Source organism: Carassius carassius, chromosome 38 (genome assembly GCF_963082965.1).
Source record: "Carassius carassius chromosome 38, fCarCar2.1, whole genome shotgun sequence".
Lineage (NCBI taxonomy): Eukaryota > Metazoa > Chordata > Actinopteri > Cypriniformes > Cyprinidae > Carassius > Carassius carassius.
In genome coordinates this window covers 24095839-24224209 of record NC_081792.1, presented here as the reverse complement: position 1 = coordinate 24224209, position 128371 = coordinate 24095839, and the positions used below count along the sequence as shown (strand labels likewise).

At 37.2% G+C, this 128371-nt stretch overlaps 3 protein-coding genes and 1 pseudogene across 6 annotated transcripts; 3 read left to right on the top strand and 1 right to left on the bottom strand.

Moving 5' to 3' along the window:
• Positions 1 to 64831: 64831 nt before the first annotated feature.
• Positions 64832 to 66172, bottom strand: LOC132119601 (protein FAM43A-like). The gene has a single exon (XM_059529709.1). The coding sequence runs from the start codon at positions 65960 to 65962 to the stop codon at positions 64919 to 64921; it is 1044 nt and encodes a 347-aa protein (XP_059385692.1). The 5' UTR covers positions 65963 to 66172; the 3' UTR covers positions 64832 to 64918.
• A 2017-nt stretch (positions 66173 to 68189) lies between these two features.
• Positions 68190 to 72383, top strand: LOC132119205 (large subunit GTPase 1 homolog; annotated as a pseudogene).
• Positions 72384 to 74409: 2026 nt separating this feature from the next.
• On the top strand, positions 74410 to 80850 carry LOC132119600 (transmembrane protein 44-like). Its single transcript, XM_059529708.1, has 9 exons — positions 74410 to 74682; positions 74755 to 74884; positions 75050 to 75140; positions 75372 to 75532; positions 75655 to 75741; positions 76049 to 76219; positions 76314 to 76535; positions 76644 to 76787; positions 80568 to 80850. Exons 1-9 carry the CDS (start codon positions 74537 to 74539, stop codon positions 80754 to 80756), a joined length of 1341 nt encoding a protein of 446 aa, XP_059385691.1. The 5' UTR covers positions 74410 to 74536; the 3' UTR covers positions 80757 to 80850.
• A 6290-nt stretch (positions 80851 to 87140) lies between these two features.
• LOC132119599 (polyamine-transporting ATPase 13A3-like) lies at positions 87141 to 128056 on the top strand. 4 transcript variants are annotated; one of them, XM_059529706.1, is made up of 34 exons: positions 87141 to 87320; positions 104830 to 104925; positions 108791 to 108873; positions 108957 to 109130; positions 110402 to 110578; positions 110728 to 110798; positions 110955 to 111038; positions 111146 to 111215; positions 111354 to 111488; positions 115182 to 115254; positions 115508 to 115639; positions 117222 to 117404; positions 117622 to 117779; positions 117978 to 118166; positions 118548 to 118609; positions 118720 to 118870; positions 118956 to 119072; positions 119152 to 119178; positions 119269 to 119422; positions 119508 to 119628; positions 119710 to 119834; positions 120937 to 121109; positions 121366 to 121494; positions 121580 to 121659; positions 121780 to 121822; positions 121919 to 122028; positions 123281 to 123377; positions 123772 to 123844; positions 124086 to 124251; positions 124410 to 124594; positions 124955 to 125043; positions 125241 to 125321; positions 126769 to 126861; positions 127791 to 128056. In XM_059529706.1, exons 3-34 carry the CDS (start codon positions 108823 to 108825, stop codon positions 127989 to 127991), a joined length of 3774 nt encoding a protein of 1257 aa, XP_059385689.1. In that variant the 5' UTR covers positions 87141 to 87320; positions 104830 to 104925; positions 108791 to 108822; the 3' UTR covers positions 127992 to 128056. The 4 variants fall into 4 exon arrangements, with proteins under 4 accessions (XP_059385689.1, XP_059385687.1, XP_059385690.1 ...); XM_059529704.1 differs by having other exon boundaries at positions 108786 to 108873; XM_059529705.1 differs by lacking the exon at positions 87141 to 87320 and adding an exon at positions 97070 to 97255 and having other exon boundaries at positions 108786 to 108873.
• The last annotated feature ends 315 nt before the right edge of the window (positions 128057 to 128371 follow it).

The window sequence follows — 128371 nt, the reverse complement described above, 5'->3', positions numbered from 1 at the left end:
AAGTATTCACACTTTTTTCCTGTTTTCTTTCTTATGTATTAATTTTCATTGGGTCTCATTCCTGAAAGATGAGCAAAGGCATATTTCTCTGTGAAGTGTAATTTGTACGTTATTGATTTAAAAGTTGGGGGTAGGAATGATTTGTAATGTTTTTGAGGGAAGTCTCTTATGCTCACCAGGGCTGCATTTATTGTTCAGTAAAACAGTAATATTGTAAAATATGATTACGATTTAAAATAAGTTTTCTCTTTGAATGTATTTTAAAATGTAGAAACATTTCTTATTATTATCAATGTTAAAAACAGTTGTGTTGCTTAATATAATTTGTGGAAATTTGTGGATTATTTAATGAATAGAAAGAGCAGCATTTATTTGAAATTTGAAATTCACTTTTGATCAGTTTAATGCATCCTTTCTGAATAAATGTATGGATTTATTAAAAAAAAAATCTTACTCACCCCATCTTTTGAACGATAGGCTCAAAAAGACTAAATTGTTGCATTCAATTCTCAGCAACAGTTGGTACAGTATGAACGTGTGTTTTGTTTACCTTGTTTTCCATGAACATTTTTCCCCCCAAAGGAATCTCTCAGGGAATATTGATGGAACAAAACAAGTTTTAGTAGAAGGAAATTTTAATACAACCTCTACAAACTAGACTTTTTTCTTCTTTTTTTCTTTCTAAAGATCCATCTGTTTGTCGTACAAATTTGAGTGTTGAATGTAAAACACACTTGTTTTGTGATATATGTTGTGTCATAGAAATTGAATGTATTAAAACGAATGAACAGAATTCCAGAAGTGAAGGAAAATCACATTTGTAATATATCTAATATATCATTCTCTCCATTCAAATGTATTGGTGGTCTGAATAAAATTCCTTCTTTTTCTTAAGATCCTATTACATTTCTCTTTCTTTATGCATTAAAAATGAGCAGTAGTCTACATGTTTTTGCATGTTGTAGTATTGCTGTAGCAGTTTGATTCTGAAGTGGAGCTCTCACAATTGTTAGATGGCTCTCCAGTTGAATATCCAGGATGTGTTTTGGTTATTTGATCAAGCATCCTTATGTGTTGTGCGGAGGCCTGTGTCCTTTATCCCACTTTCAGCTCCCAATTTTCACAGCATTGTCTGAGCTGGCAATGTTTTGCAGCGTGAGTGTCGAAGAAATCAAAACAGTGTTGTGACCTAAATTCTGTCGCCTCACAACAGAATCATGCTTTTCTTCTTGTTTGTCAGCTGCTTCAGAGAATCGTCTTTTGTCCCTTTGCTCTGTGTTTCTTATGCCCTAGAGTTGTTTTTTGGAGACCTGTATGTACATGATTTATGTATCATGTAGGATCATGTGACACTGAAAACTGGAGTAACGTTTACTGGAGGAAAATTCAGCTTTGCCATCACAGGAATTTAGTCGTTTTAAATTGCAGTAATATTTCATTGTTTTTACTGTATTTCAAATGAAGTCTGCCTTGATGATCGTAAATGACAAAAAAACAAAAAAAAGCATTAAATTAAAAAAAAAAATTCTGACTGCAATCTTTAGAATGGTAGCAATCTTCAACAAATCAAAACAAATGTAATGTGTATTTATTTTATAGTGTAATTACATTATAGTGTTGCGATGCTTAGATTTTCTTTTACTTGTTAGTTTTTAAAACTATTGATTTAAATTGTTGCTGTTTTATTTTTAATTAATTCAGATAAAATTGTATATATAATGGGCATTTATTGGCCCATTATCAGCTTTAAAATGAAACTAATCAAAATTATCTGTATTGACCTGTATTGATTATCTGTGCATCCCTCATTCAACGTTTATTAAAATTTAATAACATTATTTCAGTTTGGCATTGCAAATCATTAGTGTGAACAATTAGTTGAAATCCTTAAACTTAAACCCTAGCAAAAGTCATGTTTTAGTTCACATATTGCTGGTTATTAGTTGATCAACACAAATGCATCTTTGTCATTAAACTGTAAATAATTTCTGTACTGAGGTGTTTTCGGTGTAAATGCTTATCTTGAAGGATGCCAGCTCTTTGGGTAAATACATTCACTCGGAGCAAACTGCAGCCAATGTGGGTCAGACTCGTGCACCTCGTCCCATTCAATATATCATTAATTACCCATAATTTAAAGCTTATATGTCGCCATGACACCCGTGCACTGCTCTGTGTAACTCAATAAGCTGAATTACGTCATGGATGACATTTTTAAAGCCTGTAAGGGGCATGAACAGAGCCGAGTCCTCCATTTCAGCTGGATTAAATGATGTGTTTTGTCCCCCGTCTCCTCAGGCCCTCAGTTGTCAGTAAGATGTCGGTCATTTGGGCTTTGCTCACACTCAGAAAACTGCAGGTGAGGGCAGCACTAACCTACATTAATGTAGCACACTAACCTATTTTTCTACTCCTAAAATTTAATCCTGATATTTTTGTTTCCTTATTGTCATGGAAGCACCAGGTGCATCTTTTGTTTGTTTGTCCTATAAATCTGGAAATGAGTTATATAAAATTGTGTGCAGGTGCATTATTATAAAATGAATGATCCTGAAAGTGTTAGTATGATTCTTTAGAACTAAATATACACTATCAAGACATTAATACAATTTTTACCAGTTACTTATTCAACATAATGTCCATTACATGCATATTTGAATTTATGCCTGTTTTTGTTTCAAACAGTGTTTGTAGAACAAAACATTCTTCAAAATACTTTGTGCTGTACAGAAGAAAGTGAGTCATACAGATTTGAATTGACATGATGGAAAATAATGACAGAATTTTCATTTTTGCATGAGCTAAATTATGATTTTTCATATAATGTTATTATCCTACAGATGCATTGGCAGAACATTGGCCATCCAATTTACTTTTGTTCTATTATTTGATGGGACACATTCAGACTGGTGCTGTAACTCACTGTTCTGAACATTGGGGACCTGTGAAATTGAAATGCACCCAAATTAACATAATTTCACATCTTTCTTTTTATTCTCCTTAGATCTCTGGTTGTTGGCAGAAGTGCTGGTATAAGATCTCATCAGAAATGTCCTGATGAAATCTAATTGAATTGTAGCGCTACCTAACAACAAGGGGAGGTAAGAAAAGACAGGATGCATCCCATTGAGAATTGGTTGACGAGGTTTGAACAGAAGGTGAGAGTAAATGAATGTAGAGTAGGACAATATATAAGATTTTAGATATCAAATTGTGTGCTATTATTCTTCTAAGAGTGGTCTGACTTTTTTTTTGACTGAATTCAGACTACGCACCAGAATGTTATGAAGACAGATGTGCTCTTTTGAACATATTTAGGGACCACATTATCATAGACTTGAACTCTTTTCAAACAAAATGTTAACATCTAATTTATAATGCAATGATGCATGTGTCTCATGTATGTTTTAACATATTTGGTACATATTTTCAGGACATCTGAGGGCAAATTCAGCAGTCTTGTTTTTTTTTTCTCCCCCAGAAGTCAATTAGCCATGTGAAATGTAAGTGATAGATATCATTGGATTTCTGCCTGATGAAACGAAAGCTGTGCATTCAGCCTGAAACTGAGTTTCAAAAATGATGGTCCAGGGTAATCATGTTAAATGACCCAGGTGTGATATGCTTCCATGAACTTTATGCCCAGCCAATGATGGAAGTCATTCTGTGCCGTCTTAAGACAAAGCCTGATTTTTTAAATATGGCAAGTTTTTGGATATATACTGGTAAAGACAACATGAAATTATGTCTTCAACCTTTTTAATAATACAATGTGATATAACTAGGAAGACTGTAGGACAGAGCATCATTTTATCCATCTGGAATTAGGATTCTGGTGATTGACAGTATTTTTAGAAACAAATTACAACTTCAGCAAAGACTTATTATATAATGATTTCTAAAGTATCTTGTGACACTGAAAACTGGATTAATGATACTGAAAATGTAGCTTTGAATCATAGGAATAAATTACTTTTAAATCATTTTAAATTACTTTTAATATATATATATATATATATATATATATATATATATATATATATATTCAATTTTTATATTTCAGGACATTACTGATTTATTTTATTTTAAATCAAGTAAATGCAGCCTTGATGAGCATAAGAGCATAAAATATCGTACTCACCCTAAACTTTCAAACAGTTAAGTAAATTGGTTTGGCTTTGGAGAAGAGACTTGAGCTGATGAATGTGTGTGTTATCAATAGCCTGCTGTTCTCACACATGTGCCTTTAGCTTGTTGAGTCACCGCACACCATAATGACTGAACGCTGACGGTCTGTTGCCATGTCAGTATGGAGGAGGAAATGGGAACATGGTGACAGAAGTATCACGTCTATACTCATATACCCTCAGATGGATCTCAGTCCGGACATTTAAAGGGTATTTGGATGTCCTTGATTTTCCCATATAAACGCCATATTTCAGGTACAGATATCTCAGTTTCTCTGACCTTTAAAGGTCAACAGATTAAGGTGTTTCTGTTATATAGGTTTCATAATCTTCCCATCACTGAGAAACGCTGCCGGAACTGCAGGTCTCATAAGGCAACATCACACACAGCTTTCTAAAAACTTGCTGTAAGGGAAAAAACACAGCAATCTTCAAATAATTATCCTTTATTGCGCCGCAGCCTTGAGTGAAGAGTGATCGCCATATGAGATGAAATATTAATGAAATATTGATGTCTGCAATTGATCTTCCCTGGCAGTTATAATAGATTTTTCTGCTTTTCTTTCTTTTAACTCTTCAACAAAGTGCCATTCAGCACAGTTTTCACCTTTTGGGCGATTCTTGGCCTGATTTATGCGACATACTGATTGGGTTGACATGACAGCACTGTGATTATCGATAAATTAATTCAGGGATTTACTGTTCTTGCACAGTCTCTGTGAACATTATATGGTTTTTGTTTGTAAGGAAGACAACTGAAAAGCTCACAATGTTATATATTGCAGATTGAAACAGGATGTCCAACTAAATAATGTCCGCCTAAACTAGATTTGGGATAAAATGGTCTCTCTATGTAATATAGTACCATTCAAAAGTTTGGAGTCAGTAAGAGGCTGTAAGATACCTCAGATTTTCGGTATGTATCTTTCAGTTCAATACACATGTGTACATGATGGATACAGTGTTGTTTTTTTCCCCTAACAGTTCTAACCACAAATAATCATAATAAGCTCTGTTTTGATGCACTGAAACAAACAAAAGTCTCATCTTTCAAATTGTGTCAATTGTATCTGGAAATTCAAACAATAAATGCCATTTTGACATCTTTGATGTTGCGTGACAGATCACTGTGTATAGGTGCCTCTGTTCAAGCGGCAGCGCAGTGCATGTTTAAAAGCGATCATCCCTTCCACTTTACTACCATTTACTACTAGTTACAGCATGAAATAAGCATGAACGAATGTCTTAATGTACATTGAATGATCTTGTGTAATTGCTTTATCAGTGTTTTGTGGAATTTATGGCAAAGAACGTTATTGTGTGCATATGACAACAATATCACAGATTCTCCACAAATGTGGCTTGTATGGTTGCCATGCAGACACGACTGAGCTTTGCGAAAAACAACCTTGAAGATTCTAAAGCACTAGACTAAAATTGAATTATTTGGCCACAACACCTAACGATGTGTCTGGCGGAAATCCAGTACAGCTCAACATCCAAATTACAGCATTCCTTCATTAAAGCATGGAGGTGGAGATATCTTGTTATGGGAGTGTTTCTCTGCAGCAGGGACTGAAGCACTTGTCAAGATGGAAAAGTGGATGGGGCAATATACAGTCAAATTCTTGAGGAAAATCTGCTGCCCTCTGCCAGAGAGTTGTCAGTGTGAAGAAGGTTTGCCTTCCAACATGACAATGACCCAAAGCACACAGCAAAACTGAGCACACAAAAAGGAGAGAAAGTGAATGTAACGTCTAGTTGTGCAAAGTTAGTAGAGACAAATCCCAAGAGACTAATGGCTGATCTTACAGACCAGGGACACTTGCAGGGTTGGTAATGGAGATGGGAAATGTTCCCTGAAGTAGATGCAGACTGGAGTAAATGGGGCGAAGTCAGATCTGAGTGCATAATGGTCTATAGGGACTCTATATTTTTAAAACCATGCTGGTTACAATTGTGGTTGGATATGTGTGTCAAGGTTTTCCAGATTCGACTACCAGTTTTCCCAATTAACATCAGTTTGGACTATATAACAACTTTCTTCTCATTTTTCTCCATTGATCTGTTATAGAAGTTATTCATATGGCTATATAATTATACTCATTCATGCTCCTCTTTTGTTTGTGTCAGTTATCTTTCATGCACTTTAAAATGACTCACTGTAACAACATCACTAGCCGTGCTGTCCTGGCCAGTGTTAATGTGATTGCTTTTTATTGTGTGTAATTGTCATTGTGGATGACACCGTTGGTCAGGTGGAACAGCACTGATGCTTCTTTCAGAGTCTCTGCAGGTTCTCTATGATGACTCACGGAGTTACAAGAAATTGTTGCATGTAATAGAACATGTAAAATGTGTCACAAAATGTAGGTCATTGTGACGCTCTGGGATAAATCACTCTTGCCGCTTCATGGCTCTTGCAGACATAATAGCTGGGAAATCAGATCTGCAGGAGGCAGATATAATAGGTATCAGTGGAGAATACCTGCTGCTAGATGGGCGACGCAAATAATACACACCACATCTTTATCTCAATCTTCTTTTTGCACCTTTTAGATGGATCACGTAGAGATCCAGATGGATATGTTGAGTCTTCGCCATGTCAGTATCCAAAAATAAAAAGGTCTTCTGCAAAAAAGCACAGTGACACTAAACTCATCATAAATTCAATCATGAGTTCATTATTCAACAGTAATATTATTATAGGCCTATACTCTGTTTATATAATTTGTTAATAATATAATGTATTAATTCTATTGGATAATATAAAATGTATATATAAAAAAAAATAATGAAATGTGTTTTTAAAATTGTATATTAAAACAATCGCAAGCATTTAGATATTAAACAACATGTTAAGGAATCAGGATAAGTTTATATAAATCAAATAAAGGCTTTCTCAGTAACTTCAGTAACTTTTAGTAGTGAGTGGCACATTACTTACTGGCCCTCGCTGCTTTTATTTCCTTCACAGCAGGTTTTTCTAATTATTCATAGAAATCATAAATGCTTTGAGTGTGTGAAACATTTCCTGCTGTGTCACATCACATGTGTGACTTGATTATTAGTCTTTATTTAAACTGCATGCAAGTAATGATTCATACCTGACCTTCTGACATCAGTCTGCAAATACAATCTGAATTGTCAGGGCTAGATGTAATTTTTGTTAATGAATTTCATGCATTGTTGACTGTAGATGGTGTTCCAGTTAGATTGTGTGCAGTGTGACTCATTAAGAGGGTTAATTTCGTGAGCATTCTGGGTTATTAGAACTTTAGTAGTTCAGGCTATATTGCTAAAAACCCCAAACCCAGTTGCTATTGTTTAAAAAGTGATGGCACGTGCAAGCTTGTTTGAGTAAATCACTCCAGCACTCATCTCTCAATGACAATGATTCATTTTTTATGAATAGTCAAATTAAGGTTCACAGGGTTTGAAATGCAAACATGCACAAACACCTGCACTGTACAGTCGTGGCCAAAAGTTTTGAGAATTACATAAATATTAGTTTTCTAAAAGTTTGCTGCTTTACTGCTTTTAGATCTTTGTTTCAGTTGTTTCTGTGATGTACGGAAATATAATTACAAGCACTTCATACGTTTCAAAGGATTTTATCTACAATTACATGACATTTATGCAAAGAGTCAGTATTTGCAGTGTTGGCCCTTCTTTTTCAGGACCTCTGCAATTCGACTGGGCATGCTCTCAATCAACTTCTGGGCCAAATCCTGACTGATAGCAACCCATTCTTTCATAATCACTTCTTGGAGTTTGTCAGAATTAGTGGGTTTTTGTTTGTCCACCTGCCTCTTGAGGATTGACCACAAGTTCTCAATGGGATTAAGATCTGGGGAGTTTCCAGGCCATGAATCCAAAATTTCAACATTCTGGTCCCCGAGGTACTTAGTTATCACTTTTGCCTTATGGCACGGTGCTCCATCGTGCTGGAAAATGCATTGTTCTTCACCAAACTGTTGTTGGATTGTTGGAAGAAGTTGCTGTTGGAGGGTGTTTTGGTACCATTCTTTATTCATGGCTGTGTTTTTGGGCAGAATTGTGAGTGAGCCCACTCCCTTGGATGAGAAGCAACCCCACACATGAATGGTGTCAGGATACTTTACTGTTAGCATGACACAGGACTGATGGTAGCGTTAACCTTTTCTTCTCCGGACAAGCCTTTTTCCAGATGCCCCAAACAATCGGAAAGGGGCTTCATCGGAGAATATGACTTTGCTCCATTCCTCAGCAGTCCATTCACTATACTTTCTGCAGAAGAATAATCTGTCCCTGATGTTTTTTTTGGAGAGAAGTGGCTTCTTTGCTGCCCTTCTTGACACCAGGCCATCTTCCTGAAGTCTTGGCCTCACTGTGCGTGCAGATGCGCTCACACCTGCCTGCTGCCATTCCTGAGCAAGCTCTGCACTGGTGGCACTCCGATCCCGCAGCTGAATCCTCTTTAGGAGACGATCCTGGCGCTTGCTGGACTTTCTTGGACGCCCTGAAGCCTTCTTTACAAGAATTGAACCTCTTTCCTTGAAGTTCTTGATGATCCTATAAATTGTTGATTTAGGTGCAATCTTAGTAGCCGCAATGTCCTTGCCTGTGAAGCCATTTTTACGCAACGCAATGATGGCTGCACGCGTTTCTTTGCAGGTCACCATGGTTAACAATGGAAGAACAATGATTTCAAGCATCACCCTCCTTTTAACATGTCAAGTCTGCCATTCTAACCCAATCAGCCTGACATAATGATCTCCAGCCTTGTGCTCGTCAACATTCTCACCTGAGTTAACAAGACGATTACTGAAATGATCTCAGCAGGTCCTTTAATGACAGCAATGAAATGCAGTGGAAAGGTTTTTTTGGGATTAAGTTAATTTTCATGGCAAAGAAGGACTATGCAATTCATCTGATCACTCTTCATAACATTCTGGAGTATATGCAAATTGCTATTATAAAAACTTAAGCAGCAACTTTTCCAATTTCCAATATTTATGTAATTCTCAAAACTTTTGGCCACGACTGTAAAACTAGTTTTTGGAGTTGTAAATAAAACAAAGAGAGTTGGTGCATGTTTTACCAGAAAAGACTATTTCAGACCTTTTACTTTACATTCAATTCAATGTGGTACTTGCCGTTTGTTTTTTATTGATTGTGATTTGTAATTTATTAGCAGTTTCTGAGTAAAAAATAGTTTCAAAGTACCTTAGATGGATGGATAAATAGATAGATAGATAATTTTTCAGACTTTATATTTCACGTATTTCAGTGTGTCACTTGCCATTTTATTGTAGTTGCTGAAATTTCCAAACAGTGTTTAGATTCGTACTAAATTTTGCACCATTTCTGTTTTATCTGAGCATCCCAAAAAACAATGCCATATATAAGCATCCTCAGAATGGCTCTTCGCTTCCTCTGACTGCCATAATTCTGGAGATAAATATTCTGTCTAAAGTGATTTTATAACTCCATTTCCATTTCTTTGCTAGTCAGACATTTGCTAGTCAGACAACATCACAAACCGCTCAGAGAGCAGAAAAATGTGTGCCGTCAGTCTAGATGTCTTGGCGTTATTCTGTTTGTTATCTTTCCTTCCCATTTTGTGACAGTGGTATATTCATCTGTCTTGTGAGCAGAGCAATGACTTGTCCTTCTGCTTGGCAGCCATGGCTGTACAGCCAGCCTGGAAAATGAGAGATTCCGTCTGTCTCACTTATAAACAGGGTCAGCTGAGAGAATGGCTTATGGACTGTCTGGACTTCACGTCCAGGTGGCCACTTTCCCCTGAGGTGCTTTTGAGTTGTAGTGATGCATGTTGTTCCTGGATGACACACATATTCCTGAATAAAGAGATTGTAGATGGGGCTCACACGTAAGAGCCTGTATGGGGTGTCTGGGGAGCTTTCAGATGGACCTGAGCACTCATACTTTCCCTTTACATGAAGTGTCAGAGGAGAAGGTTCACTGAGGTGAAGGTGTCTGTGGTTTGGAATAAGGCAGTAGCTTTCTACATAGTCCAAGTTGGTTAGTAGTTTGGACAAGCAACATACTAATTTTTTGCATTTTGCATTAAAACCATGTCCTTGTAGATAGAGAATAGATAAATGGAGAGACTCCTCCGTTCTGAAGTCTCCAGGGCTGCTCACCCACTATTGTCTTGTCCACTGCCACACATTTCTGAATTGATGACCTACATAAATTCTGTTGTTATGTTCTTAGAGGACCTGATATCCCGCTTTCCTTTCTCTCTGTCCAAGTGATTCTCTTATTCCTTTCCAACTCAGATCTGAGAAAATTGTGTGCCTAGTGAACAGCAATGAGAATTGCTTAATAATTGCAGTTCCCTCAGTAATTCCATGAATGAGTCTATAGATAGAAGCACTAAATAATTAATCACATCTACAGTATATTATACTGCATAACTTAATATTATTAACTGGCACATACCCTGATGCCTGTCCAGCTCTGACTGATGTGAGTTATGTTATATGTTTAATGTCCCACTTTTTAGCTAGTCAGTAAAATATGAATCATTAAATATGCAGTGCTCAATTTCTTGATTGATTTAAAAATCAGTGAAATTCGATTGTTTCATTTCGTTTCAGTTAAGTTCAGCTATAAATTACTTTGCAATTATTGAACTTTAAGTGATTTACTTATGGATTTAGCCTACAAGGTGAGATATCTGCAGCTGTCAAAAAAAAAAAAAGAAAAATAGTATTTGCATGAATATTTATTCATTTTCTACAGCACAAACGTGACCTTTTTTGATTATTACATATGAGTAAACAACAATTTGTTGGATGTTTTTGTTGGCTCTTCTGATGAGTCATTTTTCACGTGTGCCTGTTTGGCGCATGATTTCTGCCCTAATAATAGCCTGAACAGATAAATAGAAAAATCTTATTGTGCAGTCAAACAATATTGTGATCTGCACCAGACCTGAAGGCTACCACCGTGAAGCATCAGCCATTGTCGTCTTTGTGTGAGAAAAGTGTTTCTGATACACACATGATGACTGCAGATACACATTAATCTGATTCTGTTCCTATTTTTTCCGTGTAGGATAAAGTTTGGAGGGCAAAGAAAGCAATCTTTTCAGTGATTAAATGTTTTTAGCTATTTGGCCTGAATGACAATAGTAATTTTTCATGTGATGGAAGTTACTGATTACTGATTTTATATAAAAACTTGTCTGCATTGTGCTTAATAAAGCATTTTCATAATCCTTAACCGATGTAAATGCGTTTGACGTATCTTTATTTCTTAATTTCCGTTAATTGGCCATTTATTTGTAGGTGTAGGACGTGGGTGAACAGAGGTTCATGTCTAGAGAAACTGAATTACACAGATGAATAATTTAGCTCAGAGATCTGAAGCCTTGGAAACACAATCCTTCAGATGTCTTGAGGTCAGTTTTATCAGGTATACGCTTAGTTACAGCTGTCGATGCAATAAACCAAGAAGCCCCCAACCCACAGACAGATAAACTATAAAAGTCCCCTGTGCTTTTGTTTAAAACAAGCAGTCTGTAATGAAGAAAGGCAAAAACTGCGTAAAAAAAACTGACACGCTGACTTTGAAATACTCATCATAATTTCATAAAGCAAAGGCAGAAATAAAACAAGCTTTTCATGCAAAAGTGTGTTAGATGATTCAAACTGAAGTGTAGGGTTGTGGATGAAAGAGAGCTGCAGCAAAGCTTTAGTTTCACTCATTTAATAGTAATAAAAGCAGTCAGCTCTGACATTTAAGCGCAGACATTGATCAGGCAGTCAAAGTTAAATAGCAGGTTCAGCTACAAGGATATTTTCCCTTTCACAAACTGTTCCTTAATTTCTCCACACAAGGAAGATTGTGTATTTTTTTTCTTTCTTTTTTTTTCTTTTTTTATATGGGCTCTGTGGACTTTTAGAAAACAAACTTTCTTAAAACACTTTTGAAACTCGCACTGGTTTATTTAACTTGTCTGCTAGCAATTTCCGGAAAGTGTATATACATGCATTTTAGCACTGATGTCTGTGATTTAAAGTTTTGCCAGCTGCAGCTCTTTAATGGATGTTGCTTTGTGAAGCTCTCTGTGGTTGTTTTTTGTGTAAATGGTTTTCAAGGAGAATATTAATCATAATCGTAAAGATTGTTGTTCTTAAAACACTAAACAATTGAGCAGTTAATGAGTGATGTGCCCTTTTTGGAATTCTGATAAATAAGCTACTGCTAAACACTGCTGAACACAACTTACTGTTTACAATGACATACAACCTAGAAGAAATGCCTATGATGCAAAATACAAAAAATTATATCTAATGAGGAATGTTTTTGCAATCCATTTATAGAGTATTTTTTCATTGCTTTGCATGTGATGTCTTTTTTTTTCAGTTTGTGTCGAATTGGATCTTATATGGATTCCAAAGAGGTAGGACAATGAACTTCTGCTGTCCAAATCCATTAAACTTAGTCCTTTCCATTAGGGCACAATCTTGGCCTCGGCTGCCCCTGCAGTTGTCCTGTAGGTTTCTAGGTTAACGCAAATCACTGAACACACACTGTGTTTGTGAGCTGTCAGCTGTGTTTATGTGTGTTGCTAATCATTGGAATGCCGGATCGATATTTCCTGCCTTCGGGTGAGAAAACCGGGTCATGAGTTTGGCTTCTTTCCACAAAACACAACCTCATTCTAATTGAAACCTGAATGAATCCCATTTGGGTACAACACATAAATAATAAAACACCTTTAAATTAAATTATCTTTGAAGAAGTGTGTTGTGATCAAGTTGGACTAATTTAGGTTACAATGAGTTAACAGTATAATGTCATTTAAATTTGTAAAATAAATAAAAAAAAATTTAAATGCTGTAATGAGTAAGCCTTGCTAGAAAGTAAAGAATGAATAAATAAAAAGCATTGAATCTTGCAATATGTGAGTGTGTTTCTTTTTGTTTCTGGTATTGTTCTGGTATTGAATTTGTTTTAACCATAAAAAAATAAAATGTATTTGGAGCGGCGGGCCGGTGCACCTTAGCCTGGTAATTTTCCACAGTGTGGCAACAGTTCCCTAGAACAGCCATTCTGTACTGTACAGAGGAGGAGGATGCAGGGATCTCCACACTCACAGATCACTTCATTCAGGGTCATGATGACATTTGATGCAGTTTGTTCAAAGGGATGAACATATAGTAGTCTTGTTGTTCTTCTGTACAATATGTTTCTTTATAGAGGGCTGAATCGAAAGAGTCTGTAATGTTAAAGTGCATCTGACTGTGTTCATTTTTGATTTGCATGCCCTGCATTTAAAAACCTTGAGCCATTTTTTCGGTCGCACTTTATTTTACAGTCCTGTTTCTCGTGTACATACTGTATGTACTTATTATAGTAATGAATATAACTAGGTACCCTAAACCTAACCCTACCCTGTGTAGTTTCCTTATATTGCCAGTACTTTCTTAGATAAGTACACTGTACAGTAGGTACACCGTAAATATAAGTACACATACTTTAAAATAAAGTGCAACCCATTTTTCTTTGCAAAACTATGCATAATGCAACCTGCAAGAGGTCACATCAGTCTTGACTGACAAAAATCCCTCTTTTATCATGTTTGTTATTATTTATTTAATAATTTAAGAGCTGTGAAAAACATGCATGGTTGTTGTCAACAAACATCAGATATAAAAGCATTAAAGCACCAGTAAATTACTTGCCATTTCAAGCGGCTCATAATAGTACTTTCTTTGAAATCAGTCTTTGCAGCCAGTCAGTGTCCATTGTAAATGAAATCGAAAACTTAAACTACTTATTTGGAAACACTCGTGTTTTTGCCTGCGTTTCATTTTAGTAGATTAAAAAACACTGAATTATGGTTTTGAAGTATTGCTGACATGAGATGCAGCACATCGAAAGTAGATGTGAATTTCTGTGACTTTTTGAGATTGACAAGTGGTCGTCTTTGTGGATGCTTCTATTGAGGCACATAAATCAATGCTGTTTCTTATTCTTTCTATCTTTTTATCTGCCTCTGTTCTTCCTCCCGCTGTTACAGCCTAATGACCTCAAATAAGGCACAATAAGAATTAGCACTGACGTTTGTTTAGCTAGCGTGTGGAGCCTTACAATCAATCTGTCTAAAATATGTGCATTGTGTAGTCTTTATGGCAGTATCTGCAGTACTTTATTTGCAAAGCCCCAGAGGTGAATGAAAACTAATAAAGTGGAGAAAATTGGAAATTGTATTGAAAGCAAAGTGAATTTGTGTTGTTTCCTAGCAAAAGGTCACCTCAACCATGCTTGGTGACGGCCACTAGTTACCCAGCTCCCAGACAGCCATATAAGAGTCCCAGAATGACCCCTGTTATGCTTGTATTATACTGCTATCATTGATCCTTTTGATATCTTTAAGACTGAGAATTTAGTTGCCAATTATTTGTAACTATAGCAGCTAGTTAAAGGATTCAAGACTTTCTGAAGACATACAATAGTCTTCACTGAATCAGTGAAAACCTTAAGATTCACAAATGAAACATTTAGGCCAAATCTGTGAACTAGATCAACTAATTCATTAAAAATATCTGACTCAAAAGAATGATTCATTTAACAAATCTGACTTTGCTACTTCTGTTATGTACAAGTCAAGAAGAGCCATGGCAGATGTCAAGATTTTCAGTGAATAAAAAAAAATATATATATTTTATTTTTTTGTCAAATGACTTCAGAAACCTTGGAATATGGTGCTTGAGTGGAATGGACAGTTTTTATGATTCTTTAACGGTTTAATATATATATTTTTTGTAACCTATTACTTACATTTCTGTATCATATGATTCCAGAAGCTTTGAATACGGTACACAAATGTGTGAAAACCACATTTTTAATAGCTTGAAATCCTCATTCATTGTAATTGCATGGAAAAGAGCACTTATTGGGTGAATTATTCCTTTAATCGTGCATGCTTTTTCTGAAGATTTTCACTGACTCATTTGGGATTCACTTTTGGCAAACTAGATGCAGATTAGATGACATCACTTCTCAAATTGCTTTCAATAGTTTGTGAATACATGGCTTTTATTTTTGATAATCAACCATTTTAAGCATTGGTCTTTCATTCAAACTTTTCCATCTTCCATTCATCATCTGCATTGAAAAAAGTGTGTCATAGTGCTATACTGTCCGTCTCTTGATTTGATTTCTCAAGCCTTTGATGGAAGATGTGGCACGTGTCCCGTGGTCCACCTCCGCACGTGCCATGGTTTCAACGGTAGCCTTTCATTCTTTAACCTCCACATTTTCAGCACATCCAAGCCAGGCAGAAAGAATAATTTTTTCAACAAAAGATGGAAACTAATAAGTTCTGAATGGACAGGAGCTGGGCGTGAGAGAAATAGGTCATGGAAAAAAGGAAATGGAAAGTTTAGTGATCTATTTTTTTTTTTTTTTTTTGCATTTTAAGGTAGGTTTCCTCGTTTAGATGTCTACTTTTTAAGTGAATAAATCAGGGAAGACTATTGATTTACTTGCTAGTTGTAAGCACTGGCGGGAGAGACATTGTTATACTAAAGAGCATTTGATTGGATGCCAGTTCATTACAGTATCGGTCATCAATATTTAGCCACATAAGAGAAATAATGCTGTGCGATTTATAAACATATCTGCTAAAAGTTATTTTTGTCAGTGTTTTCAGAGTGCACTGCCATGTAGCAGCCAAAACACATGAACTAAAAACTAAACCTCCAATTCTGACTTCATATTCTTTTTAAATGGTAAAGTGAATTCTTTCTCTCCCATTCCAGAGTTGCACTTGGATAGACACATCCGTAAATGTACTCTGAGCCCCAGAGGAGACACGTGTGGTGGCTGTCATCACATGTACATTATCACGTGCCACGTGTCCCCAAACAAAGCGTGAACATGGACAATAGATCAGGAGAATTTGAGCTTTACTCTGTTCTTTAAATTGACTGACGTGTTGCAGTCAGGTAATCAGTGCATTACAGAATCTATGCCATGTGGAAACATTTGAGACTGTAGAGTCGGGGGACGGCATCAGATGTACAAAAATAGCACAAATCAGCAGGTGCCATCGATTTTATTTGACACAGACTAAATAAGAGCGCAGACCGTACTTATGTCTATCAAATGATCATTAGTTTGTTAATTCGTGTAATCTGTCTGTCATTTTATCCATACATCTATACTATCTGTCTGTCTGTCCATCTATCTATCCATCCATCTATCTAAATTCATAATCTAAGAATTTAACTTTAAGAATTCATCAATTCTAGATGGCTATTCATACAATTATTTTTACTGAATTGGTAAAACATGAAAAAGCATAAAGCAAATATTACATTTATATTGAATATATTATTTACATGTGCTACTGTTCAAAAGTTAAGTCTCTTATGCTCACCTATGTTGCATTAATTTGATCAAAATCATAGTAAAAACTGTAATACTGATAAAACTACAATATTGTTCAAACTGAATATATTTCTAAATGTATTTATTCCTGTGTTGCGAAGCTGGATTTTCAGCATCATAATCAGAAACACTTATTTTTGTGTTAAAAATGTAAAAAAAAAAAAAAAAACTGTTGTGCTGCTTAATATTTTTGTGTAAAAAATAATAATTTTTTTTCTGATTTCTTTGTTGAATAGAAAGTAGAAAGTCACTTCTCCATCAATTGAATTCATCCTTGCTGAATAAAAGTACTAATTTCTTTCAGAAAACGTTCTGACCATAAACTTTTCAACACTAGTATACATTATAATTCATATGTTAAGTACTCTTATAGTTTCTTTACCTAGGTTAGTTTACTAAGACCTTAGAGTTGTTTTCTCCTGCATTTCAGTAACATCCATGTATAAGGTATTGGTAGATAGTGTCAGCATGAAGACAGTCACAGTTGGCAGACTATGTCTGTAGCATGTGCAGGGTACATAAGTGTCAGAGAGCGGTATGTGTCTGCCACAGATGCTCACCATTGGCCTCCATCTGTTTTCATAGGTGACTCAGACACAGTATGGAAAGTGTCTTGGTGAATGTGTCAAGAGCATCATTCTCATGTCTTAATACATGCAGGGTGAACTAAATATGTCATAGTGAAATATATAATTAACTTGCACAGTGAATGTTTTGAGCTTCCTAGTAAATTCAAAAGTAAGTTGATGAATGAATAAATTGGCTAGCTCTCGGTGTACTCATCTTATTTAATCTTACGAGGGAAGATTATCTGCTGTCCAGAACCTTCTCTGGAGAGGGTTGTAGAGAGACACACTGGCTGGTTTCTACTGGATGGCACCAGCACTAATGAAGCTGGCTGGTGTTCTGTTCTCTCTTCACGGAAATGGAGTTTAATGTGTGGTGCCTATTATTGGCAGCAGTAGTAGTGTCTACACATCCTATCATAAAACACTGTGTACTCATCATGTTTTCTTTTGGATCATCTGTTTTATCTCATCGTGTTTATTCTCGCCCTTTTGCCAAATTTTGTCAGTGTTGAGTGCTGATAACAGCAAATATGTGCACATACAGTGGACAAAATTTGCATCAGTTGGTACATAATTAAATGCAATGCTTCTGTCTATTGCTCGTTCTATCTATTGTTTGTTTGTATGTTCTATATGTTGTTCATTGGTTCTTGTACTTGTTCGTTCTATTGATTGTTTGTTCTGTTATTTCTGTCATGCATTTTAATTTGCTCTTTAGTTTGTTCAATCAGTCATTCTGTCTGTCCTGTCTATTGTTTTGTCTTTCTTTCATTTGATCTGTATGTCTATCATTGTATCATTTTATCTATCATTGTGTCTATCTGTTGGTCAGTCAGCCTAGTTTTGTACAAATGATTGATCTGCCAGTAAACTAGCAAAAATAGTCTTTTGAAATGCCTACAACAGCAGTGTGATTTTTCATATTTCTCAGTCAAACGGTTAGGAAATCCTGTGCTGTCTTGTGATTTTAAGGTGTTTTCTTTAAGTTAGGGGTCATTATTCCATCTCAAGCTCTTCCTGAAATCCAAGTGAGAGTGCCTTCTGAGTATTAGAGCTCTAACCTCTGAAGGATATCACACCATGATAACACTGCCTGATCTGTCACACATAATCCTGCAGAATCATATCTAGGAGTGAGTGTGGATACAAAAAGGTTTTTTTTTGTATCAGGAAAAAAAGAAGATCAGCCACTGGCTGTCTTCTTCTCACATGAATTAAAAAGTAAAGGCTTAATCTTTCATTGAGAAAAGGCTTAGTTTTTTTTTTACAAAATGTTCTTGTGGAGTTCATTTGGTTTAGCCATTTACAATTATAGTTCCTTCATTCAGTCGTGAGTTTATTGATGTCAAGCCCTGTTAAAAAATTCTGTGAAATTCTGTAGCTCAATTGGTAGAGCATTGCGCTATTGATAGCCTGAATGCACCGTAAGTCGCTTTGGATAAAAGCGTCTGCTAAATGCTTAAATTTAAATTAAATTTAATGTCTTTTTGTCTCGTACTTTGGACATTTTCATTCATTTCTATAGACAGTTTTGATGATATTTCTTTAACTGCACTTTCTGTAGTTTGTAATGATCTAGGCCTATTTGTATTCATCCTCCTGGTAGATCTGGAAACATTAGAACTTATTTAAAATGCATAAGGCCTGATGCCTGCATCGAAGTTTCCACAGACAGTTGATTGCTCTGCTGCGGTCAGATCAATACAGTCCCGGGATCAGTCAAAGACTCACTGAACTGTGCGTGTGTGTGTGTGTGTGCTTGTCTGTGCTGGACTGTGGTTTCTTTAGAACTTTCCTACCTGAGTGTTTCTGTAAATACATGATGCTCTTATTTAAACTCCATTTAGATGAAACTTTATAGGATGAATAAGTGAGCATTAATATCCACATTTATTTTAATGCCTTTTAATACAACCACTTTAAGATATAAGGCAATATAAATACATAACAATTTTAAGATTTAAAATGTGAATTCATATTTTCATAATAGAGACAGACTATGAAAACATTAATTAATTACGCACATCAATATTGCCATTTGGCATATTTAGCCTCAAGACCAGATTGACTGTGCCACTATACACTGTATGTACTCACTGAAATTTGACCAGAACATTAATAAAAATAATTTTCTCACCTAACTTCTTGGTCTTGAATTCCAAAATTGCAGTATGAAATCAATTCATGTGAAACATTGATATGTCTGTCAGGGTTTATAGTCTATTAATGCTGCTTTCATGATGGAAATGCAGCGAGTCAGACTTGATGATGATGAAACAAATCCTGCTTATCTGATTTTTACATTCTATTTCCAATTCTGCTTTGATGTTGATTTGTTGACATTTTAGTTTTGACATTGCATAGCCCTACAACACACTGAGTCTGGATTGATTTATTATTTAATACTGAAAAATATCTGATGTATGTAAAAATGGCTTGATATTGCATCTTCATGCCAAAACAGTGTGCAATGTTAATTTATAAATATAATATTGATTTATGTTTCAAAGCAACATGGAAACTTATCTCATTATTATTAAATAGCTAACATAACTGAACAGTCTAGATATATTAACTGTCAACATCAGTGCAAGATGCTTAATATTTATGAGGACAGGCATATATCAGTTTGGTGCTGATGGTATGAAGTGCGTGAAGCCACAATAGGAGCCTTTGTGCACTAAGCTCCATTACATTCCATAATTCATCCAGCCTCTTGAACGATCCAGAGAGACAATGGCATTTGTAGGTTATCCGGGCACAATGACCCCATTATCATCCGGCTGTGTTCAGTGTGCTGAAAGCACGAGTCTTAAGTCCTTCTGGCTCTAGTGGCTGGGTAATTTGGTTTGGCCCACTGCCATTGTTGCAATGCACATTTATAGTTTTAAATTTATATTTAGTTCATGCTCTAGCAGTTGCATTCTTAAAGGCATAATGTGATGAATTTTAAAGGAACCGAAAATTAAACCACAAAGTGACCTGAGCGAGTGAGTGACATTTCTGTGTGTGAGAGAGAGTTCAAATGGCCCAAGAGCCCAATGGCCCTTTGGCTTTCTGCATCATTCATCTCTGTCTGATCTACATTTGGCAAATGTAGATTTGCTAAAGTATTAAAACAGCAGGATTCCAGAAATCAGTTTGAACAGACGTCCTATTCCACTGCCTGAAACCTTGATAGGCTCTATTGAATATAATGTTAATATCTCATTCAGTTCAGAATATCACATTATACCAAAGTTCAGAAATGTTGTGTCATTCCAATTTAAATTCTGAACAGCATTTTCTCTGATAACTGGTGTCAAGGGAAATCTTTTTTGTGTGTTTGTTTTAGATCATTATGGCATGTCCTACAGGAGTCTTATTGAAAATGATTCAAAATGTGATATTACTTGATATTTCGATATTAAAGAGCTTGATGTGATCTTAAAAAAGTACTCTGACCTTCTCTTTCAGCCCCAAAAACTGAACATTTCTGGTCTGAACTAATGATTATATTATTATAAAATGGTAATAAAAAAGTAATATATGCTGGTTGGCCACAAAAAAAAACAACAACAAAAAAAATAGTTCACCCAAAAATGAAAATTTGCTAAAAATTGACCTTCAGACCATCCAAGATGTAGATGAGTTTGTTTCTTCATCGATCAATTTGGAGATATTTAGATTACATCACTTGCTCACCAATGAATCCTCTAGGATGAATAGGTGCCGTCGGGATGGTAGTCCAAACAGCTGATAACAACATCTCAAGTAATCCACATGACTCCAGCCCAGCAGTTAATGGGAAAAACTGCATGTTTGAAAGAAACAAATCCATCAGTAAGGCATTTTAAGCTAAAACCATCACTTCGAGTCCATAATAACACGTCAAAGTGTTTCTCGTTATGTCTTTTGAGGCCCAGGTGTGTTTAGAAGAGCTATTTTCATGTTACTTGCACCATCACAGATTTTTTGTTAGAAATATGTTTTAAAATAAAAAGGCAGATGAAAAAGAAGGTCAAGAAAATACCTTTTTCTGGTGAATTGTGGACCTGACATAATTACCGTCTGGTTTGCGATGTTGACGTACCTTTGTGTTTTTGTCAATGAGCATAACAGAAGGCCTTCATCGGCTCTGTGGTCTCAGACAAAGTACATTTCAGACGAACTGCTTCTTTACCTTGGGTTAATGTTCTTATTTGTATATTTACATGATTAATCTAGTGATACACTGAAATGTTTAGCCTGAAATCCTTGATCGAAATGGTGAAGTTACCTTGGTGCTTCTTCAATGGTGCGTTTTGACTGTGTCAGTGTCTATTTCATGCCGATAACCTGGTTAAGCTAACAGGTAAACAAGTCCACTTGTGTGGGCAAGGACTGGATTAACAATATTGATGTATTGATTTTAATCGATACCAAAATGGATTCTTAAATCTCAGCGTAGTGTATCATATCTCATTTAATCGCTTCAACCGTGTTTCAACCGCAGAAAGACGTCAACTTGTTAACAAAATCACTTAATGTGAAATTAATATCAGAAAAGCCATTCAATGAACATATCTAATTAGTTAACTAGAGCTAATGCTAAAAAAGAGCTTTTTGCTAAATATATGCATATTTATTTCAATTTTTTTCTTCGCCTGTTTGAGATATTGTGTGTATTTGTCAGGATTTTTTATTACAGCTGCCATTTCAACAACAAATTGGAGTAGAAACTTAATTCTGTTGTTTAAAGTTTGATATGAACCTGCTTTATGGGGAATTTAAATGTTTGCACAATTATTATTTATTTGTATTAGTATTTTTTGTATGTATGTGTGTGGTTTGATAGCAGTTACATTTTTGGGTGAACTATCCCTGAAATATACTACAAAAAAAAAAAAAAGAGAGAGAGTGAGAAAGAAAAACTAACACAAAAACTAGAAAGAAAAGAAAATGCAGAGAAATCAATGTTTGACATTTTCTCAGATGCTGAAAGTTTCTGGGACTATACAAATGTCATGTATGTATATTTAATAGTTGACCTCTGATCTTATCAAGGATCTATCAGTGATGGATTGATTTATATTACGCTGTGTTGTATTGTTTTGTCTGGCATTATATAGAGTTGCTCTAGGCTAGTCTGGATCGTGCTGTTCGTTATCCTCTGTGCCATGTGTGTCCCTCCGAGTGTATGAGCCGCGGTGTGTGCTGCATACGGTTGCGGTGACTTAAGAAAGCAGCACGAGAAGATACCCAAACTCTCCAGGAGACGTGAGAGTCATGCTGATCTGGTCTCCGGTGTGGTGATATATCCCTACCTACCTCCCACACTGACAGCCCTTTCCCTGAGGCCTCTCTCTACTCTGCCATTCAATACATCTGTGCCTCCCTGAAGCTCTTCAGACAAGGTGGAAATTTATCACGGCCTTGGATATTTCCGAAGCTGTCGGTTGTTTCTGCCTCTCTTCCCCCTCAGACCAATCCCAAAGTGCCTTGTATACATTACTGTATTATCAGTTAAACTGAATGATAGGTTTCTAATGCTGTTGTGACACTGTTATGTGCTGTTGTGTTATTGTAGCTCAAATTAAGTATTGTGCATTGCATTGCATTGAGAGTTTTCATGGTGAGAATAAGTTACAGATATGATACACAAGCAGACAGCCGTAACACCATATGGGAATTTTAATGAGATTTGGAGCTATTATGACTGACAGTTTATCTATACATGTGAACATTGGGATGTGTACTAATCCCACTGTAATCTCCACTCTTCCTCTTCTCGAATGTAGAACAGAAACATTACAGTATATAAATGCATAAAAACGCAGGTTTTCTTTACTCTTGATGATGGATGGAAAATTTTGCATCTGCTAGAATCAGATGGACTGTAGCATGGCCTGTCAAACGCTGTCTCGCACTTCATCTCGCTTTCTTTTGCTGTTTTCTGACAGTGGGATTTCGCCCAAAGCTCAATTCACTAATCATGCAAAGTGTTCTCATATCCAAATCAACTGGATTAACCAGTTTAAGGGATTGGGAGGCCTAAATGTAATCATAAAATGTAAAAACAACAAAAAAACATCAGTGGTAAATTGAAGTTGCATTTTGGCTCTGTTCACACGACACAAATCCGATTCGCACTGTCTGCACTGTCATTTTACAAGTGATGACAGTGATGAAATTTTCCCTCTTCTTATGTTTGTCATGATAGCGATGAAGGTATTTTATGCATTCATGCACATATTGCACTGTGTCCAAAACCACTTTGGAAAGAGCAAACTAAACTGTGTGTGTTTGGACAGACAACTCCAGATAATATTGCACACTTTTTATGATGGTACATATTGGTTGCATTGTATAGAATTTTATACTAAACTTTGTTATAGAGTAATTTTTACTGAGAACTAAATTAGAATAGTCAATAAAATGAATACTGAAAAACCCTAAAAAGTATATCATAGCAATGAACAATCTAGGGTTAAAATGTGATACCATGATGCAAAAAAAAAAATTCATCTTAATAGCTTGCTTTATTTTCTTCAAGCCAATTTTTGATGTGAAATGTGGCTTAGATATGTTTTCGTAAGATTCTCCCATGTTTACGTTTCTCTGGATGAAGCTGCAGACCACCTAGTGTGCTTCACGGAGAATGTGTCTTGTGTGTGGTCAGGTGAAAGTCAATGGAGCAATTTACTGTGACGCTGTAGCTCATCTGCTACGCTTCTCTAAATAGGGTGATGGAGATGCTTTTCTCTGTGACCTTATGAACTCAGAGCTTTGAGCTGATAAATCCATCTTGCTGAGAAGAAAATGCAGTAGTTTAAAGCTGATCTCTAGGATGGGATAAATGTAAAGTACTGTTCACCACATTACTACACAACACAATATGTGGTATGTACAGACTGTCAGAACACTGGTAGTTAAACTGAAACAGGTGAATCGAGGGTGTGTTGGTTGTTTGCCCTCAGTTTGCCGTTGTGAACTTTTGTCCTTCATACACGCATTTATTAACTTACCTCCACCTTTCTGTTTAAGCCTCTGAGATCATGTTAACTCTTGTAAGGAGCTCAGAAGACACACTGTGTAAAACAATACTGTCATTGGCCAAAAGGCGTGAAGAACAAAGCAATAAATTATCCAGAGGAGTGGCTTGCTGTTGATGTCAGTTCAGTTCACAACCAGCACTGAACACCTACTTGCCATCTTCACAAGACATGGTGTGTTACAGTACCTTACTGACCTACGTAACTAAGAGTGAAAATCAAGATCTCCAACAGGGTTACAGCATTAAAGTAGATCAAAGATATTTTCAAGTAAAAATTCAGCATCATTACTCCAGCCTCCAGCATCACACGATCCATCAGAAATCATTCTAATATGCTGATTTGCAGCTCATGAAACATCTCATTATTATTGGTGTAGAAAAAGGTTGTGCTGTTTCATTTCGTGAAACCATGATACATATATTTGGGATACTTTGAAGAATAGAAAGCTCTAAAGAACGGTATTTATTTGATATCGAAACCTTATATACACTCACGTATGTGTGTTACAAATTATAGAAGTTTTAGTTTAACATATGGAATTAATATAAAAAAAGAAGTTAGGCATCATGCAGGGACTTTTAAGAAGATTTCTGAACATGCATATTGCAGCGTTGCTGCTCTTCACACATATGAAACAGGCCTAGAGGGGTAACACACATTGTCACATAAAGACACTTTTTTTTTAGCTAAATCAACAGTTGCTAGTATAAATAAAAGCCCGCACATGAAGACCTGCTATGCAAGAGTTTATAAACTAGTAGAAATCATTTCCTTCACCTCACTTCTAAATATAAAGCAATTCATTTTCATGCGGAATGGATTGTGTCATTGCTTTTGATAAGAGGCAATCAAGAGCGCAGTCAGAATGGCAGACAAACAAGAGGAACCATTTGACAAAGGATTTCTCTGAATACAGCCTGCCACTGTTACAGTGCACATTTCAAGTGAGTACAAAAAAAAAATCTGATTTGGAAGCTGGTGGCATGCTGGTTCCACACTCCAAGAGCGGCATTACTCTGGCTGAATTATACAAAGAGAGTGTTGAGTCATGCATCATGTGAACTCTGCTTGTTTCTCCTGGAAGCTGAGTAATCTCTTCTCAAAAACTTCTAAACCTTTTTTGGAATTGAAATATATATTTAAATATTCTGTATAGTTTTTTTTTTTTTTTTGCTTTTTAATCTGTATCTGCTGATAGGCTTTGATGGCTTTTCAGTGCTTCCGCCCCATCTCACCAACATGAGCCCCCATTCACCCCCCACCCGCCACACCCACACACTTTCACATGCGAGTATGCTTAGGCATACTTTTTGAATGTTATTCCTTAGAAATAATTCCTTAAAGATAAGTATGCCGGTTCCATTTACCCCCACTGATGAGATCCTGTTGTAGATGTTCAAATCAACTGCGTTTGCTTGATTTTGCGCACATGTTTGACACTGAAAACTGTGATTAAGTTCAAATGTAGTTTATTGCAGGAGATTGGAGTTATATCATGGTTTTATTGTGACCGATTGAGCTAATTATGAATTGGGCTTCAGAGGAAGAACAGTTTATGATTATTTTTTATTAATGTGTATGTGTCTGCATATTGTAGGTCAACATACTTTTATGTCAACGTATTAGCAATGTATATGTCTGTGCAAATAAATGTGAAAATGTGTACCTGATTCACATAGCCCAGACTGGTGCAGTGTACTGTGTACTCAATCAATATTATGAGGAAATGTCTTATGAATAGAAAGAAGACGCAAGCCAAGAGAACATTCTTCACAATCTGTTCCATTCTTATTGAGGTCAGGGTGTGAGAGAGATGCATAATATCAGAACTTTAAAACCACCTGATCAGCTATACCAAAACAAACAGTTTCAGTTTTCGCAGCTAGGTGTCACTGTTTTTGTTTTAGGCAAAGCCAGATATATGCTCTCTGAGATACTCTGAGCATTCACTTTTTTAATACCAGTGCTAAATATTACTAGTTTATTGTGAATGTATTAAAATAAAATCTACTCCACTAATCAGTAATGTGGATCTTCTGATTCAAATGTTTTTCAGTGATGAGTGTCCTGTAATATTTACAATTGAAAAGATCTCAGATGTAGTATTAATATCATCTAAAGACAGATGGGAGAGATCCATGGAATTGCGTGGCATTGCATTCCCTTTCTGAGTATCTTTCTTTTAATCTGCAAAGCCTCTTTAGTCTGGGAAAAGTCTCCATTAACATACATACATATGGTGCTGTTTGGAATGGGATATAAAATATATTCCAACTGTTTTTGTTGATCTGTTGATGTTCACCAGCCAGGTTCAGTAAAACAACAGAAATTATGCAATTTGAGGTAAAGAAAATCTTAAGTATTAAAATAAATTATATTATATTAAATATATTCAATATAAATATACTATTATGAAATCTAGATATATTTATTTCAAAATAAATTATAATCAAATAATTTTGTCATTTTGCTACAACCAAGTATAGCTCGAAACAGAACGATTCTCCTTTTGTGTCTTGTCATAAGGCCAAAGGGAATTGTATTTTATCTAAAGATTCAGTCTTTGATTTGAGTCACTTCGAATGGAACTTTGATGGAAAGATACAAAAGGAAAAGCGGTCCAGCATGAGAAATCTCAGTTGAATTGGAAATAAGATATAAACAGTGTGAGCATTACAATTACTGCAAGTTTTTCTTGTTGTTGTGCTGTAGAATCTCTGAGGGCAAATCATAAGATCATCCTGCTTTGTTTGCAGGTTTTCTAACATACCGCGAGGAGACATGCCTGACAACAACACAACCACTGCTCAAACAGCTTAGCTGGATATTTCACAAGACTTGCATTATTGACAAACTATTTTCCTGTTTGACACTGTAAAGCTGCTTTGACACAGCCAGAAATGTATAAAGCACTATATAAATAAAGGCGACTTGACAAGACTGGGATAAATATAAAAGGCTCAGAGTGTAAACTAGTTTAACCCGTTGAGTACTGAGATAATGACAATCAAGAGGGTTTTTTGGGGGGGGGGGGGGGGGTGAATTTGTCTGCCACATTCTCTCTTTTTTTCTATTCACAAAATTAGATCAATTAATTCTGTGAGTAGAAAGCAATTACCTGATCTTTGTGGCTAAGCTGGATAACAATAATATGAAGTGGATAACCTATAGTACAATCATTCAGCAACAAATTATGTGGTAAGAGTGATAGGTTCTGTGATTGGTTGACCTCTGTAGTACAGAGTACATTGCACTCCTCTTGTGCAACAATTGCTGTATTGTACATTTCATTAATATTTTGATGCCCCAACACAATGTGTCTGTATTTTATCTAACAATATTATTCCAACAAAAATTGCTAAACAAGATTATACCCTAACCATCAGATTCATAAAGGGATAGTTCATAAAAAAAAAAAATAGGTTCCAAACCTAACCCAGGGCCAGAATAATAAGAAATCCATACAGGTTTGAAACTAACATGAGGGTAAATGATGATAGAATTTATATTTCTGAGTGAACGATCCCTTTTATGCTTGTCTTTCTTCAGACCAATTACTTAAGAAAACTTAATATGAGACTGCATTTCCATTTATAGATAGCTGTAGATCAGCATACAGTATTTGTGAGCAGATATGTGGCTGTATTGAGTAAGAACAGCGGCCTCAGACGACATCACTCCCGTCATGCATCATAACTGCACCATGGCATTTTTAATAGACCCCCTAAAATTCACAAACAAAGCACCTCGATGAGCCAGTGATCCAGAGATTACAAAGAAACTCTGTAAGGGTATACGGTACATGTCCTGGACAGACACTAGTTAACTGAACAGAGATGGCATCACTGAATTCAATGATGAACTGCCTTTAACTATCATTTTGCATTATTGACACACTGTTTTCCTAATGAATGTTGTTCAGTTGCTTTGACGCAATGTATTTTGTTTAAAGCGCTATATAAATAAAGGTGACTTGACTTGACAGATTTTTTATATTCCCTAAAACATCCATAGTAGTTTGACCAATAACATGCAGGTATTGTATATAATCGAGCAGTCGTGGCCTGTGAGAAGGTGAGATCTACAGAGAACGATCAAAGCGATGCAAATACATGTGTGTGTTTGTTCGTTTATTTGATCGATCATCTGCACAGTGCAAACAGCCAAAACCTACATGTTTTAGGCAATATAGAAATCCTGGCAAGGTTGCGTCCTGTAAAAATGGCCTGTATGATTACCCTAGGTTTTGGTGAGGTCAAGCATCGACCTGTGCGAAGAGGAAACTCTTGTGCTTGCTTTTATTCAGGATAAGAGAGATGTCAGAGGTGATCTACTAATTAAGATACTTTGCTTCAGTGGCAAAGGAGGAATTCCCCTCAGCCCCTTGAAAAATGAAAGACTTACATAACGAAGTTCCTTTTGCACAATTTACCATTGTGGTGAGCTTGTGCAAATATGTTAAACCTATAAACCTTTTGGTTTAACACTATAAGGCCTTGAGCCTCTTTACCCTTTGACCTCATGGTTCTCTAACCTTCATCTCAGCCTGAAGATGGCTCTGTAGACTCTCTTCCACTTCATTTCTTGACCATAGAACATCTTATAACCCCTGGGTGATGTGGAACTGTGATTGAATTAGTCAATTGAGACACGCTGAGAACCAATTTGCTGATTCTGTTTATTTTCTAACCAGCTACATCTCTGCACTGTTTGTGTTTGCAAACAATAGTTCACCCAAAAATGAAAATTCAGTAATTGAATCTGTATGTCTTCCTTCTTTCTTTCTTTTATTATGGAGTTCTATTTTTTTCTTTCTGAGCTATCACTTTAAGTCTGTTTGGCTTCTGCAGTTACCTTTGCACTCTTATTTGAGATTTTTGAAAAAAATGCATCCTGTGTTTTGAATAGAGAGATCACCATGTACAAACCATTGTGATAATGTCACATAAACAAGTGTTGCAGACTCTTTCAGGGTTAAATAAATTATTAGCATTCATGGGATGGAGCCCTTCCAAGGATTTTCCACACAAACCAGGGACTCCATTGTCTTCTATCTAAAAACACTCATTGGTCACCCAAATAAAAAGAATACGCCTTAGCAAGCAAGGTCTGCTATTTATATCATGTCTATCTTGTCTATCTCTCTCTCTCTCACTCTCTCCTAAGTTCTCTGTAAGTCTGACTTCCTTGGCAACCTGTACTCTTTGTTTTTAGTGGCACTCGTTCAAGTTTGAGAGAGTGTGAGGAGCTGACGTCCTGGAGGTTATCAGACACAGAGACGGCTGTTGCCCAACAAAGAAACTCCCCAGTTTGGAGACATTCGAGTTCCTGAGGAACAGGAGTTTCAATGCAGTGCTGCCAAGAGTATGTCAGCGAGGTTGTCTGGTATTGCTGTGTCATCACAGCTAGGTAACACTCATCTTCTTTGTGTGTGTGTGTGTGTGTGTGTGTGTGTGTGTGTGTGTGTGTGTGTGTGTGTGTGTGTGTGTGTGTGTGTGTGTGTGTGTGTGTGTGTGTGTGTGTGTGTAAAATTACACCATTTCCTAGCCAATGAGATTTCATTCTTCTGACAGAGGAGCTAGCATTAAAAATGCAAGCTTAGCATTCCCCTTCCTGTCACTGTTAGTTGTAGAACTAGCAAGAGCAGTCACCTGTGTTATATGAGCCATGAGACTAATGACTAGAGCTGCAAGAAAATTAAATAATGAAAATGTCAATTTTCTGATGACACCATAAGAATGTGCACAATTCTAATCCCTTCATTAACAACTAAAAGAGCTCTCCAAAATTGGACCTTAGCAAGACCTAAACTAGATGCTAAGAGGTGATGTGTTTGTCTTCAAGCTGCTCTATAGTGTTGGCCATTAGTGCAATGCAATGTGTTCCCAGTGCTTTCTCATGTTTGTGTGGCAAGGCCTTTGAGTCTGATATCAGAAGATCATCCTGTTCTATTTGTCTACGGTCTAATACACCAACAGGAAACACATACTGACAACAACATAACCAAGTTAGAGCCGGCTTAACAGGTCAGGACTTGCTATTTCATTAGATTGAAATACATAAAAATAACACAGAGGCATGGCGTAGCCTGATTTAACCAGTCTGTTAAAAGCATTTTGTTTTATCATTCCTTATTTGTTCAAAAACTGTATTGAAATAGCAAAGCAAGAAACAAACTCTTGTGGTAAAGCATGACTGGCTAAACTCCAATGTGGTGCTTTTTGAGTGTAATCCAATCACTGATCTGTAATCACTGATCTAGAGACCGTTTTAGGGTCTAAATCAATTTAAAGCTGATTTTTTTTTTATGTTTAAATATTTTCTCTTGTCAGTGATCAATATGCACACTATTTTAGGAAGGAAGCTGTGAAAACATACATATGTGAATGCCTAATGAATTTGTCCTGAATTGGTCTTTAAAAGCATAAAACTCTGATTTTATGAATATGGAACACATAAAAGGCTTTGTTCTACCTGGTTTCATGCGTCAAACATTTGAAATGGCCTCTTTTCCATCCAAAGCGTCCATGCTTTTCTTTTTATATATATGTGACCCTAGACCACAAAACCAGTATTAAGTCGCTGGGCTATATTTTTAGCAATAGCCAAAAAACTTTGTATAGGTCAACATTATAGATTTTTCTTTTATGCCAAAAATCATTAGGATCTTAAGTATAGATCATGTAACCTGAAGATAGTTTGTAAATTTCCTACCGTAAATATATCAAAACTCAATTTTTGTTTAGTAATATGCATTGCTAAGAATTAATTTGGACAAATTTAAATGCAATTTTCTCAGTATTTAGATTTTTTTGCACCCTCAGATTCCAGATTTTCAAATAGTTGTATCTCGGCCCAAAATTGTCCGATCCTAATAAACCATACATCAATGGAAAGCTTATTTATTCACCTTTCAGATTGTGTATAAATCTCAATTTTGGTGAATGTACACTTAAGACTGGTATTGTGGTCCAGGGTCACAAATATATCATAAACTTTAATGTTGTTTTTACCATAGGCCACTGTTGTTTTTTGTTTTAAACAGGCAATCTGCGCATTGCATTACTGACTGATAGCGCCATTGACCCTAAGTTCCTTTGAGGACTCTTCCTGTTACGGTTAGTTTGATCTTCCTCTGCTCTCTATAAATAAACCCTTCAGTCTCACACAGTGACTGCGACCAGAGTTCAGCTTTATTTAAAGCTCTTTTAATACTCCTGCACTCTTTTTTAGAAGTACTCCTTTGTAATTGCACAAAGGACAAGGCGTCCCATTGCATTTTATTTGTACTGACACGTGTGGTACTTTGTAAACTTAGTACAGGGGAGGTGTTATTAATGCATTAAATTCATCTATTTACAGCGCCTGAGTGCTTCACCCACAGCTACTGTGCTACAAGATGTGGAAAGGAAGGGCTATTAATGTCCTAGCATGAAAAAGAACCCACCTGAGTCTGTTTAATTCGAGACACACTCTCACAGAGCTTATCATTTAAAACTTAAACTTTTATCTTTTAGATTTTATCTGATCTCAGTAATAATTATTAACTTACGATGTCTGTCATTTAATGTACTTATTCAGACAGGACTTCTTATATACTATATATTTTTTATGTAATATTTTTCAGTTTTTGGATAGTATATATATATATATATATATATATACAATCTATAATCTATGAAAGGTTAATTACTTTGAAAACCTTTCGTGTTTGGCTTTTGCTCAATAAGATGGTATCACTAAAGTTGAATTCTGTCAGATCTTATTTCAAGGCAGACTGGCTGACGCTTAATGTGTTAATGACACACTAAACATTGAGAAACTTCCGTGGCAGTGCCGTGAGTCTGACGCCAGTGAAGATGTGCAGTTCAGAACACCTTTGTGGTGTCCGGGTTATTCATATATCAAAAACCATCACTTGTTTATAATGGGGTGCCAGTTCAACAGTTTTTTCAGAGTAAGACTGGTGCTGAGTCTGATGCAAGTCTAGTGCAAGAGACACTCTTTGCATTCTCATTATGCCAGAGTCTTTCTATTGGCTAGGGGTTTTGTTTGTCTGCTCAGTTGCTAGGCAGAAGCATTGTAGTCTTTGTGCTTACTGTGAATGAGACCACACATTCTTAGGTTTGCTATTTTATAGTATTAAAGATATTACATGATGATAAAATTATAACTATTATTTAATTAATTAAAAATGTATATATTTTTATATCATGTAAGTTTAAATATAATCACATGTATATAAACATACATACACAATACTATTTAATCTTATATGATGTAATATATAAAAATAAATAAAATTCTCTCTCTTTCTCTCCGCTCTGTTCCTCTCTCTAATATTGTGTTAAAATGCAATCAATTAATAATTTGAGTTTCCAGGCTGCCCAGCTGCAAGCTAAAAGCATCACCTACCTCAGTAATAATATGGTATATCATATAATTAATTTCATTACATTATTTTAATTACTACAGCCCTGGTCAGAGATTTTGTTGCAACCTGATGCTGAGTGATGAGTTTAAAGCGACTTTGCTCTTTGTGCTCTGTTGTGTTCACATGTCTTTATCAGAAGCATTTTGAAGAAAGCACTAATAGCTTCCCACGCTGAACTGCTCTCAGAGAGAACATGAGCCCGCCGGCATGCGATATATCCACATATTACAGTCCATCCATCTTTTTAATTTGAAGGATAACGATTTGTTAAATGAGTTAAATAAATCTGGACTTATAGAAGTTTAATTCAGTTTTACATGTTAATGAGAAATTGAAGTCAAAGGCCAATCAATTGTGTTTTTTTTTCTGTGTGTGCATGTTCTAATCTGATTTGCATAATTTGTAAAAAATCAGGTGTGGAAACAATGAAATTAACACATGCAATCATTATCAGTGTATTCCACCTAAAACATTCCTTGTTTTCTTATGGACACAATGTAGCAGGTAAAATAAAGCTCCAAGGTTTGTTTTTGTGGTTAGCCTTGTCTTAGTTAACACAAAACTCACATCCGATTTGAACAGAGTGAAGGGTCTTTCAGGCAAATGTCTAGATTTTAAGCCAAGGTTGTCCTTGTCCTGGAGAGAAGTCACAATTCATCAAGATTACAGGTGGAAATGCATCCCAACAGCAGGAGGTGCTTCATTCCACTGCACACCAGCCAAACCAGCTCACCACGTTCATTCATCATGCCTGAGCACTGACCCCATGTCTTGTGGTAAAAAATGATCTTTACTTTGTGAAAGCTAATACTTGAAATTAAGTCATGATTCCCAGAACCAGACAGGTTTTTGTCTTCCTTTTGAAAGTGGCATTTAACACGGTCACAATAATTTGCTAAGTCAATGTAAATATTGACAATGCAACATATAAAAGATTAATGATTTCATAAAATGTGACTTTTGATCTTGCTAGTGCTCAAAAATGGACAATTCAATGCAGTGATATGAAGTACTTATGAGGTTAACTTGTAACTGTTGAATCATTTTCTGAGAAAGTGTTGGCGATTTCGCAGGTTACTGTTGCTATGGCTGGCCAATCACTGAGTGGTGTTGAATCTAGTGAGATGGGGAGACATGCTTGACTTAGAAGCAACATAAACTGGGATGTTTCTTCTGTAAGGTACATGTGTATAAAAGGAATAGTGCACCCAAAAATGAAAATTTGCTTAAAAATTGATTCTCAGTCCATTCAAGATGTAGATGAGTTTGTTCTTCATCAAAACAGATTTGGATAAATGTAGCTTTACATCACTTGCTCACCAGTGGATCCTCTGCAGTGAATGGGTGCCGTCAGAATGAGAGTCCAAACAGCTGATAACAACATCACAATAATCCACAAGTAAGCCAAATGACTTCATTCTTCCACAGTAAGACATTTTTAACTTCAAACTATTGCTTCTGGCTAAAGTAAAGTGAAAAAAAGTAAAAAAAAAAGTGGTTTTATGAGAATCAGGAGAAATTTATGCACAGATCAAGCACAGTTTACAAGCAAAAGCCGTCCAAACTAGTTCTAAACAAATATGTCGATGGATTTTGATGTGAGAGGACAACAAGGGAGGAAGCATTATAATGCATTATGGACTTATTATTTTGCCCAGAAGTGATGCTTTAAAGTTTTAACGCCTTAATAGTGGATTTGTTTGTTACAAAGATGCAGCTTTTAGATGTTAATTGATGGACTGGAGTCATGTGGATTATTATGATATCTTTATCAGATGTTTTGGACTCTCATTCTGACGGCACCCATTCACTGCAGAGGATTCATTGTTGAGCAAATTATGAAATGCAAAGTTTCTTTAAATCTGTTCGGATGAAGAAACAAACTCATCTACATCTTGGATGGCCTTAGGGTGAATACATTTTCAGCAAATTGTCATTTTTGGGAGAAGAACATTTGAAAACTTTTTTATAGATTTTTATTTTTTAAATGGACCTGCTTTGTATTACCCAGATCTAAGCACAGTGGAAGTCAGTGTACCTCCAACATGTCTGTCGTAAGAGATTAGACTCTATGCTTTAAGAAGCAATGATCTGATTCATAGTACTAGGTTTAGGCACTGTCCTCAGCTCAGGGACAATTTTAGAAGCTACAGTAAGATTTTAAACGGTTCATTTTCACATGTCAGCACTAAAGTGTTCAGCAGGAGTATCAGAGTGCTATATGAGAAAATATAGACCAGGAAACTGAAACTCAAATGATAACATAAAATAAGGCCTGTTTCACACTGCATGCATTTGTAGCATAACACTTGCTGCAGCTTCAACCTCAACAGCAGGTGTGTGTTGTGCTTTTACACTGACAGCATTTCTGCTAAGAAAACTGCAGCTCTATGCAAATAAAGTGATTTCTGGATTGTAGTATTTCTATTAACAGTATGTTGAAAAATGTAAATAATATGAATGATCCAATATGAAATTGACAATATTTGGTTACACATAAGGTGAGAAATATTTTCTAACACTTATTTTTGTTCCTTAAAGCATTAATAATATTATTACATGTGTTCTGTGTTTTATTTCTACCCCATGGGTTATTTCATTAATTATTATTATTATTTTTCTTTTACATGGCCAACAAATCATTAAGTCTTTAGGGCAAACAGCAGCCTTCATCTAGCATCTATTGTAATAAAAAAATTGTTTATTTGAGAATACACCATATACAGGCTGCAATTCACTCTTCTCAGAGTTATTCTCTGCACACATACCTGTATAGAAATTTCTTAATAAGGTTTGGTATGATGCACCAGTTAGCAGTTACCATCTGGCGTGATGGTAATTCTGGTGTCAGAAATTTCAAAGCCTTTATCATCCTTCAAAAACATTCTTCCAACTAATAAAGTCTGCACATTGATCCTTAAGCTATGCTGACTGCAGCTGATATATTAGAAGTGAACTTAAGCTACTGGCATTAGAGTTCGCGAAGTGAACGTTCATGACCTACTTGTTCTTGAAGTTTGGGAACCTTGGACTGAATATATTATATAAAATCTGAATGCTGTCATATTTAGTCATTATAAAGTTCTGAGAACCACTTGGAACTAAATTGTATTTCGCAATGCTTTTCCAGATGTAATAACATTTCAGCTTATGTCACACATCCTTCTTGAACTTTATGACACTGATAACAATGTCCAAGATAACAAATCAGATAGTGAGGAACTCCATGTTATTATGGGTGTATGTTGAAAAATGTTTCACAGGTGAGTCAGACTAGTTAACCTTAAGGTTAAATCATTTCAGTGAGGTTTTCGTTAAAGGTGACGTGTATCATTTCTGCACCAAAAATAATGATAGTTTCAAACAGGTTTCCTGAACACCCCATCAATAGTCCCGTACAAGACTCATGGCTTTGTTGGAGCTGATGTTGTTATGTTAGTTTTTTTGGGATGCTCTATCAGACTGAACAATTTTTCTATAACTCTTTGGAATAGTATTTACCACAAAGCCACATTTTCGGGGGGAATCTACCTATAAATTGCTCCATATTTCTGTAGGAAGAGAAAGTATGTATATAAATAATATATATAGAAATTATACAAATTTCACGCAAAATTAATGTTCTGTCATCATCTACTGACCCAGATGTCATTCCAAACCTGTATGACTTGTGACAAATCTTTTTTAGTGTTGAGTTTACATTCAAAATACATTATTTTGTTTTCTGGAGAAAGAAATTCATAGAGGTTTAAAATGACATGACTGTGAATAAATGATAAATTCATTTTCATTTTTGGGCGAACTATCCCTTTAGGACAAAAATGGTTCAGACAGAGGGAGACAATGAAGATGGGAGAGACAAAGATGGCAAACTAGATTATGAAACGCAAACACCAGGGTCATGCAGGGTTTTCCTGCGGACAGGGACATTATTAAACCTGAAACTGCACTGAGCTCTGATGATGAGCTAAACTTGCACTGGGAGATCCACAAATGCCACATTGCTGATGATATTTATCAGTTGATAGCTGTGAATTATCACACGCTGAGATCAAATGAAGACACTGGGGGAGAACAGTAATTTATACACCCTCAGAAGCCATTTCATTTCTTTGCATTTTCCCATTTAAGTCGATGTAGCTTTTGATAAGGGGAATGGGCCTGAGAAACTGTAATTACGATGCTAAAGGTCAGCGTGGTACAGTATCTTTGAACAAATGTGGAGTATCATTGGGCTGAAAGTGATAGTGGGTTACGGACTGTGAGCATGTCATTGTAAATGGGCGAGTTATTTAGCTGTCTCTGAGCAACTGTAGATTGTCCTCAGTGGAATGTGTGTGTGGACAGAAAACGTACTCGGTTACTAAACGTAACCTCGGTTCTCTCTAGAAGAGCGAACGAGTACTGCGTCTTAGCTAAGACGCTACGGGAAAAGTCTCTTTTCACGAAATACTGAAGCAAAAAATTATCCTTAATTTTGTATTTTTGTAAAGCGCATTTGCAGCAGTACACAGCCATAGGCGAGACGGCTCGTTCGCTCATTGGCTTGTTCTGCGGCAACTGCACAGCCTATCGAGCGCGGGCTGATGCAACATCAGACCAATAAGGGCGCTTCGCGCCCTTCTTGCCACTTCCCGCCGAAACGGGTGTGGCCCAACCTATAAAAGGAGCTCGAAAAGGCTGACTCACCTGATTTATTTCATCGCCGAAGCGAACCAGAGTGAATCGTGCGCACGGCAGAGAACGCAGTACTCGTTCGCTCTTCTAGAGAGAACCGAGGTTACGTTTAGTAACCGAGTACGTTCTCTTACGAGAGCTCTCTCGTACTGCGTCTTAGCTAAGACGCTACGGGAACCCAATGTAAAACGCCGTGCGCGCAGGGATCACACACCAATAAACCTGAAGCAACGCCCAGGATTTACAGTGCACAGTCACCTGAGGGACTCACAGAGAGTCCAGGACAGAAAAGGGAAAAAGCCCTCCGTCCCATATCTAGCAGCATCCGTAGATGCGGCAATATGACATCACACAGCCGAGGCAAGGCCTGACCAATGTGGCAATGCGGGTCTTACGCAATACTGCCCATATAACAGTCGGCAGCGCATAGCGCTCGTGAACTCAGAATTCCCCTCAGGGCCCTGATTCGCCTATACCGACAGCAGCCTTGCTTGCAAGGCGGGAACCTCCAGGTTATAGAACCTGATAAATGTAGACGGCGAGGCCCAACCTGCCGCCATACATATATCCTGCAAGGAGATCCCAGTAGACCACGCCCACAACGAGGCGATGCCTCTTGTGGAGTGTGCTCTGACGCCCAACGGGCACTGAAGGCCCCTGGAAGCGTAAGCTAACGCTATGGCGTCAACTATCCATCTGGATAGAGTCTGTCTCGAAACAGCCATTCCCTTGGAACGCCCACCGAACGAGACAAATAGCTGCTCCGTCTGCCGAAAGCAGCAGAGCGAGACACATAAGCTCTTAAAACCCTGACAGGGCAAAGAAGACTCGAGTCTCCATCCTCCCCTGACACCGGCAGGGCAGACAGGGCAATAACCTGAGCCCGAAACGGTGTGTTGAGGGATTTCGGCACATAACCGTGCCTAGGTTTGAGTATGACTCTTGAGTCATTGGGCCCAAACTCCAAGCACGACTGGCTCACCGAGAGCGCGTGCAAATCACCCACACACTTCACAGAAGCGAGAGCCAACAAGAATACTGTCTTGAACGACAGATGCTGAAGGCTAATCGATTGGATAGGCTTGAAAGGGGGACCTTTCAAGGCCTCCAAAACCGCCGCGAGGTCCCACATAGGGACTGACGGAGGTCTGGGAGGATTCAGCCTCCTAGCTCCTCTGAGGAACCGGATGACTAAATCATTCCTTCCTATTGACTGACCGGACGCCGTTTCAGAAAACGCCGCTATGGCAGCCACATAAACTTTGAGCGTGGATGGGGCTCTGCCCTTATCCAACAGCTCCTGAAGGAAGGAGAGGACCGACCACTTCGAGGCATACAGACGTCGTGTCGACGGAGCTCTAGCCTGAGTGATGGTATTTAGCACTCTCACTGCGAGATCAGCGGGTAACCATTGAGTGCCCATACATAGAGGGACCACAACTCCGGTTGAGGGTGCCAAATCGAGCCCCTGGCCTGCGAGAGGAGGTCTCTCCTCAATGGTACCGGCCACGGGGCGACATCTGCTAACTGCATCAAATCTGGGAACCATGGTTGGTTCTTCCAAAGAGGTGCTACAAGCAGTATTGAACATCTCGTTTCTCTCACCCGTTCTATCACCTGCGGAAGGAGGGAGACAGGAGGGAACGCATAAAGCGGGCAGCACGGCCATTTCCGTGACAGCGCGCTTTCGTTCTTGGAAAAGAACGCGGGGCAGTGAGCGTCTTCGTGGGACGCAAAGAGGTCCACCTCCGCCATGCCAAATCTCTGCCACAACAGCCGGACTGTTTGCGGGTGTAGAGACCATTCGCCCGTAGGAACATTGCCTCTGGACAGCCTGTCTGGACCCAGATTCTGCAGTCCAGGCACATGCACTGCTCTCAGCGAGCACACGTTGCGCTGAGCCCAAATCAGGAGGCGTTCCATCAGCCTGCACAGGTTTCGGGACCCGAGACCGACCTGGCGATTTATGTAGGACACCACGGACATGTTGTCCGAACGGACTATGACGTGGTGATCCTTGATATGGGGACAAAAGCGCGTCAGCGCGTTCTCCACTGCCAGCATTTCCAGGCAGTTGATATGATGGAGCTTTTCCCATTCTGACCATAGGCCAAAGGACGGTCTGCCTTCGAGCAGCGCTCCCCATCCCGAAGTGGAGGCGTCCGTCGACACCATTTTCACACTCGGGGAAGTCCCCAGGCTTACACCTGATCGGTACCAGCCGTTCACTGTCCAAGGTGCTAGAGCCGCAACACAGCTCTGATCGACCTTGAAATGCAGCCGGCCAGACGCCCACGCTCTGCGCGGCACCCGAGCCTTCAGCCAGAACTGCAGGGGGCGCATGCGGAGCAGGCCCAGCCGCAGAACCGGAGATGCTGAGGCCATGAAACCCAGCATCTTTTGACAGTGTTTGAGCGACACAGTCGCGCCACAGCGGAAAGAACTCGCTGCACGCTGAATGCCCATCGCGCGCTGTGGTGACAGCCGCGCCGTCATGGAACACGAGTTCAGAACTATACCCAGAAACAGGATCGTCTGACTGGGGTTCAGCGAACTCTTCACCCAATTGACACTGAGGCCGAGCTTCTCGAGGTGATCGAGTAAAACGGCTCTGTGGTCCATGAGCTCCGCTCATGATCGGGCCAGAACCAGCCAGTCGTCCAAATAATTCAGCACTCGTGTGCCTCTGAGTCTAAGAGGAGCGAGCGCTGCATCCATGCACCTCGTAAACGTACGAGGAGCTACGGACAAGCCGAATGGCAGGACTGCAAACTGGTATGCCTGGCCCTCGAAGGCGAATCTCAAATATCGCCTGTGGTTTGACGCTATCTGTATTTGAAAATACGCGTCCTTCAGATCTATTGACATGAACCAGTCCCCTCTGCGAATCTGCGCGAGGAGCTTCCTGGTCGTGAGCATTTTGAAACTGCGTTTCATCAATGCCTGTTCAGCTGTCTTAGATCCAGTATGGGCCGGAGACCCCCGTCTCTCTTGGGCACCAGAAAGTATCTGCTGTACAGCCCCCCCTCGCTTTGAGACACAGGCTCTACAGCCCCTTTGCTCAACAGTTTTGATATTTCGGCCCGAAGTATGTGTGCTACTTCTGTTTTGACCGTAGTTTCGACGCGCGCTGAAAAGCACGGTGGGCGTCGAGAAAACTGTAGCGTGTAGCCTCTCTTTATAATGCCTAGCACCCAATCCGAAACCCCTGGAAGCACTGACCATGCATTTGCATGAATGGCTAAGGGCTGGATGCGAAACGCGCTCTGTTGACTGGGCAACGGCGGCGCTCGAGTGTGCTGCGCATCTGAGGCGGGGAGCGCGCTGATCACAGCGGGCAGATCGCTCTTCCTCGACCCCGTTCCGGCGCTTAACCGACTGGAGGGAGGCTGAGCGGGTCCCGTGGGACTCGATATATCTGCGAGTAACCGTGGGCTGCATGTGTGCACTTTTACCACTTTAAACTCGCTGTCTGCCTGTGCAGAATGTACGTGCACGGGCCTCGTTTTTACAGAAGCCCCGCGCCGTATGTGACATAGTGTATGTGGGCACTGGGAAGTGGGCACGTTTACTATGCGGCGCGCTCGACCGATCTGTGTCGATCTTATGTGCGCTAGCCCTGTGTGCAGGGCTGTGCTTATATGTGGAGATGGGCACTGGGTAGTGGGCATCGTCACTGCATTTATAGCACCATCGGCCGTGGCCGGACGAGCATGCATGGGTTTCGTTTTTACAGAATCCACATGACGCGTGTGACATAGTAATTGTGGGCACTGAGGGGTGGGCACGTTTACTATGCAGTGTGCGCGACCGACTTGAGTCGACATTATGGGCGCAGGCCCTGTGTGCAGGGCTGTGCTTACATGTGGAGATGGGCACTGAGGAGTGGGCATCGTCACTACATTTATAGCACCATCGGCCGTGGCCGGACGAACGTGCACGGGTTTCGTTTTTACAGAAACCACATGACGCGTGTGACATAGTGATTGTGGGCACTGAGGAGTGGGCACGTCTACTATGTAGTGCGCGTGATCGACTTGAGTCGCTTTTATAGGCGCGAGCCCTGTGTGAAGGGCTGTGCTTATATGCGGAGATGGGCACTGAGCAGTGGGCATCGTCACTACATTTATAGCACCATCGGCCGTGGCCGGGACACCAGAAATTACACCTTTTTCGGGAAATATCTGGGTAGCCGTGATAACGGTTTTCGTGTGCAGGCAAGCGGGCAACCGTACAGGCTTGCGCATTGCAAACAACGCTGAAATAGTCACAATCTCTGGAAACTGAAACAGCGGCGCGCTTAGGTGAGAGCCCGGCCGCAGCGGAACTCGTACACTGGCGCTTCGATGAAGCAGCCATCGTGTGTAGTGCCGACGCAGCGTCATGCAGCATGCGTAGATGGCTTTTCCAGGATGGCTTCGGGGCTCCCGGCCTCACCGTAATCCTCTGCCGCGGTCCCCGCGGCGACGGCCAGTAGAGCGAGAATGGGGGTCTCGAGCTGCGTTGCTGAAGCTGTTGTGATAACGGCTTTTGTGTGCAGGCAAGCGGGCAACTGTGCAGGCTTGCGCATTGCAGAAAACGCTGAGACAGTCACAATTCCTGGAACTGAAACAGCGGCGCGCTTGGGTGAGAGCTCGGCCACAGCGGAACTCGTACACCTGCGCTTCGATGAAGCAGCCATCGTTAGTAGCGCCGACGCAGCGTCACACAGGAGGCTTTAGATGGCAACACCGCTTTTGCCGCCGTCCAGCAGAGGGCGGACAAAGGTGCGTCGCTATCGCCTGTTCCACCGGCGGAAGTGAGTGGTAGTTCCTGTTTTTAGCATCATCAGTGTGGAGAATGCTAGTGAGACAGACGAACGAGTTCGTGCTGAATATGGAGCGTTCCAAGCCTTCGCCACCTCTTCGTGAAGCTCAGGAAGAAATGAGGCGGGCTTTGAGAAGTACGCTCATCCGAAAGGGAAATACCATCCAGCCGGGAACGAGAGGGGGGGGCGCTGGTGCAAACCACTCGCGGCCGAGACTCATCGCGGCCAACACGATCATTCGCCCCGGCTCCTTCTCGATGTCAGCTCGTCTGCTGGGGTTCTGAGCAGAAGGCGCGAGATCCTCGGAGCTCGCCCAGCCCTCACTGCCCGAAGCTAGCAGAGAGCGCGTGTCCTCTTCCCCCGACGCGGCCCTGAGATCGACTTCCTCGGACGACGCGCCGGCAAACAGCGGGCGCTGCCCACCGGGAAGCGATGCAGGGGGGGCCGGTGAAGCAGGGCGAACCGGCGAGCTCGGTTGAGCTGAAGACGGTTCCGGAATCCGCTGGAAGCGATGCTTTTACGGCGCCTCAGCGCAGCGGAGAATGCAGGCTCAGAGAAAAAGGCCAGGCGAGTCCTCAGAGTCACCATGGCAACAGCTCGCAGTGGGGGCATCCGCCGTCAGCGAGCGAGCGCTGCATGATCTTCACCCAGGCAGGAGACACAGATGACGTACCGTCTCCCTCGCTGAGTGGGGCTCTGACGAGCCGCAGGAAGGCATCTTAAAAAAGACGCGAGCTCTTTTACGAGTGTGTGTCGCAGGGCGAACACACACACACACATAAAGAACAGCTTGTATATAACAGGATTGAAAGGATATAGGCGCCGGATAGCGCAGCAGGAACGGCAATGGAAGGCGGCGATGCCAGCAGCTTCAGAATGGCTCGTCCTGCTGATGTGCTTTCTCAGACTGCGCTTGCTTCCTCCGTGATCCAGCGATGCGTGAGCTTCGCTGAAGAGATGAAAAATCAGGTGAGTCAGCCTTTTCGAGCTCCTTTTATAGGTTGGGCCACACCCGTTTCGGCGGGAAGTGGCAAGAAGGGCGCGAAGCGCCCTTATTGGTCTGATGTTGCATCAGCCCGCGCTCGATAGGCTGTGCAGTTGCCGCAGAACAAGCCAATGAGCGAACGAGCCGTCTCGCCTATGGCTGTGTACTGCTGCAAATGCGCTTTACAAAAATACAAAATTAAGGATAATTTTTTGCTTCAGTATTTCGTGAAAAGAGACTTTTCCCGTAGCGTCTTAGCTAAGACGCAGTACGAGAGAGCTCTCGTAAGAGAACTGTGTATTGTGGTCTATCAACAGCTAAATGTGCTATTAGAGGAACGCATGAATGTGCTTGTGAATATCTTAGCTACCTTTCATTTTGATTCAGACCTCAGTAGACCTGTTTGCTCCAGAATATGTTCTCGTTTTCATAACTATTTGCATGATTTTCTGTCTTAAGTGTTTTTTTTTTAATGGCATTGAACTATTGAATCTGTCTTGAGCTGAAAAATGACACTATTGTCTTCTGAAGAGCTGCTTTACAACTGAAACTGAATTAGTTTCATAATTGCTAAATTTTTCCTGTTTTTTTTTTTTCTTTCAAGCTGCTTTGAAACTATCTGCATTATATGAAGCACTATGAAAAAAAATCTGACTTGATTCGACTTGCAGTGTGACTTATGAACGGTACTTTTTAGTGAATCAAACATATACAGCACAACCAGTGTAGTCGGATTCCTGAATGATCGACTGTATTTTGGTGAATCAAAACCATCCTATGTAACCATTTGATCTGATTCCAATAAATGAATCATAGTGAGTTGGTACTTTTTAAAGAAGAAAACTTATTCAGCTTAGTTGAATTAACATAGGTTGAATTAAAGGTGTTACTGACTGATTGTTTATATAAGAACAAGTAGTTGAAGACATATGTTACCATATTTTTTGTTTGCTTTGTAGTGTTTAATATAGTTAAGGCCAATACACTAATTGCTTATTAAAGGGATAGTTCACCCAAAAATCTAAATTATGTCATGAACGAGTCAGTGTTTTGTTCGTTATCTGGCTCGGCTCGGTGTTCATCTTCAGTTCTCTCTTCACAGCAGTTCAGTCAGTGTACTGTTTGAGTAAATGAATTACTCTGGGATATCGGTTTGTTTAACTCAGAGGGAGTTGTCAGCCGCGTTAAAAAAGTTAACAGCTTAAGTCAATTGTGGATTAATGCATATTGGAGACATGAACCATTTAAAACGATTCAGTTCTATTTGGTGAACTGTTTCAAAAAGATCCGGTTACATCGAATGATTCATTCGCGAACCGGATATGACAAACTGCTTTGTTTTGAACTGTCTTACAACAGACACGGAAGAGAAGACAAAGCTGAATAAAGTCGTAGTTTTTGCTATTTTTGGACAAAAATGTATTTTGGATGCTTCAAAAAATTCTAACTGACCCTCTGATGTCACATGGACTACTATGATGATGTTTTTCTTACCTTTCTGGACATGGACAGTATACCGTACACACAGCTTCAATGGAGGGACTGAGAGCTCTCGGACTAAATCTAAAATATCTTAAACTGTGTTCTGAAGATAAACGGAGGTCTTACGGGTTTGGAACGACATGAGGGTAAGTTATTAATAACTTAATTTAGATTTTTAAATATATGTGCATATATATATGTGTGTGTGTGTGTGTGTTTATATATGTATAATACCAACATTTAATACCAACTCTTTAATAAATAAACAAGTCTTAGCTTTTCAGTTAGCACTGCATGTTTACTGGACAATGTTACAGTAATCATTTGACACGTTTGTCATTGGCAAAAGGTCTGGGGAGGAAATTTAATTCAAACCGCTTGTTGGAGCCAAACACAATAAGGTTGAATTAGTTGCTGTTGTGTTGTCAGATATATGACAGCAACCTGCAGGGAGCATTTAAAGCTCTCGGGACAAGATGAGAGGGTCATTAAGCAGGAAAAACAACCGATAAGGTTTAACACTACTAATGGTGAGTCAACAGAAGCTGACTGTTCCTGACCCCCACCTTAAACATCTGCCTGTTTCTTCTCCAGACATCTCTGTCCATGAGTGACGCTCAGATCTAATTACACCTGTCACAGAAAATAACCAGTCGCCTCCAGTTCTGCTCAGAATAGAATCATTTCAAATGGTCTTGTTTTATTTTAAACTCGTTGCCACCAGCTCTTATTTGTGCCTGTGATTTGATCCCTTGAAACCTTCAACATATGAGCAAAGTGAAGAATGCATACTTGCTGTACTCGGAAGTTAGAATCATAGAAAAAAAGACACATTATTAAAAAAAAAAATTCTATATTGTAACTGCACACAACCACAACCATTATATTTTTTGAATAGAATTATTACACCATTAAGGCATATTCTACATTAAAAATAAATCCCTAAATTTAAAGTTAATTATTATGCTGACCATTGTAATTAGTCACAATAAGGCTTGCAAGCTTTCTTTGCTAATGCCACGGCCGACAGATGGACGGGTGGAGCCAGCAGTGACAGTAGGGGGTTTCATGCCATGCTAATGAGGATGGATGCCCTCAGTGGTGCATTAAGTATAACAAAATTTATTGTCTAATTTTGGTAAGTTGCCAAATGGGGTAAAATCCCCAGCTGTGCTGTGACTACATCACATGTGTTTGCTCCTGTAATAGAAGCAGGGATGATGTACAACCTGTGTAAAAATAGGATGCCCAAGATAAAAACTGAGGGATTTCTAATACACTAAAACTCAAATCAGAGCCTATTTTGCCTTCATTCTACAGTATAGATTGTATTTATCAGTGCATATATATTTTTTAGCAGTGACAGTGCACCTTCCCATTAGATTTACAAGTCTAGACTGAGAAAAGTAAGGAAAAGAGGATTGAATCTTCTCTCTTGCTTGCTAGAGTATTTTTGGATGCTCTCCACTGATTTCCCAAACTTGAAAGTGTGCTGTATCATCAGTTCCATGTGTTTATATAACCCCTCTCCCTAATGAGAACATACAATACAAAAATGGAGGTCATGGGCATCTGTACAATGCGTTAATTAAACTATATCCTGTGCCATTAGCTGCTAAACAACTTGATGAGCACTGATGAAATTAGGATGTGAGCAAGTGTATGTGGTGTAATTATGCCACAGTGATTGTGTGAGTGGTGATCTGCTGTTTGTTGTTGGTTATGTAACTATATACGGTAGAATATGGCTTCAGGTAAAAATAACTAAAATGCAATAGCCAGGCCCAGTTACCTTGAAAATATGTCAGAATCACTTGTTATTCAATGAATCAGTCATCAGGAGAGGACAGTGAGTGGCCCTGTTTTTGTAAGGGATCTGGACATGGGGTTGTTTTTAGCTGCAGAATTTAGAACTTATTGCTTCCTAGTTTCTCCACACAGCTGCCCATTGAGAGGGGTAGATAATAAATACACCTCTTTTCTCTCTCGCTCACCATGTTTCTTTCACGAACAAATCAAAACGGGGTTTCTTGGTGTAACAACAAAAATTACATTGCCAAAGCTCTGCTCCAGTTTGCTGTTTTTAGAATGTTTTTGGGACAGTTTTTAAGTGGGATCCCACCTGGATGACTAGATGAACACCAGCAGACAGGTCAAACCAGATTAAACCAGCAAAGACCAGTCAATTATTATTATCTTTTTTTTTTCAGCATGGTAATTTAAAACATTTCAAATACATCAGAAACTAACAAATGACTATTTCAATCATATAATTTAATAATTTAATTTAGATTTTGACATTCATCATGATTTCCTGTGGTATCAGTCCATTGATACAGGAATACAGGTGATCTTGAATTGAAAGTGATTTTATTTAAATATATTTCATATTTAAACATACTTAAATATTTTATTTAAACCTTTAAATATTCTCTGAAAGCACTGAGTAATTTACCACTTGTATTGCAGCACGATGGACAGATTTTAATGGAGGATTACTTCTGCATCCTCATTTTGCTTTTATATTTTTTCCATTTAATATGCTTTTGTTACATGTTATTGCGTCAGGTACAATTGTATAAATTCTACAATTTTACAGTTCTGCAGACTGCATAAAGCACAAGCATTGTTTATGCTTATAGTGGGGCATATTAAAGGTTTTATTATTGACACTGGCATTGTCATAAAGGAAACATGACTATATGACTAAATTCAGTTCAAAATAAAATCAGTTGGCCAAAAGTACAGTTTGTCATTTAACAGACAGTGTTGCATGGGTTAAAAAATCTTCAACATTTAGATTTACCTCATAGTTTAAAGTGGTAAAACGGGTCAGCTGGGAATGTGAAGTTGAGAGTGAATGCAGTGAATACTAGCTAATGACTCATTCTGTCATCAGGTAAAAATGTTCTCCTCATGTGATTCTTATTAATGTCCATAACAGACATGGTGCAGGATGAGTTATGCGTTAAAGTTGCATATTTGGGGTTGAGCAAAAATAATAGTGATAACCTTACAAAACCTAATTACCTAGTGCATTTCCAAGAAAAGCCTATTGAGAAAAATCTTTTTGTTTGTGTGTATGTGTGCAAGGACTTTCTTTTTGTTGGTCATTCAGTTCAAATTCTGAAGGCTGCATCTTGTATAATTGTGTAACCTTGCAATTCCTTGAAATTAAGCAATGATTACTAAAGTCAGACGCTGCAGCATGCCATAAAACCCTTATATGTACAAAAGAGGTGTGCTATTCTAATGTGCTAGCACTTACTAGAAAATGTGTTATGATCCTTTGGGACATTGTACTATAGTATTTCATATTTATTGGGCACATTTCATATTACTCTATGAGCTTGTGAACGTTTTGAAATGAAGCTTGTGTTTCTCTAATATGTTACTGTTAAGCCCATAATTACTCCATTGCTTGTGCATAAGGTGTTGACAAAGCCCCTCTAGTGATATTAGTACTACAGGCCTGTCTCAGTTTCATAATTGTGGTTAATAGAAGTAGATGCTCAGTGGTGATGTATTTATTCAGACATGGGCTTAAGTACAAGAACCCGTTCCATAAACACTGCAACTAGACGAGAACCAGCTTTGTGGCAGACAGATGTGAAATATTTTATAGTGATTTTCCACTTTTAACGGGTTACATCATCCAGTTATGTGTTTTTAAGGGTGGCTGTGGCTGAGAACATGATCTGTTTTCTTCATATCCAAATAAAAGTGGTTAAATGTGATTAGGACGTGTATCAAAGAGATTTTGTGGTGGCAGACTGAATGTAAAAAAAAAAAAAAACACTAACCCTGTAAAGTGGGTAAAAACAATTTGTTTAGGCTTTTTCAGGTTGGGAATAGATACCTTGAGGGTTTTCACCGAAGGCCGGTTTCAGTTAATCAATATAAAATATCCTAGTGTCACTGCCCTGAAGTCAATGTGAATTAATAAATAATTACTTTGTGTTAAGTTAACAGTGTATAATTTTTTCTACCCACTAAGTTGAAATATTTTATTTATTTTGACTTAGATGCTTCAAAACTGCCTTGCTCTGTATTTTTTTTTACTCGAGGTCAGATGGAATTTGCAGCTCTGAGAAACATCAATACACAGGAAAATCGTAATGTACAAAGGCTGTGAAACTCCCTGTAGGTGAAGCACATTTTCTTCTGATGTATGCTGAGTCAGCATTACTATTACTGACCCTCATGATCTTGGCTTTGCGTAAGAAGTTGCCAGATTTACAATTTGTTCCCCACAGAGTTCCCGGCGTTGTGTTGTTCTGCACGTGGTTGTGTGAGTGAATCAAAATGCAGCCAAGTTGCTCTGAAGCACCGTGGTAATGTTACAGATGGCCGCTCAGTGAGGAGTCCTGGCATGCAGTGTTAAGAAACATAGACAGACCTCATCCGGGTTTTACAGGCACTCGTTTTATTCTCCCTCCTAACTGTATTGTTTTTCTAAGCTTTTTAAACCACAGTACTTTTATACACTCTGAGAAGAAAATGTACAAATCTTTTACTGATAAGGTAGCCTCTCAAAATTACAAATATGTACACTTTAGGTAGAAATATGTACTTTTAAAGTACTGATATGTACCTTTAAGGTACTAATATGAGGTTAATAAGGTACAAAAATTTACCTTTTAGCTTTTGTACCTCAGGATACCACCTCAGTGACAGCTTTGTATTTAAAAAAAAAAATAATAATAATAATCTCTTAAAGAAATAGTTAACCCAAAATCCTTTCAATAACTTCTTAGCTTAATGTTTTTTGTGTTTCATACGATATTATTTTTTGCACCCATTTTTGGGTGAACTATTCCTTTAAAAACAGGAATTCCAAATAGAAGTGTTACATAATTACACTCTTGGATTTGGGAATTGGGACTAAACTCCAATTCAAAACCACAAATACAAGTCCCGCACCCTTTCTCAGGGTCGAACCTATTTGTTTGTGAGACCATTTGAGGAACTGATCACTTGTAGCAGGTGTTGAGGGATTTCTTTTCAGTGTGCAGCTGTCTCTGTGTGTTTCAGTTACTGTAAACATCTATATTCTGGAAGTTTTAACTGTATTTCTGCAAAGACTGAAAGTGTGTATGACACATTCACACTATAGTTAAACTCACACGTCTATTTTAGGGACATTATCGGCACTCTTTTTTGTCTGTAGTGTGAAACGTAGGTCTGTGTTTGCAAGCCAAGTACGGACTTGTACCAATAGTGACTGCCAGGGACAGTTGAACCCAATTTGTTACAGTGGCTTCTCGTATTTAGTGAAGATGTAACTCTATATCGGTCCGCTGGCATCTGAAACAGCCCAGCTAACTGTTTCCATGCAGACCGCCATGCATTTCCAAAATCAGCTGCTACACATCTTAACTAGTATTACGCAAACACATATCAAGTGTTTGGAGAAAGGTACTGGCTATTGTTTGTGTGGAAACCAGCAGTACATTTTGAAGGCTACAGTTAGTCAGATTTAGTTCTTATTGTTTTGAAATGTTGGCAAATCGATGGCATTTCCCACTGTGGGCTTCCTTTGGGAATGAGGCCGTTGTATTCATCCCACAACAATAACTCATGTTATCCTCTCTGAGTATTCTCTTACAGGAATTGTTTGTGCTTCTGCTCCAAGAGTTGCAGCTGGCAGACAGGTAAATGCGTATTTCCACTGACATTTTTACCCCGTGATCTGTTTTTTGTTTAAGTTTATTGCCTTAAATGAGAGATCAAGGATTGTAAATCAGTTTTAATGGGATAGTTCATTCAAAATTTAAAATCTGCTGTTAATTTACTTTTACTAGTATTAACCCCCATGCCATCCAAGATGTAGGTGACTTTTTTTTCTTTCTTGAATACAACAGTAAAGAAGATTTTTAGCTAAAACCGTGGTCTTTGGCGATTCATAAAATGCAAGTCCGCGGCTGGCCGTTTTTTTAGAATAAAAAAAGCATACCAAGAAACAAATTTAATACCTGTGGCTCCTGAATGTATATTGAGGTCTTATGAAGCAAAACAATCATTATGTGCTGAACATTAGTTTTTTTTTTTAACAAAAAGTTTTTTGGGTTTCTCATTGTATATACCGTATTTTCCGGACTATAAGTCGCACTTTTTTTCACAGTTTGGCTGGTCCTGCGACTTATAGTCAGGTGCACTTATTTAAAATGTATTTGACATGAACCAAGAGAAACCATTACCGTCTCCAGCCGCAAGTTTGGGCGTTGGGTGCTTGAGCACCTGCCCCTTTGCCTCTTGGTGCCCAAAGTGCCCTTTTGTCAAAGCAGAATTTCCTCTAATTTTTTTTTTTTGTCATTACGTACCCTTTTGTGAATGCCTGCCCATGCCCAATCTAAATATTAGTAAAATTTCTGAATAATAATTTAGCTGTAAATAAGATGACCCACATGATGACCTTTCACCTGACGACGACGACCTCATCCGACCGGGAAGCCTGTAGAGTAGAAGTAATGTTAGCGTGCTGTTTGAGGGAGAACCGTTTCACAGGCATCGAGGGCAGAGGCGTCATGCCCATTCAAAGATTTCTGAGCCAAGTGGATTTTAAATGCAGCTTCCAAATTCAATGCTAAATTCAAATTTGTGTTCGCTGGCTGGCGCTGAGCCAGAGACAGACGCGTTCGTATAACGCTTCATGATAACCAATCGGAAACGATTCTGTTGCGCTTATGAATGCAATGGCCAATCGGAGACGTGCAGAAGAGTCATAACTGAAATGCGGTGTTTTGTTCACTTGCTCGCTGACTGAATTATTTAGCGAATAAAAAATATTTTATGGCATGATATGGCACTTAAGTAAAAAGTCGGGGTATTATGTGTAGTTAATAGATTACACTACTTTTCCATATATTGATCAAATAACAATCTAGTATAAAGGTGCAAAACGCGTTTACTTACACATTTGAGAATCGAGATATTTCCTGATATATTAAGCATGTTTGGAATTGTTTTGAATAAAAAGGAAAAATAAAACATAAGCCTATATCAGTTATACAGTGCTTTCGTAGCATGACTTATACCCCCCCCCCCCCCCAATGTGCCCCCTCAAAAATCATGAATGCATGATGCCCCTGATCGAGGGGTCTGGTCTTTTTATGTTATTTGACTAAACTATTATTATATTACAGTATTTATTTATTTTTTAGCACGTAGAGTGCCTTAAAAATAATTATCACAACACTGGTAAGGCTTTTTCAGATTTTCTCATTCTCTGAATTATCATTTTGAAAATAAAAACAATTCAGAAATGAATCAAAATATAATTATATTTTAAATGTGACAATTTTTAACTACAAATTTCAAAAACAATTCTACAATAGCAACAGTGTTTACGACAGCAAGACCACTTTAGCCTGTAAACTCAATATCTCTCTGGAAATAAATTTACAAATATCAATGTCAATATAAAATGAATAATATACCTGACCTGCCATCAAAGTGCAGTGTCAAGGAGATGAATAACACATGTAGCCTGTCATTTGTTAACATGGCAAAGGTTTTCAATTTTAGACAACAAGAACTACAACAGTAATAATAATATTAATCACTATATTCCAGTGTATCAGTTGTTTAATGTTTTGTATCAATATTTAAGGTGGACTTATTGATTAGGTGCAAGAGTAGTAGTGATGGTTAAAATAATAGATTAATGCTGCCCCTACAAAGGTCTCTGCAAGGCCCTGAGCCACGGGTATTCATTTTTTGTTCCTTGATATGCTTTTTTAGTTCTCAGATATGGACAGCCGCTGACTTGCATTTAACGAATCACAAAGGACCACGGTTTCAGCTAAAAATCTTCTTAACTGTTCTACTGAAGACAAAAAGTCACCTATGTCTTGAATGGCTTGAGGGTGAATGTTTACAGCAAAATTACATTTTTGGGTGAACTATCCCTTTAAGTAGTAAAAAGCTGATACTGGTTAATTTGAGAGAAGTGTGCAGCTGAGGGGAGTCATGTGTACCTGGCTCTAGTTAAGTGCAGCGCATGTGAGATGAGTGTGAAAATGTGAAATGTCAGTTATGCAGACAGCAGAGACTGTCTGAACCGGTCACACTGGTAAACAGCAAAACTATTTACAACATTACGGGTGTAACTTTAAGATAAGAGACTGTATGTGAACAACACAGAATAATAGAAGTGAGTCAGACTTAACAATTAAATATGTGTAAGTTGCATTCAAGCCCTGCGGTGCGATTCGTCTTCTGAGTTGGTACAAAATGATGTAGAAAACTACTTATGAAGCTAGATGACATGACAGCAATGAAAACATAAGGAATGTAACTCATCTTGCACTATCTGTACTACACATTAATGATGTATCAGATTGTGTTACAACATCCTACAACATCTTAGCAATGTGGCAGCAAGTTTTGCAGGAACAAACACCACTACATCTAATATAAAAATCTAGTTAACATGGTCAAATGTTCATGCATGACTCAATTGTTTTACACAATATCTGAAGTGACCTAATTAACTGGCTAGTTTGACCCAGCAGCAGCTCTCGGCTGCCTCTCTCCCTGCCAAAGGAAAATCAGCTAAATCAGCTTTTGAAGCCATTGTTTCACAGACATTCCTCCAACGCTCAAGTCATTCGTCAGATGCAATGAAGTTGTTTTTTGACTAGCTGCTAGCTGTCCGCTAATTTCCCCTCTACTGTTGCTGGTCTTGGTCGTCCCCAGAGACCTCACACCGCAACATCCACTTCCTGTTTACACTCTGTGTCGTTCAGACTGCTGGAGGTACAAAAAAAAGAGGAAGGATAACAGATTGTTATAGAGTTGCTGGAAGCTTGTACAGCTTGTAAGGAGAAATTTTGCAAGCCACGTGTTGGTGCAATTTTAAGGTTTTAAGGTTTCCTGTGTTACTTCTAATGAGAAGTGAAAAATGTCACTGGTGGGGAGATTTGGTCAACCTGAAGGCGTTTATTGTATGAAAATGACCAGCTGAATGTATTTCATCACACTTATTTCACAGTTTTCAAATGAATACATGAGTGGACATGAAATATTGATTTGAGTTGAAATATTTCATTATATTAAAAAAAACTACAGTATCAGTTGAGACACAGTTCAATAAAATACTTAACGGGTACATAAAATAATATACAATAATATATTACCCAATTTTTGTAAAATAAATTAATACTTTTATTCAGCATATATATATATATATATATATATATATATATATATATATATATATATATATATATATATATATATATACACTGTAAAAAATGACTGTGATTTTAACGGTAAAAAACTGTGAAAATGCTACAGTACAAACCTGTTTACTGGTTAACGGTAATTTCCTGTAAACTTTACAGGGAAAAACCGTAAACTTACGTTCCCAGAATTCTCTGCGTTGCATTTCAAATTTTGTTTGAATTTGATGTTTTTTCTTTGAAATAACTATGTTTCTTCTTAATTTTTTCTCATCTGTTATGTTTATTAGGTTTGTATGTTACATAAAATGTTGTTAAATTAATTTTTATTGCATATTTCAGTTTAATGAGTCTCACCATGATGGTGTTTAGTGCTTGTGTGAATGACACCGTGCACCTTCTATGTATCTTATTATTTAAAAGCTGCTTGTGATGGGCTTTGTTTCACCACGTGACTCTCTCATCACCACCTGCTTTTGGTGGTTACCAGTGTAATAGAAAGGTACAAAACAGATTTCAGTGCTTCAATAAGTTCGTATATTAATATTATATCAGTTAAATTATGGTATTAAACTGTAAATATAAAGTAAAACCGTTAAACCTACAAGAGTGTAACTGTATTTTTTACGGTATAAAACCGTTAAACCGTTAAATTTTCTACGGTATAATTCTGGCAACCACAGCTGTCGGTTTTTTACCATATATTTTACGGAATATTTTTAACAGTGTATATATATCAGTTATCAGTTGTCAAATCTTGCTTTTTTCAGCTGCGTCTGCTTTCTAAAGCTAAGCCTTTTCTTTCTTTTAAAGATTTTGAAAAAGTAATTCACGTTTTTATTTCATCAAGGCTAGACTACTGTAACTCACTTTACTTTGGGATTAGCCAGACAGCTTTATCCCGCTTGCAGCTTGTTCAGAATGCTGCGGCTAGACTCTTGTGTGGGGTCAAAAGGAGGGAGCATATTACTCCTATTTTATGCTCACTACATTGGCTGCCTGTGTGTTTTAGAATTGATTTTAAGATGTTGCTCCTCATCTTTAAATCTCTGAATGTTTTGGCTCCACTTTATCTCAGGGAGTTACTGACCGAGTATAAACCCACTAGATCCCTTCGGTCTTCCAACCAGGATCTATTGTTTACCCCAAAGTCGAGGCTTAAGTGCAGGGGAGATCGTGCTTTCTGTATTGCTGCCCCCAGGCTTTGGAACGGCTTGCCACTGTCCATTAGACAAGCCTCTTCTCTTAATATTTTTAAGTCCAGGCTAAAGACATTTTTATTTTCAAAAGCGTTTGACTGACGAGATATTTGTACAATTGTACAACTTTTTCTGTTTGTTGTGTGTTTTTTCTCTGTTTTTAATGACCTAATGGAAAGCACATTGGTCGACGGTAGTTGTAGTTAATTGTGCTATATAAATAAATTGTCATTGTCATTGTCATTGTCATTATATATATATATATATATATATATATATATATATATATATATATAAATATATATATATATATATATACAATTCATCATCAATCCATCACAGAAATAGATTACATTTTAAAATATGTATTAAAATAGAAAAACATTATTTTTAAATTTTAATAATATTTCACAATATATTTTGTTTTACAATTTCAAATAAATAAATAATTTTAAATGCAGCCTTGGTGAGCAGAAGAAATTTCTTTCCAACCCCAAACTTTTGAACAGTACTGTACTTACCAAAGAAATAAACCATATATTATTTAACTACACTATGTCGCAATTTTTGTGATGATAAAATAAAGATATGCATCATGGAACACAGAATATCGGACAAGAGAGCTGGAAAAACCACATGCCTTGGCGCCTACGCTGTCCTCCATCACACCTGTTTATCTCCTTCATTTCCTGTGCTTGTTCTGTGATTCCTGTTTTGCATCAGTCCCATTCCCAAAGCTTCCAAACTCCCTTCAAGTCCTCTTCCCTTTGTGTCTTCCTCAATGCCTTGTTCCCTAACTCTCATCTTTGCTATAAATCAGAACATTCTGTAACTGTCATAGCAGGCCTGCGAGCCGAGCTTGAGCCAATGACCTACGAAAAGCAGCACTGCGTGGATGCTAATGAGTCTCAGTCAGCTTGTTGAATCCAGTTTGGGGGCTGACTCATCTCTTTCCCTCTGTTATCTATTAGAGAGCAAGAAACAAAGCTGGAAAAACCAACGCCAGCTGTTCTCAGTCCCCAAGTGTTTTTCCTTGAAGTCACAGCTGAAAATCTTAGCTCTGTTTTTAGCCTGTGTTCTTGTTTATTGAATGTGTGTTTTGCGTTGAGGGAGTGCAGGGGAAGTGGGTGCTTTTGCTGCATCCTATTTCAAGCGATTCGAAGTAGGCTAAAACTGTTAGACAACTTTTTTTAAATGAATAGACAGTCTTTGTAATGGATCTTTCCATGCTGACAGTCCAATACTTTCCCTGCTTTCAGAGCTTCCCAGGAGGCTGCACACTGTGTCCCCATTAGACTAGGAACAGACTGTGGCTAATTGTTTTTGTTTTCTTTTCTTTTTTTCTTTTTTTTAACTTTTGTAAACATAACACAAATGGCAAACTCTTTTAGTAAACCATGCTGTCCAGATGTGCCATCACTGGGACTGCAAAAAGAAAAAAAATCCAGCTGGGTTAATATTTCTCCATTCAATCATTTCCATAGGAACACGTGAGAGCAACATTAAAAGAAATTACAATTAAAAATACAAAACCATTATTATTTTACCTTGTATAATATTTCAGAGTATTACTGTTTTTCTGTATTTTTGATCAATTAAATAAAGCCTTGATGAGCATAAGAGCACACTGATCTTACTGATCCCAAACTTTTGAATGTCAGTAAATGTTTATGCATTAGGGGACATACTGTATTATTGCTTCACATCCTCTGACACAATAGCCATGTTTCAAATCTGTAGTGAGCTGTTTTGTTGCCTATATGGAGCTACTTTTTTAAAGCAGTTTCCTAATTGAATCTGATTGAATTTGACTGATTTGGTCTTTATAGGCACTTTATAACACTATAGCACTCGTCATGTAAATAGTGACTCGATATTGTTAATTCCTATAATCAAATTATAGCATATTGCTAAGATAACAATAACAACAACTCCTAGTAGGCATAAAAATACAGGTAAAATAGTCTACTTGAACTGAAATTGTACTATTTTTAACAACACTTTCTGGTGTAAAGAGAAATGCTCATCACAGTGCATTCTTAAATTGATTAGAATTTGGCCACAATGATGTTTTGTAGAAGGCAGCATAATCATTTATCCTTTTGATGCTTTAAAAGTGTGTCTAAGTAGGCAGTTTTAGAATGGAGATAATGACATTTCCTGGTTGAGAAATGAAACCCGGGATCTTTCATTAGCTCTCTTGCGTTCATCATCCCTGACATCAGACCTGAAGAATAAAATGCTTATTTTGTGTCTAGATTACATCAACCATTTGCAAGTCAGAATGATAATCAGAGAGAATCATGCATGCCACAAAATTAATACGCAACAGGTGTCCACAGGGAAGCTCAAAAATAAAAGAGCACCATAAACACATAAAAAATGAAGCCAGTAGGACACACACATCAGATACAATGTCTTCTGAAGCCATATAATAGTTTTATTTTATTTTTTTTATTGCTGTTTTTATACTTTCTAAATCTTGCATCCAGAAATGCCACCACAGCAATAAATTACTTTTAAAATATATTCAAATATAAAATAGTTATTTTCAATTTGATGAACAACGTTGAATTTGGATATTAATAATATCATATATACTATGAAATATTACTATTTAAAATCACTGTATTTTTTACTAAAAATTAATAAAGCTTTGATGAACATTATATAGCATAAATACAACTAAACTGCATTCCATGGAAAATAAAGTCACTCTGGTTTTGATCAGACAGGTATTTTCTGTATGATCAAAATCTTCTTGAACTTGACTGGAATGTTTAATAAGTATGATGTGAATTCCTCGTTCACAAGCACATGTCAGATATAGAGAGTTCAGCCCACAATCTTTAACATGTCACTACCTTTCTCCAGGCCAGATGGAGATGTTTCTTTCAAATCCATTATCATATGTAATGACCTTCCCACAAAAGCGCATATGTTGTTGTAGTGTACGACTGAACTTTTGGCACACACAGCTAGAGTTGTCACAAGTTACCTGAAACACTACATAACACTGATATCACACGTGTTCTGGCTGTGCTTCAAGGCTGTGTTCCCATACAGCAGAGCTCACAGACATGCTGGCATTTATTTAAGGGGACAAACTGGTTGCAAACTCACTTGAAGCAGTTCAGCAAAACAGCCGAGGTTCAAAACTCTCATGCAGAATGAATTAGAGTTTGTTTATGTCAAGTTTGAAACATCAGACAAGTGACAGCGAGGCTGGTAGCTTTGCTCGCCCTATATTCTTGCTAAATATCTTGTGTTTGTGTGTGTGTGTGTGTGTCTGTGTGTGTTGTGGTATTTAGATTATGCAGGTGACAATGGCTACATTCCAAGAAGAACCATGTGAAGTCGAGAATTTGATTAAGATTCCTGTAGGAAGATTTATAATTAAATCAGGTTTATTGTAGTCATTTTAAACTAAAGCCATAAAAAATTGTTACTTTAAATGAATAATAATAATAAAAAGTTTACTGAAAAGTTTACATAATCTTATATTTTTACAGATTTAATTTTAGTTGAAATGTTAGGCAAAATTCATCATGTTCATTTAGTCATTTTAACTTTATGTATACTGAAAGTAAAACTGAAATAAAAACTATATAAACATAATTATAAACCACCCAAAACATTTTTAAAACACAACAAAAATTACAAAACTTAAAATATATAAAAGAATAATGCTGTTCTTTTAAACTTTTTATCCATCAAAGAAAAAATGCATCACTGTTTCAACAAAAATATTAAGCAGCACAACTGTTTTCAGCATTGATGATTGATAATAATAACTAATGTTTCTTGAGCAGCAAACTAGCATTTTAGAATGAATGTCTGAGGTGTAGCGTGATGCTAGACTGGAGTAATGATGCTGCAAATTCAGCTTTACCATCACAGGAATAAATTACAATTTATGTGTTATATACAGTATATATCAAATAAATGCAGCCTCTGTGAGCATAAAAGACTTCAGTAAATATCCATGCCTCAGTATGTAGGAAGCGGTGAACACTGCTTTGGGACCCTGTGAATCAAATCGCGACTTATTTGTCTACAAAGTTCACAGGAAATCTGAATGAAAGGAAACAGGAAGGAAGTGATGGCGATTTACTTTAAAACAGTCTCCCTCTGTGTCTCTACATCAGCAGCTACAGAAACCTTTCTGAACAATGCAGCAGCATGTTGCTTTCTTTGTCACCAGCCACATATTTTTGAATTTTCAGAACGCATTTACAGTATCTCAACTTTTTCAGTTATATATACAATCCAGTACGTCACAGCCCTATCAACAGAAGTTTATTTAACATTAAAATACTTTGTCAGCATCTACTTATGTTCGTGTGTCTGTGTGTTCTCAGTATATACAGTGCTAAAAATAAAAAGTCTGAATGTTACATGTAGTAAAATAAACTGTGACTGGGTGGTGTGATGCTGTCTGGATATGGTCTATTTTTGTGCACTTAAAGAGCCTGTGACTTTGCGCCTCTCTCCTCTATTCTGACACTTTTATTATTATTAATATTATTGTTATTATTTACTTATTTTAAATAATGAAGTTAGCATGATACACTGTTTGTAATCTCTCTTTTTTTAAATGACTAATAATTATTTTAATGATACCCTGTTTGGAATTTATTTATTTAAGTGTCTATGTATTTATTTATTTATTTTCATGATACCCTGGTTTGTTATTACTTTGTTTTGTTTTATTTTATTTTATTTTATTTTTTTGATGTTATTTTTTTTTTTTTATGTAAATACATTTTATAACATTATTATGTTTAGTTTAGTCAAAATGAGACCAGGAATGTGTATAAAGCTACACATAACTGCATATATTCTTGTGAAAATAGAAAAGAACTGAGCATCCTCTGATCTGCTATAGCTGGCTTTTTCAGGTTGTGAAATAGACCATTTGTCAACATGAACATGAAGCAAACAAAGTAAATCATTCCATATCCAAGAGAGGCCATTATTTTGCCAAGCAATATTGTTCCCGGGTGAACATCTTTTTTGTTGGTCTTGAGACAAGGCTGCATTCAAATAAACGGTCCTAACCCTCTCCAATCCCAAACCTAACAATAAATCACCGCTAAAATCAGAGGGAAATTAATGACTAAAATAACGCTGTTTAAGTTTCAACCTCAACCTCAATTTTGCAGTATTTTTTTGCACTTTTAGGCCACAAGCTATATGCTGCTGAGTCACCTGTTACAATTATTAAACATTAACTGTTTTCTTGTTGCAAAGTCCTCAAACTATACCACAGAGGAAAGCCCCCAAACATCTAAACTGCTTTTTGATGGGTAATGCAAAGACTTCCCCCAGATTTTTCTATTGTAGCTGACTATCACCTGCGTTTACTTGGTTTGCACTCCTACAAACCACCAGCACATCAAAGAGATGGAACACCCCTTTCAGCAACCCCACTTAAACGGCAATTCTTTCATCATTTTCAAGTTGTGCTGAGAAGTTATTTCAAAGAATGTCGGTAATTAAACAGTTGCTGATCCCCATTGATTTCCATAGTATGGACAAAAAATACTATGGAAGTCAATGGGGACCAGCAACTGCTTGGTTATCGGCATTCTTCAGAGTAACTTACATTGTTTTCAAGAGAAGAAAGCAACTCATACAGGCTTGAGCATGAATAATTGATGACAGAATTTACATTTTTGGGTGATTACTATCTGTAATAAAAAGTCGCTTGATCGTTAACAGAATACTTTGATATTAAAGGGATACTCCACCCCAAAATGAAAATTTTGTCATTAATCACTTAACCCCATGTCTTTCCAAACCCATAAAAGCTTTGTTCGTCTTCGGAGAAAACAATCTAAGATAACCACTGATAGCAGATGGACTATTCTGATGATGACTTTCATACTTTTCTGGACCTTGACAGTGTTATTTACTGGGGAGTCTATGGGACAGTCTCAAGCCTCCTGGTTTTCATCCATAATATCTTAAATTGTGTTCCAAAGATGAACGAAGCTTTTACGGGATTATTATTATTATTATGTACTTATTTTTTATGAATGAAGTTCACATAATACACTGTTTGTAATCACTCTTTTGATGTGATTAAAATGATTAATGGTTAATGGTTATTTTACTGATACCCTGGTTGGAATTTATTTATAAAGATTGAAAAGACTGAACGGGTGCCGTGTTGAATCCTACAAAACACACACTGACCAAGTGGAAATAAAAAAAATAAGCCCTTGGAGAGGGACATTTCCATAAAATCTCCCAATCTAAGTGTGCTGATTGGAGTGTGTCTTGTGATTCTTTCTGTTTTCCTGTTATTATTCCATTTCCTGTCTGTAAGTAGAAGGATTAAAATAGCTGTACTGAAATGTATTGCTCTCTGGGGGAACCATTTGTGTAGAAAACATTTAAGAGGGGAGCCTCTTTTTTAGTGCAGGCCCCTAGTGTTAACATTTGATGAGCTCTTTGAGACGATGCTACTGACTCAAGAAAAGGTGGGCATGACATGAAAGACAAACTCTGTGACTGCGTACGTATGGATGACACCCACACGAAGAGCAGCATGATAACAATGGTTTGCACACTCGCCTGTTTTCGAAATGACAGTATTGTTTGGTGCCCTCAGTGGTGAGCATACCTATGACAGATGGAAAAATATCTCTATCTCTCCTTGAGATGAGATTGTGGGTGGAAATTTGTTGCTTCTCACCCATTTCTCTGTGTAAAAACAACACTTCCCCCTATATATTATAATATATAAATATATAATATTTATATAAAAATATTTAAAGGAATTAAAAATCCTGTTGTATATAGTCTTCATAAATAAAAAGGGACTGAACTTTTGTTGTAATGTGTTGTTGTAGTGGTTTCTAAGATGTTTGATTATTTTGTTGTACCAAACAAGTTAGACATTTTGATGTATTTGTCTTTGAATTTATTTGTTATTATGTATTTTTTGTAAAGTCCTGTTCAGTGTAGACAAAAACAAATGGACTTTATAAATAAATACGTATGTTTTGTATTTTATTATTGTTGTTGATTCTTTCATGTTCTTGTAATGATTTCTAAGATGTTTAATTATTTTGTTTTATCAAACAAATAGGACCTTTTGACATTACCTTTTGTTAACTAATCTATGACAGTTTGCTTGCAAAAAACAATAAATGGGATCAAAATAAAACAATATGATTGTAATGTGAACAATTGTCATTGATGTGTTACATATTTAAGGCATGTGCATTATGTACCAATTGGGGACATTGGGGAATCCTGTGTTTGTGTGTGAGAGTGAGCGACTGTTCTTTTCTTAGACAGGTGTAACAGGAGACTAACCAGTGTGACTGCATGGTTTTAGACAACAGCATGCATTATTTAAATTCATATTGCTTTCAATGGCCATACCAAACCTCGTTTCAGCAGAACAACTAAAGTGATGCAATGCAACAACAACAACAATTTTTTTTAATTAAGACTAGCACTTACCACAATTCCCTTGTGGAGGCAGATATCAAGATTTTAACATTTGCCTCTCGCTATTTATTTAGTTAATCAACACTGTGAGGTATTCCAATAATGCACTTTCTTTCATTTAATTTCTTGCATGAGCCATTAAATCAGGCACTTTTCTATTGGTGTGCCAGAGACAAAGTTCACTTCAAGAGGATTTTACATTAATGAAAACTGGGGGACTTAAAACATTTTTGTTTTCACTATGCCTGTTAAATTGAAGGATCACATATTGAAAAGGTGCACTTTTTTGCACATATTGAAACATTTTTGCACATACAAAACCTGCTTAATGTATTTCAAACAACTGCTAGATTGCCTTTTGATAACTGGAAGAACCAAATCATTCTTATTCATCTTTGAATTAAGCTAATATTATAAATGCTTTCATGACCTACATCGTTTTTGAAGTATGTTAGTCTATATCCATTAATGCATCTGCGATTAAATGTACATTTTGCTAATTATATGCAATTAATAAGCTCCATAAATGAAGCACCAGCATAAAAGCTAAAATACATTCAAAAAATTAGGTAATAGGCTTTTCCCATTGCTGCATATGGGCCAGTTATATCATATACAGACTCATTTTAGCATATCCATTTATTGTTCTGCCCTATGCAGTGTTACATATGCACATGGAAGCTTTTGATGGTGAATCCCATGGAGGTGGGAAAATGAGAGCAAAGGATGATTGGAATTACTTTGATGCTCTAACTGCTGGAAAAGTCTTCAGATCTGATACTGTAGCATATATATTATCATGTCTAATAATAAGTAAGTAGGTTTATTTCTCAACTTCACAAATAGCTACTTTTCCCTGATTAAATTCAGTTACAGTTCATTGGTCTAATAATGAGTTTAGCATGTTATGAAATTATTGATTTATAGATTCTGCCTGGTAACTGTGCCTTCTCTTCTCCGCCATAATTTTTCACTTGTTTACAATAGATCAGTAAGGAGGCCATAGAACAAGTACAGTAATAAAGAGCTGCTAGTTTATGCCACTACTGCTGTAGGAAGTGACAGCTCAGCCAGCATTATTAACACTCCCATCAACACTCTCACCGCAGGGAATGTGCAGCTCCCCTCAAGTGGCAATGGAAAATGTGCCAGCTATTGTGAGATTCCGAAGGGAATGTAATATGGTGTCTGTGTGCTTCTGAAAGCACACTTGATAGCAAGACAGGTAAATGTGACGGCTTAAGGGAAGTTCAAGCTAAGGGATGTTCAAGTTGTCTAGCTGTTGAAAATTATTTTTGAATATCAAATAATTTGAAGCTGTTAAACCCTGTTTGAGCAAAGTCAGTAAGGTTTAGTCTAATGTGATATAACATTAGAATTTTGGGGTAGAAGAAAATCCTCTCTGGGTCAAAATGAACAAAACGCAACACACGGTTATTAGGCTATTACCGTGACCTACATATCTACTTGGTTTTTAGCTAACTTTGCAGAGAATGTTCGACATTGATGTACATTTGACATTTTTATTGGTGTTCACGGAAACAAACCACATTGCTTAAAAAATAATGCATGTTGTTTACACATCATGTATTTCATATATACACCTCAGTACATCAGGAAAATTGTCTCTTTTGCACAGCAAAGATAAAACATATGTCTGTAAGAACATGTATAGGAAAACAATATTATGCACATAAATAATAACACAATACTTGTCTGAATTCCACCACAGTGCAAAAAAAAAAGAAAAAAAAAGTTACAAAGGAAAGGAAAGTAGTTTTGTAACTCATTGTTCAGTTAGTTTAGACACCACAGAAAGAAAGAAAGAAAGAAAGAAAGAAAGAAAGAAAGAAAGAAAGAAAGAAAGAAAGATTTCAGGACTGCGGTTTTTCTCAGTAAAATAAAAATATAGAAAGAAGAACATTTCCTTGACGGAAACTTATTAGGTAAACAAGATCATTCCTAAAATCTCTTACACCATAGAGAGGTTAAGCAGAGACTTTAAGCGTCTTATTGAGCAGAGCACCTCTGGTGCTTCAATCCAGACCCCTAAAGAGGGATTATTGTGCGAGTGTCTGTTAAATCCACAAACACCTTCATGGCTTGTGTCTCAATACCTGAGTTGACTACCTAGACAGCATTTTGGGGCACTCCGAGTCTTTGAAATTCCAAAGTGTTTTGTCTCGGTTACCATCCATTGGGTTATTTTTTTTTATTATTTTTTTTTTATTTTACATTTAAACAACTCTTTCAATCTGTAAAATTTTTGAAAAAGTGCAGATTATAACTTTGGCATCACTTTGATTTTACTTAAGGCAGCAATCAAATTCCAATTTTTTTTTCTTAAAGTGTGCATTAGTTTGGCCCAAACATGTCTAGGTAGGCAGCTCACATCCCGTGAATTCAAGCACCCAAACGCTCTTCATCATCATCTTTACCATGAAGCATCGCATGTCATTGCTCACTAGATTGTCTTTAGATCTTCGAGGACGATCAGCTGACTTCTTGTATTTTCCCATCCACAATGCCATTGGGAAGAGAAATAGTCTCTTGGTTGCCATCTATGGAGGACTCGCTGCCCGTGCTTTCTCCGGACAGCAGGCGAGTCACCCTCAAATCGGCTTTTAGCGTCTGCACGTCGTTCCCTATACTCATCGAGCCCAAGTCATTGATAATCTGGCACAGTTCTTGTTTGCCGTCGGCCACACAGTCGCTGTCGTTGTCCAGAATATCCTCGCACTCAAAGTGCATGGCTTTCTCCTCCTCCTCCTCCCCGATCAGGTCCTCCGTGATGGCGCCTAGCTTGGGTGCGCTCCTGCTGCGCTCCACCGGGGGTTTGTAGTAACACTGTCCGTTTAGCAGCTTCCTCAAGGGCACCAGGGGAATCGTTTGCTCCCCGACCAACTGCTGTTGCTGGTGCCTGGCATCGTCCCTTCTTTTGAGTCTTTTAAACTCGGCCAGTGCTGTCGCGGAGGTCTGGTAGAGGAGCAGCGCCATGGCCTTCGCCTTCTCCGGTTTGGACACCAGCACGGCGTGACAGCGCAGCATCACCGCCTTGTGCTTCATCTCGTGCCGGTAGATCCAGGCGAAGATCTTGGGGAGCCGCGGGTCTGCGACACAGTAGGTGATCCTGTGCAATAAATACAGATGTCCTGGTCTCTTCGCCTTCTCGTCGACGTGGACCATGCGGATGCCCTGCGAGCTAATGGTCAACTTCATCTTGGTCCCGTTCTTGCCCATCTCGCTCTTGCCCCAGATCTTACTAACGGCCACGTCCGTGCATCCGTCCCCCTTGGACTGGATGGTGGTGGCGTTCCCCAGGTATAAGACCGTATACGTAGGGTCCTCGCTGGTGATTTTCACCTTTTTCCTCTTGGATTTGAACATGCTCCCGACTCTGTTGAGTGCGTTTTCTGGGCAGGATTTGGCGAAGGAGGTGAGCGCGGAGTAGTTGAGGCTCACGGCATAGCCCTTCTGCTTGGACTGCTGCTTGTCTTCCTCAATCAGCTCGAACTTGCTCTTCTTCCAGGACAACATAATGGTCGAGTTGAGGAAAATGAAGATGCTGAGTGTACTCTAGTAATTATATTACGCCTAAATTCTACCTTGAGACAGGCTTTAGTCATCTGTCAGCTTGCTTTAAGACATTTTCAAAGTTGCAGAATACTTCATAGACGTGAGCGGAGGAGTATCGCATCTGACGCAACATTCAGTGCACCGCTAAATAACACTCTGTACAGTACGTAGCGCGAAGCAGCTTGTTATATACCGGAATGAACCACCGCAGCCTCACGGAGGGGTCGACAGAGTGAGGACGATACCAAACCGGGTTTAATGGTGTCTGGGGCTGGGATGTTTCGCCCAGCTATTTCCATATATTTATGTATTAAGGATATTTATCTTAAGTGTTTCAAATCGGCTTATTTGTTGTCGTTTCTGTGCAAACTTATGCGAATGTCAAAGAGTAAAGACATGATTAAATTTTGTCTACTTTGGGGACAATAAAATGTCCAAATATATTTAATGATTTCGATGTGAAACTTTCTTTTAATTTCTATAATGTTATAATATAATAAAACTAATAATACAGAATATAATATAAATAAATATATTAATACAATGCAATTTATTATTACAACATATGCCACAATAACAGACATCCCAAGTCTCCCGGAAGTTCCAGGAGTCTCCCGCATATTGAAAGCGGCTCCCTGAGACCCGCAAATTAGTTAAAATCTCCCGGAATCTATACCGAGCGAGCAAAAGCGCACATGCGAAACAGATACTGTGTTTCAAACCGTGTAGCGCACGCACGGCAGAGAGGGAGAGGGAGTGAGAGACCTTGCGTGTGTGTGTGCTAATGTACGTGTGTGCGAAGCGCATGTAAGACAGAGAGCATCCTGATTGGCCTGTTTCTGCAGATCAACCAATCAATTGTCAGTGTGGGCGGGCTTTTACCTCTTCTCCCGAGTCCCGAACAAAATTAATCAGTTATGTCTATCTAGAAACAGGAGTACCATGGCAGAGGGAGAGTGCCACAAAACAAAAAAAAGTATAAGACACATTTTACGGCAGACTACACGAAAGTGTACCCCTGTCTTATAGGTGTCAAACATAATGACAGTCTTGCTTGCTTGGGTTATATGATTGCAAAAGGCATGTTGAGGTGAGTTGACAAGTTTCATTTCATCTGCATATTATTCAGGCTAGTTGCCAAGGCTACATGAAAACAACTCCTTAGACCTGTTTAAAGTTGCAATGGAAAATAAATAAATGCAGTTTACATAAATTGTATAAGCAGATTATATAAATAGTAAAAGTAATCTACATCTTTAAACATAATTAACGAATAATTACATAGGCCTATAACTTATAGAAATAATATTTTATGCTTTTATAACTTTTAGGGACCACAACATGTTAGGGAGGCTAAGTGCAGGGAAGGCTGCTCCAATAGATCTCAGTTCTCCCATTCAGATAGGCAAAGTCTCACTGAGAAAGGTGACTACAGCTGAGATCTATTTCCTGCCTTTTTTTGGGGGGGAATGACTCCCTGAAATGACTTTTTGCAGGTGGGGATGTCTGCAATAATGACATTTTAAAGTATGCGACGTATATAATAATAGCAGTAGTAGTAGTATAATTAGTATTAGTGTTTAAGTATTGGTTATATATTAAAAGCATTAAATGTAACTTTTATTATTATTATTATCATCATTATTAATGTTTAATTATTAATTATTTCAATGATCTAATTTAGTATAATTATCGCCCCTCTCCCACCCTAAATTAGAGAGGGTCGCTGTGATTTTGCCAAGTAAGACATGTTCCTGGTTCAACATTACTGTTCAAAAATATAGACTAAACCCAATTCCTACCGCTAAACCTAACCCTACCCATAATGTATTCCTAAAATCAGTGTGAAATGATTAATAAGCGTTGGAACGTTGTTCCAAGATCAACACGATTGCTGCTCCGGGAACATGTTGTACATGGTGAAGTCACGCTCACCACGACGAAGGAGGCATGGATGGAGCAAGAAGGGTTTGGGCGAATCAGACGCTTGTTATGTGATGCTCTCTACTGGTGGCATGTCAACAATGCAAGGGAAATATTTCTATTTTTTTTCTTCAGTGGCTACAAGCAGTTTGCAAACGACTCTACATCCGGAACTATTCAAAGCGCAGCCTTTGTTTCCCCTCGGACATATTTTAGTGAGATAGTGATCAGCCTCTTTAACATGTAAAACATACGCGCTCTACTTAAATCATCGAACGTGGAAGCACATCATTTATATTCAGGATCTAAACACATTGGGTGTCTGAAGAAGAGGGTCCTCTCATGGACCATTCCATAAGACTTCCTTTCTCTGCCATAACAAACATGTCACATGGGTGAAGTTTTATCTAGGGAAAAAGGCATATGATATGTGTATCATAGAACAAAGTGCAGCAACAAACATTTATGTATTAGGAAGAAAAAACATTATTTATTTATTTTTCAGTCCATCATCAACACAATGTCAGTAAAGCCGAAACGTGGACTACAAATTATCTTAAAATGAAAATTTTTTTCTTTATGCAAGAGGGAAACAGTTCAGTATCTGGTTGAATCTGGTTGTGTTCTAATCTTTTAGCTTCACACCAGTGAGCTGAATGATGGATATGATTGGGGTCGACTCAACCTGCAGTCTGTTACAGAGCAGAGCTCTCTGGACGACTTTCTGGCCACAGCTGAACTTGCTGGAACTGAATTTGTTGCAGGTAGGTGTTGACTTTATCTCTGGATAATTTGTACGTTTACTTCTAGGAATCTGGGTTATTATTGTTGACTAAAAACCATTATAATAATTATTATTATTTTGTATTAACTGAAATTAATCTGAAATGGATTAAAATGTAGTACAATAAATATTAGAATGGTATTATTAAAAAAAAAAAGTTAAACTAAGCAAAAAAATTAGAAATGTTGCCTCAGCAGCTATCTGAAATAAGGTTAAGTTGAAGCACTAAAATTATTGGAAATAAATAAAAGCTAAAACTGAAATATATCAAAAAAAGTAAAGATTTATAAAAATTACAAAGCGCATAACAAAATGGAAAAACATTTTCTAAAATTAAAATAAAAACGGAAAAAAATATATATAAGAGCTATAATATTATAATAATAATAGTAAAATAACACTGTTTGGAACAGAATAATAAATGTGGTGAGGTTTTGCAGAGAAGCTGAATATAAAGTTCAGCTGAATATAAAGTTAAGCTGAGGCGAGGGCCGGCTTGCTTTCTGCTGAGGAGTCCACACGGCTAAAGAAACACCACGAGGACAACAAACAGTTGTTACGAATTCCCCAAAGGTGAGTTGTTGTGCATTTAAATGTGATTTCTTTAAACCTGTTTTAAAATTCCATTGATCTGTTGTAGATGCACAGTCATGCAGCAGCTCATGTATTCAGCGTTGTGTTCTGTCACTGCAGGCCTCCTTGGGACGAGAGCACAAGCCCCGAGGTCCTGCAGCAAAACGAGAGGGACAGTTTCCTTACGTGGAGAAGAGAGCTGGCTCGGTGAATGTTTGATAAATTTAGTCCAATGACAATCAAATCCAATTCTCCAACAGGATAAGTGTTTGTGAACAAATGCACTTTTTATAATAGGTTGGAAGAGGAACAGAAGTTGATTCTTACCCCTTTTGAGAGGAATCTTGATTACTGGAGGCAGCTCTGGAGAATTATTGAGAAGAGGTGAGCTTTTGTTTGCATTTTTTCATACAGTGGACATTTAATTTGTGCTTTTCACTATCTAAGAAGGTAATATATGGATCTACAGTGATGCACTGAAAGTCATTTTAGTTGTTGATAGTAGGATTGAATTTGGGGTTCGTAAGCTTCAGGTAATATAACAAAAAATATAAAACACAAATGTTTTTTGTTGTTGTTGTTTTTTAACCTTGTATTTATAGAAGAAAGACAAATATTAAGCAGGACAACTGTTTCTACATTGATTATAATAATTCTGATAAAAAGAAATGTTTCTTGAGCACCAAAGCATCATATTAGAATGATTTCTGAAGGATCACGTGACACTGAAGACTGAAGTAATGATGCTGAAAATTCAGCTTTGCATCACAGGAATAAATACATTTTTTATATATATTAAAATAAAAACAATTATTTTAAATTGTAATAATATTTCACAATGTTACTGTTTTTATTGTATGTATGTATAAAAAAACATTTCTAGGTTTCCATTAACATCAAAAAAGTTTAAATGACACAAATACTTTGTTTTGAATCGATCCGTTATTTTCAAAAGCATTATTTTTTTTTAAGCGAACTGTGAACTTTTCCATGTTTGGTGGTTGAGGGAGAAGATGAGCTGAAGGACCAAGAGGATCAGTGATCCAGATAAGGAAGCAACCTCCAAAAATGTCACAGATCTCCGTTTGGAGCATAGCACTTCAAAAAATGAAGAGAAAGATGATAGTGTGCAGGATGAAGAAGAGGAAACTGAAGAAGCAAGAGTCTGTGTTGATGAGACTGAATGGCAGACAAGCTCTGAGGAATCCACAGCGGTTTCATCTTTCTACAACTCAAGCCGTTTGCTATGCCAAAATGAGCTGCTGTGCGTTCTGGGCCGACATGTAAAGATGGACAAATCACAGTTGGATTGGTGATTTTAAATGAAATTTTATACCTTACACCAAGCATTGTCACTGTCCTTCAGAACTCATGTTCATATTTAAACTCTAAATTCGCTTTAAGGTGGGATATCCCAACGTTGGAAAAAGCTCTACCATCAACACCATCCTGAGGAATAAGAAAGTCTCAGTTTCAGCTACACCTGGACACACAAAGCATTTTCAGGTGAGTATTTTTCTATCTAATTAACAAACAATCCATAATAGAGTTATTGAAAATGATTTCTTCACATTTTTGCCCTTAAATCACTCTTAGGGACAACCTACATCTTCCCTATACATTATATAGCTGTATACAAATAGCTGTCAAGCTATCAGAATCAAGCAACTAGCAGTTTAGCAGTCTATGAGCATGTCATAATTAAAAGGTCTGCATTAATTGTATTTTCATTGGGTGTTGGTGTGTCACATGTTTCAGACTCTGTTTGTTGACCCCGGTCTCTGCCTGTGTGATTGTCCCGGACTAGTCATGCCTTCCTTTGTGTCCACCAAAGCCGTGATGATTTGCAGCGGGATCCTACCCATCGATCAGATGAGCGATCACTTTCCATCCATCTCTTTGATAACCTTTTTAAACAACAAGGATAATAAGAAACCACATTTTTAACACACTACCATTCGAGTTTGGGGTTGGTTTTTGAAAGAAGTCTCTTATGCTCACCAAGACTGCAATTATTTGATCAAAACTACAGTTTCTAATTTGAAGTGAGTAACAGTTTGCTGCTTAATATCTTTGTGTGAACCATGATCATTTTTTTTTAAGATTCTTTAATGAATATGGGAAAAAAGAACAGCATTTATTTGTAATCTAAATCTTTTGTAACATTATAAATGTCTCTATTGTTCTTGCTCAGTAAAAGTATTAATTTCTTTAACAAGATCTTATTCATCCAAAACTTTTAAATAGCAATGTATATTATTAGACCTACCCCCGGTTTCACAGACAAGGCTTAAGCCTAGTCCTAGACTAAAATGCAAGTCTGAGTTGTTTCAAATGAAAGAAACTTGTACTGATTGATCTTAAAATGTATCAGTGCCTTTGTTTTGTCTCAAGATGCACACCAGTAATGTTTTTTTCTAAGGCATGTTTATAAAAATTACTTAAATGTCCTAATTGAACTATGGCCTAATCCTGGTTTAGGCTAAGCCCTGTCTATGAAACCAGGCCATAGTGTCCTAAATTATCTGACAAAGTGGCAGAGTTTGAATAGCAAAATGTTGTCCTTAACCTAAATACGTATGTCAGACTATCCCTCGAACTGTGCTAGAGGGGACCTACGGTATCAACATCATCAGGCCGAGGGAGGACGAGGACCCCGATCGACCCTCGACTCACAAGGAGCTGCTCATGGCTTATGGATGTCAGTTTTCTTTGCACAATGTACACATTAAGGCATTTCACCCCATTCTTGACCAACCCTGCTACAATAAACCAATCATAATGTATTCTCTGCTACAGATATGAGAGGCTTCATGACAGCACATGGCCAGCCAGACCAATCAAGATCAGCCTGTTATATTTTGAAAGACTATGTCACCGTAAGTGCCTTTCCGTGCATTTTATAGTTAATAAATTTTATAGTTTTATAGATAATCATTGAGAATGAGAGATGCTAACCTGTTCCTAACTGATTTTCTACAGGGTAAACTCCTTTACTGCCACCCTCCACCTCACATCAACCCTCAAGACTTTCAGCCTCAGCATGCCAGGTTTGCCAGGAGGAGTAGAGGATTCGAAAAGATGGCTAGCCATGCTGACTAACCAGAAAAAGTCAGACGCATAGAGAACACAGTGGACAGACATTTCTTTCATCAAGTGAGATTCATTCCTTGAATGGGTTTGAGGCAGTGCCTGCCTGTTCATTACATGGCTACTGAAAATGAAATAATAGATTTTTTGTTTTTAAGTTTAAACCACTCACAATGCTCATAATCTCTATTTTTCATAGGAAAATGTGCAAGCGCTGACCAAGGGTGTTTAGATGTTGAAACACGGAAGTGGTCTTGTTTGGCCTTTAAACGCAAACACAGAACAACAGACTGGGAAACCTTGGAAAAAAACATGGTAATCGGAACAAGAAGGAGAAAGTGAGAAGACTCAACAAACATCTGGATGCATAATCCATATTCTAAAATGTTTGGATTGGATACACTCTTTATTCCAAAGAACGTAATTTCACCATAGCTCATACATGAATGTGATTGATTAGTGCTGCTGGAAATTCCTCATTGTTTAAAATATCACTCATAATAACAAACATGGGTTCCCACGGGTCCTTGAAATTCTTGAAAGTTTGTGAATCTGAAATTCACTTCACTTTGTGAATCTGAAATCGGCTTTTGTTTTTTACAGTCCCCAGTCCATTTTGTATTGGAGAACTGCGTTGAATTTTCCTGTTTGATTTCTTTTGAATTCTGTTTGAAATTTAAGCTGCGTTTATGATCAATATGTGTGTACAGTATATAGTGATTGTAAAAAAAATATTTTAGGTATGTAAATGACATTTTCAGTTTTTAATATTTGGGATATGGTCATTGCACTACTTTGGGCACTACTTTAACCACCAACCAACCACACCCCTGCCCCCCTCCCCTCCCCCCACCAACACCCACTGTCCTCTTTTTGGAAAACTAAAATAGGGTCACCCTACATGATGTTCATGCATGCACAAAACTACTAGGATGGTACCTCAATGATGCACAGACACTGCCGAAAATATTCTTCAGTTTTATGCAAAACAAAAATACAACAAATACAATCAGATCAAATCAGATCATAGGTCCAAAAATGTATGCAAAAAAGAGAAGCTTTTTTGCATAGTTGTGTTTGACACATGAAAACTGTATCAATGTATCTTACAAGAAAACACGATGTAACCTCGCTCTCACTTGAAATGTGTCCCCACATAATGTAGAAAGTCCTTGAAAGGTCCTTGAATTTAAAGTTAATCAAAGTGTGGGAACCCTGAACAAACCATCACTCTGTTTTTTATCAGTGTATGGGATGAAGAGATTAATGAACACAGGCAAACACTAATAAAAGAAGCCCTCTGTAAATGTCATTGAATGTAATTTTATTCTTTACTAAAATTATGGATAACATGTAGTAGAATATATGGATGTCTAACAAAGCTGACAATGATCAAATACGTTTAGTGACAGTTTCTAATTTGTATCTAATTTGTCTCAAATTTAACATTAATACTACATTTTTTCTTCAAGCTATAATACTATTTAAATATAAGATTGTGTGGAAATGTATGGTAGTTTTAACCAAAGGTTTGTAAATTACCTTTTTAAAGAAAAATAAAATAAGTTTTCATCTAGAATGGAACATGTGTATTTTTGATGCTGAGATTGGAGATTAACTGTTGCAAGTTTTTTACTTCTTTCAATCACATATTTGGAAATATTCTATGCAGTTTGTCAGTGACAAAAGGTTATAATAAACTACATGCATTTTGCACACACACACTTGTTTTAGTTTATAATAGAATAGATTTGCGAGTGCAGAACTGCCAGTCAAACCCCTCCCTCAGAAAATCTCTAGAACCACCCTCAAAAGTCCCAATTTTTAACAAAAAGCCGCTAAATATGAAAACAAAGTAAATACAGGTAAATATACTTATAAATAGTAGCTAAATTTGGTGTCAAAATCCCCAAATTGGCAACACTGAGGACTGGCTAGAGACCGCGTTCTATCCATAGCCTTACAGCCAATCATCTGGATGGACGTCAGCGTACGTAATTAATATGTATGAGATAAGCCTGTGGGCGTTACCTAAAAGGTACAGGTGATTGACGGGTGGTTCACTGCATTCATACAGCTGGCAGCTAACTGATAGAAGTTAGAAACAAACAATTTGTTTTCTCAGTGTTTCATCTCCCTCAATGGATGACAGTTAAGTGAAACATATGGATAAAATGACAATCTTCTACAATGTCTACCGATGGAGCCCAGAGTTTGTTAAAGGCTTTCTTTCGACATATGAAGAACATACTTGCATCTCAGCTGCTCTTTACGTTTTGTCTGCTTTGATGTTACTGGTTTCCTGTTCACTGTGAGTGTGGTGTGACTAAAATTAGTCGAAGTTTGTAAATGGATAAGCTCTTCATTTGTCGCTATCTCTCAGTCTTCTTTATCACAGATGCAAAACCCGAAGCAAGAGTTGGGGTGATGAAGCAGTCTGCGCTTTGTATTGTTTCGTGGGGAACCTGTGCAGCGCAGTGGGCGCCTTACTTTCCAAACAGTTTGATTTTCAGGTGAGAAATCAGTTCAAACAAAAAAAGAACAAAAGCACAATTTTTAAAATTCCAACAAATTCTTTAACAATAATAGATAAACTATAAACGATTCCATTCTTACCCACAAAACTGTCCATGCCAATACATTAAATGAAAGTCACATGTTCTGTCCATCTACTGCAGATTTCTATGGCTTCATATATGGCAGTTTTGGATGTTGTCCATTTCCTGTCAATATCTCTCTCCATTTTTTTATGGTACAAGTCAAAAATGGGTAAGGATTTGATTAAAATAAATAATAATAATTAAATGAACATCACAGTAATGGAACTGAATATTATAACATCTTAGAATATTAAACCGTAACAAATTATAATGTGTGAACATTTGATACCACAGTCTTTAACTTCCATAGAAACACACAAAATTATATATCTCACTCATTGATATAATTGTGCTGTCATTCATCTATCACAATAAATGACTTATCAATCATGTTCTTAAGGAAAGAAAATGAGAATGGTGTCCAGGAGGAGGAGGCAGAATTTTCTAGTTGTGTCTCTGCTGTTTGTAATGGGTGGCAACATCTACTTGGGTTTGCCTATCCATTTAAGTCCAGTAAAGGTATCTCCAACCATGAGGAGACCACTGGGAATGTTCCTCGATGTAAGTAAACTCATTGTCAAAAGAGACCGGAGTATATAGAGCCATGCCATATCTGATACTGTATGTAAATTTATAGGTCTGTCTTAAGCAAGTGTTACTTTGCTCGTTTTTTTTGGGAACAGGACCATACTGAGAACCTTGGTTACATGCTGGGTCTTCTGTCCTTCGCAATCAGCTGGACTGCTAAGCTTCCCTTCATCCTGAAAGCTGTAAGTAGCATTTGTGAGCACTTTTGCAATGTAAATAATTATTCTGAGCTCTTCATTCCAACACATTACTGTGTCCTTTTGTTTGGCTTAAAGAGATAATTCACATAAAAAGGAAAATTTGCTGAAAATGTTCTCCAAGCCATACAAGATGTAGATGAGTTTGCTTCTTCATCATAACAGATTTGGAGAAATTTAGCATTACATAAGTTAATCACCAGTGGATCCTCTTCAGTAAATGGGTGCCGTCAGAACGAGAGTCCAAACAGCTGATAAAACTGTCCCAATGTGTCTTTTCTGTCTTTTGCAGTATAGAGGAGAGCAGAATTCTGCTGTGCAGGTGTGCGCTAGAGTTCTGTGTTCTGTAGCTGGAACTCTGTATGCATCTGCCATTCTTCTCTATGACACACAGCTAAGATCTTTGGTCAAAGCAATGCCATGGATACTTTCTGCTATCAGCTGTGCAGTTCTGGATCTTTTTGTATCCTTTGACACAGACTATAAATGACTAAGTTTGAAAATACTGCATTTAATGTACCAGTGTTCTCAGTCCGCTCTTTAACTTTGATGTTCAGATTGTGGTCCTCATTTGTTACAGATCCAACCATAAACGCCCTTCTGTCCGGTCTTTAGACTCTGATACTGAATCTTTACTAGGTGACTCTTCTGTCACGGGTCAGCTGTGTAACAACAATGTTGAATGCTACAAGAAGAAGCACCTGTCAGCAAGAGGCATTTCTCCCAAAGGGACTGACATGGGACTATACATGGATGTCAACATACAGCCAATGAGGAAGGTTTGCACTTTTAATTTTTTTGTTTATGTTTTACTGAGCAGTCCATAAGTTATAATAATACTAATTCAAATCAAAAGTCATGGTATATTTGACTGGTGCCTCTTCCAGGTTTGTCTCAAGGAGGTGACCATCTCACGGGACGGCTCATCAGAGAGTCTTCCTCTAAAGAGGACTGTCAGGGTGGTACGGGTTGATGAACCGTGTTCTTCTGGTACCTCGACTGATTCATCCTCTGTCGCCTCTGAACTAGAGGTTAGAACACCATTCGTTTTCGTTTCAGAGCTTTGACACGACTCGAAATGAAATGACCCGACCTGTACTGTCTGAGAATCTGAGACCTACACGCATGATTTCATATAGCTGAATTTATGCACAAAACAAGTTATAAGTAAAATGAAAATAGTAGATACAAATAAATGAAAAAGAAATAAAATAGGTTTATATATTTATAAAAATTATATTTATAAAAGTTATGTATTTTATTTTATTTTAACTTAATCTATGTATCTTTTTGTATATTCTTAAATAATATGTAAAATTATTAACCTAACACAAACTAATACATGGAAAAAAAAAAGAAGTGCCGGTACTGTTTTGAACTTGCTGTTTGAATTTGCTTACTGGACCCTCTGACTTTCCAGGAGTTTACTGGTTTAAAAAGATATGCTTCTTTTCATTTATAAAGTATTTATAGGTTTTCAAAGGCCGCTGTGAATAAATCTAGATTCAAATTCAAAGAGACATGGTAGTCTGTTCATGACCTGATGTTTTATTCACACAGTCATTGGCAGTGACATACATTTTGTATTTTGCAAAGTTTGCTGCTTCAGTATTTGTAGATAATTTTCCCACATGTTTCTATGGTATATTAAAAAAACAATAAGCATATCATAAGTTTTAAAGGCTTTTATTGGCAAAAAAATTGTCAATATTTGCAGTGTTACCTTTTTCTTCATAATCTTTGCAATTCGCTCTGGCATTCTGGATATTAGCTTCTTGGCCAAATCCTGACTGATGGCAATCCATTCTTGTCTTATTAATTCTCGGAGTTGATCACAATTTGTGGGCTTCTGCTTGTCCACTCGCCTTTTGAGGACGGACCACAGGTTCTCTATGGGATTGAGATCCAGGGAATTGCCTGGCAACGGATCCAAAATTTCAGTGTAATTATGTTCGAGCCACTTCTTTATTACTCTTGCTTTGTGATATGGTGCTCCATCATGCTGGAAAATGCACAGACCATCACCAGATTGCTCATGGATCAGTGGAAGAAGACGCTCTTGCAGGATTTTTTGAAACCATTCATTATTCATGGTAGTGTTTTGGGGCAGAATTATGAGAGAGCCCGCTCCCTTGGTTTTAAAGCAACCCGACACATGGATGGTCTCAGGATGCTTCACAATTTCCTTGCATGTGAGGCCATTTTGATGCAAATCGATGATGGCTGTACGTGTTTCTTTGAAGGTAACCATTGCTAACAAGAACACAATGATTGGAAGTGTTTGTTTCCTCCTCTTATAATCCATCTGATCTTGCAATCTAATTAGTATGATAGTGATTTCACCTGACTAATACTCATTCCCTCGTTCACATGTGCTGCTGATATGTTTAGTTAATTAAAGGGTTACTCTACCCCAAAATAAAAATTTTGTCATCTTTCCCCCGTGTCGTTCCAAACCCGTAAATGCTTTGTTCGTCTTCGGAACACAATTTAAGATTTTGGATGAAAACCGGGAGGCTTTTGACTGTCCCATAGACTGCCAAGTAAATAACAGTGTCAAGGTCCAGAAAAGTATGAAAGACATCGTCAGAATAGTCCATAGTTCATCTGCCATCAGTTTTTGAACCGTAACGTTATTAAGCGACAATTTTTTTTTATTGTACGTGAATAAAACAAAAATAACAACTTTATTCAACAATTTGTCTACTCTGTGTCTCTCCACATCACCATAGCGCCATTTTGGAGAATATGAGCTTTTTTTGGCCAATTATAACTTAAAATGCATCTGATCACTCTACACCATAAACTAAAACAATGAACACCACAACAGCCTAAACGGCAAAACATAACACAAAACCCCAAATTTATGTCACTGCCAAAATGTTTGGCCATGATTCTATACAGAAAGAGGCAATGTGAACACTGAGCGCTCAACACTCTTCTGCAGTGTATGTTTCATTCATATTCGAAGACGGAGGGTGTTCTCGTGCAGAAAGTCCAAAATGGACTAATAGAAGTAACAACATATGACAGTACCAGAAAATCCTAAAAATGTACAAAGGCAACCAGTTATGCTTGTTTCAGCTGAATATAAAAACATTTGCACTTATGAAACGTGAAGACAATAAACACGATTTCGACAATAAAGTTTGTGTGTTTTTCAAGTTATCTCCATGTAATAAATTATATGAATAATGCAGTGCTAGTTGACATTGCATTTATGACAGTATAGAATCTATTATGCCTTATTTTGTGATTTAACAAATGGAGGGGGGTTTGAGCATCAAATGTTTTAACTGGTGGCTGCAGTACTGCTTTCTGAGGGTAGATGGTAGCATAGATTTAAAGAGGAAAGGTGACTTGAAACAAATCACGTGTCTTGACAGTGTTTCAAAAGGATTTATCTACAGTATTCATTTAACATACTGCTTGCACACTTATCTGAAAGAAAATTGACTTTAATCTGTTCGCTCAATATAACTTAACATAAATTGTACATGTAGGTATTGCTGAAAATGTTGTTGTATTGCAGTCTAGTCCTTTCTTGGCTCTCTAAAAGTGGCTTTTGAGAATGCCAAGTGATTGAGGATGTCATTTAATCTAAAACAAAGGCAAATCGCCCTGGATGAAAACAATTGAACTTTGTTTTATTCACTAAACAGGAAAAAGCTAAGCTTGTGAACCTCCTGAGCCACAGTTTGTGATAAAGGACCGCTCAGAGTTCAGACCATGACATCTTTCTTAATGTCAAGCTCAGTCTTCCAGTCACAAATGTATGATTTCTGATAGCTGTTACTGTAGGGAAATAGTTCAGTTTCTGAGTGACTAGCATCAGTGAACAGGTGGAATTGTTAAATAAGTAAGATAATTTGTTATATAAAGACTCATAACTAGCTGTGAGAGTTGAACAAAATAAACATCTTTTGGGCTATTAACTATGACCAATTGAAATGGGAGATTCTTGCAATTTCATTCCATTGTCATCTACTGTAAGCAGTTGTGAAGGAGAAAGCTGGGTTTGGTGTTCCCGAAGTTCTTGTTGTTGCTTAATTGTTCTGCCGTTAAAGATCTGTATTAGAGGAACAGGGCAGGACCTTTCTGCATCGGAAGTGGTACAAAAGGAGATTTGGCCCTCTGCTATTTTAAGAGCGGGTCTGTCACCCTCCCGATGGAACAGTGGACAGGCCGAGGGGGTTTCTTAACCCTGTTCTTTGAGGAGGGGTTGTTTGTGTTTGTGCCTAAGTGTAACTAAACATTTCTGTACTTAAGCCTTAAAGGAGTGGTTTAGCCCAAAATAAAGTTTTACTTGCCCACAATTCATCATGTTTACAGCTTCATCTCGTTCTGTGTAACACAAAAGCAGAATATTTTCCCATATATTTACTTATCTATAAAATATCATTTTCATTATTATTATTTGTAACTACTTTAACAATTATTTGTTAAATTTACTTATTAAAGGCATTTTATTAAATAAATGATTAATTATATGTATTAAATGATTTTAATTTTTATGAAATTATTCATTAAATGTTTTTTTTATTTAATAAACTTATTCAAGGAATTTTATTTATAAAATGTATAAGTTAAAATTAGCATTTTATTAAATGATTTCATTAAATGTATTCATTAAATGAGCTTTATTATTACTAGTTTTGTTTTTTAATTATATTTTTAAATATGTACTTTTTTTTTGCATGAAACTTTGTATCATTATTAAAGTCCGATGTTATTCTTATGTTGTTCTTATATTTATTAATTCCTATCGTTCATATTCTTACTGTACACTTTTTTTTCTGTGATTTATGAAGTGGGACTTTGAAGAAGCAAAAACGCGGTGGATCCCGGTAGAGGAAGCTCCTGAAGAACTGCAGAAAGCAGAGGCGTTCCCTCTCCAGGAGTGGCCAGCAGGTTCGATCTCAAAGTCAACCGGCAGAACTGGCTCTCATGTCTGCTTCTGTAACCGAGCACAGCTAACGGAAAAGCCGGCGTCCACATAATCCGACAGCTAAACCCGATGCCACTCGGGTGAATGATCTCGCATTAACATGATTTGAGTGTATTTGAAGTTTAATAAAGCAATGCAAAACTATATGTCATGTGTAAAGATATTTATGTCATTGATATCAACAACATGCTTTTTTATGGAACTTGGATTGTCAAGCACAGTTTTGAGTTAACCTGCAAAGGAGGTGTTGTGACAGTTTTTCCTCATACAGTACAGTACCTCAGCACCTATTGTTACCAACTTTAGAAGGCCGATCTACTCTTGTATCTTTCCCTCATGGCGACTAAGGCTCCCGGCACTTCCCTGTCATTCACGTTGATGACTTTTTCCATTGTCGTCCCCTTTCCTCTCCAGAGCCATGCTGCTGATAAATGTGATGGCTCTGAAAACCTTATCAGACTTATCGTTTTCATAGACGATACAGAACACTGACAAATGAAGGGAGGTGTCACATTAACTGCCCTAATAAAAACAATATCACCCTTTTGCATGCTCGCTATGTCGGGAGGTCACTTCCTTTATTTTGATAGTTAGCCAGACTGGACACAGCCCAGTGTCCCGAGATAAGGTGTAGACCAGACGGAGAGTGTTTTCAGTATCTTCGATGGTATCCAGACTTGGCCTGCCTTGACTTGTGACTTTGCCTCCCACGCTCTTTGTATCTCAGTCAGTCAGGTTTAACAGATGGAAATAAGACTCCCTCAAAGCATGATAACAAGACAATGTGTTGATTAGAGTATGTCAAGAACATGATGACATTTCTTGTGCTGGTGGCTTTGTGTTGGGGATGTGAATAATTTTTTGGCCCACGCAGAATCTACAGAGCTAGAATTTATTCATTCACAAAGTTCTACACTTTCTGTGTCTTATGCATATAGGTATATTTAGTATTACATGTTTTGACTAGGTGTAGACATGGCTTATGTGTGTTCAGGCTGATTTATTTATTTTATATTATCATTATTTATTTGATTATTAATTTCACTGATAATTTGGCTTGTTTTAGTTTGTATTAAACAAATACAAAAAATGTAAAATCTTAATTATACTTTTTTTTAAATGATAGATTACTCTATTTTAATTATAATCTTTTACCATGTTTTCCATTCTTCAGATAAATGCTGAAAAATATGCAGATTGTACCTGCTAATGTAAGATATTAAAGAGATAGTTCATCCCAAAATATAAATTGTCATTATTTACTGAGCCTCATGTCATTCCAAACCTGTATATCTTTATGGAACACAAAAGAAAATGTCGTCTTGTTGTTGTTGTTGTTTTCTTTTTTTTTTTTCATTTATTGAAAGTCAATGGGGTTCAACGTTGTTTTGCCTTTATCCCAGGGCCAGTCCTAGTATTTAGTTATTTGATAAACACCAAAGTGATTAAAAATAATCTGAACTGCTGTTTGAAAACATGTAAATACTGTTGAACTACCTTTGATCTCTGTGACAAACAAGCACGTATCAGAACTTATGCTTTCATTGTGTTGAGGGGTAACCATGGTAACAGCAGTATTTCTGCTGCTCCTAAAGCGCCACCTGCAGTCAGAGAGTGAACTACATTTTTATTCAGAACTTCTGCTGTTCTGATTTTTGCAGAACTTTTACCCAACAAATGCCTAGTCTTGTAAAACATCGATAGAAAATAAGCTACTGTGCACTCTAAAAAGCTAGACCATTATATATAATAAGATATCTACAATTATTCACGCATTTTGAAGTGCCCACTTTAACAATAGCCTTCATGTTCATTACTGTTGTTTCATTCACTACCCGTCTTCAAAGCGCTTGCACCACGATGCAGCAACCGCTATTTCAACAATATACTTTTAAACTTGCTCACCCTTATCTTGAATACTTTTCTCTTTTTCCACTTCTCTGCAGTCTGCACCAGTTTTATAGTGCTGCCTCTAAATTTTTAAACATTAACACACTTTATCACTTTATCAAACTTTATCAAAGTTATTATACCAAGCATTACTGTCTGAACACTGACATGGAGCCCCCTGGTGGTCACGGGTCCCTTTGCAACCACTTATATCGCTTATTAGTTTGGGCTGGAACTGCTTTAAAGGTGCCATGTGCAAAAATTGAGGTAAAAATATAAAAAAAATGACCTACACGCATCAAAAGAATGAGAAGAAATAAGGGCGATGATGTCATTAAAAAAATGTCAAGTTATAGTGCTGCAGAGATATCAACCTTATTTAGCATTAGCATTACTAGCCCCGGCCCGACAGGTGTCGTAATACCAGTTTCGGCCATGGGAGGCGGTATGCGGGCAACATAACCACCAGCCAACCTGCAATACACGAATAACTCGCACGGCTTGTGGGCGTACTTATACCTGATGTCAATCGTGTGGAAAGTACAGCCCACTACGTTACTTCATTTCAGTTCAGGGAAGAGAGCGGAATGATGACTGAAGCCCTTGGCAAGAGACCACCACCCGCTACAGGGAAACAACCGCGCTCGGAATCACAAATCAAATCCGATAAGAAAAGGAGCCGAACCAGAGTAAACATCAGCACTGCTTTCCATCGCTGGAGACAACTGATGGACCTAAAAGAAATGAGGTTCAACACCGAACTTGCAACATTTCTTTTGGATTGGTAAGTTAGATGCTGTTAGTATTTCGCTAGAAGTTTGCTTTATATGTTTGTGTATTTTTTTTTGGGAAGTTATAACATAGAAATTTATCGAAGGCTGTTCGATAAACGTGCTAATGTTAGCGAAGGCTAACCGTAGCTGCGTTTGATAATTACCTAACGTTAGCTATAACTTACCAATTTTTTTATATCATAACTAACCTGCTCTGTCTAACTTAGTCTGTTGGTCTCCGTGTCCTCTTTGCTTTGTGGTTTTTCTGTACGTGAGAAAATTGATGTGTGGCGTGAAAGCGTGTGAAAAGAGTCTCATGCGTGTGAAAAGAGTGTGTCTCACGGTGAATGCTTGAGAGTTTGCAGCTCTGGTTACGTTGGTTGGCGATAGCTTGGTCAACATCAGCTGTCTGATGTTGACCAATGATGTTGACAGAATGCTGTCTGTCAAATTAATTTAATTCAAATAATGTGTATATACAACTCAATGTAATATGAACAAAACGAATAGGAACATATTCACTGGTAAAGGTGAAGGGGAGTAGCTTGAAGATGTCATGTTTCAAAATCACTTGACATCACCCAACGTTCCTCTGGAGGCAAAACGTCCTCTTAGGCTTCGGCTATGGCTGTAGGGTTGTTGTGAAGGTAGGGGCGGAGCATAGAGACTATGCCGTTTCTCTTTTGTTACTCTAGAGTAAACCAATTCACTTTATTGAGGCATACTGCCCCCATCTGGTATGGAATGTGGAGTATGACTTGATTTTTTTGCCAGACATGACAGATGGCACCTTTAAAGATATCAACTTTCTAGTTTTTGGAAAAGGTGTTATTTCATTATCTTTTGTGTACTGTTACAGCTTTTATTCATATTTTGAATTAGCTTTTCACATGTTCAGTTTTCACTTTTTTAAATTAAGTAATTTTGTTCTGCATATTTTTTAATATTACTATTTATTTTTATTTCAGTTTTAGTTTTTATTTATTTCCATTTAGTCATTTTCTTGCTTTAGCTTAATTTTATTTTAGTTAGTTGCCAAGGCAACATTTCAAATTTTCATGTAATTTATAATTTTTTTCCTCTAATATTTATATTTCAGCTTTAAGTTAACAAAAATCTTTTAATATTTTTAGTTTTAGTTAAAGATAATAACCTGTTTGGAAAGGGAAGAATTTATTTATTTATTTATTTTTGGGTGAACTTTCCTTTAAGCTATAACCTCTATAAAAAAAACTTTACATTAAGAAAAAAAATGTTTTTTTCATTTATTCTTAAATGTAGTAAAAATGACTCCATTTGTTCTCACAATCTTTGTTTTAACCATTGGATTCTGTGCACAACAGATTCTCAGACTGGATTCAGTTTGCTCTCTGACACAGACTGCTGATCCATCATTTCACAGAGCCTCTGACGTAACACCCCGTGGATAGTGGTCTTCTCTGAAGTCACTGAACTCGACCTGGCCTGGGGGTCAGTGAGTGGCCTGTCTATACTGGGCCTGAGTTTGTAGTTAATCCCCCCCACCCCCCCCCCCCCTTTGAACTTGGAGAAATGAAAGCAAACTGTCCTCTTTGTTAAAATAAGTGGAATTCTGTTTGCACATCTGACTCAAAGCATGGATTAGAACATCTGAACCTGCGGTTGTGTGCGAGGACTCTTGTTTTCTTTTGGATTGACGTACTGTACGTCATCGTGAATGAGGTGGTGTGAGTTCAAATTGACATTCAGGCTCTCTCTGATACTCCATTTCTGCTTTTTACTCAAAAGTTCATCCGTTTCCTGTGTGGGTTTGAAGGAATGTTTTGTTTCAAAGCATGTCATTTTATCACATCCTACAAACACACAAGATCTCCAAGATCATGTCAGAAACATCAGATGGACAGTTAATATATCCAGTCACTAATAATAACAGACTGTCACATCACGTCCTCAATGTAAATTATAGAAGAGCAGTTACTAGTTAGACCTCATTTTGACTTTCAAAACAGCCAGAAAGGTGTGTCTGAAACAGTCTGAAAGGTTAGATTCACCACTGATCTGACAAAAAGAGAAACCACGGACAAATAGCTAGACTACTCATCCTTATATAACACAATACCTCAGTAAAACAATACAGCTTCTTATATCACTATGATTTCACTTTTTCTCTACTCATCACTTTCACTTATCACATGTTGCATCATCATATTGATTTTAAGGCAGATGGTGTATTGCTGTAACTCTTCAAATTCAAGCTTATGGATAGTAAATTAATCTATGAAGTAGAGATTAACACATATATAGAAAAAGAGGAAGGTTTGTCAATCTATATTACATGTGTGGTGTTATCTGAATATAATAAAGCCCTATAATTGTTTATATGCATGGTGTGTTAATGTAGTATAGCATGTATGATTAGATAGTTCTTAGGGTCACGCTCTCTCAGCACCAATAAGGATTAGCTCAGGGCAGTCACATGGCTCTGTGGTGATGTCATATCCTGAATGTCAAAGAAGCAGTGTCGCCAATTTAGCAATTTGGTTGCTAAATTGAGCAACTTTTCAAACTACCCTAGCAAAGTTTTCTTCCAAAAGCACCTAGAAACAAATTTAGCAATTAAAAAAAATTAAATAATAGTTGGCAACTTTTAGCAACTCAATCGAGTTGAGCTGCAATTTGCAATAGTTCAGTTTAATAATAATGATATTAATAATAATAATAAGAATAATAAGAATAATAACACTTGTTAGTAGCTTGTACCTGTGTGTTTGTTGATCAGTTAGTACACTTGTAAGAAAAATGGCAAATCTTCCAGGACACTATCCATCATCCATTGTAACCCTAAAACACAATGCGTAATTTAAAATGCAGGTAACAAAACATTTTGGAAAATTCTTTCATTTTAACATAATAGATTGTGCCTCATTTTTATACTTTTCTAGTGTAGTGTAGCATATTAACTAATTACTAATACACTGCTTAAATCATAGTTGTTGAGAATGTGCAGAATTACTAGTTTATATCTTTAAAAAAAAAATAACTTAAATTGTAATCATCCAAAAATGTGTTCAGTAATTCAATGTATTTAAAATAGTTATTTATATTGTAATATTATTATCATATATATTACATTACAAACAAATCTAAATTAACATATAAAATATATATTTTTGCTGAGATTGAATGATGGGACAATTTTGTCTTGTGATTACACAATGACAGCACAATGTCATTTAGCAGCTTTTAGCAACAAATCGACCTTCCTTTAACAAATTTCTCTGAAAATTAGTTGGCAACACTGCACAGGAGAATTATTGCAACAGTACTCAGGAGGACTTTGAAATAATGCTGTCCAATCAACCCTCAAAACAACAGATCGGTATAACTGAGATATAGAAAAATATTAAAAATAGATCTCCTCACATCATCTCACCTGGTAATACTTTCTGAAATTATTGATAATAATCAGAATGTAAAAGAGAAAACCCAGGGCAAGTTGTCACATGATTTACTCCAATATCAAGTCCATTTCTGTGTAGTCAAACACAGTAAAATATAAATTAGCATTAAAGGATAAATACTCAAAATAACCCTACATTGAAACAATTAAGAGTCAAAACAATTATAAAACAGTAAAAATGTAAAAGATATTTTTTCACAAACTATTTAATATTAAATGCACTAATAGCTTTGTGCGTATTTATTAAAAGCAGTGGTCTGGTCGTTTGAATCCAGATGGGCTTGTATCGCGCGCTCACGCGCACCTGACGCAGTTCTACAGTCGGTGACCTCACATCCTCTGCATCACTTCCTGTGCATGCTGAGGCAGATCTGGGCAGTCTTGGCACATTTACATACACACTCATCTTCTGTCAACTGTAACGTTCCACTGGAGCTGAGCCCGCGTCTTTTTGTCCGCGATCCTCGCGCTTCCATCATGACCCAGAGGTGATCCTCGTTCCCGGTGGTTCTGGGTGAGTGAGATTTAAAACACATGCAAACACGCGGTCGCGCGCGCGGTCACTCACTCACACGCGCACACAAGCACAGAACAGATCTTTTCATTGATGTGTCAGTATGAAGTCATGGCTGCTTCTTTCTTTGGTTCTTTGGTTTATAGGTTTTATTTAATTAATAAATTACTGAAATAAACTAGAACGTGCTTTATAAAGCTTAGTGAATAATGTCTTGATTTAATGTCTTATATGACATGATTAGCCAAGTAACTTAACGCTGTTGTGATCTGTAGCCGAGTTTGTGTACTTAGAATTTTACTCCACTTTTTTTTTTTGGTTTGCATACAGCGGTGTGATTTAAAGGGATAGTTTACCCACAAAATAATTCACTCATTCTCACGTCTTTCTAAACCTGTAGGACACTGGTTCATCAAATGAACTCAAACTTAGATGTTAGTCAGATTGTAGAGGACTGACATCCTTAGTCACCATTCACTTTAACAGCATCGTTGTGCCATACAATGAAAGTGAATGGGGACTGAGACTGTCACTCTGGCATCCCCTTTTGTATTCCACAAAAGAATGTCATAAAGAGTTTCCATTTCAGTGTCGATTATTACTTTAAGTAAATGCATTTCATATCTTTTTGAAATATTTAAAAGTTTAGCTGAGCTTCATGAAACTGCAAAAGAAAATATGTATAAGCTGTGTTGGTTGATGTGTAACGTTCTTATGAGCTATGCTGGTGGTTTATTTGTTATTTTGGGTCATTTGCATGTTTTACATTCTCGAGCTGCACTGTTAATGTTTCTGCCTAAATTATGCTTCATTATAAATTTTAACTTTGTCATTCATTGTTTTTGTACTTTGGCTCATTTTCCATAAGGTTCTTAGTAAGTGTTTTAATGATTTGCTAACTTCAGTAGTGACCTCTTTTGGCCCTATTTATATCTTCTAATGTTAAGATCTGTCTCAGGTGATCTATTTGCAAGTGGTCCGCTTATACACATCACTCGTATTAACATGCATATCAATAGATCAACATGCAGTAAATGGCTGAGAATGTGAGGTATTCACACTCTCAGCCATTTACTGCATGTTGATCTAAGCACAAACACGTTTCAAGCTAAAGTATAAGTTGTTGTTGTTCATTAGTTACATTAGTTGGATTTGCTCCAAATAATCTGTCTCTGCATGTTGATATAGACTGAAGAAGCTGTGTGAAGTCTTGTTCGTGTGTGTGTGGGCTTTAAAAAAAAAAAAAATAAATAAAAAAAAAAAAAAAAAAAAAAATATATATATATATATATATATATATATATATATATACATATATATATATGTATATATATGTATATATAATATGATCGTTTAAAACCCTGAAGCACAAAGTGGATGACATTTGGATGTTTACACGATCTTTTGCTTAGTCTGTTGGGTTGAAGGTTATATCCGGGTTTTGGTTACAAAATGAGTCAAGTACATTTATGTTTAAAAGTTTGCTGTCAGTATGTAATTTTTTTATTAAGGAATACATTTTAGTAAGGAGTTATTAGTTCCTCTAGCATGCATTCAATTAATCAAAATTGACAAATATTTTATAACATTTGAAATGTTTTTACTGTTTCAAACAAATGATGTTTTTTGGAACTTTACATTCATCAAAGAAGATCCTGAAAAAAGCATCACGTTTAACTTTTTTTAAAAAATTAAGCAGCACAACTGTTTTCAACTTTAATAATAGTAAGAAATGTATCTTGAGCACGATATCAGCATAATAGAATTACTTCTGAAGGATCATGTGTAGGCCTGTCACGATAACAAATTTTGCTGGACGATAAATTGTCCAAGAAATTATCGCGATAAACGATAATATTGTCGTTCTAAGACCAGTTTCAACTAACATAATCATAATGGCATAATGTACACCTTTTCAAAGCTCAATAAACTTTTATTTTATTTTATGGCTGTTTGTGTGGCTTAAAATTAATTAATTTTGTATGTTATATTATGTGTATATTCCAGGGATGCTCATATTGACCGTTTAACTGTTAACTGAAAGTAAACATTTTGACCGATGAAGGGGCCGTTCACATATCGCATCTTTTTTTTTTGTGCTCAAGTTCGTTATTTCAAATGCGGTATGCTCGCTCATGATGGAAGAGACGCGCTTGTTTTTGTCCAGGCCCGTCCATGCCGCATCTAGTTAAAAACATCTCAGCTGTTCAGAATGACGGAAGCGCACCAGGTTATGTGACAAGAACCAACTCAATCAGCTTCCTTCGGGGTGAAATTACCCGTTGTTTTTTGTAAAATGGGGTGCACCCAAACACTGCCGGGGTTTTTTTTACTTCGTTACAGCAAGGGTTTTTCGGTGGTGGAAATCCATTACTGAAATGTCCTTGTTGTGACGGATATCGCAGCTGATGGATGCTTAGCAACGACAGACGCATCAGGAGCGCAACTGCGCGTGTGTTAACTCACTGGGCGCGTTGACGCATGCAACCGCAAGCCAAATGAAGCGAGCGAAAAGTAGGCCCATTTGGACAGAAAGGGCAATGAAGTTACTTGCAAAATATGTGACGCGGTTTTAAAATAAAGTACAATAGTTGTGCAAGTACAATGCTATTTTAGGGCTGGGCGATATATAAAAAAAAAAAGATATCTCGATATTGTCAAAATTTTTACGATATTCGATATATATCTCGATATGTTTGCATTTGCATTTAAATAATAAAAAATAAAACATGATTTTCTTTTGCCCATTAAAAAAAAAAAAAATATTTAGATTAAACAGCTAATTTAAGCAGTTAAAAAATCTAGACCAAGAGATCACTTACTGCTTTTTATTAAATGAATACATGTAGGCCTATATGTAACTGAAGCAGTGCAAATTAAGTAACAGTTACAGAAAGTGCATTCTGTCAACTTTTTAGTTCATGCAATTCACAATTTAATCTATGCAACTGGGATAAGAATTTTATTTTATTTTTTTTAACAAGTTTTTAAGATAAGAACACAAGTCTGTCAACTGTCTGTGGTTTTAAGAGAAGCTCTGTGGCATGAAACTGTTGCTACTGACACTAAAAACCCTCTTTGATGGGGAGCTAGTTGCTGAAGCACATAGCTATTTCTTATATATAAATGAATACCAAAGACTTTTGCATTCTCTCTGTCTATATTATGGAAACTGGTAAACATATCAGTGAAATTCCCCAATAGTAATTCCAAATGGCCATAGCCTATGTTTCTCTATTCAAACATCAGCGGTCGAGTAAGTGCATTTATTTTGCGATCACAAATGCAAACAATACAGTTGAGATCTCATGACAGAACACAGACCGGCTGAACGACGCTTTAATTAGATCGCTCAATTCCAGCTTGTTAGTGTTTTCAGATGATCGTCGGCGGCTCTTCCGCAATGAGGAGTGAGCACGTGCGCATGGTTGCCAGATTGCTTAAAATAAGCAAACACCGGACAGAAAATGTATACTTGTAACAGTGGAGCTCTGATTCGGAGATTTAAACTCTTGTTATCTGGCAACCGCTATCATTAAAGCTCTCGTAGTAGAGGGGCGTAGAGCAGTCAGCAGTTACAGGTTCCTTTGTCGGACATTCGGCGCGTTCTTTTGGGAAAGTATGCTTGAATTTGAAATATTCGATATTCCCGATATATTCAAATTGTACATCGACGTCAAAATTATTCCGATAGTATCGCTAATATTCGATATATCGCCCAGCCCTAGTATCAATTGAGACGCAAACATCCCTAAGCAAATGGAAGGCGCTTCCCAAAGCTGGTCACTCTAGCGAGACATTATCTCTTTATTCCCGGGTCATCTGTGCCATCAGAGAGGGTGTTTTCTACCGCGCGCTGTCCACAGGCTGCTCTCCAGACTAACCCCACATCATGACATGACATGCTACATTATTTAAATAAAAATAGAAAAATTATCACGGCCGAAAATATTATCGAGCTCTTTTTTTTTAATCGTGCGATTAATTGATTTATCGACTATCGCGACAGGCCTAATCATGTGACACTGAAGACTGGAGTAATGATGCTGAAAATTCAACTTTAATACCATCACAAGAAAAAAATAAGTTTTAAAATATATTAAAACAGAAACCATTTATTTTAAATTGTATTACTATTTCACAAAAAATTCAATTTGTAAGTTTTTTTTATTAAAATAAATGTAGCTTTAGTTAGTAGGGCTGGGTATCGATTCAGATGTTCCAGATTGATTCGATTTCGATTCACAAGCTCTCAAATCGATTCGATTTCGATTCTCGATTCGATTTTCTATTAGAGCTGCAATCGGGCGTTAAAAGTTAAGCCCGACAGGACCTGAGCCCGACAAGTAAATTTTGATTGACAGCTTTTTAAAAGCCCGAACCCATTTACAAGCCGACATTATTCAAATGTATGCACGCACAGCTCTTTTGCCTTTTGTCAGGAATGAGTCATTTATACATGTTTTAACATAATTTATACATGACTAACGTAATAGGCCACTTGGTAGTTTGAACAAAAAAATAAAATAAGACCTCTGTAACATCGTAATATCTCAGCACTCTATAAATAGCATAGGCTCATTTAGCATATAAATAGGCCAACACACTAATAAAAACAAGTCTTTCTTAAAAAACTGAATTAAGATAAAATCTAAATTAAGATGGGTATTTGGCAATAACGAAATTAAGATAAAGACTCTGCCGTATTTGCTTCGCCATAGCAGCTGACATAGCCTAATAAAATAATAATGCCAACATTAGCTTATAGCCTACTCTGTCTACCTTATGCATTTAAGACTCAATTAATATTTAGTTATTATTTGAAAAACATTTTCTCACCAAGATTAGGTAAGGCTGTAGATGAAGATGTCTTCAGCGCGTTCCTGTGCTCACTGATGGTGCGTCCAGCAATATAACCCTCTGGCTCATTATTCGAGGATTCCCATTATAAACAAGGTCAAAACTTTTCCAAACCTCAGACTTTGATTTAGTTGCTGGTGCTACCAAAACGTAATCATCAGAGGCAAGCCTCTGTTTCAACTACTCAGCATACATTTTCGCATCTTTCTCACGCTAATCGAAACGCATAACATGACCGCTCATTTACCGCACAAGCCCGAGCCCGTGTAAAATGATATAAATGAAGCCGAATCGAAATGAAGTCCGATCGGGTCCCGTAGGGTTCGGGCAAAGATCTTAAGATCTATTTTCTATACTCGATTCAAGTCAATGAATATAGATTTAATACAAATACTATATGTATAAAAAAGAACAGTGAACAGTCCACAACACTATTGTCGTCGTCTTGCTTACGAAATCTAAAATGCTTCCATATACCTCTGATTTTTTATCTGAATGTGGCATCAACGTCGACAAAGCACCTGAAACCCTTTAAGCCAGTGGTTCTCAACCTTTTTTTCCAGCGGGCCACATTATGGTCCAAGTACAAGTCTCCCGGGCCGCACGCACATTACGTCACCAATACAAACCAACCTGATTTATAATATTATAGCCTAAATATTATCATATCTAATCTATTAGATTCATTGAAATAAATAAATAATTCTACTACACCTGACTCCCTGAAATTCGGCTCGATGTAGTAACAGCACAATGAAGTTGCGATTGTAAAGCCTGTGTTATACTTTCCGCATGAGCAATCCGGACGCAGACACGGTCAACGCAGATGCAGACTTCTTCCATTTATACTTCCGAAAGTGCACGCTGACGGTCCGCTCTGTAACAAACATGTGAACAAATAATTGCCCAGAATCATTGCACATCGCTGTCTTTATATTCTTTATTGACGGATTGCACAGGTTCGGTTGGCAATGAGCTTCTTCAAACTGCCTGAACATGTGCAATTGTGCTTTTGAAGACTACTGACCACGCGCATCTGTCCGTGCGGTCGTCTGCTCAGAGTAGGGCTGTCAAAATTGCTCAAAATTGACGTTCGAATATTCCCTCTAAAAAATACACGAATATTCGAACTATTCAAACATCTGGTTGCGCATGTCGTCAATTGACGCGCATTACGTCAATAACAGGCAAAAATAATAAAAAGAGACATAACTACTTGTATAGATAGTCTATTTAAGTTTAAACATATATGACAACGTATTACCTACACAAAAACAAGGAAATCAACTAATGGCCAAGACTGCAGACCTCACGCTCTCTCACCCTCACGTTCTCTGCGCATAATGGTTTAAATGAACAAACACATTTTTGTGCAAGCAATTTAAGGTCGCGACCGTTGCCCCAAATATAGCAGGCTTCATTCAGTGATTGAAACAAATATTATTAATATTAATTGAAGTTTTAAAGCATATAGAACTGACATTGAATGCTCCGAGCGAGCTGTGCTGTGGTAAACATGGAACTTTTCCTTGACATGAAACGATAAATAATCAAACCTCGGATCCATTGCTTGACAGAACTCCCCGAAGCATGCCCCATCCACGATACTGATCGGTTTCATGTCCTTAAAAATGAACAAAATTATTTTATCCGTTATGGCCTCTTGTCGTGTTGCAGACAAAGTGCTTGCGGCGAGCGATGCAAAGTAACGTTAAGTGTCAAGACGTGACCGTTTAGCTGGAGTTCCATATATTATGCCATGCTCATTTGGGTGCACATTTTTGAGATGTGACCTCATATTGCTAGTTGTCGAATGGTATGCTAACTGTATCTTAAATAGCTTGCATACAACAATCTCGCGGGTCAACAATTTTACCTCATTTTCTCTGCTGCGGTCGAGTTGGGCTCTGCACTTGCTGGCATCTTCCATGAAGACGCGTCAACTTTCAGCAGTGATGCTGTGCCAGACAGTGCGACTCCTGTGAGGCTGTGACCTGTCCCTGAACCCTCAGGCGTGCTAGCGCCCACTCGCAAAGCAGGCAACCACGCCTCTACTACCGCGGGCCTTTTTTTCCACATTTTTTTTAATTTGAATATTAATTTTCACCTTTGAAATTCGTTTTTTTAAAACTATTCGAATACATATTCGAATTTAGAATATTCATTGACAGCCCTAGCTCAGAGCCTCGGCACACATTCCCCGATGGCGTAAGACGCGCACGGGAGCATGACTTGACGCGCGACATTGCAGAAAATGTGCGTTCACAAATGTAGCCTATGTTGATCCAAATATGGAAAGCACTTTAGAAATTAAATAATATGAGGTTCTCTCCAGAGATGTTTTGCCACATTTCTTCAATTAAGGATGATTGCTGCGTAGTATATGGTGTTTCTATTTGCTTGAACTTCAAGTGAACTGCAAAAGTTTTGTGGGTGTGTGTGTGTTCAGCATATGTTGGGCCGCATTTGAATTCGTGACGGGCCGCGGGTTGAGAACCACTGCTTTAAGCACTGAATGAATGAATGACAGGTTCGTTGGTAACATCGCACAAGGCACATAAGAGGGTGACATCTAGTGGAGAAGATTTGTAATTAGATTAACGCCAATCTTACGTTCAATGTCTGTGGAAAAAAAATCGATTCATGGCCTTTGAGAATCGATTTTGAATCGACCACATTTTAAAAAACGATTAATCGAAAAATCGATTTTTTTACCCAGCCCTATTAGTGAGCATTCTTTAAAAAACATTAAACAATCTTACCAACCCCAAACTTTTAAATGACAGTATAGGAGAGAAAAATGTGACTCGGCTGGCTGTTGTTGCTTAAGGTTAGTTGATTAATATATATATATATATATATATATAAAGAAGTGAATTAATCATCATTTAACAGGATAAAAAGGTTAGTTTTTATCTGACTCCGGAGGTCAAGTGTGCGCCGCCAGTCAGACATTGATGTATATTGTTCAGATGTGGTTCACAAGGGGCAAGAGAGTTCACAACAGCTTTTATACATTGCAACACTTTTGTGGAGTGTAAATATTATGATTTGCATGGCTCAAAATAATTAAATGTTGCTGAATCTTTAGCTGAGATACGATCAGCATAGAGCTAAATGTGGATCACCTTGAACAAAGTGACTGACTGTTTCAACTTACAGAGAACTTGTTAGTTCATATTCCAGGGATATATCTTTGACATGGACAAGTTTGTGTGGTTTTGCTGTCATGTGCCGAAGAGCTTTGAGGTGATGCCGAGATTACTCACAGAATACTTTTAGCGGACGCGCTCTAAGACAACAGTGTATGACAGAAAGTCTGCCAGAGTTGAATCAGAGCCGGCGTGTGACATATCGTGACATGGTGCTAGTCCCTTGTGCAGCTTTCAGAGTGTTTGCTCTCTGAATCCTCGACGGCAGTGGAATGGACAAGACCTTTCTAGCTGTCTGTATGTGGTTTACCTAAAACAAGTCACACACACAAAAAAACTCTGTTCATGGGAGGTGCGATAAAAGACACTGGATTAAACATAGTAACTGATGTAGAATTTGGAACCAAAGTGTGAACCAAAAAACAGCCAACAATGTAAACAAGACTTCAAGAGAAACCCTTGATAACGTACGTTTTTTTTATTATAATTTTTTTCATTCAGACTGCATAAAGTTTGACATGTAGAATTATTATTATTATTAATCAATCAGAATGCATAAGAGCATCTGATTTTAATTTAATTTAATAAAAATCATTTTTATTTAGTTCATCCAATCATAATGCCTCAGGTAAGAGAGCCTGAATTAGTGGTTGACCGATATATCACCATGGCCGATATATCAGCCGATATTTGGCATTTGTCAAATATCGGCATCGGCTGATACATTTTTTTTGCTTGGTTGATGTGTTTGAGGTGGAACTTTTATTTTGATAGCGCTGAGAGCGGCAGCTGATCACGTGTTCTCTGTGTGACGGTCGGTCCGTGTGAATTGAATGCTTTAAAATTTAAAAATGATTTCAAATTATGCTGCGCTTTATGCATTCGACCACTGTCATTTTCTCTGTGTGCTGTATGTAAACTGAGCATTACATTGGCTTTATTTGAAAAATATATTTCCCAATGCACACAAACTTACTCAGAATACTGAGTGCCCTATTGGTTACAATGGTTACATCCTTTTTAATTATATTTTTATTAAATATTTATTTGTGAAAAATACTTTGTCATCTAAAGTATAAGTATGTTTATTTTATACATTTAATCCATTGTCAAATGTATTAACATTTCTTAAATATTAATTAAAAAAATAGATAAAAAAAAATAAAAAAAATATATATATATTGCTTTATATCGGCTATCGGCTCCCCCTACATTCCAAGATATCGGCATCGGCTGTCAAAAAACCAATATTGGTCGACCACTAGTCTGAATGCAAGTTTGAAATTTTAATTTGTTTTACATAATTTTATTTTTTATTTGAATCAGAATGCCCCATTTAAGAATGCCATGTCTGACAGCTGGATTTTTTTAATTTTCTTTTTCATTAACTAAATGTTCTTTCTTGTCAGTGTATCAAGACTTCATTTGTGTTTACTAGACCTTGTTTAACCTTATTATATTTCCGGATTGATAAAGGTTGTTCACTGCACCTAAAATCATAAGGAACAAGCTTTTATGAAGGGTAATTTAGCCTAGGCTCTGGTACTTTGAAAGGGCAGCATTATCGTAATCTTTTGAAGGCCCATAGATTTTCTTTTCCAAGTGGCATTGACGGTGGGAGTTGCTAATCCAAGACCATGTGGCCAGACTCCGTTCCCCTTTTCTGTTTGATCTTTTTGTTTTTATTTCTGCCCACAACCCTTTCCCTTTTAACGGGTAAACCTCCGGTCTCAATCTCTTTTTTTTTCTCCTCTATTCCTCAGCTATGAAGTCAACTGTAGTATAATAAAAGCCTGATGTCTTGAATGAAACGTCTTGGATTGCATTAGAGTCAGAAATGTTCATCATAGCAAACTTCTAATGGTTTTATCAAGTAGGCACTTGACTGGATAATTGCTAAAGAAGATAAAACAAGCTTTCCAGGTATGCTTGGGTTTATTTATCTTGCGCCGACTTTTAAATATTATTATGTGAATGAAATGTGTAGGGATTTGTTTACACTTCAAGAGACGCACCGATTCACTCGAGTACCTTCTTAAACAGGATGACAACACTTGTATAACATCCTGCCAGAATTTCTCATGGTCAAGAGCTTTGAAGTGTAAGGAGGTTGTCCTTTTTTCTTCTTTCTTTCACTACTTTGATCATGCTTTTTTGACCCGAGTTATTGACCGCGATTGGATTAGAGCGCTTTTCTGCGCTCTCCTTGACTACAGAAGAATCACTTCAGAAATGCATGAGAAAAGCACACATTTGTTGTTCTCTGGATCCCGAATGACGGCAAGAAATGTGCCCTTGAATTAGCGAACCGCTTGTCCAGCTGAGAGTCAAGCTGCTTTGCCCTGTTGGTGTTCGATACTTTAATGTTTTTGAAATGTTTTTAGAGCTGTTTCAGTAAGCTTAGTAGAGCACTTTGAAGCACATTTCGTGGTTAGTTGAATATTAAGGCTAGCATTTAATCTCTATGATAAATAAGTAAATTCAAAACCTGAAAGAAACATTTCAGAAACTGAGTGAAAACCATATGCCCATATTCCAGTATTTCAGTAAAATATGCACTTATTCCTGTATTTTCTGTCAAATTACCATAGTTACTACAAAGTTACTTTTATTTTACTACTGAATGAAAGTTCTCCAAACTTCAACCTTCTAAAATATTAAAAAAATATGGTAAAGAATGTGTTTAGGTTAGTACTTTGGAAATTTTTATATCAATGTTGTGGTAATTCAGTATCATGATATGTATTTGGTGTCATCACTGTACTATGGGACTGCCACAGTATTTATGGGCTTTTATGACATTTTTAAGGGTTTTATTGGTTGTTTTGGTTCAAGGTTTAAAATTGACAACTGTCATCCTCAAAGCGATCTAAATGTTCTCATTATAAAATGATGTTGTGCTGTGTTTTATGTGCAATGCTGAAGACATTCTGGTGAGAAAATTTAGGGATTATGATTCTCTTTTTTTATGTGCTTTTTGTTGAACTTTGCAAGACAAAGCTGTTAAACCAATACTATAACATAAGTGTTAAGGCATTCATCTTTATTTTTATTTTTCAATTCTACAGTCTTTGTAGAGCAAATCAGCAACATCTTATTTAAATTTATTGCATTTCTCTGGAAGCTTCGTAGCTTAGCCCAGTGTTCTTGTAACTTTTTTTTTTATATATATATATTTTTTTTCTCACACAATTTTTCCTGCTCAGTTTTATCTTTATGATTCCATTCTAAATCATGTAACCAAACACAGCTTTATTGTGACACATTAAACCAGCAGTTAATTGCTCCATTGTTCAGGCCAACGAATTATTAAACCCTTACCGTCTATCTTACCGCTTATCAGCAAATATGCCATGAACCTGTTCCGTCATTATTCATATTAATTTTTCTCTTAATTATCCATGCCTTTTGAATTCAGATTTGAGTTCAGGTCAAAGCGATGGTGACCGAGTGCAGCAGGAAACAAAACAGGCTGTGATTGAGAAAGAATGAATAGAACACATTAAACCCTAAACATGACTGCAACAGAACGCTTTTTACCTGAAGGCTTCCATGAATTATCGTGAGAGCCGTCAGTAGGTCATTGCATATTTTTCGCTGTTGTCTTCGAGTGAGGTAGGGGGTGTTTTCACTTCTGGAAAGCGAGACTGACTGCTGAAAAGACTTGTTTTGAAGTGAGCGTTCTTGTGAAACTGCCTGTAGCTACCTGAGAATACCGACTCAGCAGATGCAGCAGCACTCTCAGAAAACTCACTCAATAAAAAATGTCAGACAGCCTAGTATGAGTTTATCAGACAGGTCTTGTGAAATTTAGCTGGCAGACTCTCTTACCTGAGGCATTTTGAATGAAAAGTTTTTATTTAATTTTTTATTATACATTTTTAATGATTTTAACCATTTTACACTTTTATTGAGAAGAAATCTTGAGTGTGGAAAGAAAGAGACGAGGAACTGGTTGTCTCATGGGCTAGATTCAAGTTCACATGGACCGAATGAGTACCGCATCTATCAGAACTAATCACTAGGTCTACGGAGTTGGTTTTTCCTTGTTATACTTGAATTTTTTTACCAGCAATTCTTGTTGAAAATAGGCTAGTCATCCAACAATTGACAGTCTGGATTATAAGTTTATAAAATTTGTATTGGACAGTTTGCATGGTTGTATCAGATTAAAAAAAAATGTGTCCTCTAAAAGCACCGCTGCTGCCACACATTCAGACAGATGCCTTGGATCAGTATTGTCAGATCACACATTATCATTATTATTATTATTTTATGCTTTCTGCCACAAGCATGATTTATTTTATTTTATTTTTATTTATTTTTTTATGTGAAGTTAAATAGTTAAACTTTTAAAACCACATCTGCATTCGGTTCTTTTAGATTTTGTCTAGAAATGTGGATTTTTATGGTTTCATGTGGATTTGTTTTGACAGTGCCTGTTCAATAATGAAATTTTACAATGTTTAAATATTGAATTATTTATTATATTGGAAATAAGAAATATTTATTCATTTAATTGCACCCAGAATGAATAAATATGCATTTATACTCAGAATAAACTTTTATTTTAGCTTTATTTACTTGTTTGTTTGTGCCCAGAATGAATAATCATAATATTTTTCTTTAAATGTTTACATATTTATTTACTTACATTTGAAATTAATAAAAATGTATTTGTGCTAAATTTATTTATATGGAATGAATAAATGAATACATATTTGTTTGTGCTTTTATTTTATTTACTGACACTCAGAATTAATACTTACTCTTTAGGCATGTAACGATTCACTCAACTTCACTATTGTGATTTCACAATATGATTTTCTCACAATTTATGTTATTATTTTTTACAAAATGACATTGAGACAAATTATAAATGAAAATATTTCCTTTTATTATTGTTTGGACTTAATGCTGACATTTGTGAAATTGAAATCAAATTTTAAAAACTTAAAAATTTTTAAAACTAACCCCAGATCAAATAAATAACACAAATAAAATAAATCTCTTCATATAAATAAACTAAGGCTTTGCCTGTGCACTTTCCATTCAGTAAGAGGCAACTACTGGATTTTAATCACGATCCAAGCATAGATTCTGCATGCATGCTGCTTGAGCCAGTGTTGTAGTCGAGTTACCAAGGCCATCCTTAAAAATATTTTGGTTTGCAGTAACAGTAATTTTTTAAAACAAAAAGGGTCGGTAGGTCGGTCTATTTTTTTTTTCAAGTTTCAATGTAAAAAAAAAAAGGAAATTTTTGTGATGTGATGACGTCGGTATGAATTTAAACAAATTAGCATATCATGACGTCACTGACTGGGTCTTCAACCCCTGCCTTCGGGCGCCGCATCATTGCAAACCTCATTTTGATGCAGGCTATATAGACCACAAACAAATTTAAATCTTTGTCAAAAACATGTTTATTGCATGAATTTCAGGTGAGAAAAAAAATGAGGTACTGTTTTACTTGCATCCACCGCTACGTATCAATGCAACCTACAAATGAGAGAACGTTTACTTTGCTTTCTTGGGTTGTCACTTTTGTGAAAAAAAATCCTGTTTGATTTGAGTGACAAGTGTTCATTGAATCGATTGTAAAATCGATTTTGCATGTCTAAAGTTTTATACGGCAAATAACACGAAATATAGGTAAATCCACGGACAGCAGGCAGGAGGAATGTAAAGATTCAATATATTGGTAAAGACCAATATTTCTGATGATTTATTGGCGTGAAGTTACGTGCACAATGCGTGCTGTGTTTACGATTAAATTTCAACAACAACAACAAAAATCGCATAGGCGATTTTCTTAGGCTGTCAAAAATTTTTTTTCCGAATATTCGTCGAGTGAGGTAGGGGGTGTTTTCACTTCTGGAAAGCGAGACTGACTGCTGAAAAGACTTGTTTTGAAGTGAGCGTTCTTGTGAAACTGCCTGTAGCTACCTGAGAATACCGACTCAGCAGATGCAGCAGCACTCTCAGAAAACTCACTCAATAAAAAATGTCAGACAGCCTAGTATGAGTTTATCAGACAGGTCTTGTGAAATTTAGCTGGCAGACTCTCTTATCTGAGGCATTCTGAATGAAAAGTTTTTATTTAATTTTTTATTATACATTTTTAATGATTTTAACCATTTTACACTTTTATTGAGAAGAAATCTGAGTGTGGAAAGAAAGAGAGGAGGAACTGGTACATGTTCCATTCCATCTCGCCGCGCACACAGCTGGGTCTACACAACTTTCAAAGGCGGATAAGCTCGACACGCAGTATCTGCTTTCTCATCTTTCACCTCGTGTACGCGCACGAGATGCGATGACGATGTATGTGCCATTGCATTATAAGGTTATGTTAGCCTATCCAGTTGAAGCCACTTCAATGTTTACATCAAAACTGAAACCAAGCCGTTCACACAGAACGAATATTTCGCGCATTTTCTAGAGGGACACCGTTGGACTTGCGTCTCGCACAAGAGAGCCGCATGTTTAGAAAGACATGTAAAATTTATGTATTAATTTAATTTTCTAAAAATATCTCGAGACTTTATGTTGGGTTTTTGTTCCCCATCCCACTGCATCTCATGTTTTTAAATGAAAAAAATGTATCCTGTGTGACTGGTTTTCTGCCCTTTTTATTTATTTAACAATGCATGCATACATGATGCTTAGGGCTGGGATAAATGATTATTTTTTAAACGATTAATCTAGCGATTATTTTTTCGATGGATCGATTAATCTAGAGATTAATTTTTCAGGCCGATTCGATTTCGATTATCTCCCCATTAATTGATTACTAACAATTTATACATGTTGATTTACATATCTGAATGAAAAAAACATGAATTCCTTAACATTGCAATATATGTTTATTGCTCTTAAAAATTACAAAATAAAAGACTGACTAAGAATGCATTACTTTGCACTTGTATAGAGATAGCATTCAATAAAACCTTGAAGCCTTGAAAACACATAGCTTACTGAAACAAGCATACTGAACACATAGGGCCTAGCTTACTGAAAAAAAGTTCTTCTTTCAGATGAAAATAACAACAACTTGATGTCTAGCGTTCAATAAAAAAGGTCACCCAAAATACTTGTTTAGAGCAATTGAAAGAATACAGTAACCAATGTAAACTTGAGGGCTTTAAGCTAATACAGAGTGCTTTTCCAAAAAAAAAAATAACAGTGGGAGCCAGCAGCCTGTCATGGAGAAAAAAAAAAATCTCCGAATGCTCCACGTGAAACTTTGGCGTTCCGCCCTTTTTCTATCGTGTCTAATGATTTTGATATGCACGAGAGAGAGAGAGAGAGAGAGAGAGAGAGAGAGAGCAAGACAGCGCTCGTGTAGTTTGAAGACTGAGTGCGCGAGCGCGCGTGAAACTTTGGAGTTTTTCTATCGTGTTTAATGATTTTGATTAATATGCACGAGGGAGAGAGAGAGCAAGAAGCGCTCGTGTTGTTTGAAGACTGGGCGCGCAGCCGGGGCTCTCTCTCGTACGCGCCCTGTCAGGCGCAGCACAGTCATTCTATTCTACATCACTCACCGATCAAATAAGGCTTTGACAAGCTGCCAAAAAAAAGATCAATGCAGAAAAACCCCTGGATTGGTTATATAACGTTGGCCAGAATGTTGATCCGGCCATCTCGTATATTCAGCGCACATAAGGTAAACGTTTTGCAAACGTTTTTTAGAGAAATAAAAACAGGTGGACGAATCGATGCGCATATTTTGTGTCTACGTATTTTTTGCGATAATAATTGGTTCATAAACATTATTTTAAATGTTTTTTTCACAGTCATGTATTCTAATGCTTTGAATAAACATGCAGTAATATTTTGCTCGATGCGCTATCTTGAGCCTCAGAAGAGAAGCAAAAAGCTTTTCTTCACCCTAACTGAAATTATGCATTTAAAATTTGAACACAATTCAAATTTTGATCATATTTAAGTAAAAAATTTGAATGTAGTTTTTCAGCTATTTTGACAGCCCTAGGCGATTCAAGCCCGAAACTGTATGAGACTGAATACCGCTGAATTCACATTTCTGTTGTAAAAAGAGAAACATTGTGCAGAAGTATTATTTGCTGTTATGCGTGTTTGTCCGAAGCTGCAGTTGCTGTGTGACGCCTGTTCAAAAAAAAAAAAAAAAACCTCGGCGAATAAAAAGAAACGTGCATTTTACAGGATACTGTATTTTAAAGATACTTAAAACATAAAAATCAATACGATATGCAGAGAGAGAGAGAGAGAGAGTGTGTGTGTGTGTGTGTGTGTGAGAGAGAGAGAGCGTTTGTGTGTGAGTGACCGAGTGATTTAGCGTGAGTGCATTTGTATGTGTTCAAGTGAATGTGTGTGTGTGACGGCACGCGACTGGTCCGAAAGCAACGTGTAACGATAAGGGCCGTTCACATATCGCTTTTTTTGTATTTTCAAGTTCGTTATTTCCAATGTAGGCGCGCGGTATGCGCGCACATAATGGAAGCGACGCGCTCGTTTTTTCCAGGTGCGTGCACCGCATCGAGTTAAAAACATCTCAACTTTTCAGAATGCCGCAAGCGCAACGCGGTTCATGATATAAATAAAACCAGTATTCTTCCAACAAACAATGTAGTTCCTCAGAAACCATTGTGGTTTCAACAAAGTGGTTGCAGAGCAACACAAAAAAACATATAAATAACAATAACGTCACATATGATATTTGTATTGATTTTCAACTATCGCGGTGAATCATTACAACTCTATTAATGTTTGTTTAATTTAATTTTATTTATTGTCACTCGGATAGAATAAATATTTGTGCTGGTATTTATTTATTTAATTATATTAATAATAAAAATGTAATTAATAAGTGTACTGTAAATCACTTTGCAGAAAAGCAACATCTGACGGTATGTTTACAACACCGATTGTACTAAAAATTTGCATTCAAACAACACTGTTCATTAAATCAACTGCCACTTGTTTTTAGTTGAAAACGGTGTCATGTAAACACCCCCTAAATTATAAATTATTAAATTATGGTAAAGGCTGTCCAACCAATCAGATGAAGTTTAGTGGTGGAGCGCAAACCCTCATAGCACAGGATGGCCTGGTAACCTTTCTGAGCTTTATTTTATTCAGTTTTTGTATGAATACAGAGTCAGATGATATGAGAAACGCACTCAGGATCTAAATTTCCTGTGGGCTTTGTGCTGAACTGTTGGCGGTGCTGTGAGTTTTGGCTTATTTATATTGTTCCAAGTTTGTTTTGTTAATGTACAGAGCCCTTTTCTATTTCTTTTCTTCAGTGTCTTTGTTCTGAGATTTAAATCTGAGAAAGTGTTTTGGAAAACCTTGAACTGCTGGTCACTTTAATGTTTTCTCTCGCTGTGAGCTGCTTATAAAGGCTCTGTAAATCTTTGAAAATGTTCCTCACATAGCTGCAGAATGCTTCCATTAAAAGACTGAAGGCTGTGTGATTTGTGAACTTTAAGATTTCCTCTTTTGTTTTCTCTCAGGAGTCCAGGTCTGCGGTGAGAGAGCGTGAAAGAGAGAGGCCTCTTTTTAGGTGAAAGGATTGCCCAGGGCCACAGCGCCCAGAATCTGAAGGAAAGGTAAATCACCTTCCTTGGTTTCTCCGCTGCTGCTCGTTTCCTTTACAACAGAAGCATATAATAGTAACCTGGAGCTGTTTAATTCCAAAACAGAAAATATGGATCTTAATAGCTATGTCGTTATGTAATCACTATTGATTTGAATATACTGTACTATAAAAAAGGTCTTTAATTTTTCAGACAAACCATTTAAAATTGAATCAACTATTGAATGTGGAAAAAGTTTATTTTACATAAAAATAAAAATAAATGTTTTCAGGTCATTCAGCTTTGGTGGTGAGGATCCAACTAACAGGCTCTATTATATAACCTTTTCAGTTTGCTCAACAGACTGATACACAAGTTAAACTAAGTAATTTCTGCATCACTATTATGTAATGTTAATGCTCCACTTAATTTAAATAAGCAAGCTTCCTAAAATTAACTTATATACAAAAATAAAAAAGTGTATTATGTTTGATGGAAGCACAGACCAATTTTAATTAAGTCGATAAAAGTATTTTTTCCATCAGTATAATATATTTAAAATGTCCTGAACATAGCTGCCTCAAGTTTTTGAGTTTTCTCTAATTCTGGTGGTTTGTTTGTTTGTATTTATGAAATTAATTATGGCGCATCATATATCTGTAATCTGTACGTTTTTCTTTTTTGATGTTATTATTATTAAATAATTTATTTTAAGCCATTTATTTGTCAGCAGCCACTTTAAAATAATTACAGTACATGAAAATAATTTTTGGTAGAATTTTAAAGTCAGCATGAAATATATTTTGGAAATACATGTTATTGACCTTATTACAAACCATTTATCCATTCATATGTTGTTTTTAATTTTAATTATGATTTTTAATCATAGTTTTAATTTTCATAGATCTCAAAAAGCCAATCAACATCTGATGAATAGAACCAAGTCCATGCCACACACTTTTCTTTTCTTTTTTTTTTTCACTTTTTTTGTCTCACAATAGAGAAGAAAGAGTCACTTCTTCCTTTTCATCACAACTTTAATGTTGCATCCCTAGTAACAAAAATATTGGTTCATCCACTCCAGTTTGCTCTGTGAAATTCAGCCTCAATCTGCTGCACATGCTGATATTAATTGGTTTTATGATGGTCTTTTTGCTGTCAGTTGAAACTGGGTTGATACCCAAACAAACAAACAAAAGACATGTTAAATGACTTTCTGAATACGTTCATGACACATTGACATGGGCTGGGTAAATAGGTCTGTCAGGTTTATGATTGCAGTGTTTCCTTGCATTCATTGTACAGTCTGCTTGAGAGGAAGTATAAAAAAAAAAGTGCAGCATGTTGCATTCGCGATTTGCGTATAAATTGTAGCCGAGAGCAGAATGTGGCCATACAGCAGCTGCTCCAGAAAGGGAAAATGGTAGGAAGGGTCGGTCCTGAATTGGGTTTCCCTTTTCCGTGGTGTGCTGTACGGGTGCGGGGGGCTGATAAGATCAAGGTCTGTGGCAGAGGGCAGCGAACAGTGAGCAGGACATGACCACTGATACCCGTCTGCCTAACATACACTCACACACTTTCCCTGTTTTCTGTCATTCTGCCTCCCTGCTGCCCTATTGTTGAGGTGACCACGCCAGCACAGCGCTGGTTTCCTCCCTGCTGTCCCTCTCCGATTAGCACACTGGAGCTCCGTTTCAAAACCTAGTGAGTGGCCTTCTAGGGAAGCATCCTAACCATCATGGAAACCTCATAAGAACTGATTTGGAACACTCTCAATAGGCTGCAACTCCACATTCCTCCTGTATAGGTAGCTTATTACTCCATTCTTTTTGGAACAGGGTTCGCATGGTGTGCACTGATTATGTTACTTTAAAAAAATACTGTCTATGTTGGGAGCTTTGTCAGAAGAATGGATGAATGTTCCTGATGGGCCTATAATGTCATGGTGTTTTTATTGAAAATGGTAAGCAAGCCGCGCTTTGTTTACATTTCGTATATCTGCGTTTATCTTGTATAACTTTGTTTCGGTTTCTTCTTTTGAATGACCAATATATACTATTAATAGCTGCTGATATGAACAACTCGTTCCTCTCATGCATGCGCAGAACAGAACGCACGTGTTAGTTTGCCGTCGGCTGTAGTCTGTGCGGTGTGTTCCAGCGCAGCTTTTTGGTCTGACACTGCCGACGTGAGGTGACAACACCATCGGCTTTTGTCGACGCTAGTCCTTTGAAGTCGGCTTGGTGCGTCCCAGACTTTAAGATCATATTTCACCCCAAATTTGGCAATAAAATAATTTTATTACTACTTGTTTTTCTGCAGGAATAAGTTTTTTCTTCTTTTTCTTATTTTGGACCAAGAGTAGGTGATTGAGACATTATCTTCATAAATTAAGCAAAATTTTCTCAAATTGTCATTACTTCAATAATTATTAAATTGTATTTAGTTACTATAATATAAAGTAAAATAGCTGCACTTTTTGTAAATCAGAATAATTTTAAAAGCAGTAAAATGAATTGGATGTAAAAAAAAAAAAAAAAAAAGTAACTATTTGCATTTACGGTAATGAGAATTGTTCTGAAAATAATGTTATGCTGCAAAAACAAGACAAAAAACTTTTTTTTTTTCATTTCTATTTTAGGTTGCCAAGCTTCACAAAACTCATTTGATTAAAATATCAAAAATCAAGATAATCGTGAATTAGATGTGTAATTATATTGTATATAGTGGTTAAATACTTTTATTACACAGGGAGGGAAAAGCCATTATTTATGGCCAAGACTTTGTTCAGCTGGTGGTTTGTAGAGATAATGACAGATTGTTCCAGTTTGTCTAATGATTATGAGAGCTGGAGAGAGCCTTTTGAATGACTGAGCAATGAGCCCAGTGTTTTTCTCTGATCCCCTTCTCTTTCTTCTGCAGAGAGTTTTGGTTGCACACACATACACAAAGCTCTCTCTGTACATTCCTGTCAATCTTCAAGACAACTGCACTTGCACAGTCATTAAATTTTTAACCATTAATCTCTCTCATCGATGTTTGCATCCAAGGTCCAAGATTAACACCCAGCCAGACCAAAAGAGAATAAAAAGCAAACAGACTTGCCAGTTGGATCATAACTTTATTATTCTTGAATTTGAATAGTGAGAATGATAGTTTGACTCTTTTGATGTAAGTGATGGGAGCAGTTCAGTTTCAATGTTTGCTGAAAACATAACTCGGATGTCTTCGAACTATAATCTAGATAAATATTCTAGGATGCCCGTCTCATGTTTATTATTATATTATACATTTTAATTATTTCTTTTTTTTTAAGTATTCTCACATTAAGCCATTTAATTGTTTATTTTATTATGTTTATTTAATTTCACCATGAATATAGCCTTTGCTGATATGTATTCATTATGAAAAAATACCACAATCTCAAAAATATGTTTTTTAATTAATAATAAATGCTTAAAAGTATCTAAAAAAATCTAATATGAAACGCATAAGATTATAGGAAATACTTATTACTGGTAAATTTAGTCAATTCACTCACGGTTGGTCGGTGAAAAATCCTTTTGAACCCCGTGTGTGAATAAATCTCTGTTTCTGTATCGAAAGGCATCTTTTTTAATTGTCAGTACTCACTGGTTTGCCAGCTGTCTGACTCTCATGTGTCTGAAAACACTCTCAGCTGTAGCACTCCGGATCGTGACTCAGAGGAAGTTCTTCTCAGAGAGTTTGTGTTTACTTGTGCTCATGATTATGTGTCATCACAGGTCAGGTAGTTGTCAATACAGTCCAATGGTATAACAGCTGTTGTTGGGCCTCACACAATCCTTACTCTACCACACACACACACACACACACACACACACTTAGCATGTGCTCTCTTCGTGTGTGTGCAGGAGAGCAGCAGTTATCCAGGCAGGACTAAAGATCATTATGGAGAAGGAAGATCTGAAGATTGTCAACAGGGGTTTGGAGGATGAGATGGTATATGTTTCTCCTTCCGTTTTTGTGCTTTTTTTTTTCTTCCCCTCTTATAAAGTACACAAGCTCATTTTCTTTCTGTCCAGGAGCTGAGCGGGTATCGGCTGTGCCGATGGAAGCTGGTTCTGGTGGGTCTGGGTGGTCTCTGCACAGGTGGTTTTCTCTTCCTCCTGCTCTATTGGATGCCTGAATGGTGTGTGAAGGCCACCTGCACACGGTCCGCTGTCAAAGACGCAGATGTCGTCCTCTTACAAAGCACTGTATGTATTAAACCTCAATTAAACTTTTTGGGCTTTCTCACCCCTCATATATATATGAGGGGTGAGAATATATATATATAATGTTATATATAATATATATATATATATATAATGTTAATAGTACAGGTGCATCTCAATGAATTAGAATGTCGTGGAAAAGTGTGTGTGTGTGTATGTATACTATTTTGTATACCATTAACAATGCATTTTTATTCTATTTGTTTTGTGTTCTATACTATTAACATTATTAACATTAAAACATTTTGTTAAAAAGACATTAATGTTCCTAAACAATAGATACATGCACTTACAAAAATGAGCACTAAAGATTTATGCATAGTAAAACTACAAACAGCACATTTCAACAAGTAAAAATTTATTTAATGTTAATACCAGAATTAATTGTGCCTATACGTGAAGTTTGTCACCTTTTGGTTCATCAATGCACGTCTTCCTGCCTGATTTCATATAGGAGAGTTTAAGAACACTTGTTCTTTAATGTAACTATGAATTGCGTAATACTTTAGACGTCATGTTGTTCAGTGGTAGATAACTCTCATCTCTGAGGCAGATCATTTGTGAATGGCTGCCGGTCATAATTATAGTGCGGTGGTATGCTGAAAATCTGTTTCTGTTGTGACATGAATGCTGGCAGTTGAATAAGTCACTTGTAAAAATGAAATGAATGTAACTAAATATCACCTTGGAAATCTTTAATGTAGGGGTGTAATGGTACACACGCATGATGCTTTGTGTACCGTTGCAATGCTACGTTTTCTTATTTGCCTGTCACTTTTTTTTTTTCTTTTCATTAGAATCACAAGTTGTTTTAGTTATTGTTAGTTATTATTAACACAAGTTTAGTTTAGTTCTATATATATATATATATATATATATATATATATATATATATATATATATATATATATATATATATATATATATATATATATATATATATATATATATATATATATATGTGTATATATATGTGTATATGTGTGTATATATATATGTGTATATGTGTGTATATATATATGTGTATATGTATGTATATATATATATGTATGTATATATATGTATATGTATATATATATATATAATGTATGTATGTATATGTGTGTGTATATATATATATGTGTGTATATATATATATGTGTGTGTATGTATATATGTGTGTGTGTGTATATATATATGTGTGTGTATATATATATATATATGTATATATACGTTTGTGTTTGCATATAATTTGTTTGTGTGTTTGTCCATAGGATGAGTTCAAGCGCTGGTTTCGAGCGAAGGTTCGTATAACTCTGGCCCCTGGGAAGGACCCTTATGACAACCTGGCCTCTCAGACCGCCTGCCCTCGGGCCAATGACCACGCCCACAAGCCCTCTGACTCCGCCCCTGGGAAAATCAACCAGAATCCAGAAGACCAGCATGTGCCGGTACCATACACACAAAATCCATCCAATCCCTTCCCATATAGTTCTGCATTTCCACAAAAAAATTAGTATTTGCTAACTATATAGTCAGCCTTCAATGGTGAGTGGGTAAATATCTTTATCTTTCTTTTGTTTTGTTTTTTGGATTACAGAAACGTTATTTTACCCTCCACAGCACTAAATACTTTTGGAACGACACCCTCCAGAACTTTGAAGTATTGAAGTAAGGAAACATATCTGTTTATAGTCCATGAATCTGATGGTTCAGTTCTTCTCTGTGGATACTCTGGTGGGAGGAGCAAACGTCATGATGGTGATAATTAGAGTGAGGCAGCAGATCGGTCACATCCTTAAAACTATTGTCTTTACTGTTCTTCAGAGGCCTGGAAGACCTGAGCATGACCTGCTCATCCATTCACTCAACGCACAGCACCGGGCTCAACAAAAACCAGCAGGAGTACAGGTGAAATCTCTGCTTGAATTTGTCTAAAGTTGGCTTTTTTTTTGGTCAGTGTTTTTGTTGAATATGAATGTTTTATTTTATTTTTGTTTGTTTTTTCTCAATTTTAGGAGGTTTTTTTTTGGACTGAATGAAATAGACGTGAAAGTGCCTTCTCTTTTCAAGCTGCTTATTAAAGAGGTACAAGTGAAATGTGAAGCTGACCCTGGTCAGAGAACAGCGTGACACTCACAGCACTGCCGACTCTGCTGTAGTCAATATGTCTTCTCGGGAACTTGAAATGAAGAACTGAAACTTGTCTCAATCTCTCTTTCTCAGGTCCTCAATCCTTTCTACATCTTCCAGCTCTTCAGTGTTATCCTGTGGTGTACCGATCAATACTATTACTACGCAATGGCCATAGTCATCATGTCAGTCATATCAATAGCTACCTCTCTCTACACTATTAAAAAGGTAAGCAGTAAAACAGCATTCGCAAACATTTAATTTCTATACTGATGTATTATGAGTGGAATGAAATGGTGAGTAATGTAGGACAAAACTTGATTTTTGAATTTTGGGATGATTAGTTTGTAAGAAGTTGATGCAAATATTATTCAAATAAATACCTTTACATATTGGCCTTTATTAACCAATATATAACCAATATTAAAATTCTGTTCTATTTTGTATTCAAGGCAAAATAATTATTACTAGACCATACATTTTGTGTTCTATACTTGTTTTATTAAAAAAATAAATATTTTAGTAAAGACAAACATTCCCCGTTAAGTAGATAAACTATTTTAAATATTATTTAAAGTAGGGATGGGCGTTTTCCTTAAATATCACATTCGAATGTTTGAGCTCACAAAAAACGGATATTCGAATATTCGTTTATTTAAATTAAGTTTAATGAGACAGACGTTATTTTTCAGCAACATTTATGGTTTCCGTCATTTTTGAACAAGCTTACACACAATAAGCTTGAACATTACACGTCGTGTTTTGTAGCTGAAAACATTTAACAATGCGTGCAAACAAACAAAAGTACAAATTAAAAGCAAAAAAAAAAAATGAAAAAAGAAAAAAAAAGTGAAAAAAGAAAAAACGTAAACCAGCCTGCAGCAATTAGAACGTAGCCTTTACACTTAACTTTGAAACTTTTAAACTGTCAGCAAATCTTTTTTGCTTTTTTTTCTATTGTTTTAAATGTTCTTTGTTAAGAAATACGGGCATGTAAACATGATCGGGGGAAAGTGGGCTCCTTAGTCTGTTAACAATAAGGCCGGCTGTGGAGAAAACGTGCTCTGACGGCACAGACGTTGGCGGGACTCACAAATAACGGTGTGCTAAGCGAATAAGTTTTGTGAAGCGCTTTGTGTTTTGTTTCACCACTGAATGGGATCCTCATCTGGTGGAATACATGGCTCCAGCAAGAACTGTTCCCACTCGTCTCGGCTGGACTCTCTGTAATCATCGCTGGAGAACTGGCTCAGCCTTTTCCGACGAGTGGGCATTGCATCCTCTTCATCATTGGTGGCGGCGACTGCATCCGCACCACTCGCATTAAGGAAAATAATGTTCTGATAATGTTCAAAAAAGGTTTTTTTTCTCACTTCTCTCATGTTTTCATCGAGAAACCGGAGATGTTTGTGCCGAGGGTCTAGGGCAGACGCGAGAAGAGGAGTTTTCACTGCATTCTCCAGGATAGCGGTGTTAATTCGTTGCTTGAGAGATGCTGCAACAATGTTCTTGAATTCGGTCACTTTCTGTGATTCTCCACGGGCATATTTGAAGTACTGTAGAAGACCGCAGTTCTTAGGGGCTGTTCACATATCGCGTCTTTTGTGCGCTCAAGTTCGTTATTTCCAATGTAGGCGCCCGGTATGCACGCTCAAAATGGAAGCTACGTGGTCGCGATGCGCATGCGGTGTGACGCGCCCGTTTTTTCCAGGAGCGTCCGCACAGCATCGAGTTAAAAACATCTCAACTTTTCAGAATGCCGCAAGCGCACCGCAGGTCATGTGACAAGAACTAAACATTCAGCTTCATCCTTTCCCGTAACAACGTTTAAAGCTCAGCCAAGATGAAGGAACAGCTGATCGTAGCTGTATATGGATTGCCATTTTGAAATAAATTTAGTAGCAGAGCTACTGAAAGCTATTTTTGTGCTGCAAATCCATTTATCCTTTGCTGAAATTTCCGCGTCTTCATGGAGAGAGCGCGTCATTGTTGCTTAGCAGGCCCCTTTCAAAGCGGCGCCCCTAGCGTTTTCCACGCGTTTTTAGGCGCGATATGTGAACGGCCCCTTATTCATTCATTAATTATTTTTTGCTTGCATGCATCTTCAAATATGCCGTGGAGAATCACAGAGAGTGACCAAATTAGGTTTTATTGTGAACTTTATTTTATTTTTATTATTTTTTGCGAAATTCGAATATCATTTTTATTTATCGAATAATTAGAGCAGAACGAATATTCGAATGTTCGACTATCCGTGCACACCCCTAATTTAAAGCTGAAGTAGGTAACTTTTGTAAAAATGTATTTGTGAAACCTGTCATTATGTCCTGACAGTAGAATAGCAGACAGATAATCTGTGAAAAAATCAAGCTCCTCTGGCTCCTCCCAGTGGTCCTTTTGCCATTTGCAGAAATTCACCGCTCCCGGTAAGAAACAACCAATCAGAGCTGCGGTCCGTAACTTTTTTTTGTGTTCAAGATTTACAAAATATATATAATAAGCGAGTACACCATGAATCCATTTTCCAAACCGTGTTTTAAGCCTGTCCTGAATCACTAGGGTACATCTATAATAAGTGTTTATATTCTGACTATTTTACATTGCTTCGGGGGTACCGCGGCGGAGTAACCCGGTACCTTTGTGATTCTTCATAGACATAAACTGAGAGAAGTAGCTCCGGCTACAATGTTCTTGCGCAAGATGCAAGCAGTTCTGTTTATTAACCGCTAGAGCGTCAAAAGTTACGGACTGCAGTTTTAATTATTTAAATATTATTTTATTAATAACAAAATATCCTCTATATAGAAGTAAATACATTTGAAGTTTTGGCCTTTATTATTCTTTACTATTTTGTGTAATATACCATATATTTATTAGATACTTTACATGCTATATGTATCGTATGCTATATACTTTTTAAATTTAATTTGATTAAATATCTAAATATTACTTTAATAACGAGACAGGGAGAATACTAAATGAATGAATAAACTAAAATATAATTATCACAATAATTCAAAAAATAAATATCACAATTAATAATACCAACAAGAATTTATTAAAGGAGCTATGTGGAGGTTTTTACTTAAAAAAAATCTTTAAGATAGAGTTTTCATTTGTACATGTATGAGCCAACCATGATGTAAAAAAAAGAATGACACCTCGACTGTCCACCACGGTTGCCTCTATCAGTCTGGGGGCTCAATTGTGTATGGAGGAGTCGGGCCCGATATGGCGCGAAAATTCACAAAATGTGACGTCATGCGCGTTCTCGTCTACTTGGGCTTACAACCGTACGGCACGCCAGCCATTATAGTAAGCAGCGGCAATAGTGTTTTCAAATGGAATCTGCGGATGGAAAGAAGCGACCAGCCTCCAGCACAATTCAGACACCCATGGACACTTTTTGTAAGTAAAAAAAAAAAAAAAAAAAGAGCGTGCGCACTGAGAACGAGCATGAGACTGGCTGCAGTTCCTCTAACGGCCACTGGTGTCAGTAACGGTTAGAAATTTCAGAACCTATGCAATGCTCCTTTAAAGACTAAAGTCTATAAATAAATAATTTGTCATTTTCAAAGCAAAATATTTTTCATTTAAATGGAATTTTCTTGTTTTAGAATAACAAACACTGAGTCATACATCATAAAAAGACTATAACATTGTAACACTTGCATAACCATTTTGATTCCATGTCGCTTATGCTAATAAACCAGTATAAAGTTAAATATTTTAGAGTTGTCAAGCATAGGTGTTACTCATGGGGCATATCCAAGGTTAGAGTTGATGCTAATTGTCTGATTGTGTAAGGGAGGTCTGTTATCAGTCTGTATTTTTATATGCCTATTACATTATCTGTTCTGCTTGGTCAGGAGAATGTTTGTTTGTGCTTCAGATCAACTTTTTTTTTTTTTTTTTTTACAGCAATATGTAATGCTACATGACATGGTGGCAGCACACAGTACTGTTCGAGTTACAGTCTGCAGGGGAGAAAATGGTACGGCTCAGATGTACTGAAAAAGCATGTTCCTCACTCTAAGTATATTTGTGATAACGGGCACTGGATTACCTGCATCAGGGAGCCTGGCGCAGTGGCCAAAGTCACAATGACTCAGCACTATGCCTCCTGTGCAAGGAAGCGTGGGTAATAATTGATTCGCTGTGACAGACGGGTTTTATATCACCTCTCTCTCTCTCTCTCTCTCTCTCTCTCTCTCTTTCTTTCTTTCTCTTTGGTTTTTGCTGTACAGAAACAGAGGAAGCCCTGTCCACAGACTTGGTCCCCGGTGATGTCATAGTCATCCCCAGCAATGGGACCATCATGCCCTGTGATGCAGTGCTCGTCTGTGGAACCTGCATTGTTAATGAGAGCATGCTCACAGGTGATTGGTTGCTTCCAAATGCAGTGTCATAATAGTTGATTAGAGCGGGGCGATTTGGAGAAAAACACATATTCCTTTGAACTTATGCTTGTTCAAAAACAGTCCAAATATATGAAACCTATATATTTATGTTTCTAAACGACATAAATATTACTTGCTTAAGCTTACACTTTTAGATGAAAAAAGTGATTCCTTTTTCATGCTGCAATGGTTTGTCAATAGGCGTATGTAGTGGGAAGTCGTGGCCTAATGGTTAGAGAGTCGGACTGCCAATCGAAAGGTTGTGAGTTCGAGTCCCGGGCCGGCAGGAATTGTGGGTGGGGGGAGTGCATGTACAGTTCTCTCTCCACCTTCAATACCACGACTTAGGTGCCCTTGAGCAAGGCATTGAACCCCCAACTGCTCCCCGGGCGCCGCAGCATAAATGGCTGCCCACTGCTCCGGGTATGTGCTCACAGTTGTGTGTGTGTTCACTGCTCTGTGTGTGTGCATTTCGGATGGGTTAAATGCAGAGCACAAATTCTGAGTATGGGTCACCATACTTGGCTGAATGTCACTTCACTTTCACTTTCACTTTTATGTATTCATCAACAAAATTCACTCTTAAAAGTGTGTGAGATATGGAGGGAAAAAAAAAGTTTTTTTTTTTTTTTTTAACTAATGTAACTTTACCTTTTGTAAGATTATCTATGTATTTTTTTATTATTATTATTATATTTATAAATGTATTAATGTCAAGTAAGAATGTGTTTACTTCAGCTTTCTTATCTGAAAATAGTATTTATTTTATGTCTTAGGGCGTTATTGCCAAAATATCTTTTTTTTTATAAAAAATGTATGTATTTATTTAATTCATTAATTAACTTTACATTATGCCCAGTGTTGTCCAATGAGACAATGTTTATATTAAAGGCAATGAAAACAAATAAATTGAAAGTAACCATGGCTATGCTATATGTTATGTGCACAAAAGGGGCTAAAGTCACATTACTTTCTTACATTGTAACATTACAATCTAAAAACAAAAACAATGCTTTTTTTTTTTAAAGCATAAGTTAAATTCACTAAACTAAAAATGTAAAGAAATAAAAACAAAAGCACAGATTAGTTGCATTACCCCAACAATTACTGCTATCATAAAATACACTTAAAGTTCTTTTTTTACACTTAAAAGTTTTTTTTTAAAGCCCTTAATATAAGCTTGTCTCTGTTTAGGACAAATCGGATTATGCATAATCAACGCAGCAACTCCTCCGCTCCTATCAAACTGCTTTATATCGATATAGGTGGTATTAAATCATACCATACTGTTTGTAAAAAAAAAATAATAATAATAATAATTTATATATCGTACAAACTCTATATACCGCCCAGCCCTATCATGTGCTAAAGAATGAGCATCATGCTAATTATTTTAGGTTGATGTTACTGATTTCATGTTTATTTTTCTGATTATTAATGGTTAGTATTTTCTTTTTTCTATTATTTATTTTGCTTGAGCATATTGTTTATTATTAATAAAGATATATGTCTCATTAAGGTGAAAATGTTTCTGTTCTCTTCTCTCATTTCCTGCGTTCAGGTGAGAGTGTTCCAGTCACAAAGACTGACCTTCCGTACCCTCAGCAGGACAAGAAGGGTGAGGATGGGGACGCGATCTACAGCACGGAGGAACACAAGAGACATACGCTGTTCTGTGGCACAAACGTCATACAGACTCGCTACTACACTGGAGAAATGGTCAAAGCCGTGGTAGTCCGAACAGGTTAGAAGCCAGAACTACTTTTTAAAGCAACATTTCTCCTACTTTGTGTGCCATTTTAGACGTTTTTGGTCACTGAAGTTGTATTGCAGTGTACTGTGGGATTCATGTAATGAATGGCTGATGCTTTAAGATGCTTCCTTCATAGGCAGCTGACTAGGCTTTGTAACAGAGCTTGAATGTAAATTCTTACAGTGCCATTGTTTCACTACTTTTCCAGGTTTCAGCACCGCTAAAGGGCAGCTCATCCGCTCTATCCTGTACCCCAAACCCACAGACTTCAAGCTGTACCGGGATGCCTACCTGTTCCTGCTGTGCCTGGTGGCCGTTGCCAGCGTTGTCTTTATCTATTCTTTGGTCATGAAAATCATAAATCAGGTTTGTCTCTATCTTTACTGTTTTAAAAGGAACAGCAGCATTTTTGTGACGTTGCTCCCGCTTAGAATGTAGGTTAATTAACAATTTGTGTATATAGGATGTAGATTTGAGCAGATTCTCAAATGTAAATTCTAGGAAAATATGACCTGTTCAATGAATCAATCAAGCAATTACAGTGATATGATGTGTATCCCACAGGAACCAGTAAAGGAAATCATAATCAAGTCTCTGGACATCATTACTATCACGGTGCCCCCTGCACTGCCGGCAGCAATGACAGCGGGCATCGTATATGCTCAGCGGCGTCTCAGGAAGGTCGGGATATTCTCCATCAGCCCACAAAGAATCAACATCTGTGGACAGCTGAACCTGGTGTGCTTCGACAAGGTAAATACAGGAACCTGAAGTCACAAATGATCATTTAATCTGGTTATTTTTCATAAATCTAGGGTGAATTCAGGGAAATTTTGACATTTTAGCACCTCATTGTCAAATATATTATGATAAAGTATTATATGAATTTTTAGGTAATGCATATTTTAATTATTTTATGTATTCTTTATATTATTTAAGATTATTATTATAACATCACTATTATTGTTAATAATATTAATAACATTTATTATTTATAATTAACATTTTATTACTACTACTACTACTACTACTAATATTAATTATATTAATATTGTACTAATAATATTAATATAATACAATTTGGTTTTATATAATAATTTTTGAAAAATGAATTATTATTCTGCATTATTTCAGACAGGCACTCTGACAGAAGATGGCTTGGATATGTGGGGAATTCAACGAGTAGAAGATGGCAGGTATGATCATATTCATATGAAATAGAAAACCAAGAACATTCTGTTTTTTTAGTGAATTTGCACTGCATTGCATTTCTTGCATTTCTGACCAAGGAATCTCGCTTCTCTAGATTCCACCATTCAGAAGAAAAAGCCGACGATAAGAGCTTGGTTACTACCAAGTTTGTGTCGTGCATGGCCACTTGTCACTCCCTCACCAAGATTGAGGGTCAGCTCTCTGGAGATCCACTAGACCTCAAGATGTTTGAGGCCACAGGCTGGGTCAGCGTCTCAGTTTTGAAGAATCTCATTCAGGCTGTACTTGTTTTTATTTATTTTGGTGTTGCTGTCTATCTGGGCTCTTCAGATACTGGTGGAAGCTACAGAAGAGGAGACGGCTCACCATGACCGCATTGAACTCACTTATGTAAAACCGCCCAATCAGCTTCTGCCGCCATCTGTACTATCACCAGAACAGGACATGGTGAGCATTTCTCTGCTTATTATAATCTAAATTATTTGTGTTTTAAACATTGTTCTAATGTCTTATGGTTTCTTTCCAGGAACTGTCTGAACTCTATGAGCTCTCGGTATGTACAATGACTATTTTATGTTTTTATGAATTTCATTATAGACATAAATGGGTGTTTACGCACTGTCCATTGTTTTTCGTGCTGCAGGCATCATATATGATCGGTATTGTGCGGCAGTTCTCCTTCTCCTCGGCTCTGCAGAGAATGAGCGTGGTGGTCCGACTGATTGGAGAGAGACGTATGGACGCTTATCTGAAAGGGGCTCCAGAGGTTGTGGCAAGCCTCTGTAAGAAAGAAACAGGTCAGTGAAAGATCAGTCTGTTATAAATACCAAATCTTTTTTTCGTTTGTTTGAAGTTGGGGTTTTCTCTCACAATGCGCCACAGTACCAGCTGATTTCGCCGAGGTCCTGGAGGACTACACCAAACAGGGCTTCCGGGTCATTGCACTGGCACACAGACGGCTGGAATCCAAACTTACATTTCACAAAGTGCAGAACATTAACCGGTAAAGTTTATACTTTTAAACTTTTATCATGTTGTGCTCTGGTTTAATGTCATGCTATATTTGGTTTCTCTTCCTCTACAGGGATCAGATTGAGAAAAATATGGATTTTCTGGGTTTGATCATCATGCAGAACAAGCTAAAAACGGAAACTCCAGGTGTGCTGGAAGATCTACGACATGCCAACATACGAACCGTTATGGTCACAGGTACAGAAAACCTGAGAGTTTAATACAGTTCCTGAAGTTTCTTTTTAAACGGTCAATTTTAATTTTAGAACATGGCTATTCATGTACTTTGAGTTTATGCTACCGTTCAAAAGTCTTTCGTGCACATCAAGACTGCGTTTATTTGATTAAAAAAAAGTCAATACAGCGATATTGTGAAATAATATTAAAGTTTAAAGAACTTTCCAATTTGAATACGTTTTAAAACGTAGTTTTCTGTGATGGCAAGGTGTGATTACTTCACATGATCCTTCAGAAATCATTCTAATATGCTGATTTGGCTGTGTGATTTTATTTATTTGATGAATGTCACTGTCACTTTTAATCGATTTAAGGTCTCCTTGCTAAATAGTTTACATTTCTTTAAAAAACAAATTATGAATTCTTACTGACCCACGACTTTTGCTGCCTATAGTTCTGTAGGTTTTCCTACCCAACAATCATGGTTCAGTTATTAGGATTTCTTTACCTGGTTAGTTTATCAGGAGTTGAATATGCCCATGTTGTTTAAAGACGGAAGGTTTAGGGTGACCAGCCGCAGGCAGACGGGCGTCTGGGAGCTTTGAAGCTTAATTCATTAGGTATTCCTGGAATCTCATCTAATAAGGTTCTCAACTCTCCAGCCAAGTGTTCCAAAGTTCAGACGAGGCTAAATGCACCATTGTGAACTTAAGCAGATTGAGTTTGTACATGACCCACTCTTACAATCGCAGGGAATGCTGGGTCATTGCCAGATAGGGGGTAGTCGTGGCCTAATGGGTAAAGAGTCAGACTTGTAACATGGAGGTCGCGGGTTCGAGTCTCAGGTCTGGCAGGAATGTTCGGAGGGGGGTGTGAATAACCAGTGCTCTCTTTCGCCTTCAATACCATGAGTGAGGTGAGACCCTTGCCCACTGCTCCGGATGTGCGTGCACTTGGATGGGTTACATGCAGAGCACAAATTCTGTGCCCTGAAAAAAGAAAAAAAAAATCTTTATAAAAGTCCAGATGTCTCTTAAAAATGACTGTATCAATGTATGTGTTTTTGTTAGGGTTATTATTATTGTTTTATTCCTCTTTTCCTCTCTCTCTGTCTCTTGTGTAGGTGACAACATGCTGACGGCCATCTCTGTGGCACGAGACTGCGGCATGATTCAGCCGCAAGACCGAGTCATTATTGCAGACGCTCTGCCCCCTAAAGACGGCCAGGCTGCCAAGATCAACTGGCACTATGCCGACAAACCCAGCAAACCATTGAACAAGCCCACCAAACTAGAGGTCAGTGTGCCATCTACTGGCCAGACCCCATCACTGTGGTTTTGTGGAAATGAATGTTCTAGGGTCATATGATTTTGAGATGCATACATGTTCAAATATCTTAAGCAAAATGACTGTTACAGTAGGACACTTACAATGGAAGTACACAAGGACATACAATATGCATTCATTTATGTTATTATTCAGCACCATAAATGTTAGCGATAAAGGAAAAAGCCGCCTTCAGCATATCTGTACTTGTGTTCTCTGATTGCAGGAGATGGAGATTATTCTGGAAGATGGGCATTCTGTGGATGAGATGAGAGTTCTGGAGCAGTATCACTTTGCCATGAGCGGCAAATCGTTTTCTGTAATTATTGAGCATTTCCAGGACTTGCTACAGAAGGTAGGCAATGTTTTGTACTATGTTTGTACGTACATGGGTTAGATTATGTGCGGTGTTTATGGTGTTTTTATGGTTGTTGGTGTAGCTGGTGCTTCATGGAACAGTATTTGCAAGGATGGCGCCTGACCAGAAGACTCAGCTTGTTGAGACATTAGAAAGTGTAGAGTGAGTATCGAACACACTAGTTTACTAATTAGTTATGCGTCCCTTTTGCAAACTACCACTCACATTTTCATAAGAAAAAGTAAAAACCTTGCTAACCTTATTTTTCCCTCTCTTCGGCAGCTATTTTGTAGGAATGTGTGGAGATGGAGCGAATGACTGTGGGGTGAGAGCGTTTGAAATCTGTTATGTGTGTCTTTTATGCTTGTATGTTGTGAAAGTGTCTTGTGTAGCTGATGATGTCTGTCTGTTTCGTCCTCAGGCACTGAAGAGAGCTCATGCTGGGATTTCCCTGTCAGAGCTGGAGGCTTCAGTGGCTTCTCCCTTCACCTCCACAACTCCCAGCATCACCTGCGTGCCCAACCTGATCAGGTGTCCTGTTTAAATCATATCAAAGGACATCAAAATGTTCAGAATCTTTTAAACAGAATGCACTGCATTATGAAACATGCAGTAGCTCAAAGCATCTTGGGTGCAAAAAAGCATTTCTTGAAATTACATAAATTTGATTTGTGACATCAGAAACCCCAAAACATGTCACGTGCCTCGATTAAATGTTAACAGTGCCTTTGGCTAAGGCTGCATGATTAATAAATTCAAAATAAATGCTGCTCCACATTGATTTTTCTATAAAAAAGTTTTTTTTTTTTATCAAAACTTAGTATAAAATATTAGTGTTGTAGTTTTAGTTTACTGTACAGTTATTTTTCTTTAATACTTGATTTAATATAACAGTAGTAATAGTTTTTATGTTGTGTAATATAAATAAAAAAGACTAATGATTTTGTTATATAGTCATATTGATATATTTAAGAATTTTTCAAAATACAACTATTAAAAAATAAGTATTTAAATATTTTTACTATTTTTCCAAATGTTTTCCCATTTAGCCCATCCACTGACCATAAAGTTATAAGAATGAAGCAGGATAGGCATAGCAAACGCAGCCTTTTTAATTCTAAGTTCCAGAGGAAAAACAAGTCATCATGCAAATAAATTTTGATTGTTTTGGGGCTGATAAACTTAATAATTCAAAGATTCAAAGAACTTTATTAATCCCAGAGGGAAATTGCTTTTTATGTTGCAATGGCTCTCAAAAAGAAGGAAAGAAAAAAAAAAAAAAAATATATATATATATATATATACCCATCAATAAATTAAAAAAGAATAAGACATACAAATAATAATATAAGACTATACCAATAAAAATGGTAGTTTAGATCAAATGTAAAATTGATTAGGTGCAATGGCATGACAGATGTTGTGTATAATTAGTCCAGTCTGATGATAATAATTAAGTACAGTAGTTATTTTATATACATATATTGCACACTTATCTAGTATTCATAAATAAACAATAATGTGAGTAATCAGAGTTTTTGTCTTAAGGAAGCACATTGAGAGACAGGACATTTTGTTGACCGCTCAGTTTCTTAGGATGCTGTGTTAGTGTAAATGATGCTGATGCGCCTCAAATCGAGCGTTTTGAAAAGAAATCATTTACAGTTCATGAGGGTGCTTGTTTTGGCCTTCGACATTGTAGACAGTGTTTCCCAATCACAAATGTCCTTTTGCACAAAACGACCTGTTTGCTAAGAGTCTCACATGTGTTGTTTCTCCACAGGGAGGGAAGAGCAGCTCTCATCACCTCCTTCTGTGTGTTTAAGTTCATGGCCCTCTACAGTATTATTCAGTGCCTCAGTGTTGCCCTTCTCTACTCTGTAAGTTCCCTTGTCATTTACTGAACTACTTACTATAGTTCTCTATCAAGTTGGTCTCTCAACATTAAGTAGCTCACACTATGGTGATTTTCCCCTCCTTCCTTGAATACTGATTGCATCGTCCAATAACGATTTGCTACTAATCACAGAACCAGCTTTACTGACGAGACACGCATGTCAATCACATGCGATTAATTGTGCTGACCTACAGTATATAGTGGGTGGCTTGCCCCTAGCTCAAGCGCGATTCAATCAGGCTTCAGTAGAAGTGGGATAACCCCATAGCATGAGCTACACAATGTCTCCTTCCCTGCTTTCAGGAAACTGAGGCTAGATATGTAAATGGAGACATTATTATACATCTTTTCATTAATCCATTAATAATGCATTTCAGATTCGCAGTAACCTGGGTGACTTTCAGTTTCTCTTCATTGACATAGCCATCATTCTTCTAATTGTCTTCACCAGTGAGTATGATCTTCTTTTTCAGCTCAGATTGATCTCAGTGGTGATGGCAAATGTTTTCTTTAGAATAATGTGCACTAGATCATGCACAAGATTTGGGACATAAAGTAAAAGTTTCATGTTAATAAGCATTAAGATTTAACATTAAGGGTTTTAGCTCATGAAAACGGAGGTACATTATTGATTTGTAATAAATTATTATTTCGTATAATTTCTCTGATTTGCTTTCCCACTCGCTCCTAGTGAGTTTGAACTCTGCATGGAAGGAGCTTGTCGCCCAAAGACCTCCCTCTGGTCTCGTCTCAGGTCCTCTCCTCTTCTCAGTTCTGACCCAGATTATCATTTGCCTGGGTTTCCAGATCATGGCCTTCCTCTTGATTCAAGAATTGGACTGGTACTCCAAGCCAGAGTGAGTACAGTGCACTGCTCTCTGCAGGTCATTAGTGCTAATGCAACACTTAAACAGTGTTCATATTGTTTTCAAACCATAATTGCATTTAGAAATTAATTTATAATCTTCAGCTCTGGTCATTTTTGAAATGTATTTTCTTGTTTTATAATTCACAGTTTCTACAACTGCTCTGTTCCCCATCACGTGGATGACTTCACTAACTCCACTGAAGGACAGACTAAAAAAAGAATCAGTAGTGATGTGAATACCACGATCTTCTTCATCTCCTCTTTTCAGTACCTCATTGTTGCCGTTGTTTTCTCCAAAGGAAAACCTTTCCGCCAGCCCACCTACAAGAATTGTAAGGATGAACCTTTTTCAACTTGATGCATTCGCAGTGCAGTGACGACAAACTCATCCCTCACACTTTTCTATATTCTCTTTCACTCAATTTACATTCTCAATTTTCCATAAAATTTTATATAGATATAATGCTTGCTATCTCTCTCTGCTAATAATTTTATGTTAATATTTACATCCTGATATTTTTATGCAGTCAATTTAGGGATATGTTTGCTTATTGAAACTAAACTGATAGGTCTTTGTCTGACATTGTCTTTGAAAACAGGGGGAATGCAAATTTAATTTTCAGTTACTCTTCATTGATTGTGTTTCTGGTTGTCTGTTTAATTTAATTATTTTTATTTTTTTTCTCTTTCAGGGCCATTTGTCCTCTCTGCTTTAATTATCATAGTTTTCCTGTTTTTCATCATGTTTTTCCCGATTGCTGAAATCAATACATTTTTACAGGTATGTTTGATTATTTTAATATATGGCCTGTGGTTTGAGTAATTATCACACATGCCCTTATAAAAACCTAGTCATACGCTACCGTTCAAGAGGTTTTAAAAAATGTTTTAGGATTTTAACGTTTTTGAAAGAATTCTGTTATGCTCACTAATGCTGCATGTGTAATATGTTCATTACATTGTCTTCATTCTCCTCAGCTCGTATGTGTTCCTTTGAGCTGGCGTGTGTCTATGGTGCTCATCTTGCTGGCCAACACCTTAGTTTCTGTCTTTATCGAGGTAAGTAGTGACGTCAGACTATAACATCAATACATTACTCATGGATATTCACATATGATAATAAACTGCATTTCAGTATGGTATTTTTGGTTAAATTTAAGGTTGGGAAGTAAATTCTGTAATTGTATTTCTACACTAGCTCATATATATTTGGCAAAGTTAAGAGCTATAGTATGGATGATGCTTTTTCTTATAGGATGTAACCGTCAGATGTAGTGGACCCTTGGGTCATAACACAATGCTCTTGCTATAACCCAATTAAAACCCTCAAGTGTATTTGATGGGGATATACACTCCTACAGAAATACACAAAAATAGGGTTGGGAGTCAAAAGCTGATACATATATATAGATCGATTTTATACTGTATGTTCACAACTTGAATCTAATGATTTTTTAGAAAAGATTTTTCTATAAATTCATCAGCCTAAAAAGACTATTATTTGATTTAATTATTGAATTGACGTCTGAAGATTTTTTTTTGTAATAAAGTTTCACTTTTTGATCGTTTTAATTATTTGCATTATATATATATATATAGCTAGATAGATAGATAGATAGATAGATACATATAAATACACAAAATATAGTATAACAATATTAATATCAGTAAATAAAAGAATAGTTTATGAAATGATTTTTTAGAAAAGATTTTTCTATAAATTCATCAGCCTAAAAAGACTATTATTTGATTTAATTATTGAATTGACGTCTGAACATTAGATTTTTTTTGTAATAAAGTTTCACTTTTTGATCGTTTTAATTATTTGCATTATATATATATATATAGCTAGATAGATAGATAGATAGATAGATAGATAGATACATATAAATACACAAAATATAGTATAACAATATTAATATCAGTAAATAAAAGAATAGTTTATGAAATTCAGGAGCCGGAATTCCTATCCCTATACAGAAGTAAATTCCACTCTGCTGAGGCTGATTCCCAGGATAAGGAAACAGCATTCATATTTTGCCCTGTACAGCATGTGATTCCATCAGCAGCTCCTTCTGCCTCTGAATCCCAAAGAAAGGGTCAAATGATTCTTGTCCTCTCTGTGTGAAAGCTTCCTGATTAAGAAATCATCGTAGCGGCTGTTTGCGTCGCCTTTTAGATGTCCCCTTTCAGCCGTTCTCTCTCACCTATCAATCAGTAGAACTCTAGACCACAGCAGCCAATCAGTGGGACCCGATCCTGTGATCTCGCTGTTTGTTCATTGCCAATGACCTGATGAATTTTAGTGCAGAATAACATAATCTCTCGCCTCCTCTGTTTTGCTTTAACACACAATCCAAAAGAATCACTGCCATTTCAAGAAATGTATTTAGTTTTGATCTTTGACAAGGAATAAGCCGAAACAAATGATGACCATAAATCTTTTGCTAGCCATGTGATCTGTAGCTCTCTTCATTCTTTCCGCCCTACTGCGATTATTCTATAGACCGTCGTGCTTGACGTCATCTTATGGAAGCATGTGTTCAGCAGAGACAAGCAGGGAAGCTATGGCATCTCCCCTGCAGGCCCGCCACCACAGGTTGGGAAAAATTTGACACTTCCGTTCACCGTTACCTTTTCGCTTCCTGGTGTCCATTTTCACTCTTTCCCCATTCACTTTCTGCCGCCTCTTCTCTCTCCCTCTCACCCAGCACTCTTGTAACATTTGGCCTTGCATGCGCCAACATGATTTTTCTGAACGCTCTCTTGTGCCCCTTGTTGGGACTCTTGTTTTGTTATGCTCCGGGGGCTCACGATTACCCCACTTCCCCACATTTTCCTCTAATGCTCATTATGTAGTGGCAACTACTGCATACGTGTGTAAGCTATGCATCTGTTTACACTGGGTGTTCGCAATGACGATGCAGGTGTGTGCCAAACAGAGCAATGTTTAACGTCTAACACAGTGAATTACAAAACTTGCACTAAAGTTCTGATACCTTGTGTTTTGTGTTGATTTATTAGTGGTTTTGTCACTGTCTGCACTTTTAAAAGTGAATTTTTTTTTTTATATCTCAAAGCCGTGTCCTACCCCATATACTTGTGTTGCAAGCGCAATTACTTTATACACAACCTTTGCTTGTTTTTAAAAACTCAAGACAAGTCAAAATTATTTTGTGGCAACAGAAAGCATGCTATGGATTTGAACCTGGAACATTCTTTTTAATGCCATTTGAGCTTAAAAAGTAGCTAAAGCAAGCGTCTAAGTTTCATTGAAATTTGGTATTAATTGGAAAAAGCACAGTCAATATCCTTGCATGTGCTCAGAGGCATGAAATACTGTAAAGACAAACCAAATCTGTTTCTGCAGATTAATATATATGATTTTATTTTGTTATAGTTTAACATTTCCATTGCAGGTTTGAATTCTGTCCTTTTGAAGGAAATTATAAAAACAGACGACTTGTTATCTTTTCTCTCCACTTCCCCCTGTGTTCCCCCCTGGCCGGTGTGTGTGTGTGTCTATAGGGAGGAATAGACCAGTTTGGAACTAAATGCCTCTCCTGGCTCTGCTGCCGGCAGAAAAAAGTGCCCAAGGCTCGGTACATGCACCTTGCCCAAGAGCTGAGCGTGGATCCCGACTGGCCTCCCAAACCTAAAAGCACTACTGAAGCCAAACCTGCCCCTCATTTGGACGACTGCTCCTACCACATTGAAGCCATTTCCTAGCATTTCCACCAACACACTCTGTTTTGCACGGTCAAAACACCAGGAATTCCTTTAAACAAATGAAAAAGTATTTTTGTTGTCTCTTGTTTGACTTTTTGTTTTTCCTGCTGCTCAAGTGTTTTTTTTTTTTTTTATATGGGTGGGCTGGGAACTGTGGAAGCCCCACCCACATGGGCATGTGGTCCATCACCAATATTCCCTCAAGACACCATATAGACCGCGAATGATTGAACTCATTAACCAAATGTGGCTCTTTAGATTATCTTCTTGATTTTATGGACCTGTGGCTCTTTATCACGAAGGTTCTGGATATCAAGCGTTATTCTGTTAATGTAGTATTGAATCATCTCTACAGGCTGTGCGGCTGAAGCTGCATGCTA

What these genes read in the sequence shown, in the direction of transcription:
- LOC132119600 (XM_059529708.1), top strand. Translation starts at nt 74,537, where the DNA reads ATGGATAAAATGACAATCTTCTACAATGTCTACCGATGGAGCCCAGAG. An exon ending in CACTGGGAATGTTCCTCGAT is followed by an intron (nt 75,533 to 75,654) that starts GTAAGTAAACTC and finishes TTTTGGGAACAG; the next exon opens with GACCATACTGAGAACCTTGG. An exon ending in TTCCCTTCATCCTGAAAGCT is followed by an intron (nt 75,742 to 76,048) that starts GTAAGTAGCATT and finishes TGTCTTTTGCAG; the next exon opens with TATAGAGGAGAGCAGAATTC.
- LOC132119599 (XM_059529706.1), top strand. Translation starts at nt 108,823, where the DNA reads ATGGAGAAGGAAGATCTGAAGATTGTCAACAGGGGTTTGGAGGATGAG. An exon ending in TCTTCTAATTGTCTTCACCA is followed by an intron (nt 123,845 to 124,085) that starts GTGAGTATGATC and finishes ACTCGCTCCTAG; the next exon opens with TGAGTTTGAACTCTGCATGG. An exon ending in CCAGCCCACCTACAAGAATT is followed by an intron (nt 124,595 to 124,954) that starts GTAAGGATGAAC and finishes TTTCTCTTTCAG; the next exon opens with GGCCATTTGTCCTCTCTGCT.
- LOC132119601 (XM_059529709.1), bottom strand. Translation starts at nt 65,962, where the DNA reads ATGTTGTCCTGGAAGAAGAGCAAGTTCGAGCTGATTGAGGAAGACAAG.